Source organism: Nelumbo lutea, chromosome 5, assembly GCF_056320005.1.
Source record: "Nelumbo lutea isolate HS-2025 chromosome 5, American lotus-T2T, whole genome shotgun sequence".
Lineage (NCBI taxonomy): Eukaryota > Viridiplantae > Streptophyta > Magnoliopsida > Proteales > Nelumbonaceae > Nelumbo > Nelumbo lutea.
In genome coordinates, this window is record NC_142688.1 from 79,426,315 (window position 1) to 79,541,235 (window position 114,921).

The 114,921-nt window shown below is 39.9% G+C and overlaps 3 protein-coding genes across 7 annotated transcripts; 2 read left to right on the forward strand and 1 right to left on the reverse strand.

Moving 5' to 3' along the window:
* Window positions 1-13,196: 13,196 nt before the first annotated feature.
* On the reverse strand, window positions 13,197-82,622 carry LOC148853034 (yacP-like NYN domain protein). 5 transcript variants are annotated; one of them, XM_088945512.1, is made up of 11 exons: window positions 82,543-82,622; window positions 81,488-82,360; window positions 73,623-73,694; window positions 73,429-73,553; window positions 73,154-73,314; window positions 70,402-70,471; window positions 65,713-65,767; window positions 38,348-38,431; window positions 37,642-37,680; window positions 18,951-18,997; window positions 13,197-13,500 (listed from the first exon to the last, which is right to left on the reverse strand). In XM_088945512.1, the coding sequence occupies exons 2-11, from the start codon at window positions 81,593-81,595 to the stop codon at window positions 13,392-13,394; spliced, it is 870 nt and encodes a 289-aa protein (XP_088801638.1). In that variant the 5' UTR covers window positions 81,596-82,360; window positions 82,543-82,622; the 3' UTR covers window positions 13,197-13,391. The 5 variants fall into 5 exon arrangements, with proteins under 5 accessions (XP_088801638.1, XP_088801635.1, XP_088801637.1 ...); XM_088945509.1 differs by lacking the exon at window positions 82,543-82,622 and adding an exon at window positions 73,857-74,097 and having other exon boundaries at window positions 81,488-81,689; XM_088945511.1 differs by having other exon boundaries at window positions 81,488-82,611.
* A 14,294-nt stretch (window positions 82,623-96,916) lies between these two features.
* LOC148853035 (NAD(P)-binding Rossmann-fold superfamily protein) lies at window positions 96,917-106,024 on the forward strand. Its single transcript, XM_088945439.1, has 3 exons — window positions 96,917-97,734; window positions 99,819-100,168; window positions 105,654-106,024. Exons 1-3 carry the CDS (start codon window positions 97,246-97,248, stop codon window positions 105,796-105,798), a joined length of 984 nt encoding a protein of 327 aa, XP_088801565.1. The 5' UTR covers window positions 96,917-97,245; the 3' UTR covers window positions 105,799-106,024.
* A 756-nt stretch (window positions 106,025-106,780) lies between these two features.
* Window positions 106,781-109,062, forward strand: LOC148853036 (Polyketide cyclase/dehydrase and lipid transport superfamily protein). The gene is made up of 5 exons (XM_088945440.1): window positions 106,781-107,326; window positions 107,419-107,674; window positions 108,246-108,404; window positions 108,545-108,691; window positions 108,810-109,062. Exons 1-5 carry the CDS (start codon window positions 107,286-107,288, stop codon window positions 108,927-108,929), a joined length of 723 nt encoding a protein of 240 aa, XP_088801566.1. The 5' UTR covers window positions 106,781-107,285; the 3' UTR covers window positions 108,930-109,062.
* The last annotated feature ends 5,859 nt before the right edge of the window (window positions 109,063-114,921 follow it).

The window sequence follows — 114,921 nt, forward strand, 5'->3', positions numbered from 1 at the left end:
TTTATAGTTAATTCTCGAATATTTTGTAAATAATATTTTTATTTTTATAAATAAAAAATGCATTGTTATGTAATGAAAATTAAACATTAATAACTAATTTATGCAAACTTGAAGATGTATATCATATGCAAATTTATAAATTTTAAGTACTAAAATAATTATTCTTTTATTTATTCAAATTTTGTGAGATTAAAATTCATTTTTTGATATAAATGTGAATTTAATAAATTACTTATTCCATTAGTCAATAAAATACAAATTGTGAATATTGTTCTTTTTAATTTATAGTTGGAGTTCTTCGATATAGATATATGTTATTTGTTTAGATTATGTGTTTAAAATAAATATTTAAGTTAATAAAAGTTAACTTGAATTATTGGCAGAAGATAAATGGTGTCTTAGTGGCTAAAGGCGTGTTTAAGACCAAGTAAGGCAATGTTTGCCCAAATCACACCAACCACTTTTTTTTTTTTTTTTTAAATAGTGTCAAACTATTGTTGAATTCCAGTCAGATACACCTCCTTGGTGCGTATCAGACCATATTGATCATTATTGTGCGTGTATAAATCCTTTTTTCGATTTCTTTTCATACTATCAACCAGGCTATTTCGGATCTGTATCAGCCGATATGGGCCCGTATCGGGCTATTTCAGATCTATATCGACTGATACGGGCCCGAAACAATTCTATACATTTGATTTTAGTTCATCATTAATTTTGTTAATCAATATTTAATAATTAATATTGAATTTCTCATTAATGTCGTTAGTCTTGCATTTTAGTCTAATTTCCCTTTCCTTAATTAGTCAATTACTCCAAAGCAAATTTAAATTTAAATTTGAATTTTAGCACCTAATTCAAATTCCCTCATTAATTCTTTTAATTAATGATCCCTTCTCATTAATTTCATTTTGTTAGTATAAAAGCTTCAAATTTTAGCTATAACAAGATTTGATCCTTGGTCACTTGATTTTAACAACCACAAGTTCACTAATGAGCCACACATATTTGTTTGCTATGACCATATGTATTTTTAATTTTAAGTAAAATTTCACTTTTCTTAATGTGTGACAAGTGTTTATTAATAAATGTTAGAATTAATTATTAAAATTTATATACTAATAAATATTAAGATTAATTATAATGGTTTTTTTGAAAATTGACATTCACATTTTAGTTTTTTTTTGTTTTTTTTTTTTTTTACATTTTAGTTATTCCATCATTTTTCAACGGTTACTAGTTGTTTCCCAATATATCACACTTTATATGAACCATTAAATTATGATCTTTTTACATATAAATGACTTATTTACAATCATATAAAATTTGTAAATATTGTTAGTAATATATTTTTTAGGATTTATTTGAATTTTCTACTATAATTATGTGTATCTTGATTTTTTGTCCGTATCCATACGTATCCAAAACGTATCCCAATATGTCTCTTAAAATTGTCTTTCCGGTACACCTTGCGTTTCTGATACTTTGAACCTTGGTGAAGAATTGATTAAGCTCATTTAAGAAATCCTTAGAAAGGATGAATTCTCTGGTTGGGTTAATGATATGAATCTAGTGCTCATCCTGAAGAAGCATGTGAATCAGCAACAGATTTTAGGTCCATTGGATTGTGCAACGTGATTTATAAGATCATTGCAAAGATCACAGCTGCTTGAAACCAATGTTAAGCCAAAATAGTTCACCATTATAGAGTGTCTTTGTCCTATGTAGACAAATTATGGAGAAGAAAATTATTTTCCATGAGGTATTAAACACAATGAAAAGAAAGAAAAGTTTGGTGAGCCAATTTTTATTAAAAATGGACCTCTCCAGTGCCTAATAGGGTGGGGTGGCCATTTTTATTCAATATTTTGTGAAGACTTGGTTTCTCAACATTGTTTTGTAATATGGTTCAGATCGCATTACTACTTACATCATTTCAATTAGGCTCAAAGGGGATCTCATTTGAATCATTTAAACTTTCAGAGGGGGTTGTGACAAGGGGTGGCCATTTTTATTCAATATTTTGTGAAGACTTAGTTTCTCAACTTTGTTTTGTAATATGGTTCAGATCACATTACTACTTACATCATTTCAATTAGGCTCAAAGGGAATCTCATTTAAATCATTTAAACTTTCAGAGGAGGTTGTGACAAGGATGCCCACTTTCACCTTATTTGTTAGTCAGTTGAGGTTTTCACTCTTCTTTAAAAGCTTTACAAGAGAAAACAGAACTCAAACCATTCGATTAGGTTAATACATCATTCTCTCACTTTTTCGTTTGCTAATGACATGCTATTTGGCCAAGAAAATTGTAAGAAGCTTTCTTGTATAAAGCAGGTTATTTGATTGTATGATACATAGTTAAGTCAACTGATAACACTAGAAATGTTTTCCATCCATTTTAGTAATTGTTAGACAGTTTTGTATGCCCTTAACTTCAATCAAAATTGATGTACTTTATGAGTTTATTGTAAATGAATAAAAGTACATATTTGATTCATGTTCCCTTGGTATGTTTCTGTGTAATACCCTTAAACTGGACACTTAATGAGACTCGTGTTAGTTTAGAATGTTCACAGCCAGTGGGTCGGTCTGGGGAGACCTATCCTGACAAGGCTGATACTATGGTGCCACCAAATCGGTTGGGGTGGCTTGTCTCAACTACCGGGGTGAGACCCTAGGCACATACAGTGTGGGACTAATTGAATCTTTGAATTGGACCAGATTTCCAGTATTGCCCTGGACCTTGGAGATTGATGGGCAAAACTGAAAAGTTACACCCGACCCCTAGACTCGATTATGGTACTGCACTAGGTGTCGGATTGGACTATCTTTGATGTACCAATTAGTGAGATCCTTAGCAGGGGTCAAAACCTGGGTATGTTGGGACAATCCGAGAATTCATCTGAGTGGGTGATCATAGTGACAGGATCAGCCCCTTTGTCGGACAAAGGTAATGATCGGGGATGCATTCTCACTGTTGGAAACCAAGACTACCGGTAACCGATTTCAACCGTTGAGATTTGTTTTGCAAAGTATATTTTATATGAGATATAAAAGTATATATATTATGGTTTCTAAAATGTTTGCAAAAAGGTTTTAATTCCCAGGATCCATATAAGTAGAGAGTGCAACACTGTTCCTTGCAGCCGAGGGAGAGGTCATCTCTTGTCGGGCAGTGTATGATCATTAAGGGCTGAGATGTTAAGTGTAAGACCATTGATGATGATACCTGATGGGCTAATCTTGCATCTGCCCACAGTCCCTGGGTGTTACAAGGTGGCTTGGCCCAGGGACCACTTAGGGTAAGTGTTGGGCCCATAGAGCCCATTCGATGGGTTTCAGGGGGTGCACTGTCTTTAACACTGTATTCGACCAGGCCTTGTAACAAAGGCTGGGCCGAACCCATGTGGCTGATGTGTAAATCAATGCTTGGGTCCCACGCCATACAAGGAAGCCCAACTGGGCAGCGGTTAGGAAGGTTAAGTGAGTATATAAGCTTAATGGGCCTAAAGCCCATTTCGAACTGGGCTATTTATTTAGTTAATTAAAAGGGCGAATTCTGAGATGGATTAGCAGATAGGATAGGGTCTTAATCCTATCCACTCAGAGAGTCCAGATCTGAATGTGATTCAGATCTAGAAACCTCATAATGGGATTAGGATAAAGCTAATCTAATATGCAGATAAGATAAGGGTTTATCCTTATCACTAGAAGAGAAGGCTGATCCAAATATGATTTGGATAAGCACCTCCTAATGGGATTAGGAGTTGATCTTTTAAGTTAACAAAAGGAAGGAGGGGGCGACAGCCTTTAGGAGATATACATCGGATCCTCTTTAGTGCTGAAAATCAAGAAGAGAGAATTTTGCACCCTGCAAATACTCTCTTGTCGCCTCCCTGTTCTTGCCGCCCTGTTTTCCAATTCGATCTCCAGTTGTGGGAGAAGTCAAGATTGGATCTTGACATCAGTTCTTTGAGAAATGATTGAAAGGAAGCTGTGCTCACGTACCATTCTACTGATTCTTGCAAAGGACAGAGTTCTTGGGGAAGAACACTGCTGATTCTACTCCATCCTGCACTGCGCCATCTTCAGTGGGAGCAGTCTTTGGATCCTTCCTTAGGCGTGAACACCTTCGTTGAGAGATATTACTTCTCCGTATCAGATATAATTCTCTCATATTCCTTTTGTTTCAGATCTGGTTCAATTTAAGGTTCAAGAATGATCCTTAAAAATATGATTTTCTAAATAGGGAATGTGATTCCCAATTGAAGGGAGAGAAAAATTTTTGAAATTCGCCCTTTATTCCGCAATCTTTGGGCGTCTATGGGATGGATCTCTCATCCCTTCAGTAATAACACTCATCACCATCATCATAAGTTACTAGCAATGCATTTGAGGTTGCAACTAATGTTTATGAATGAATAATACCTAGGGGGCCCTTTTTTGTTGAATGCTCAAGAAGCAATAAGAGTTTGTATTAGAAAAGATAAAAGCAAGGTCAATTCATGGAAGCCAACATATTTATGTCATGCAGGTAAAACAAAATTTATCAAACCTACTCTTACAGCTCTATCAGTTTACCACAGGGCACAATAAGAATGCCTAAGTCCATCTGTGAAGCTATTAACAACCATACCCAGGACTTTTGGAGGGGTTTCACTCATGGTAGAAGGCATATTTAATTGAAGAAATTGTTGAATTTCTACAAGTCTAAGGATTAGTCATAGTGACCAGTAGAGTTCAATCCGTTCTATATTATTCCTAGTGTACCACTCCTTTATCAAGGTCCTGGACCATATGATACTTATGTGGTTTTACAAACATTGTGTGGTTTGAAACCCAATGATGATTCCATGTTGCCCATTATGCTCTAGCATAGGATTAGTAGTGAGAAACTAAGAAGGTAAATAAATAGATTTCAACAAATGATGGGTTTTATGAATTTATCTAAATATTCACCCCTAGAAGTTAAGGCCTTAGCTTTCAAAGAGGGTATTTAGCATTGCATTCAGAAATACTGAAGCTATTCTTAAGTATGCACAAATAATTACTTTTCTCTTGGTAGAGATAATGGTGAAACCCCTTGGAGAATTTCTTCCATCATCTTGGATTTCAAAAAAAATCTTCTTTAGAGTGCTTCTTACATTAGAAATTTAGAATATATCACAAAAATATTAATAAGACTATATGGAAAGAACGGAATGGGAGGATCTTCAATGAAAAGAGTAGGTCCAAGATGGAGATCATTGGCACTATACAAATAAAAGTTGCACATTGGGTGATTGGGAACCTTCCAAACATTTTCATTGAAGGATATATTGTGAACTTGGAAGGAAGTGGCACAATCAGTTCAAGAAAAGGAAAGAATAGCCATCAAGGAAAGAACTTTGATGGAAGCTTTTGGGAAATCAAGGACTGAATTGGGTGTTTTTCAAGATTGAGAAGGTAAGGTGCTAGCATTATACTTGGGCCCCTTAGAGCAAGGTGGCTCTCATTGACAGCAGAATTGTTGGCATTACTTAATGGATTAAAATTTGCAAAGCATTTTGGGTTCTAGCTGTTGGAAATGGAAGGGGACTCCCAGGTGGTTATCTCTTGGACAAAATGCAATAATCAAATCCCATGGATCTATAGACGCAATCTTAGGGAAATTGAAAGCTTAACAAGGGGGCTAATCATTATTTTTAAATGAGTGAGAAGAACATCAAATGGGATGGCAGATCCTTTAGCTAAACAAGGGGCTAATAGGCAACAGATGTTATGGGAAAAAATGTAACCTTTGGTATCTTGGGGATGTGTATTATTGTTACATTGATGTATTCTTGGGGGTGGGTAATAGCCCCACATTGAAGTAATCTTCAATCTGAACCTCAATGAAAACAACCTTTACTGATCCAAAAAAACAAATGATAATAATATTGCTGCCTATGATCTTGCTAAATAAGTGGTCAATAATAGTATTTGTCACACCTAAGATAACAAAATTCGTCCTTGTCTTGACCATATTATAAATACTGAAAGGTGTAATGTCAAGTTTTCCATGAGTTAGTGCTCATTTGTGATGAGAAAAGTTCTATTGTATAAAAATGTATTCTTTTTTTTTATATTGGTACCATGAAAGCATTATAGGGCTGTAAATATTCCTTACTTGGGCTTTAAATGTTGCACCTTGAGATTACTACATGCATAGGCCATAAATCTTGTAAATAGAGTACAAAGTTTATGGCCTACAGTAGTGCTTTCATGGTATTAGTACTACAAAAACATGTTTCTATATCATAGAATGTTCAGTATGTAAATACTTACGGTTTTCACACCTTTTGAGGTTTTCTTTTGCATTAAGAAATTTCTACTTGAAGGATCATTAGAAATACAATTATTTTTATTTGTCATAATTTATTTCTTAAAGAATTACAATTTACAGGCATTTTTATATGATGAATGATTCTTCAAATAAAAGCATAATCCTTTTAAAATTACGATTAGAGCACATAAATTTGAACAAACATGATAACAATACAAAGAAAGGTCTTATAGCATATGATTACCAATTCTTCTCATATTCTTATAAAGTTCTTTAAGCCCAATATATAACTTATTGTCTGTATTGAAAAAATAAGCTTGTCAATCATAGAGTGTGACTACATCTACATATGATTGTATTAACTTACCATACCATCAATTGAAAATGGCACCTAGTAGAATTTTTAAGATTCAATGCCTAATTCAAATTTCCGATACTTACCATGTTTTGCCATGGGACTGGAACAACTCATCTCTAAGGTTTCTATTTTATTCACATTAATTGAATTTAAATTGAAGTATGCTTACTCTTCATATTAAATTTCCAATACATTCACTTGTTTTTCTCAAAGGACTTGAGCATATAATCTTTGGAAACCATATCACATAGTCAAGGTAGAGGCATACTCTTCAAAAATAATGGTCACATGAAGATAAAAATCTACATAGATACTGATTGAGAGGAGTGTGTTGATGACAGGTCTACTTCTGGGTATTGTGCCTTTGCAGGAGGCAACCTTGTCTCTTAGAGGAGTAAGAAACAAAATGTTGTGGCACGTTCCAGTGCTGAAGCAGAATACAGATCTATGGCACATGGTGTGGCTGAAGTATTATGGTTGAGGTCCTTGTTTGAGAACTGAGAATTGCTTATGAGAAACCTTTGATGCTATATTATGATAATCAAGCTACTATTAGCATTGCCCACAACCCAGTACAAAATGATAGAACTAAACATATTGAGGTGGATAGACACTTTATCAGAGAGAGAGTTGCTTCTCAAGAAGTGTGTCTTCCATATATTGCCTCTGATATGCAGCTTGCTGATCTCTTCACCAAGGTAGTTACAAAGGCTAAGTTGGAAACAGATTTACACGAGTTAGGAATGAGAAATATCTATTCCCAACTTGAGGGGGGAGTGTAGAGATGTATAGCAATAATTAATGTTGTTTTATTGTTGTTATTTTATTTATTGTGCTCTCATTGTTAGACAATGTATGCCCTTAGCTCCAATCAGCATGATGTACATTATGACATTTATTGTAAATGAATAAAGTACATATTTGATTCATATTATTATGGTATGTTTCTATGTAATACCCTTAAACTGGACGCATATTAGAATCGTGTTAGTTTAGAATCTTCACAGCCGTTAGATAGATCTAGGGAGATTTATCCTACCAAGGCTAACATTGATGTACCACCAAGTTGGTTGGGGTGGCTTGTCTCAACTGCTAGGGTGGGACCTGAGGTACATGTAGTGTGGGTTTTCTTGAAACCCTGAACCATGCCAAAATTCCAGTATTGCCCTGTACCTTGGAGATAGATGGGCAAAACTAGAATGTTACACCTGACCCCTAGACTCGATTATGATATTGCACTAGGTGTCGGATTGGGCTATCTTTGACATGCCAATCAGTGAGATCCTTATAGGGGGTCAAAACCTGGGTATGTTGGGACAGTCCAAGAATTCATCTGAGTGGGTGATCATAGTTACATGATCAGTCCCTTTGTCGGACAAAGTGAATGATCGGGGATGCACCCAATTTGAGAATGAATAATTACATAAAAGATTGCCTTTATGTACCCAATTTGAGAAAAATTTTAATTTTTATTTCAAAACTGTGTGCGGATGGTTATTTTGTTCTCTTTAGTAATGTGATTACTATCAAAAGAAATAACAAATTCCTTGCATATGGGGAACTTGAGAATAGTCTCTATGTTCTCCATCCTTCTCTGAAAACAAATATAACCGAAACTACATCAGATAATAACCTCAAGAAAAGAACCCGTGATACAGTTAATTCCACGTGCTTGTGGCATTACCGACTTGGCCACATTAACATAGATCGTATCACAAGGTTGGTAAAGGATGATCCTTGAATTTTCTAATTGTAGAAGATCTTCCAACCTGTGAACCATGCCTTCAGGGTAACATGACAAAACGACCATTAAATGGTAAGCCTGAAAGATTAATAGGCACACTTGACCTTATACATACTGATGTATGTGGTCCCCTGAATGTTAGGACACGTAACCAACACGTTTATTTTATAACATTCATCGATAATCACTCTCGGTATGGTTACGTGTACCTAATGAGACACAAGTCTGAATCCTTTGAAAAGTTCAAAGAGTTCAAACAAGAGGTCGAGAAACAGTTGGGGAGACACATTAAGGCCCTTTGATCAGATCGATGAAGTGAATGTCTCTCTGACAAATTCAATGACTACTTAAAGGAAAATGGGATAGTATCACAACTAGCTCCTCCTACTACACCACAATTAAACGGTGTGTCAGAAAGGAGGAACCAGATTTTATTGGATGTGGTCCGATCACTTCTAGTACACTCGGAATTACCCACATCATTTTGGGGTTATGCATTAGAGACTGCGATATATGTGCTGAACCGGATTCTAACCAAATTCATTCCGAAGACTCCCTATGAGCTTTGGACCAATAAGAAACCAAGTATGAGACACTTGAAGGTTTGGGGTTGTTCGACACATGTTAAAAGAATAAGTGCTAACAAATTTGAATCTAAAACCAGTCGTTGTCTATTTGTAGGTTACCCAAAAGGCTCTGTAGGGTATTTACTCTATGACCCAAGAGAGCAGAAAGTGTTCTGTAGTCGAAATGCCCATTTCTTGGAGGAAGACTACATCCTGAACAATCACCGTTAGGAAGTTGTTCTTGATGAGGAGAGCTCAAGAATAGTGGGATATGTCCCACAAGCTCCAGTTAATAACCAACCTAGGAGATCTACCCGGGAATCTAGGCTTCCAGTTCGTTATGGCTATGACCAAGAAAGTTACTTGGTGGAAGCCACGACCAGTGAGGAGGATCCCGTGACTTATACGGAAACTATGTTGGACATAGATTCCTTGAAAAGGGTAGATGCCATGAGAGCGAGATGGACTCAATGGAGACCAATGGAGTATGGATTCTAATAGATCCGCCCCTTGGGGTAAAAGCAATTGGTTGCAAATGGATCTATAAGATGAAGGGCCCCGATGGTAAGGTTGAGACCTACAAGGCTCGTCTTGTGGCGAAATGGTACACTCAGAAAGAAGGAATCGATTATGAGGAAACCTTTTCGCCCGTGGCCATGCTTAAATCCACTAGGATCCTATTAGCTGTAGCAGCATACCATGATTACGAGATTTGGAAAATGGATGCCAAAACCGCGTTCCTGAATGGAGATCTTACTGAAGATATCTATATGCAGCAACCGCAAGGTTTTATAGTTGCAGGTCAGGAACACATGGTATGTAAACTTAATCGATCCATATATGGACTTAGTAAGATTCTAGAAGTTAGAACATCCGGTTTGACTCTACTGTCAAATTGTTTGACTTTAAGCAGAATCCAGATGAGCCCTATGTTTACAAGAAGACCAATGGGGATAAGGTTGCGTTTTTTGTTCTATATGTAGACGACATTCTACTCATTGGGAATGATGTAGGAATGTTGACTACGGTGAAAGTATGGCTTTCGCAGCAATTCTCCATGAAAAATCTTGGAGAAGCCTCTTATATCTTGGGACTTCGACTCTATAGAAATAGATCGAAGAGGATAATAGGATTATCCCAATCTACTTACATTGACAAGATAGTCAAAAGATACAGTATGGAGAACTCAAAGAAAGGAAAGGTTCCTTTCAGGCATGGAGTCACTCTCTCAAAGGGTATGTCTCCCAAGACAACTGAGGAGATTGAGGCATGAAGGAAGTTCCCTATGCCTTAGTCGTAGGGAGCATCATGTATGCCATGCTGTGCACTCGGCCAGACATTGCTTAAGCCGTGAGTGTGGTAAGTAGATACCAATCTAACCCAGGACAAGAGCATTGGACCACTATGAAAAACATACTGAAATACCTTCAAAGGAAAAAAGAGTTTTGTCCAGTATTCGATGGTAGCTCACTACAGATACTTGGGTATAATGATGCCAATTTCCAATCAGACCCAGATGATGGAAAGTCTACATTTGGATACATCTTTACGGTGGGGTCCTGTGCAGTTAGCTCGAAAAGTAGAAAACAATGGTCCACTACAAATTCCACAACCAACCGAGGCCGAGTACATTGCCGAAAGTGAAGCTGCCAAAGAAGTCATATGGATGAAGAAGTTCATTCAAGAGTTAAGAGTAGTTTCATCCAGCACATCACCCATTCCATTGTTGTGTGACAACACTGGAGCCATTGCTCAGGCTAAGGAGCCACGAGCCCACTCGAAGTCAAAGCACATCGAGAGGAAGTACTATGTACTATGGGAGATAGTTGGAAGAGGGGACGTCCTGATTCAAAAGGTAGCATCAGCGGAAAACATAGCAGACCCATTAACTAAGCCACTAACATAGAAAGTGCTTGAAAAACACGTGGAAAGTATAGGACTCCGGCTTATACCCGATTGGACCTAAGCGCAAGTGGTAGCTGTTAGACAGTGTATGCCCTTAGCTTCAATCAGCATGATATACATTATGACATATATGAGAATCGTGTTAGTTTAGAATGTTCGCAGCTGTTGTAGATTTATCCTACCAAGGCTGACACTGATGTACCACCAAGTTGGTTGGGGTGACTTGTCTCATCTGCCAAGGTAAGACCTAAGGTACATGCAGTGTGGATTTTCTTAAAACCCTGAACTGGACCAAAACTCCAGTATTGCCCTGGACCTTAGAGATAGATGGGCAAAACTTGAATGTTACACCTGATCCCTAAACTCGATTATGATACTGCATTAGGTGTTGAATTGGGTTGTCTTTGATATGCCAATTAGTGAGATCCTTAGAGGGGGTCAAAACCTATGTATGTTGGGACAGTCCAAGAATTCATCTGAGTGGGTGATCATAGTGATAGGATCAGCCCCTTTGTCGGACAAAGTGAATGATCGGGGATGCACTCTCTCTGATGGAAACCTAAACTACTGGCAGTTGATTTCAACTGTTGAAATTTGTTTTTGCAAAATATATATATTACTATGGTTTCAAAATGTTTGCAAAAAGTTTTAATTCCCGGGATCCATGTGAGTAGAGTGCAGCATTGCACCTTGCAGCCAAGGGAGAGGTCCTTTCTTGTCGGGCAGTGTTTGATCATTATGGGCTGAGAGGTTAAGTGTAAGACCATTGAGGGTTATACTTGATGGGTTAATCTTGCATCTGCCCACAGTCCTTGGACCTTCATAAGATGGCTAGACACAAGGACCATGTAGTGTAAATGTTGGGCCCATGGTGATGGACTCAGGGGTTCACTGCATTCAGTAGTGAATTCGGCCAAGCCTTGTAACAAAGGCTAGGTTGAACCCATGTGACCGATGTGTAGATCAATGATAGGATCCCACGCCATACAAAGAAAGCCAAGCTAGCCAGCATTAAAGAGGAAGTGAGACTAAAAGCTTAATGGGCCTAAAAGCCCATTTCGAACCAAGGTTAATTAGATTAATTAAATAGGGGCGGATCTGGGATTTGGATCAGTAGATAAGATAAGGGATTATCCTTATCCACTTAAAGAGTCCAGATCCAAATAAAGATTTGGATCAAAGGAACTCCTAATTTGATTAAGAAGATTGATCTTTATCTACATATAAGATATGGGATTATCCTTATTACTTAAAGAGTCCAGATCCAAATAAAAGATTTGGATCAAGAAACTCCTAATGAGATTAGGAAATTATCTCTTTAAGACTATAAATAAGAGAGTTGGGCGAACTTTCAAAAAGACTCACTGAATACAGAGAGAAGACAACATAGTTAGACTGATCTTGCCTTCTGCTCTTTTTCTTCTTGCTCTTGCCGCCCTACCCTATTCGATCTCTAGTTCTTGGATTGGATCAAGATTCGATCTTGATATTGTTTCTATCCTGAAGAAACAATTTAGAAGTTGTGCTCACTGTCCCATTCGATTCTTGCTGAAGAATCTCTAGTTTTTAGTGAAGAACTACCTACTAATCCTGCCTCATCCTAAGTTGTGTTATTTTTAGTGGAGGGAGGATTTGGTACTCTCTTTAAGTATGAAACCTACGTTGGGAGGAGCATTCTTGCATGAATTCCGTATCAGGTATATCCCTCCCTTAATTTGGTTTCAGATTTAGTCCGGTTTGGTTACAAGAACGAACCTTGAAAATGCAGTTTTCTAAATTGGGAACAGAATTCCTAGATGGGAGTAAATAAATTTTTTAAAATTTCGCTCAACCATCTTGCAGGGTTCGGTCATCCATATGATGGATCTCCCATCCCTTCATCCAGTACTGTTGTTAGTTAGTTCACTTTACATTTGTTGTTAGGCTGTTGTTAGCAATGTTAGTTTTTTAGTTATTTGCTTATGTAAGCAGTAGGGGCTTTAATGTAATTGCCATCTTATTTTTTGATGTTATTGTAAATAGATGAGTGGGGCGGCGGCTAAGGCCAATCACTCTTCTCTAATCTTTCTATTCTCTTTCCTTTCTTCCTTTTCTTCTTCTTCTCTTCTCTGTATTTTTTTCTTTTAATTTGCATCAAGAATTGGACTGATTACAGTCCAGAATTGCCTACTGTTTTCTGTAATTAGACATAATAAAGAATGTATAATGATTTAGATTTGCATCATTTTACTGATAGACGTTCATGCAAAAATATAAAAAAAAGGGGTAAAATATGTACACATGGATCACTTTAGTGGATCACTACATTCAGAGACGTGACTAAGCAAGCTTGTTGTTATCTTTATTCATCATACAAATACAGAAAACTCGTACACATTAAAAGAAACAGGGAAAAACTAATTGAAAAGATCAAATAAAAACATTTCTTTTATCGATTAACAAATTAATAGATAAAAAGAAAGAAATTTTCATTTATAGGGAGTTGAGTGAGACAGAGGCTATTACAATGACTTAAGGAGTTGATTCATTTTCTGAAAGCTTCCTTCTGAGATCCTTGAGAGCATCTACTACTTCAGGACAGAGATTGTGCTTTAGCAATTTGCCTTGTACAGAATATGACCTGCCAATTAACCACATTTGATATTTGAGGAGAAAATGTTTGATGCTGATGATATATTTAATGTTTTATGTTGCTCTTAGCTCGTGCTTGTGCTGTTACTGTCGACAGGGGTATTCCTGTCATTGTAGACTTTTTATTTGTATCTAATATAAATAGTACCTGGGGCGGCAGAACAGATTAGAAAGACTGCACCCCTTTTCCCTATTCTTTTCTCTTCTTCTCGGCTCTCTTCTTCTCTTCTCTTATTCCTCTTTTTTTTTCTTCTTTTCTGGTTTCTTTTTTTTCACAGAACAGGTCTGAACCTCTTCGGTTACAGACAACTTGGTATCAGAACAGGTCTAAAACAGACTAGGGTTTCTCATGTAGGGTAATCCAGCTGACTACATGAGACCTTTTTAGGGCTGGAAGCTTCAGCTTGAATCGCCTAGTTCTTGGAGGTCATTGGAGATTGTAGGAGGTGCCCAAGGTACTGAAATCTTGGAGAAGTTGCCCAGTGACCAGGAAAAATCAGAGGAAAACAGATCAGTTTCTGATTTAGGGCTTAAATCAGTGACTGAGTTTGGTGCCCACTGGGTACTTTTTTCATGATCCTTTTTGGATTGGCATATCTAAGAACTTGTTTGGAATCCTCTGGTAAGATCGGCTGTCAGTTCTCTGACTTCTCTAGGGCTGAGTTTAAGTTTTCTATTAAACTGTGCTTCTGGACTGAGCGGTAGGGAGTTCCCTCTTCAGTTTTCACTTCCTTGGGTTCGTGGAGAGGTCTATAAACCTTTTTTATTCTTCTGGGTTCTGCTGGACAGCACTTGAAGGGACAGCTTTTTTGTAAAAAGGAGGATTAATCAGAGCAGGTTCTCCCTTTTCCTGTGATTCTTCATTGATCTTCCAGCATGGAAATTAGTGGAAATGAGTCAAAATCATATGGGGAAGGGCTTGTGGCAGCTGGAAATGCTGCTGACAGCAATTCATTTCAGATTAATACAATAAAGTTGATGGAACAAATTATTTGCAATGGGCTCAATCAGCCATGATGACCATTGGAGAAAGGGAGCATATGGGGTATGTGATGGGAGACAAGAAGAAACCAACACAAGATGATCCTTCTCTTGCTAAATGGGTCCAGGAAAATTATCTTGTTATGACTTTGTTATGCAATTCTATGGGCTAAGATAGCAATGGAGATTTGGGATAATATGAAACACATTCTCAGCCCCTAAATGTTGTTAGAGCCTACGAACTGAAAAATGAGGTGAATAATCTTAAATAGGGGGAGAAACCTATGTCAGTTTATTTCTCCACCCCGAAATCATTATGGCATGAGATTGATCATCTTGAAACAATTGAGTGGGAGAGCCAGAAAGATGTTACCACATACAGAAAACTATTTGAAAAAAATAGTGTTTGAATTCCTAGATGATTTGAACTTTGACTATGACATTGTGAGAAAACAACTTCACTAGAGATTGTCTCTTTATCGTAGGCCTACTCTCTAGAACATAGTGTACGAGGAAGGTTATGTTACGAATTCCAACTATGGAATTACATTTAAAAGCCATAAAGCCGAAGTCTAGAGGTGATAAGGAGAAGGAATGAAGAAACTAGGAAGGTGAATGGAGTCTACTTGCTTGAACATCCACCTGGGAGGAGTAAAGAAACTAGGAAGGTGAATGGAGTCTACTTGCTTTAACATCTCTGGCATAATCAGTTGGGTCATCTTTCTTTTGGGTCTTTAAAGAGTTTATTTCCTACTTTGTATGAGTCGGTCCAAGTTTCCAATTTGAAGTGTAAGAGTTGTGAATTGGCAAAACATTGTAGATAAACTTATTCACAAAGTAATAAAAGAAGTTTTACTCCTTTTGAAACTGTGCACATCAATGTTTGGAGACCTTATCATATTGCTGCTAGGGGAGGGCACAAATACTTTCTGTTGTTTGTTGATGATTACTCTCAGTATTCATGAGTATACCTTATGAATTCTCGAGATGAAGTTCCCACTTTGACTTGTGTTTTTCATCAAATGGTCTTAACTCATTTTGGGATTAAAAGAATCTCAAATCTGATAATGCCAAGGAGTATTTTACAAAACCCTTAGCCTCTTATCTCCTTGAGCATAGAGTTATTCATTAGAGTACTTGTCCTCATACACCTCAGCAAAATGGAGTTGTTGAGAGGAAAAATAGACACATCCTGGAAGTTGCAAGAAGCATCATGTTGAACTCTAATGTTCCTATACATTTCTAGGGGAATGCGATTCTCACTACAATTTATCTAATTAACAGGATTCCTTCATGAGTCTTTGACATGAAAGCTCCTTTTAACTTGTATTCTGATTTCTGACAATGAGCAATTTTCTATTCTTCCCAAAATCTTTAAGTGCACCTATTTTGTCCAAATACTTGGACCTAATCGTTCTAAATTTGATCTTAAGGCTGCAAAGTGTATTTTCTTTGGGTATGCATAAAGTCAAAAGGGGTACTACTATTATGATCCTGTCTCAAGGACCCGGTTTGTATCCATTGATGTAACCTTCTTTGAGGATGCTCCATATTATCCTAGAGTTCCATCTCAGAGGGAGAGTGGCGAGCAGTGTATTTTTGCTCAAGAAGTTCCTTTGCTTATTCCTATAAATGAAGGGGAGTTGTCAAAAGTGTAAAGAATTGAGGGTGTTTCACAAACGATGGTGGAGGCAAGTTGGCTCTAGTAATGAACAGTCCAGTCCAGTTCCAATCTCTTCTGCGGCACCAAATTCAGGTATTACCTCTTCCTTACCTACTCCTACTACAGAGGACATACCCACTACCTCTACTGAACCTTAGCCTCCCTCAAATGATCTTGACCTCCCCATTGCATTACGCAAGGAAAAGCATCATTGTGCCTCATCTACTGCCCATTGCATCTCCCATTTCCTTTCTTATGACCACCTTTCATCATCATATACGTCTTTTTTTAGCCACCATTGCTGCCATTCCTATTCCTAAAACTGTGCTAGAATTCCTAGCAAGTGCTTGAATGGAAGGAAGCAATGAAGGTTGAGATGGATGCTCTTGTGAAAAATGATACTTGGGATCTTACGGATAAACCAAGGGGAAAGAAACTTATTGGGTGTAGATGGGTATTCATAGTAAAGTATAATGCCGATGGTACAATTGAAAGATATAAGGCTAGACCAATTGCTAAGGGATACATACAGACTAATGGTATTGATTATTTAGAAACCTTTGCACCAGTTGCCAAAATGAACACCATCAGAGTTTTGTTGTCCCTTGTTGCTAACTTTTCATTGTCATTATTTTAGATGGATGTTAAGAATGCATTTCTAAATGGTGACTTGAAGGAGGAGGTGTATATAGAGTTGCCTCCTAGCTTTTATGATGCAGAGGTAGGTAAGAAAGTCTGTAAGTTGAAGAAATCTTTGAAACAAACTCCAAGATAATGGTTTGATAGATTCAGACTTGCATTAGAAAAGTTTGGCTACGCTCAAGCCCAGTTTGATCACACTCTTTTCATTAAGAAGGAAGGCTCTGTTGTGACTCTTTTAACTGTGTATGCTGATGACATTGTTGTGACAGGGAGTGATATTGATGAATTCTCTTAAACAATTGCTTAATCAAGAGTTTGAAGAAAATGATCTAGGTGAGCTGAGGTATTTTTTAGGGATTGAAGTGGCAAGGTCCAAGCATGACATTTTTATTTCCAAAGAAAGTATGTTCTTGATTTCCTATAAGAAACAGGAAAATTGGGAGGTAAACCTGCAAATACTCCCATTGAGCCAAATCATAAGATAACCACAGAAGATGGTGAACCTCTTAAAGATAAGAGTATGTACCAACGGCTTGTGGGAAAGCTTCTTTATCTATGCCTGACTCACCCTAACATTTCTTATGATGTCAGAGTTGTCAGTCAGTAATATGCACTCTCCCAAGACAACTCATCTCTTTGTTGTCAGTTAGTATATGCTTTTCTTGTTCAAGCCCTCAACTTAACATGACGCATCTTATAGAAATCCCCAACTCTTTTAGTGAACTTGACATTCAAAACACGAGCCCCACTCGAGCCTCCAACACTCCTCCCAATCCAAACCACCTATTTGTCTTCTGATTTTTCAAATACCTCCCTTCCCTTATCAATCCCCACTAGCACCACTATCTTTTAATAAAAGAAAGCCCATCTTTATAACTTAAAGTGGGCCCCACCACTTTCAATGCTTTTTGGAACACTAAGGCCATGATATTCAATGTAGCCAAATGAACTATCCCCAAAAGAACCATTAATTTCTTCAATTCCAAAAACACCCTCATCTTCAACCTCAAACCCTTCCTCTTTGACCTGATTGTTTGCCTTCCCTCCATAATCACCAGATCATTGGTAGTTTGAAAACTATCAGATAATCTCCAAGAGTTTGTTCTAGGATCTACAAATCTGAATCTTCCGCAAGCATCCCCCACATCCTTAAAAGTTTGAAAACTCCACGCGTGCAAAGGAAGCTCGATTAGAGTATTCCGCCTTCTAATTATAAGATCTAGAGATCGAAACTTTTTTTGTTAATTTGTTCTCTCCTCAAGACATTATTAGCCTCCTCTTTGCTTTTTAGTGTGAATAAGAAAAAGCTAGAATTCAGCTTTCTGACCTGAAAGGGCTTCCATGGACACCATTCAATAGCATCCCACTCTCCGATCTTCTCAACATATGGATCAAAATTGGCAAAGTGACTAACCAGGCTTCTCTCCAAGAGCCTAAGTCGATCTCCAATCTCTCCATCCGGATTCACAATCACCTCCATCATTGTGACTTAGCTTTTCTAAAATGTTAACTTTCATTAAACAAAATTCATCTTGAGAATTCCTTGAGAATGATTGGTTCATCAATGCTATGAGAACAATAGTATATAAAAAATAAAATATTATTAGATGAAAAGAAAAGAGTACAAAGGGAGGGTTGATGAGAGATCACCCATAATAATCAAAGCAAAACTAAATGAATCTTTACAATGATCTGTAAATTTTAGGAGAATCAAAACCTGAGTATTGAGAAGTCAAAAAACGTGTCCCAAAAAGGGTTTGGCCAAAATTCATATCCGAGATGGACGAGTATAGTAGAAAGAATGAGGTTAGAAATGAAGACATCCATAGAAACCTATGAGTAGCTCCAATAGGTGATAAAATGAGAGAAAACACACTTATATGTTTCTGTCATGTGTATATAAGATCACCTAAAGCATCCATAAGAAAAAGTGTTTGGTAGCTAGTTGATGGAGATAGAAAGGTTACAGGCAGTCGAACTGGTAAGAAATGAATTAAGCACTCATAATTCAACAATGGATATGGCATCAATGGTGATGTCTCTATGTTCTCTCTTTTACCCCTTTCCAAATTCAGTTCATTGATTGGAATATAAAAAACCAATTTCCCAAATGGCGTCAACAAAGGAATCCACATATCAGAAATGAAACAGACCTCTGTTCTTGAAGCATCCTCTCAAACTCCTTTTTTGAAGCTTTAATCTACAATAGCATCAAAATGTCAAATTTTCCAAAGATATTTCTCATTGTGCAATAATTACATAATAATGATGAAGGAAAACTGAGATGGAAAACTATTAAAAAGTAAAAATTATAGCTAACAATTATGTAAAACATTTTTTATGTGTTTGACAAAAATAACTTTGAACAATTATCAAAAAAAAAAAAAGACAAAGAGTTTGAAAAATGGTAATATTGTTAAAATACAGTTGGTATGTCAAACAACCCATACAAATCCTATTTTTTTATTTACTGCTATGTAACAAATGAATGGACATTTTCTTACTTCGTTATTCACTTTAATTTAGAGATTGATTGGCCTTTCTCAATTATTACACCACTATTGATATGTACAGTCATTGTCATCCTTTGGTTAAATTTTCTAGACAAAACAGAATGGATTTTCTTACACATTTGACCAATTGTCATCCTTTGGTAAAACAATAAGCATTAAGTGGAGGATCTCATTCATTTACAGAATCCCTTCATCTTTTCAATATCCTTGTAATTATGCTCCTCCCAGATTATAATAAGAAAATCTTCATCACATTAAATTTGCATCTTGTAGAGACAGGTATAGTGAGGGCTAAAACTGTAACTTTACTTGTTGTACAATTCATTCTCTATTATTTTAGTCTGTACATTACTTGTTGTACTACAAGGATGGAAGTGTCCTTTTACCTTTAATTAAAATAAATATTACTTTCTTGGTGTTGTCGATTCATTAGACACACCCCAAATCTTCTGTTCTTCCCATGTTCGAACTGCACTGACAGGGTATTAGAGCAAGTTCGATTCTCTTCGTTTTGATTTCAGCTTTTATTCTCCTATATTCAGCATCAGTTTTGATCCTTCTTCTCCCTTTTTTCAGACTGGTAGATGTTCCTTTCTGGACTGTTCTGATTAAGACATGAAAATCTGTTTTTCCTGGGATGCTACTCAAGTTAGTATATTGGGGTTTTCTCTCAAGTGGCTGATCTGTTTTCTCTAAAATTCTAGATCTGGTGTCACCCTAGGCTGTTCCTTCAGCCCTAAAAACTTGGTAAAGATTGGATTTGTTTTGCTAGGGTTTTGATCCCTTCTCCTTTTTGGACTGTGAACAGAATTTCTGCTGTTTTCAGCCTGTTAGAGGTTGTTTCCTCCTTATTTCTTACAATGGCATCTGAAAGGGGTGATGTTCTTCCTATCAAGTTAGATGGAACCAACTATGCCTTATGGAAGTTCCATTTTCAGTTTTATGTTGAGGGAAAGGGGTTGTGGGTTGTAGAGAACACTGATGTGGACCCCACAGCTGTGGTCCCCACTGTGTTCGTATGGCAGCACAGCATGTATTCTTTGTTAGTTATGTCAGTGTTAGTTGGTAGTTATTTCAGTTTTGTTGTTACAGCTTGTTATTTTAGCTTTATTATTAGTTTATTTGCCATGTAAGCATTAAGGGCAATTCAGCCTTTTTTACAATTAGTAGACATATAAATATTAAGAGTGGGTCGGCAGATTGATTCTATTCGACCCTTTCTCTCCTTTTCTAAAACCCTTCGTGTGCTTCTGCTTTCTCCCTCTTTTCGTCTTCTTTTCTCCATCTGAAATCTTTCTTTTACTTTCGGATTCAAGACTGCTTGTAGTCTTGATCGACTACTTGGGTCTATTTCTACGGAACCACCACCATACCTAAAGCAACTGATGCAAAAGGGCTGCAGACCTGGAAGATTAATATTGCCCAGATTGCATCCTGGATCCTTAGCTCAGTCACCATAGATGTTGCTAACTTGCTATCCCTATGAGGGGTCTTTGGACAGACAAAGAGATGTACAAATATCTGGAAAAGGTTAATAAACAGTCTAACAACTCACGACAATATCAGATTGAAACTGAGATATTTTCCTACAGTCAGGGTGAAAGGAAAGATTAGGAGTATTATATGGGCTTTGTCAATCTTTGGACTGAGTATGAGCTTATTCACATTGGGGAGATGTCCTTTTCTTGCTATATCAAGACACTGAAGGAACATTTAGACAGAAAGAAGGTAGTGCATTTCTTTGGCCACCTCCATCCTGAATATGAGGTAATAAGAGCAGACATTCTATGTAGAGACACTGTACCATCTCTTGGTACGAGTGCAAAGAGTTTTATCACGTAGTATCCCATTATAAGAAGAAGACTACCTGTACTTACTGCAGGAAGTTTGGATATATCATCACTGAATGCCCCACAATACCACCTAAAGGAAATTAACCTGGTGAGAAAAGGAATCAACACAAGGCTTATCATATTTCAGTTGAATGATCAAATGATGTTTGTGTTTTGTGCATCTTCTCATGAATGTCCTAAATTGTTTCTCCATCTGCTATGTGTGCCTTTGTAAGGCACAATCCTGACCAAAAAGGCTTTCTATTTTATGATCCGTTTGTTCGTCATATTTGTATTTCATGGAATGTTGTGCTTTTTAGTAAATCTCTCTCTGTTGGAGTTGCTACATTGTTTAGGTCGCCGGAGGTAGGTCTCCAAGTCTCCAGTAGGTCTCTGGAGGTAGGTCGCCAGGTCGGCGGAGGTAGATCTCCAGGTCTCAGAGGTAGGTTGCCAGGCCTCCTTCATTTTGGCTAATGCAAGTCATCGCCTACGTGGTGCCAGGGTGTCATCCAGCTATTTTGAGATGCCATGTGTCATGATGTCAGTGGAGGGCCAAATCTATCCTCATTAGGCACCATTTTTCTTGGCCGCCTCATGAACTACAGAGGGAATGGTGGATGGAACCAGATAAGGAAGAAAAGGTGGACAAGGTGGCAACATTTCCGTTTCCATGGGTGTCTTTGGAGTGTCAGATGAGCTAGAAAAAGAATGAAGCCTGTCCAAAGCAATCGACACCAGCAGTTGTGCTGCAAGTGATGATGGCGTGGCATTAGAATTAATGTTGCTCTTTTCCAACGGGTGTGGGTTGGGGAAAGATTGTCATCAATCAAGAAATTGCTCTTTCTGTGGGGAAGGTGGTGGAAAATTGTTATTTTCGGACAGAGGGTTCGGCGTAGAGTTGCACCGGCGGAGAGTCCACAAGGAAGAGCCAAGAATAGTGCTTGTGGGGACAGGAGATGAGACCATCTGTAAGATTGAGCAAGGTTTTGGCAATGACGAGTATGGAAACAATGGAATAGTAGATGGCATCGTCCCGACTGCAGACTTGGTGTTCGCCGAAGAGTGTGTGTTCAAGGGAAAGAAAGAATTGGTGCGGCCCACACCGTCGGGGTTGAGGTAGTAGTTGAAGGAGGCCATTGGATCGACCATGATCTTCTTGTTTAATGGCTCTGGATCGGAATCAAAGGTGCAGAGTTCTTGTTGTAGATCCAAAGATGATCGTTTCTTCAAGGAGGAGCCACACAACTCATAGTGGCCAAAACCAGTGCTCTCGAGCTGGAGCATAGACATGGAATGTGATGATGCATGACCCGGCAGCTCCCTGCTAACTGATGACTCAGAAGCCGAGCTGGAGAATTCCTCGCTGGAAGGTGACTCGGATGCCGAGCTGAGTAAGGCCGAGCTAGAAGATAGCTCAAATGTCGAGCTATATAACGAAGAGTTGTGTAATTTTTTGGGAGACCTACGGGGAAACAATATTAGAGTGCCCGGGTTTCTTTACCTAGGGTGGGCACTCCGATGCTTAAGTCAAAGAATTGGAGATTTTTTAGAGAGCTAAAAGTAAGAGAGCTAAAGAGCTGCGAAAACTAAATTGCATACCTTCTCTCAGGAAAATGGTGCCTTTATATAGATGTGAGCAATTAGAGACCTCCTGTAACGGGACCTAGATTCCTGAAGAGCCGCTTCCACTAAGTTAGGAGAGAATATCTCCATTGGTTACGCAATTTGCGCAAAGAGCTGAGGTCCGTTGGATCAACTTTGATGCGGGTAGGGCAGCCTAACGGACGAGCGTTATTACTCTAGAGAACATGGTTCTGATAATAGATCTTTGTAATAGGTCAGCCATAGGCAAGGTGCTACTAGCCAACCTACTGGGGTGATCTACTTACTCAATGTCGAGGTGTGACTTGAATGCCACGTGTCATGTTGTTATTCAAAGGTTGGTCACCAGGTCTCTAGTAGGTCTCTGGAGGTAGGTCGCCAGGTCGGCAAAGGTAGTTCGCCAGTTGGCAAAGGTAGGTCACCAGGTTGGCAAAGTTATCTCACCAGGTTTCTAGTAGGTCTCCAAAGTTAGGTCACTAAGTCGGTAGAGCTAGGATGCCAAATCGACAAAGGTAGGTCGCCAGGTCTCTAGTAGGTCTTCAGAGGTAGGTCGCCGGGTCTCCAATAGGTCTCTGGAGGTAGGTCACCAGGTCTCCAGTAGGTCTCTAGAGGTAGGTCGGCAAGTCTCCAATAGGTCTCCCATGGTAGGTTGCCAGGTCAGCAGAGGTAGGTCTCCAGGTCTCCAATAGGTCTCTAGAGGTAGGTTGCCAAGTCGTCGGAGGTAGGTCTCCAAGTCTCCAGGTCTCCAGTAGGTCTTTGGAGGTAAGTTGCCAGGTCGACGGAGGTAGGTCGCCAAGTCTCCATCATTTTGGCTAAGGCAAGTCATCAACTACGTGGTTCTAGGATGTCACCCAGCTATTTTGAGATGCCATGTGTCATGATGTCAGTGGAGGGCCAAATTTGCCCTCATCATGTGCCATTTTTCTTGGTTACCTCATGAACTACAGAGGGAATGGTGGACGGAACCAGATGAGGAAGAAAAGGTGGACAAGGTGGCAACATCTCCGTTTCCCTGGGTGTCTTTGGTGTATTAGATGAGCACGAAAAAAATGAATCCTGTCCAAAGCAGTTGCCACCGGCAATTGTGCTGCAGGTGATAATGATGTGGCATTAGAATCAATGTTGCTCTTTCCCAATGGGTTTGAGTTGGGAAAAGATTGTGATCGATCAAGAAATTGCGATTTCTATGAGGAAGGTGGTGGAAAATTGTAATTTTTGGACAAAGGGTTCAGTGCAGAGTTGCACCGGTGGAGAGTCCACAAGAAAGAGCAAAGAACAATGCTTGTGAGGATAGGAGATGAGAGCATCTATAAGATTAAGCATGGTTTTGGCGGTGACGAGTATGGTAACAATGGAATGGTAGATGGCATCACCCCGACTGCAGACTTGGTGTCCGCTGAAGAGTGTGTGTTCAAGGGCAAGAAAGAATTGGTGCGGCCCGCACCGTCTGGGTTGAGGTAGCAATTGAAGGAGGCCATTGGATCGACCATGATCTTCCTGTTTAATGGCTCTAGATCGGAATCAGAGGTGCAAAGTTCTTGTTGCATTTCTGAAGATGATCATTTCTTTAGGGAGGAGCCACACAACTCACAGTGGCCAAAACCAGTGCTCCCAAGCTAGAGCATAGACATGGGATGTGATGATGCACGATCTGGCAGCTCCCTACTAGCTGATGACTCAGAAGCCAAGATAGAGAATTCCTTGCTAGAAGGTGACTCGGAGTAAGGCCGATCTAGAAGATAACTCATATGTCGGGCTATATAACGGAGAGCTATGTAATTTTTTGGGAGACCTATAGGGAAACAATTCTAGAGTGCCCGAGTTTCTTTACACGGGGTGGGAAACAATATTGGGGATTTTTGAGAGAGCTAGAGAGCTACGAGAACTAAATTGCGCATACCTTCTCTCAGGAAAATGGTGCCTTTATATAGGTGTGAGGGATTAGAGTCCTCCTATAATAGGACCTAGATTCCCAAAGAGCCATTTCTGCTAAGTTAGGAGAGAATATCTCCATCGGTTACGCAATCTGTGCAAAGAGCTGAGGTCCATCCGATCGACTTTGATGCGGGTAGGGCGGCCTAACGGTCAAGCATTATTACTCTAGAGAACTGAAGAAAATTGAAGAAAACAGACCTTGAGAGTTCGGCAACGAGGGTTTTGAGAGTGAGAGTTTCAAACATTACACCCTCTCAGCACCCTAACACTATTTTATTAAGATAAATTTGAATAATTACAAGGACGCCCTTAGTTGGGCAAGAAATTACAAAGAACATAACATAGAAAGGATGGGCCCAAAATAATAAGGCCCATCACAGAAAAGAACATAAACAGTAAGAAAGAATAAACAACCTATGGGCCATTCGGCCCATCTTCTCTACACTCCCCCTCAAGCTGAGCATAGATGTCAATCATGCCAAGCTTGCTAGTATCATGCTGAAGTTTTGGCTTGGGAATGCCTTTGGTGATAAAATTTGCCAACTGTCCTTCAGATGAGAAGAAAGGAAGACATGCTTCACCCGAAGAGACCCTTTCTCTAATGAAGTGTCGATCAACTTCAATATGCTTAGTTTTATCATGTTGCACTAGATTGTGAGCAATGTTGATGGCAGCCTGATTATCACAGTACAACATCATTGGCTTGTCATGTTCAACCCGAAGTTCCTTCAATGATTTTAGCCATAATAGTTCAGAAACTCCATGTGCCATGGCCATGTATTCTGCTTTAGTAGAAGACCAAGCAACAACCGATTGTTTCTTTCTTCTCCAAGAAACAACATTACCAGCCACCAAGCTGCAATACCCAGAAGTAGACCTTCTGTCAACAATGTTTTCGGCCCAGTCAGCATCGGTGTAGGCTTCAAGTTTCATATGACCATGCTTGGCAAACAGAATTCCCTTTCCTGGGAGCCCTTCAAATAACATAGGATTCGTTCTGCTACTGCCATATGAGTGTCTCAAGGAGCATGCATGAATTGGCTAATGCAATTGACTGCATATGCAATATCTGGCCGAGTCATGCATAGGTACAAAAGTTTCCCAAGAAGTCTCTGGAAGATTCCTTTGTCTTCTAACAATGTCCCATCTGAGGCAGAGAGTTTATGACTCATATCAATAGGAGTAGCAACTAGTCTAGCACCCATCTTTCCAGTTTCAGAGAGCAAGTCAAGAACATACTTCCTTTAGGAGATAAGAATCCCATCCTTGGATCGAGCAACTTCTATGCCGAGGAAGTATCTCAGTTCCCCCAAATCTTTAATCTCAAACTCTATATAGAGGAAAGATTTTAGATCATGAATTCCTGAAACATCATTACCAGTCACTACAATATCATCTACATATACAATGAGGTATACTACCAGAGGTCCACTCTTCTTCACAAAAAGAGTATGATCAGACTGTGTCTGCACATAACCAAAGTTAACAAGTGTTGTTCTAAGCCTCTCAAACCATGCTCTAGGGGACAATTTTAGTCCATAAAGGGATTTCTTCAGCCTGCATACCTTTCCTTTCATATCAGTTTCGTACATCCCTGGAAGAAGAGACATATAAACCTCCTCATGTAATTCAGCATTCAGAAATGCATTCTTCACATCCAATTGATAAAGGGGACAGTCAAAGTGAGCGGCTAAAGATAGAAGAACCCTCATAGATGTCATCTTGGCAACAGGTGCAAAGGTCTCCAAATAATCAATCCCATATGTCTGTGTATAGCCTTTTGCAACCAGCTTGGCCTTGTACCTTTCAATGCTACAATCAGCTCGGTATTTGATAGTATAGACCCACTTGCAACCGAGTTGATCCTTCCCTTCAGGCAAATCAACCACTTCCCATGTGTCATTCTTGTGTAGGGCATCAATTTCAGACCTCATAGCATCCCTCCATTCTGGAATATTAAGAGCTTCTGACACAGACTTGGGAATAGGGTTAGAAGCAACAAAAGTTAGATAGGCAAAGTATGAAGGAGAAAGCAACCTATAAGAAAGGTGCTTGGAAATGCAGTGAACAGTGCACTTCCGTTTTCCTTTCCTCAGCAATGGGAATATCAAAGTCAGGGAAGAATGACTCCAAGGGTGCTGAAACTGTACCTATTGTCTCATCTGTGACTGGAAGTGTATGAGGCTCATGTGTTGTAGGAGAAACAACCTGCTCATTTTTGGATCTTTGCCTTTGATACACCTTGGGATTGAGGATGGGACGAGGAGGTAAAGGTGGAAGAACACTGGGATAGGGAGAATGGAACGACTGATCCGCCCTTGATTCATTTGAAGGAGAAGCAGACTCATCAAAAGACTCAACTGGGACAAGAAGAGGAAGAGCAAACACCTATGACAAATCCTCCCCCTGTGGACAATGTCCATCCGGAGAGGAACCATAAAAGGGAGAAAACTCATCAAAGTTGACATCCATTGAGACATACCGAGAGCCAGTCTTTGGATCAAAACAACAGTAACCCTTCTGTGTGGGGGAATAACCAAGGAAGATACACTTGTGGGCTTTGGGTTCAAATTTATGCCTTTGGACACTTGTAACATGTACATAACAGGTGTTGCCAAAGGCACGAAGAGGAATAGGAAAAAGATCCTTGTCCGGATGAAGGAGATTGAAGGGAGACTTAAACCCTAAAACCCTGGATGGTATACGGTTTATAAGGTAAGTGGCTATGAGAATGGAATCACCCCAAAACCTTGTAGGCAGGCTGTTTATTCTTTCTTACTGTTTATGTTCTTTTCTGTAATGGGCCTTATTCCGGGCCCATCCTTTCTATGTTATGTTCTTTGTAATTTCTTGCATCCACTTCTCGTAGGATGGATCATCTTCTGGGGGAGCCTTCTTGCTCCTAGAAATAAACCCCGACTTTATCGATTGTGACCATGCAAGATAATTAGTTCCATCTAGTTTAATTGTGGTCACAGTCAATAAAGAATCACCTGGAGTCCCCTGAACCGGTCCATATTCAGTACCAATCTTGTTTTCAAATTCTGAGGAGTTCATCATGTAAACACTTCAAATATGATTTCAGATTACTTCTACAAGTGTACCGAATGAAGATGAGCAAGGACTGAGTTCAACCAACCTCAAGACAGCAATACACAAGGCCAAACTACACCCTGAAGTTGCAAGAACCAAGACTGAAGTAGAACCTTGGTTCGGCCTTCAAGAAGTAATCAGAAAACTTCTAAGCACTGTGCACTCAATCGAAGTTCCTTTTCTAATCAGGGACCTCAAGGTAATCACCAAAAAATAGCCAAGAAGAGTAAATATCAGTCCGTATTGATGAAGAGACCTTTTTACAAACACAGTGTGGGCAATAGAGAAGACCCCACTGTCAAAGGTGAAAAAAATCTCAAGAACAGTCCGTATAGGCCCCCAAAACACAGACAAAAAGAAGCAACAATTTGCAGCACTAAATCCAAGAATGTTTCAGCAGTTTTGACAGCCTAAAAAGGAGTGAAAACAACCCAGAAATCTCTAGGTTAAACCAGATTAAAAGACAGCCGAATAGCTGTACAGAAACAACCCAGAAATTTCGGACACTTCGACAATCCAAACACAAAAAAATAACCCAGAAATCTGAGCACAACTTACAATATTTAAGCTTCAAATCAGAAACCAAGCTGTTTCCCTTTTTTTCTCTGATTCTTCCTGGCCACCGAACCCCTTCTCCAAGAGATTTGAGTCTTGGGCACCTTCCAATGACCTCTAAGAATCAGGCAACATGAGCTGAAGTTTCCAGCCCTAGAATACTAAAGTTCAGGCCTGCTCTGATACCATGAAGAAAACTGAAGAAAACTGACCTTGAGAGTTCGGCAATGAGGGTTTTGAGAGTGAGAGTTTCGAACATTACACCCTCTCAGCACCCTAACACTATTTTATTAAGATAAATTTGAATAATTACAAGGAGGCCCTTAGTTGGGCAAGAAATTACAAAGAACATAACATAGAAAGGATGGGCCCGGAATAAGGCCCATTACAAAAAAGAACATAAACAATAAGAAAGAATAAACAGCCTATGGGCCATTCAGCCCATCTTCTCTACAAGAACATGGTCCAGATAATAGATCTATGTAATAGGTCGGTGAGCACGCCTTATAGGTCATCACTTATACCCTACTTAGCTCAGCCAATCTCCAAAGGAGGTCGCTCCTTAAGCGGAGGTCCTTTAGGTCGGCCAGGCCGAGGTACTTTATGTCAGCCATAGGCAAGGTGCTACTAGCCAACCTACTGGGGTGATATGCTTATTCAATGCCGAGGTGTCATTTGGATGCCACGTGTCATGTTGTTATTCAAAGGTTGGCCGCCAGGTCTCTAGTAGGTCTCTAGAGGTAGGTCGGCAGGTCGGCAGAGGTAGGTCGCCAAGTCGGCAAAGGTAGGTCGCCAGGTTTCTAGTAGGTCTCTAGAGGTAGGTCACCAGGTCAACAGAGGTAGGTCGCCAAGCTGGCAAAGGTAGGTCGCCAGGTCTCTAGTAGGTCTCCGGAGGTAGGTCGCCAGGTCTCCAATAGGTCTCCGGAGGTAGGTCGCCAGGTCTCCAATAGGTCTCCGGAGGTAGGTCGTCAGGTCTCCAAAGTTAGGTTGCTAGGTCAGTAGAGGTAGGTCTCCAGAGGCAGGTTGCCAGGTCGCCGGAGGTAGGTTGCAAGCCCCTTCCTCCCAGTCTAGAACATCACCTTTCTGCTCCACCTGAAAGTGATATCCCTTCCTTAGACACTTCTACTTCAGATGCTAGTTCTTCAAATCTTCTTCTTCCTTCTACACACATTTCCCGGCCTCCTAACTGAATGGTTTTCCTTCAAACCATAGCAATTCTCTAGTCTTATATTCAACATAATTCCTCATTCACATTAGTACACCATTAGCAATCCACACTGAAAAGAGGCCATGGATACAGAAATTCATGCTTTACATGAGAATGACACTTAAGAATCTTGTGCCTACTCCTCAAGATGCCTCCATCGTAGGGAGTTGTTGAGTTTATACTATTAAGCTGAAATTTGATGGATCTCTTTACTAGTATAAGGCTCAATTAGTTGGCCAGGGATATAATCAAGAGTACAATATTGATTATGAATATACATTTGCTCCAATTGCTAAGATCACCATAGTCCATGTTCTCTTAACTTTGTCTATTGTCTATTCTTGGTCCATTTGTCAGTTTAGTGTGAAGAATGCTTCCGTTATGGTCAGTTGAAGGAGACAATCTATATGAAGCCTCCTCCTAGATACTATAGTGATCCTTCTTTAGTTTGTGAACTAAAAATAAATCTTTATATGTGTTGAAACAGCCCCCCCCCCCGGCTTGGTTTGAACAATTTTGTGATGTTGTTGTTGTTGTTGTTGTTGTTGGGTATAATCAAAGCTCTTTGGATCACTCTCTCTTTGTCTATAAAAAGCCTCGGGGTATTATTATTCTCATGTTGTATGTTGATGATATCTTGTTGATTAGGTGGGAATGATGATGAAGGGATTCATGAATTGAAGTACTTGCTACATAATTCCTTTCACATAAAGGACTAGGGTTCTCTCACTTATTTCTTGGGCCTAGAAATATTCCTTCCACCTTGCTAAACTAGCCAACTAAATATTCCTTCCACCTTGCTAAACTAGCCAACATCACTAATGATAAACATATTGATACTCCTCTGGAGCTGAATGTCAAGTTGTCTAAGTATGATGCCACCTTGTATCACCAACTTGTGATGTCTCTCATATATCTCACTATGACTCAATTTAATATTTTTCGGGTTGTTAGTCAGTTTCTTTCTGCTCCTGGTCAACCTCATATGACTACTATTCATCACATTATTCTTTATGTTTGGGGCATAATTTCTTAGGGACTCTTCTTCACCTCTTCCCCACTACTAGGTGATGTGTCTTTATGGGTGACTCTCTCATCTCCTGGAAGTGCAAAAACCAATAAATGATTTCCAAGTCTTCCACTAAAGCAAAGTATAGGCAATGTCTTCTGTTTGCAGTGAGATTGGCTGGCTACAAATTCTCCTTACAGATCTTGGTGTTCAGCTTCCTATTTCTACTCCTCTATATGCTAATAATACTAGTGCTATCAAGAATGCATCTAATCCTGTCTTTCATGAGAGGACATAGCATATTGAGGTGGACTCTCACTATCCGAGACCTATTTGTTATTGGATCTATATCTCTTCCTCATGTGGCCTCAGAAATGTAGATTGCTAACATCTTCACAAAGGCTATGACATCAGTCTAAGGGGGAATGTGGAGATTATGTCACCTGATGTATTTTATTAGTATAATCCCTATTGTACTATGTACATTACTTGTTTCATTATTCTTTTTCCTTTTTCATCCCTATAAGGGCATTCTTGTAATTGTACATATCTTTTAATATAAAGGAGTATCTTTGGGGTGGGGGTTAATTTATTCTGGACACCCCCGAATTTGTTTTAATCTCTTTCTCCTTTTCAATCAAGAGGGTTAACATGTCCCAAAAATGAGTGGCAAACATGCAAATGCTTAGATGGATGAGTGGAAAAACTAGAAGGGAAAGGGTTAAAATTGAAGCCACACGAAGGAACCTAGGAATAGCTCCAATAGGAAATAAAATGAAAGAAAGTACACTGAGATGGTTTGCTCGTATGCATAGAAAACCATAAACAACACCTGTAGAAAAAATGACCTCTTACAAGTTGAAGGGGATAGAAGAGCTACAACAAAACCAAAAAGGACTTCGGTGTAAATAAAAAGAAATGATTTAAATACCCATAATTTAATGATGGATATGGCTCTGAATAGAATGGAATGGCAAAATAGGACTCATGTAGTTGACCTCATATAGTTGGGGCAAGGATTAGATGATGATGATGATGATGATGATGATGACCTTATCATCTCTTCCTCATCTACTTCTTTACGTCATTCCTCCATGTTTCTCATCCTCTTGACCACCATGGGTGTGCTAGTTCCATTAGTTTGTTCTTTGTTGTTTTAGATGCCATGGATACTATGATGTGTGCCTTACTTGATAATGACACTTGGGATTAGACTTGTTCATGGGCCAGGTCGGGTTGGGTTTGGGTCAGGCTTTGTATATGTATCAACAGAATATACTCAGGCCTGAACCCAAGCCCAGCCCAACCATCGGTCCTAACTCTTGAGCCCAAGCCTAGCCCTCATATAAAGCCCGAAGCCCGGGCACGAGCCTAAGCCCAGCCAGAAATTTGAAAACAGAATTTGTTCTTTTTTTATTCAATAAAAAAGTGTTTTATTTATATTAAAAACCTTCAAAACTCAAAAGTAATAAACATCTCACTATTACTTGGAAAAAAAAAAAGAGAAGAACAAAGAAAAAATATTGTATATATATTTTTTTATTTAATATATAGTATCATGTCAGGCTCGGGCTCGAGTTCAAGCCGGGCTTTTTTGAGAAAGCCCGAGCCCGGCTTGAAAAAAGTTGGGCCCAATGCTTTAGGCCTGAGACCACGGGCCTTAAATTATGACCAAGCTTGACTTAATAATGGGTCGGGTCAGGCCAGCCCGTCAGGCTACCCGGCCCATGAACAGGTCTACTTGGGATTTGGTTCCTAATCCTTGTGTTGTTTCTCAACTTCCTCTTTTTGGTAACAAATGGGTCTACTCTACCAAATTGAAGTTTGCTGGTAGCATTGAGTGATACAAGGCATATCTAGATATACATAAGAATATGATCTTGATTGTGAAGAGATATTTACCCTTATTGTTAAGATGACAACTATCCGACTCATAATTTCTCAATCAACTCTTCGCGAATGGCCAATCATTAGAATGAACGTCACAAATAATTACCTTAGTGGTTAGTCGAAAGAAACTGTCTATATGAAGTCTCCACCTGATTATCATTCTAAACAATCTCTAGTTCACCACCTCAAAATGTCCTTATATGCATTTAAGTAGGCGCCTCATGCTTGATTTGAGCATCTTCACACTGTTCTTGTCGATATTGACTAACAACAGTGCACATGGTTCATTTCTCCTTTCTTCATTATCATGCTCACCGCATCGCCTTCTTCTTGTCTATGTTGATGACATTCTCAGCATTGGTGATGATACCAAGGGCATTTAGCAGCTTATACAATTACTTCAACACTCCTCCCATATGAAGGATCCTTGTCTCATTACATATTTTTTTTTGGCTTGGAGATTTAATCCTCATCTAGGAGACACCTTGTAACCTAACATAAGTATATGCTAAATCTGATCAAATTGGCTCCTCTTACAAACAGCAAGTATGTCTTTACTCCTATGGAATTGAACGTTATATACTCTAAGGATGATGGAAAACTCTTAGCCTATCCTTCTTTGTATCGTCAACTTGTTAGAAGCCTTATCTATCTTACACTAACTTGTCTTGGCATTGCCCATGCTGTTAAAGTTGTCAGTCAGTTTGTATTTTCCCCATGTCATCCTCATCTTTCAGTTGTTAAACGCATTATCCATTACCTCAAAGGGAGTATGGATTTTTTTCCCTCCTCTTCATCCACTTCTCTACTTTATGCCTACTCTGATGCTGATTGGGCATGATTTCCTGATTCCCATCACTCCACCAGTGGGTGTTGGGTCTGATTGAAGGTTTCAAGGTGGGTAGAGATGGTCCTTGTATCTCTCATCTTCGGTATGCAAATGACAGTTTGATTTTTCTGGATGCTTCGGTTTAGTACGTTTTAAATTTGAGAGAAACTTTGACCAACTTTGAAGGTTTGAAAGTGAATCTCTCCAAGAGTGTGTTGATTGGAGTGGAGGAAGTTAAAATGGAGTGTGGAAGTATTATTTGAATGTGCTGAAGCTTTTGAATGTAGAATTGGAGTGCTTCCATTTATTCATATGGAATGCCGATTGTACGAAGCTTCAAATTCAGGTGTTTTGTGGAAACTGATTTTGGAGAGGGTTGAAAGAAGGCGGGATGGCTGGAAAGCAAAATATCTTCCCTTGGGAGGCTTACCCACTTATTATATGTTCTTATTGAATCACAGGTGACTGAAAGAGTCGAGAAGCTTCAGAGGGATTTTTATGGGAGGGTGTGGGTGATGTGGACGCCGGCAGCAGCAGCAGTAATTTAGTGTTCTCAGCAGCAGCAATTTAGTGTTCTCATCCTGTCTTATCTATTCAGTATTCTTGCCTTATCTGCTTTCAGTAGTAGGGATTAGTAGGATTCTTATCTATTCAGTGTTCTTATCTTATCAGTTCAGTAGTATGGATTAGTAGGGAGTCTTATCTTATCTTATCAGTTCAGTAGGATAGATTAAGGGAGTCTTATCTTATCTTATCTTATCAGTTCAGTAGGATAGATTAGTAGGGAGTCTTCCTAATTAGCAAGGAGTCTTCCTAAAAGTAGGACTCTTATCTCTTGTAATCTGTTTAAGGAGCTGAGAATATTGAATAAGATCATGGAAAATTTCAGTCAAGAATGAGAGCAGAGGAGAGTTTGGTGATCTCTTGAACAAATCACCATTAAGGCGCCAAGATAGGTCCCTCAAGAAAAAGGAGAAACAAGGGAAAACAGGAGGTTTTCCCCATGGACCGACCCGTGACGGGATCCTATTCCGTGGGCCCATAACAGTGGGAGGGGGAGGAGGGGGCAAGAAATTTCACTTGGTAAATTGGGAAAGAGTATGTAGACCAAAGGAGAGGGGAGGTTTGGGTCTGAGAAGGGTGAGGGTTTTCAATAAGGCTTTAGTTGGGAAGTGGTTATGGAGATTTGGTTTGGAGAGCGAGGAAAATTCACTATGGAGGAGAGTGGTGGGGAGGTTTGGGTGGGAGCCAAGGGAGAAATGGATCATGAAGTTCAATCAGGAATTCAGACTCTAACATGCTTTTCAATTGGGGATGGAGCAAGAATTAGGTTTTGGGAGGGTGATTGGTGTGGGGCAGGCAAGTTGAGTGAGTTGTATCCCAGGCTGTATAGGCTGGCTGAGTCTGAAGTAAATGTTAGTCACTGTTATGAAAGAAGGGGAGAACAACTGGTTTGGTGCCCAAAGTTCAAAGACCTTCATTGGATACAGAGGTTAATAAATGCATTACATTGCTGGAGAAATTGGAGGGGGTGAAAGTTTCAGCTCAGCCAAGGGATGAACTATGGTCGAAAGAATGCTCAAATGGGAAATTATCCGTGAAGTCTTGCTATCTTGCTCTCAGTAGGGACCATACAGATTCAAATCAAACTGTTGGTGTGTGGGGAAATCTGGGCCCTCCCAGGGTTGAAGCCTTTGCATGGCTTGTGGCTATGGATAGCATCTTGACTGTTGACCATTTGAAATCCAAGGGCTTAATATGGCTAATATGTGCTTCGTGTGCAAAGAGCATTGCTAGCCATTTATTCTTCTCTTGCAAGATCTCTGGTTTTTTTTTTTTTTTGTGTGTGTGGAGGTTGTTTACTGCATTGTTTGGAGTAAGAGACTTTAAACCAAGTTCAACTGCAGAGAATTTTTCTTCATCGCCAAAGATAAGAAGAAACAAAAAAAGCAAGGTGATTTGGAGCTGTGTGCCCAGGAATATGCCAAATGAAACAATCCCTGCCCCTTAGTTTTTGGACCAGAGGAATATGTAAGTATGTATTTATGTTAGTAAAACAACGAAGTAAGATATACCTAATGTTATTTACTTAGTTTTAAATGAACTAGATCCATAATTATCTAAAAGCACAAGTTGAATTTAATATCTTGCAATTGGTCTTTTAGAAAAAATTATGGTGATTACTGAAAAGAAAAGAGAGGGGGAAGAAAACTTAATGGCAACATTAGACACCAATTTAAGGTTAAGGCAAGATATTGACAACTAATATAACTAAAACTAAAGACTGATTAATGCTCAAAGATGAATGCAAAAATCATTCAATTGTAGACTTAAAATTCATAAACACGATATGGATTTTCCTTAAATAGAAAAGTAAAATGTGTGACTATGAGAAATATAGCCTAGATCTGCCACCAATAAGATGCTACCAATACAGCTTCCAACATGATCTACAGCCGCCCATTTCAAATGTGTTTTGTACTTGTATGTTGCCATTGATAGGGTTGTACCTTTGAGGTGGCAATCATGTTTGAGATGTGTGGCCATAGATCATGTTGGAAGCTGTGTTGGTTGCATACCATAGGTAGCAGATCTGATGCTTGAGAAAAGCTAGTGCTTTGAGAAAGTCTTTCTTATATCCACACATCCAGAAAACTCTGCTGGGCCCAAGGGAGAGGGGAGGTTTGGGTCTGAGAAGGGTGAGGGTTTTCAATAAGGCTTTAGTTGGGAAGTGGTTATGGAGATTTGGTTTGGAGAGCGAGGAAAATTCACTATGGAGGAGAGTGGTGGGGAGGTTTGGGTGGGAGCCAAGGGAGAAATGGATCATGAAGTTCAATCAGGAATTCAGACTCTAACATGCTTTTCAATTGGGGATGGAGCAAGAATTAGGTTTTGGGAGGGTGATTGGTGTGGGGCAGGCAAGTTGAGTGAGTTGTATCCCAGGCTGTATAGGCTGGCTGAGTCTGAAGTAAATGTTAGTCACTGTTATGAAAGAAGGGGAGAACAACTGGTTTGGTGCCCAAAGTTCAAAGACCTTCATTGGATACAGAGGTTAATAAATGCATTACATTGCTGGAGAAATTGGAGGGGGTGAAAGTTTCAGCTCAGCCAAGGGATGAACTATGGTCGAAAGAATGCTCAAATGGGAAATTATCCGTGAAGTCTTGCTATCTTGCTCTCAGTAGGGACCATACAGATTCAAATCAAACTGTTGGTGTGTGGGGAAATCTGGGCCCTCCCAGGGTTGAAGCCTTTGCATGGCTTGTGGCTATGGATAGCATCTTGACTGTTGACCATTTGAAATCCAAGGGCTTAATATGGCTAATATGTGCTTCGTGTGCAAAGAGCATTGCTAGCCATTTATTCTTCTCTTGCAAGATCTCTGGTTTTTTTTTTTTTTTGTGTGTGGAGGTTGTTTACTGCATTGTTTGGAGTAAGAGACTTTAAACCAAGTTCAACTGCAGAGAATTTTTCTTCATCGCCAAAGATAAGAAGAAACAAAAAAAGCAAGGTGATTTGGAGCTGTGTGCCCAGGAATATGCCAAATGAAACAATCCCTGCCCCTTAGTTTTTGGACCAGAGGAATATGTAAGTATGTATTTATGTTAGTAAAACAACGAAGTAAGATATACCTAATGTTATTTACTTAGTTTTAAATGAACTAGATCCATAATTATCTAAAAGCACAAGTTGAATTTAATATCTTGCAATTGGTCTTTTAGAAAAAATTATGGTGATTACTGAAAAGAAAAGAGAGGGGGAAGAAAACTTAATGGCAACATTAGACACCAATTTAAGGTTAAGGCAAGATATTGACAACTAATATAACTAAAACTAAAGACTGATTAATGCTCAAAGATGAATGCAAAAATCATTCAATTGTAGACTTAAAATTCATAAACACGATATGGATTTTCCTTAAATAGAAAAGTAAAATGTGTGACTATGAGAAATATAGCCTAGATCTGCCACCAATAAGATGCTACCAATACAGCTTCCAACATGATCTACAGCCGCCCATTTCAAATGTGTTTTGTACTTGTATGTTGCCATTGATAGGGTTGTACCTTTGAGGTGGCAATCATGTTTGAGATGTGTGGCCATAGATCATGTTGGAAGCTGTGTTGGTTGCATACCATAGGTAGCAGATCTGATGCTTGAGAAAAGCTAGTGCTTTGAGAAAGTCTTTCTTATATCCACACATCCAGAAAACTCTGCTGGGCCAGTGAGTTATTAATTTTGTTTTAATCTACTAGGTTCCATGTAAAAATTCTGGATGTGTGGTGGAAGGTGTATTTGTAGTAGCTGCAGGAGTAAAGAAGATCATATCCCTATCTTACTCATTAGTACTAGGAGAAAACTTGATAAATAAGTCTCACCTCTGAAACTAATGCCTTGCAGCTCCAAACAAAGGCCCCCTGGAAATTATCATTTAAGAGTTAGTAACCAAACCTAGAATAAAGCACATTCAACTAGTGTTAAGCCTTATGTGGGTAACTATTTTGATGAGAATCTTATGTAGGTTACTTGTTCAAAGGCTATGAATCCATTAGACCATTACTACTTTCTATTTTCCACTTCTTGGTATGCTTAATGAAGTTCAATCCCAAGGGTATGATTTTAATGAGTTACAGTATAAGTTTACTAGGGGCATCTGTACTGCAAAAGGAACATTTAACATTTGATTCCATGAATAACATTCTTTTCCTCTCTTATATAAGCATAGGTCTTAAGGGTATCGTAATTTCCTTTGGCAACCTGCACATGATCAATACCTATGCTCAGCTTTACTTGGGGAAGAGAAGGTTGAGTACTTTATCCATTTGCCTCCGAAATATTTTCATACGTTCATATTTAATCATATTAAGTAGTGACATGAGGGTAGACAGCAAAGCACAATTTTTTTCACTCCATACAATTTTCTCTTCTTCATCTCCCTAGTATGGTATTATCATTTATAACAATCCAAGTTCATTTATAGAAAGAAATGGATGGCAAGAATATAAAATATTTCTGAGGATACATTCCAGAGGAAAAAAAAAAGGAAAAAGGAAAAGCATCTAAAATAGAAAAGTAAATGCATACTGCTCCATGAGCTGCTTGCTGATGACAATGATCAGATGTCGCAACCCATACTTTTGGGCAACCATCCTCTTTCAAGGCTACAACCTGGACCAATGTAGAAGGCAGAGTAGGATCAATCAACAATCTTGAAAATTGGGAATGAAACCACATATGAAAAGATATAACAATAAAATCACTGCAGTTATTGACTATAAACAAGATCAAACTTAAGTTGTCAGTTACTACCTAATTAGTGATTTGAATCAAAAAAGGTAGATATTCAAGACTGCTATCAGCCTTGAACCCTAATAGATTTCAAGTTCGAAAAAGGAGAAAAAGGTATAGAGGAGAGAGGAGAAAGAGTAGAGAGAGTAGTAGAACACAAGAATTGAAAGGAAGGACAGAATCTGAATATTCTGCCGCCGCCACTTCCATTTAGTATTTATAGGTTATGCTAGTTACATGAAAGGACAAATCTGCCCTTGGTATTTACATAACACATAAAACAATATAAAACTGAAATATAAATAACTGGAATAACAGATTGACCATCAGCTAACCCTAGGATGACTAGGGCACATTCTACCCTACGGACAGAATGGGACCACAGCTGTGGGGCCCACATCAGTGTTCTCTACACTCCCCCTCAAGTTGGGAATAAATGTTATCATTCCCAACTTGGATAGATCCGCTCTAGCTTCTTTCTTGATACAGCTTTAGTGAGGATCCGCCTCTAGCTTCTCTCTCGCACAAAATGTCGGTCAACTTCAATGTGTTTGGTTCTGTCATGCTGCACTGGATTATGTGCTATATTAATAGCTGCTTGATTATCACAATACAGCATCAGGGGCTTCTCATACTCAATACCCAACTCCTCAAGTAGAGATCTCAGCCATAGGATTTCAGCCACTCCGTTAGCCATTGACCTGTATTCTGCTTCAACACTAGATCGGGAGATAACACTTTGTTTCTTACTTCTCCAAGAGACAAGATTACCTCCCACAAGAGCACAATATCCTGAGGTAGACCTTCTGTCATCAACATTCCCAGCCCAATCGGCATTAGTATAAACCTCCACCTTCATGTGGTTATTGTTCTTGAACAGTATGCCCCTACCCGGGCATCTCTTCAAGTATGCTAATAACCTTTCTACCGCAAGAAGATGTGTAGTTCTAGGAGAATGCATGTACTGGCTGACAACACTAACAGCATAAGTAATATCTGGCCGAGTGAGGCAGAGATATAGGAGCTTTCCTACCAATCGTTGGAACATAACCTTGTCTTCAAGAGGCTCCCCACTCTCTGCACTAATCCTGTGGTTCTGTTCAATGGGTGTATCCGCAGGCTTGACACCAAACTTTCCAGTTTCTGCCAGTAGATCTAGGACATATTTCCTCTGAGAGATAAAGATCCCTTGTTTGGATCTAGCAACCTCAATACCCAAAAAATACGGAAGTACACCAAGGTCTTTCACCTCAAATTCTTGATGAAGGAGTTGTTTAAGGGACTCAACCTCATGGCTATCCTTCCCTATCACCACAATATCATCAACATATACTGCAAGTAGTGTCAAGGAGGACTCTACCCTCTTAAAGAATAGAGTATGATCTGACTGGGCCTGTACGTAACCGAACTTCACAAGGGCTAGTCTGAACCTATCGAACCAAGCCCTAGGTGACTGCTTCAAACCATACAAAGCCTTGTTGAGCCGGCATACCTTCTTACCTGTTTCTACATCATAGAATCCAGGAGGCAAACATATGTAAACCTCTTCCTGTAGGTCTCCATTCAGAAAAGCATTTTTCATGTCCATTTGCTACCGGGGCAAAGGTCTCCAAGTAATCTATACCATAAGTCTGGGTGAACCCTTTTGCAACTAACCGAGCTTTATACCTCTCAATGGATCCATCTGCATTGTGCTTCACGATAAATACCCATCTACAGCCAACTGGTTTCTTTTCTTTGGGCAAATCAACCAGCTCCCATGTGTTATTTTTTAACAGGGCATCCATCTCAACCTGCATTGCATCTTTCCATTCCGGAATGGATAGGGCTTCTTGCACTGTTCTTGGAATAGGGACATTAGCAACGGAACTAAGGTAGGACCTGTAGGTAGGAGATAGGCGATCATAGGACAAAAACTGGGAAATACAGTGGGTTGTAGATGTTGTACAATGACGTTTCCCTTTATGGATGGCAATCAGAAGGTCAAGGTCATCTATAGGAGGTGAAATGGCAACAATAGAGGAAGTTTCTGTGGGCCCTGGGACTATAATAATTGGACTTGGAGCTACATAATGAGATTGGAGCTGGCCTGGACTACTAATGACCGGGATCAACCTGCCTGCATCACCTATGATAGACCCTCAACTCCTGACCCCTCTGACCACCCTCACCATTGCAGCTCTCATCTGGAATAGGTAAAGGAATTGCCCCACTCTCACTGCTCTCCCCCTGAGAAGAAACCCGAGGATAATAGGGTGTCTCCTCAAAGAAAGTGACATCCATGGAGACAAACTTCCTCCCTGAGACAGGATCATAGCAACAATAACCCTTTTGAGTTTGTGCATAACCAAGGAAAATGCATTCGGAGGCCTTGGGTTCGAACTTGGAGTTATGGGGTCCGAGAAGCTGAACAAAGCAGGTACAACCGAATGTTTTAAGGGGAGTAGAAAACAACTCCTCACTTGGGTATAGAAGGGAAAAAGGAGATCTCAAATCAAGGACCCGGGATGGAACCCGATTAATAAGGTATACCGCCATGAGGATAGCATCACCCCATAAGCGAATAGGGACATTGGAGGTAAACATAAGACTTCTAGCCACCTCCAAGATGTGCCTATTCTTCCTTTCTGCAACTCCATTCTACTGAGGTGTATGAGGGCAAGAGCTCTGGTGTATAACCCCATGATTAAGAAGATAAGATGCCAATGGTTTAGCAAAGTATTCATTTGCGTTATCGGATCTAAGAACTTTGATCTTGGCATATTGGGTTAGGATCATTTGGTGAAAGTTTTGGGTCAGGGCAGGAACCTCATCTCGTGAACGCATGAGATAAACCCAAGAAAAACGGCTATGGTCATCAACAAATAACAAGAAATATCTGTACCCACCCAATGGAAGGGATGTGATAGGGCCCCCAAACATCAGTATGCACAACATCAAAAGAATTATTACTCCTTTTATTACTCAATAAATAAGACTTTCTACAATGTTTAGCAAACTCACAACTTTCACACTGCAACTGAGACAACTCAATAGACTCAAATAAAGCAGGAAACGGACTCTTTAGAGACCGAAAGGACAAATGACCCAATCAGTTATGCTTGGCATAACCGAACTCACACTCTGAGAAACAAAAGACATCTTCTCTACTAACTCTTCCTGACGAGACCTCTCCCCGAGCAGATAGATCCCATTCGTCTCATGGCCAGTCCCAATCACCTTCTTCGTCTCCAAGTCCTGAAAAACACATCGGTCAGAGAAGAAGGTTATTGAGCAATTCATATCCTTGGTAATACTACTGATTGAAAGAAGATTAGTGTCATGCTTAGGAACGTGCAAAACAGATGACAGGGAGATAGTATCTAATAACTTGATGTCACCCTTCCCAGAAATAGGGACCAGGGAGCCACCAGCAATAGATACTTTATCCCTACCCTAAGACAAATGGTAAGTGGTAAACAGTGAAGGCAAGCTAGTCATGTAGTCGGATGCACCTGAATCTATTACCCAACAAGGTTCAGTAGTACCTGGAGCTAAGGCATGGTAGGTTGAAGCTCGAGTACCTGAATGTGCGAAGGCAAATGTGGCAGGAGCTGATGGTGTCTGCGGTGGTTGAGCTGAACTTCCAACTTCTTTTCTAACTGTATTAGGGCAGCCCGAACTGCAGCTAAGGTCTCTAAAGGTGTTCCTCTTGTGCCAGATGAGGATGCTGAATCAGTGTTCACGGCCACATGAGCATTGCCCTTCTTGCTTCTCAACTTTGCCGGAACCAAGTGAGGATACAGTTTCCAGCATGTTTCTTTTGTATGTTTGGGTTTCATACAATGTTCACATACCACATCCTTTTTGTCTTCCTTCCTCCTGTCCTTCTCTGAATCACCCCCTGATTTGGGTTTGACAGCTACAAAGGTTGGTGTGAGAGGCTGAGGTTGCATCATAACTTTCCTTTTGGTCTCTTCACTATGTACTAAGGAGTATGCCTGAGAGAGAGTCACATTGTCTCTAATCAAAATTTGTTGTCGCACAATATCATACTCTAAATTTAGGCCCGCCAGAAACTCAAACACTCGGTTTGTCTCGACCTGCCTTCTATATATCTGTGCATCTTTGGGACTCTCCCACTCAAGAGTCTCTAAATGAACAATCTCACGCCATAGAGACTGCAAGGTAGAGAAATATACTGAAATCGGTTTCTCTCCTTGTTTGAGGTTTTTCACTTCACATTTCAATTCATATGCTTTGGCAACATTAAGGGGTTGGGAATAAGTTTCTTTCATAACATCCCATATCTCCTTAGCTATCTTTGCCCACAAGTAATTTCGGCTAATATGAGGCTGCATAGAATTACACAGTCATGCCATAACCAAGTAGTTTTCTTGGATCCATTTGGTATACGTAGGGTCTCCTTTGAGGGGTACCCTAATTTACCTCTTCCCCCAATAGCCATCACAGCTGATTAGGCCCATTCCAAATAGTTTGATCCATCAAACCTTACGGTTGTAATATGACCACCTGTCTCAGAAACACTACCATAACTGCTGTTCCCAAAACTGCCTTCTGCCTGATTTTTAAACTCCATCTCGGTCAAGTCTCAAAAACAGCACTTGGACTACCAATCACAATCAAAACAATGTAGGACCAATCTGTATTCACAGTGTATGTGCACAAAACAGGTATAAATCTGATCTGAAACCGACTAGCAAACACAACGGCAGCAGTCCGTACAGTTCTCACCCCTTAAGAGAGTTCGAAAACCCCAAAAGGATCTGAAAAATCAGCTTAGAAGCAGGTCTGATAGTTTGGCAGAATTAGGGTTTTCAGTTCCTTAAAGAAAACATTTCAGTTGCACATTCCAATCAGTACCATACAGATAGACTTGCAGTAGGGTTAATATGAAACCCTAAAAGCTTATCAATGCTAACAAAACTTGAGGACTCCAGGTAAATCGCAAGGTTTAGTCTAACATTAGGGCTTGCTACAAGCTTATTAGGGTTTTCTGCAAGATCACTTTCAAACCCTAGAGTAGGAGAAAAGGTCCCTAAGGCAGTTCGGCCTAACAGTAGGGTTTGCTATAAAACCCTAGAGAATAGAAGGGAGAAAACCCTAGAATGGTTCGGCCGCCCTTTCCAGATAGGTCCAACCTATCCTCCCTGATAGTACTTCTCTTAGAAAATAGATAACTTACAAGAAAAAACTGTTCGCTGCCTTCCAAGGTTACCCAAACCCTAGTCTTCTCTGATTCTTCCTGATCACCAACACTCTGCAACCGTGACAAGTCTTCAACAGCTGCTAAACCCTCTGGCGATCTCCAAGAATCAGTCCACGAACCCCACTTTCTCAGCTTCCAGCCCTAGGGTATTCTCATCTGGTCGGCTGGACTAGACTCAGATGAGAAACCAGTTGAAAAACAGCCCACTTGATGTATGGAACTGTTTGAGATTAGATGCAAACCAGAAAATGAACAAACAAGAGAGGAAGAGAAGAGAGAGCAGGCGGCAATGAGTGTTAGAGAGTAAGAGGTTCTAACATAACCCCTCTCTAACACTCTAAACATCTTATTAATAAGTTAATCTTTGACAAATTACAGAGAGGCCCTTGAGTGAGCAGGAAAATACAAAAAACAGAATATTACAGAGTATGGGCCCAGAATAAGGCCCACAACAGAGAGAAACATAACATAACATGAAATGACAGTATATGGGCCATTCGGCCCATCTTCTCTACACTCCCCCTCAAGCTGAGCATAGATGTTAATCATGCCCAGCTTGCCAGTGTCATGTTGAAGCCTTGCCTTGGAAATGCCCTTGGTGAGAAAATCTGCCAGTTGTCCTTCAGAAGTAATGAATGGAAGACACACTTCACCGGAGGAGACTCTTTCACGAATAAAGTGTCTATCAACCTCAATATGTTTGGTTCTATCATGTTGTACCGGGTTGTGAGCAATGTTGATGGCAGCCTGATTATCACAGTACAACATCATGGGTTTGTCATGATCTACCCCAAGTTCTTCCATTAAGGACCTTAGCCACAATAATTCCGAGACTCCGTGTGCCATGGCTCTATATTCTGCTTCTGCGGAGGATCGAGCCACAACTGTTTGTTTCTTACTCCTCCAAGAGACAACATTACCAGCCACCAGACTGCAATACCCTGAAGTAGATCTTCTATCATCAATATTTCCAGCCCAATCAACATCAGTATAGGCTTCAAGTTTCAGATGACCATGTTTGGCAAATAGAATTCCTTTTCCTGGAGAGCCTTTCAGATAGCACAAAATCCGTTCTGCTGCTGCCATATGGGTATCTCTAGGAGCATGCATGAACTGGCTAATGCAACTGACAGCATACACGATATCTGGCCTAGTCATGCACAGGTACAAAAGCTTCCCAAGAAGTCTCTGAAAGACCCCTTTGTCTTCCAACAAAGTTCCATCCGAAGCTGAAAGTTTGTGACTCATATCAATAGGAGTTGCAGCTGGTCTTGCACCCAATTTTCCAGTTTCAGACAACAAATCAAGGACATATTTCCTCTGGGAAATAAGAATCCCATCCCTGGATCTGGCAACTTCTATGCCAAGAAAATATCTCAACTCCCCTAGATCCTTAATCTCAAATTCTGTACGGAGGAAAGACTTAAGGCCCAGAATGCCAGAGGCATCATCACCAGTCACTATAATGTCATCAACATACACAATGAGATACACTGCTAGAGACCCACTTTTCTTCACAAAAAGAGTATGATCTGACTATGTCTGAACATAGCCGAATTTAACAAGTGCAGCTCTAAATCTCTCAAACCAGGCTCTAGGAGATTATTTGAGGCCATAAGGAGATTTCTTCAGTTTACATACCTTTCCTTGCATATCTTTCCCATACATTCCTGGAGGAAGACACATGTAGACCTCCTCATGTAAGTCACCATTCAGAAATGCATTCTTTACATCTAACTGATAGAGAGGCCAATCAAAGTGAGCTGCCAGAGATAAAAGAACCCTCAAAGATGTCATCTTAGCAACAGGGGCAAAAGTCTCCAGATAGTCAATCCCATATGTCTGTGTGTAGCCCTTTGCAACAAGTCTGGCCTTGTACCTCTCAATAGTCCCATCTGCCCTGTATTTAATGGTAAAAACCCACTTGCATCCAACTGGATCCTTCCCTTCAGGCAAATCCACCACCTCCCAAGTACCATTTTCATGTAGAGCATCCATTTCAGCCTGCATGGCATCTCTCCATTCTGGAATCCCAAGAGCTTCTGATACAGACCTAGGAATGGGGTTAGAAGCAACTGAAGAGAGGTAGGCACAATATGAAGGGGAAAGTAGGTCATAAGAAAGGTGTTTGGAAATGCAGTGTGCAGTACACTTCCGCTTTCCTTTCCTAACAGCAATGGGGACATCAAAATCTGGGAAGGGGGATTCCAAGGGAGCTGAAGCAATACCTGTTATCTCATCTGTGATTGGGAGGGTATGAGCCTCATCTGTTGTAAGGGAAACCACTTGCTTATTCCTGGATCTCTGCCTTTGATACACTTTGGGATTATGGGTAGGACGAGGAGGTAAAGAAATAGGAGCACTAGGACAAGAGGAATGAAGTAGCTGATCCTCCTTTGATTCATTTTGTGAGGATACAGATTTGTCAAGAGACTGAACTGGGACAGGAAGGGGAAGAGCAAAAACTTGTGACAGACTCTCCCCCCGTTGACAATGTCCTTCCTGAGAGGAACCATAAAAAGGAGAAAGTTCATCAAAGGTAACATCCATAGAGACATGTCTGGTGCCAGTCTTTGGATCAAAACAACAATAACCCTTTTGTGTGGGGGAGTAACCGAGGAAGATGCATTTGTGGGCTTTTGGTTCAAACTTGTGTCTCTGCACACTTGGAATGTGAACATAACAGGTACAACCAAACACACGAAGAGGAATTGGGAAGAGATCCTTATCTGGATGAAGAAGACTGAAGGGGGATTTAAACCCAAAAACCTTGGATGGCATACGATTTATGAGATAGGTAGTAGTAAGTACAGCATCACCCCAAAATCTTGTGGGAACATGTGAGGCAAATAAAAGACTCCTTGCAACTTCAACAATATGTCTATTTTTTCTCTCAGCAACTCCATTTTGTTCAGGGGTTCTAACACAAGAGCTTTGGTGAATAACCCCCATGTCAGAGAGATACAAGGATAAGCTCTTCTCAAAATACTCTTTTGCATTGTCAGATCTGAAAACCTTAATTCTGGTACCAAATTGAGTCAAAACAAGCTCATGAAATTGCCTCACAAGTCTCGGGACTTCATCTCGGGATTTCATTAAGTATATCCAAGTGAATCTAGAAAAGTCATCAATGAACAGGATAAAGTATTTGTAGCCCCCCATAGAGGATAAGTGGTAAGGCCCCCACACATCAGAGTGTACAATATGAAAAAGAAAAGAGGATCTTTTATTGCTCATTTCTACAATGCTTTGACAACTGACATGACTCACAATTGAGACTGGACACACTGACTCCCTTAAACAGTTTGGGAAGCAAATGACTTAAAGCAGAAAAAGGTAAATGACCCAACCGACAATGACTCAACATAATTTGACTGACTAACTCTGAAGAAGTAGAACCAAAAGCAGCATTCTTGGGATGATCAGAGCATTGGCCAGGGGTGTCGAGCAAGTATATTCCATTCGCTTCATGGCCACTCCCAATCACCTTCCGAGACTTCAGGTCTTGAAACACACAGTGAGAAGGGAAAAATGTTACACAACAATTCAATGACTTGGTCAAGCTACTTACAGATAACAAGTTGGTATTTAACTTAGGTACATGAAGAGTGGAAAATAAAAGTAAAGAGTCTGTAGGCTTGACAGTTCCCTTGCCAGAAATGGGGGCAAGAGAACCATCAGCTAAGGTGATTTTGTCACGACCAGGAAGCAAATCATATGACACAAACAAAGTGGAAAGGTTGGTCATGTGATCAGAAGCACTTGAAGCACCTGAGTCAATGATCCAAGGGGTCTTGGGATTACCTGAGGTAGATGCATGGTTAGCAGAATCCCTTATACCTGAGTGAGCAAATGCAGAGGTGACTGGACTTCCAGAAGGGTTGGATGATGAAGTTACACCTTCAAGCTGGCTGATCATCCTTCCAAACTTCTCATAATCAGCTTTCATGGCTGCTAATTGTGCATTTGCAGACTCAAACTCTGTATCTGTACTTGTGGCTGTATGTGCACTTCCTGTCTTTCTACTGTCATTCTTCTTCTGGAATCGGATAGGGACAAGACCGGGATGCAATTTCCAGCACTTGTCCTTAGTGTGTTTCGGCTTCTTGCAATATTCACACACCACCTCCTTCTTTCCTGTGCCACTGGGGGCTTCTGTAACCCCTTTGGGTTTGATTCCCATATTTGCAAAATGATCATTGATACTGACCCCTTGAACCTGCACTTGCCTCCTGCTTTCTTCACTACTGACCAAAGCATATGCTTGAGACAATGAAACATCTTCCTTGGACAAGATGTTTTGCTTTGTAATGTCATATTCAGAATTCAGCCCTGTCAAGAACTCAAAGACCCTATTCCTTTCAACCAATTTCCTATATGTTTCAGCATCCTTAGGGGTATCCCATGTCACGGCCTCTATCAAATCAATCTCTTGCCATATAGATTTTAGGGCTGAGAAGTATGCTGCAAGTGACTTCTCCCCCTGTCTTAGATTCTTCACATCACTTCTCAGTTTGTAAGCTCTGGCAACATTCAACTTATGGGAGTAAGTTTCTGCAACACTATCCCAGATTTCTTTAGCCGAGTTCATCCACAGATAATGCTGACTAATCTGTGGCTGCATTGAGTTCACAAGCCACCCAATCACTGTGTAGTTTTCTTGTACCCATCTCTCATAAGATGGATCATCCTCTGGAGGAGCTTTCTTGCTCCCAGAAATAAAACCCCATTTTCCTTTGCTACAAATGTGGATTTTCACTGATTGTGACCAAGCTTAACTGTAGTTGGTCCCATCAAGCTTAACTGTAGTTACAGCCAGCATAGAATCAGTTGGGGTTCCCAAAATCTGTCCATATTCAGCAGCATTCTTGTTTTCAAGGCTTAAGAAATCCATCATGTAAAGGCTCCAATTAGGATTTTTAATAGGTTTCTCAAGGTACTGGGGTCTTGATGAGTTTAGTTTGAGCTGAATAGGCAACAACAACTAGCTCACAGAATCAGTTCAGACTTGATAACTGTGACAGTCCAGTTCGGTGGTAGTTTTTCTTTACTGTTTCACCCTTTAAAGGACACCCAACAAACTTCCAATCACAAGGTATTTCAGGTTCTCAACAGCCGTTGTCCCAAAGAGAAGAAAACAGGGCCACAGTCCTTAAGAGACCTTTCGTCGAACACTCAGTGTGCAGTAGTTAACAGCCTACTGTTAACTAGAAGAAACCACTTCAAGGTGTTCAGTATAGGTCCAAGAAGAGACTGGGATGAAGATGAGACTAGTGCCACTTAGTTTTAGATCAGTTTCAGCAGCTCGGCAGTCCAATAATCAGCCGAATAGCACTTCCAAAACAACCCAGAAAAACAGTCCAGCAATAGTGGGCCGAATGTATGTGGGCTTTGAATGCTTTAATAGTCCTCCCAAACAACAAAAAATAACTCAGCAAAGGACTGAGAAAAGACTTACAGCAAGAGAGTCTCTGGTTTGAACTATAAACCAGGCCGAACACTTGTTCTCTGAGATAACTTCAAAAGTCCTTTTCTCTGATTTCAAATCAGGCCAAACAACTTGCTCTCTGATTCTTCCTGGTCACCGAACCCTTCTCCAAGTGTATAGAAACTTGGGCACCCTCCAATGACCTCCAAGAATCAGGCGGATGACTGTAAACTTTCAACCCTAGAACCTCCTCATGTAGTTGGCTGAACTAGAACCACATGAGGGACACGCCAAGCAATGGCCTGCTCTGATACCAAGTTGAAAAACAGCCCACTTGATGTATGGAACTGTTTGAGATTAGATGCAAACCAGAAAATGAACAAACAAGAGAGGAAGAGAAGAGAGAGCTGGCGGCAATGAGTGTTAGAGAGTAAGAGGTTCGAACATAACCCCTCTCTAACACTCTAAACATCTTATTAATAAGTTAATCTTTGACAAATTACAGAGAGGCCCTTGAGTGAGCAGGAAAATACAAAAAACAGAATATTACAGAGTATGGGCCCAGAATAAGGCCCACAACAGAGAGAAACATAACATAACATGAAATGACAGTCTATGGGCCATTCGGCCCATCTTCTCTACAAAACCCTAACCTTGCTCTGATACCAAGTAGATGTTCAAGACTGCTATCAGCCTTGAACCCTAATAGATTTCAGGTTTGAAAAAGGAGAAAAAGGTATAGAGGAGAGAGGAGAAAGAGTAGAGAGAGAGCAGCAGAACACAAGAATTGAAAGGAATGACAGAATCTGAATATTCTGCCGCCGCCACTTCTATTTAGTATTTATAGGTTATGCTAATTACATGAAAGGACAAATCTGCCCTTGGTATTTACATAACACATAAAACAATATAAAACTGATATATAAATAACAACTGGAATAACAGATTGACCATCAGCTAACCCTAGGATGACTAGGGCACATTCTACCCTACGGACAGAGTGGGACCACAGCTGTGGGGCCCACATCAGTGTTCTCTACAGTATTAAATCATACAGAGGTGTTAATGCAAAGAGAACATATGCATTATGACTTGGTTCTGCCTTACGAGTCAGATAATTCTCTCACTGAAAGCAAATATAATCTTTAAAAAAGGGTGACAGATTACTACATCAAATTTGTAAGGCCTTGTTTGGCATCACTCCGGAGGATCGATTCTTTCTGATTCTATCGGTCTTCCAGATGAGAAATGCACTTGGCAACTTTCAATTCGTTTTTATTTCCAATCTGAAGTGAAAATATGGGCAGAGCAGGCGTTTCTCAACAGTGGAAAAATTTTGCTCCAAACAATTGAGATTCATTGGAGTGCTAATTCTCACTATGTCCTCCCTTTAAAAACCAAACACATATGCCATATTTACACGTGAGAGAAGGAGTGAAATAGTAAATTTACACAAAAATAAAACATATTTTGATCAAAACCCCAAAGACCCATCATTTTTTCCTCATTTCTTCCCCCCACCCTCTACTACGGCTAAGTCTACTCTTGAACCACACTTGGACGACAGTATAACTCTCAGGTATGCATTTTATTTTTCACTTTTTTCATTTTCATTATGAAAATGACTATTAATGACCCGTTAAACTGTTTAGGGTCTACTGATCAAAACCCTAGACTGATTGTTTGTTCATCTCCTTCTTTCCCCCACCATCTCTAACGGTTGACTCTACTCTCCAGTGGCACTTGGACAATGTCAATCTCCCAGGTAGGGATTTTTCATTTTTTTTTGGTAAAAGGTAAGGTAATTTATTCATCAAAGAAAACATTACAATAAAGCCCAGGCTATTAAAGGCTGCCTGGGACCACCTCAGACTACAATCTCATCCAAGACTGAGAACAAAACAAAAGATGCAAATTCTTATGTTTAAATTCCTCCGTCACCGACACCCAAGACAATAACTTGCCCACAGCTCTCTACACTATTTCACCTGGGCTTTTAGCTTAACGACAGAAAATTCTGTTATTTCTCTCAGTCCAAATAGACCAAAGCACAGCTGCCGGAGTGGTGTTCCAAACCAACTTTCCTTTCTTGCTGATGCCCTCAATACTCCAACAGTTCAGCAGCTCCTTCACTGAATTTGGCATTAACCAACTAATTTCCAAGGACTTAAGAAAGTGCCCCCAGACATAAGAAGAAATTGGGCAATGGATACACAAGTGCTCAGTAGTTTCTGCAAGAGTACCACACAAGCCACACGAAATATCCAGAATCTGAATTCCACGTCTCTCCAGATTAACTCTAGTTAGACATTTGTCTAGAACCATTGTCCAAACCAGAAAATTAACCTTTGAGGGGCTAGTTGAATTCCAAATCTGCCTGGCAGGAAAATTCTCCTGACCTGAACTAACCAACTTGAGAAGCATAGATTTAACAGAGAAATAACCATCTGCATTCCATTTCCAGCTCCATTCGTCCTCCAGACTTAAATCAATCATCTGATTTTGAAGCAAACCCAACAGAGCTGCATACTCTTTCACCTCCCAAATTGCCCAATTGTTTCCAACATAGCTTCAAAGCTTTTTAAGCGAATAGTATTTAAGGGAATACCCGCTTGATTGGGATGGGAAATAGAGAGAGGAAGTAAGTAGGAAGATTGGAAAGAGTACTCTTAATCAGTTATCAGTGTCACTCTGCCCCCAAAAGAGAGATATTTTGCCTTCCAAAAAGCCAATTTTCTCTCCATTCTCTCAATAATTGAAACCCAAGTCGCAGAAGAAGAATATTTAGCCCCAAGAGGTAGCCCCAAATAATTGACCAGGAGATAAGCAGTTTGGCAAGCCATCACTTCTGCACATTCTTCTAAGTTTGGAACAAGACCCACTAGGATGATCCAGTGTTTTGAAAGCGAAAGGCGCACAAAAAAGCGATAGGTTCCAAATGCGCCTGAGGCACAAGGCAGAAGGCGAGGCGCACGCCTTTTAAAAAAGGCGCACAAAATAAAAAAAAAACTAAAAAAATAGAAAAAAAAACATGTAGAAATTCTAAGAAATCAGGAAAATATCAAAAAACAAATTAATTACTTAATTATTAGCTCCTATTTTTCTGTGAACAAGAAGAAGAACTGAAGAAGGAGAAGGAGAAGAAGAAGAAAAGAAGAAGAAGAAGGGGGCGGGTGGAACCCCTGTTTTCTGTGTAAGAAGAAGAAGGGGGCGGAGCCCCTGTTTACTGTAAAAATATTTCAGAAGAGAAGGGGGCGGAGCCCCTGTTTTACTGTAAAAACATTTCAGAAGAAAGACAATGAAAAAAAAAAACAAGTAACAAGAGTGGGTGGAGCCCCTGTTTTTCTGTGAACAAGAAGAAGAACTGAAGAAGGAGGAGGAGAAGAAGAAGAAGGAGAAGGAGAAGAAAAGAAGAAGAAGAAGGGGGCGGGCGGAACCCCTGTTTTCAGTGTAAAAAGAGAAGAAGAAGAAGAGGAAGAAGAAGAAGAAGGGGCCGGAGCCCCTGTTTTACTGTAAAAATATTTCACAAGAAGAAGGGGGTGGAGCCCCTGTTTTACTGTAAAAATGATTTTAGAAAAAAGACAATGAAAAAACAAGAGTGGGCGGAGCCCCTGTTTTTCTGTGAACAAGAAGAACTGAAGGAGGAGAAGAAGAAGAAGAAGAAGGGGGCGGGCGGAACCCCTGTTTTCAGTGTAAAAAAAGAAGAAACAAATACTGAAATACCTGATGCTGATTGCTGAAAGCCTGTTGGTCGTCCGACTAAGAGATGACCTCTGAATAGAACGTCGAAGGTGGCTGATTGATTGAGAGATGGCCTGGACTTGTTGATCCAAGAAGAACGTGGGGGCTGAGGGCTTGAGACTACGACTGATACTGGGAGTCTGAGAAGCCTCGCATGGCAAGTTTTTTTCTCTTGAGAGGGTCATGACTTTCTTTTGAATTTGCTATACCATATCCAACCATTTTGGCACATAAAAGGAAATAATCTATACATAGATTAGGGGGAAAGTGGGTCTCCCTGCCTTAAACATCTAGAACTACCGAAAAATCCCGTCGATTGGCCATAAATTAGGATAGAAAATTTTGGGGTCTTAACGCATACTCTGATTCAGTTTCTCCATTTCTGCCCAAAATTCATTTTCTCCAATACCAGGTCCACGCAATGCCAGTTAACATGATCATATGCTTTCTCAATATCATGTTTACAAATTAAACCTGGGCTTCCCTCTCTTCTTCTAGAGTCTAGCAGTTCATTTGCAATGAGTATTGAATCAACCATCTGTCTTCCTGGAACAAATGCACTTTGGTTACTAGAAATAACACTGCCTAGCACACCTCTCATTCTTTCTGCCAAGACTTTAGCCAAGATTTTGTAGAAACTGTGCAGGAGACTGATAGGTCTAAAATTCTTAATATTTACAGCCCCCTCGATCTTTGGGACGAGAGTAATAAATGTAGCATTCAAACTTCTTTGCAGTGATGCATTTGTATGAAATGCCTGGAACACCTTCAACAGGTCTTTCTTCACAATATCCCAGCATTTTAAATGAAAAAGGTTTGTAAGCCCATCCGGCCCAGCCAATTTATCACATTCTAACTTCTTGACTATTGCCTTTATTTCCTCTTCTGTAAAGGGTTTCTCAAGCCAAAGTTTCTGATCTTCATTCAACTGCTTGAAAGGAAGATCAGAGGGAAATGGCCTATGGGTCCAGCTCTCTTTATAGAGTTTTGTATAGAAGAAGGCTGCTACTGACTTAATCTCTGAACATGATTCTCCACTCCTATCCTCCCACACCACCTTGTTGATTGAAGAAGCTCTTGCACGGGCATTTGCCATTTTGTGGAAAAACTTCGTATTTTTATCACTCTCCTTTAGCCAAGTGGTTTTGGCTCTTTGTCTCCACTTCATCTCTTCCTTTACAGCCAACTTTTCATAACTGATTTTTGCATTAGTTCTTTTTAATCTCAACTCTTCAGTTAAGGGACCCACCTCTTCAGCTCTGTCAATCTCATCAATGGTGCTCAATAAAGCTTTCTTTTCAGTACCCAATTTCATTTTATTCTCCAAATTCCAAATTTTTAACTTTCCCTTGATGGCACTTAATTTTTTTGCCAAAATAAAAGAGCTAGAACCCTCCACCTGAAACTCATTCCACACAGAATTGATCAATGGAATAAGCTTGTCCTCCTTAAACCAGGCATTTTTCAAGTTCAAAAGGCGCATTGATTTTCTCACAATGACCACAAACAAGCTGAATAGGACTGTGGTCAGAAACCGGTTTAGGGAGGGTGACCTGCCTAAAATCAAGAAAGAAATCATCCCAATTTGAGAAAACCAAAAATCTATCCAGACTCACCAGGGTGGGGTTTACTTGATTATTGGTCCAGGTGGATCTGTTACCCTGAATAGGGACATCCATTAGCTCCATATTGTTGATAAAGTCAGCAAACAAATTCATCAACCCTGTTCTTCTACCCCTTATATTTTTCTCTTCCACCGATACAGTCGCATTAAAATCACCGCCAATGACCCAAGGATGATTCAGTGAATCTCTCATATCTGATAACTCCTCCCAGAAAGCCGCCCTAAGATTTGAATCTGCTGGCCCATAAACATTTGTAACTTGGATAACTATGCCATCCTGTAACTTCATAATTAAAGAGATTGAGAAATTTCCAATTCTGCTGGAAACAAGGCTACAAAAACCACCGTCTTTGAGATCTCCAAACCCATCCTCTCTTTTTGAACATGTTTGTTCATTCGACTGTCAATCTTTCATCTTTGGACTGACGGCAAAGTTTCAGGCCAAATGCAAATTGAGAAGAGAGACTCCCCAGCCACAAGTAGCCAGCTCCTCTGGAGAATCATCTATTTCCAAAAAATCACCACATGCATTCCCCAATTGTTTTGATCACACTCAGACACCAAAGAATCAGAGGAAGACCAAACACCCTAACCCAGATAGATTCCGAGCAATCAATATCCTCACTTGATTCCGGATAGAAGCAACCTGCGCTGGCTCCCCACCAATTAAGAAGAAGGCGATTTCTCCCAATTTCCCATGGACCATTATCGAGGATCCATTCTGCATCAGATGATACTTCATCTTCTACATCTCAGATCAAGAATGACATTGCAAATGTTGACTGAAGAGAAAATTCAGCATCTGATGTCCTCAGCAATCACCTCTGCATTCTTTGCTTTCAGCTTGTCTGGTAAGTGTACCTATTATTGTGCCTCTCCTAGTCATCTCTGGATCATAGATTCTAGTTCTTCCAATCATATGATGGGAGCTACTTGTGGTCATTCAACATACCCTATCCTTATAATAAGCACATTGTTATAGCTAATGGTGAGAAACTTGATATTGTAGGTTGTAATGCTCTCACCTTATCTACCTCTTTCTCTTCCCATTCAAGTTACCACAAACCTTATTTGTTCCTAGACTTACCACTTACCACTAATTTAATATCTGTTGGTCAATTTGTTGAACATGGTCATACGATCAGCTTCTCACATGATGGTCATTTGGTACAGGGCCAATGCAATGGGGACGTGAAGGGGAAGGGGTGTAGACTGCGACAACTATTCGCTTTGGAATTTGAGAAGAACCCTACTTCTCCAATAACTAGTTCTTCTTGTTTTCTTTCTACTACTTTTTTTGTCTTGTAATAATGGTTAGAATATTTGGCATCATCATTTAGGCCATCCATTTGCAAAGAAATTTGATTTACTTATTTTTTTGATAAACAAGACTAGACTTTAAGATAAGACTTTACAAGCATCCCTTAGAGAGGCATGAGATGCTACCTCTCTATAAAAAGCAAAGAGCAAAGAAAATATAATGGAGACCAAAACAATACATCCCTATTCACCCCTTGCTTAGCCAAAGCATCAGCCGTCCCATTTGCAGATCTCCTCACCCACTGTCTCCTGAGATTCATATACCTAGTAAGCCACTTAAACTTCTTCGTTTCATTTCTGTAGCACCAGGTTATAGAGTCCGGGTCCTTTAGCCAGCCCACCACCACTTTTAATCCCCTTCTATCACCAAATTTGCTAACTGTAACTCATTGGCAATCTGCACCCCTTGTAATGCTGCCAGTAACTCTGCTTTGAGAGAGTCACCCAAGCCCATGGGGCTGAAAACAAGGCTATAAGTTTACCTTCTGATTCTCTCAACACCCCTCCTATACCCGAGGGGCCTGGATTTCCTTGGCTGCTCCCATCGAAATTCAGTTTAACGAAGCCTTCAATTGGAGGTGACCATTGCATCTCCACACGTTCCTTTCTTGAAGAGCTTTTCGAAATTACTTCCCAATTCCTCCAAATATCATCAACGGAGAATTGGGAGAACAACTCCAAAGTCCTCACCCAATGGACCACCCTGACCATTGCACAATCCCTAACAGCTTCTTTGCTTCTCTCTTTACTTGAGAAGATCCTAGCATTCCTTTCTTCCCATATAGTCCACACCATAGCTGCTCTAACACATCTCCACATTATTCTTCCCCTTTTTTGGGGCCACGAAAACAAAGAAGGGTTGAATAGCATATTGACCTCCAATGGTGAAGTCCACCTGCACCCAAACAAAGAGAAAAAACAAATCCAAATCTCTACAACAAGAGGACAAGAGATCAGTAGGTGATAGCAACTCGCATTATTAGGTTTACACAGTAAGCACCAATTAGGAGAGAGACAAGAATTAGGCCTTTTCTTTTGTAACATATCTAGAGTACTAATCTTCCCATGCACTACTTCCCAACAAAAAGCTCTTACTTTGTAAGGAATGGGTCTACACCAGAATTCTTTAAAGGGAAAGAACGGAGGGTCTGAAGAGATGCACAAAGTCTTAAACATAGAGGCACAAGAGAACAAACCCTTAGGATGGGGGCCCAAATACACTTATCAAGTTTATCAGGGTCTATATTGACATTTTCAAGTATTTGTAAAAGGTCCGAACAAGCTGAAACTTCACTGTCTCTTAGACCTCTACAAAAGCCAAAGTCCCAATTGGGGCCCACAGGGAGTAAGGGAGGAACAATAAATTTAGGCACACATTCATTTTTATACAGGGATACCAAATATAAGGTAGGAAAGAGATCCTTCAGCACACTAAAGCCAACCCAAGTATCCTCCCAAAATTTAACAGAAGCCCCAGAGCAAACATCATACCTGACAAACCAAAGTAGAAAAGGTAAAGTGCGATGAATGGCTTTCCACGGAGAGGCCAATGTGGCCCTGTTAGATACTCCTACATCCCAACCTCCCATGTATGCTTGCTATTATTTTATGGCACAAACTATCTCTTTTCTCCAACCATCTCCAAATCCATTTTCCAAATAGAGCCGAGTTTTTATTATATATATTTCCAATGCCTAAGCCACCCTCTTGTAGACTTCTACACACAACCTCCCATTTAGTCAAATGATCTTTCTTTCCATCACCTGGCTCCCATAGGAAATCTCTTATTACCTTCTCAATTTTTTTTAGCCTCCTTTTGGGGAATCCTAAATACTGACAGAAAATAAATTGGTAGATGGGCAAGAGTTGATTTATTCAAAGTAATTCTTCCTCCCAAAGACATATAACTTCTCTTCCAAGATGCCAACTTTTTTGCACACCTCTCAATAAATGGATTCCAAAACCTGCTTTCTCTAGGGTTTGCTCCTAAAGGGAGGCCAAGGTAGGTCAAGGACCATCTAACTATGGGACAATCTAAGGGGTAGGCAACAGAGTTTAGTTCCCCTTCCTCCAAGTTGATTCCCGCTAAACAACTCTTTTCAAGATTAATTTTCAAATTAGAAGGTAACTCAAATTTCCTCACCACTTCCTTCAAATTCCTCCCACACCTTGCTCACCCCCTTCACAGAAAATTATGATATCATCTACAAACTGCAAATGTGTCACTGAGACCAAATCCCTTCCAATCTTCCACCTTTCTATTACATTCTCCCTATCAGCCTTTGAGATCATTCTACTAAACACATCAGCTACTAGGGTGAACAAAAAAGGTGAAAGAGGATCACCTTGCCTTACACCTCGACAAGCTGGAAAGAAGCCTCTCATTGCCCCATTAATAGAAGAGTAGTGACATGAATTAATGCAACCAAAAATCCAATTGCACCATCTCTACCCAAACCCACAATTCTTCCTTATATCATCAAGGAAATTCCAGTCTACCAAATCATAGGCTTCCTCCATATCCAATTTGCATATGAAACCTTTCTTCCTCGATCTTTTTATATCCTCCACACATTCGTTAGCAAAAAGAATTTGATCAGTTATTTGTCTCCCTTGGATAAAGGCCCCCTAATTTTGACTGATTATGGCTAGAAGTACTACTTTAAATCTCAAAGATAGAACCTTAGCCAAAATCTTATAGATGCTTGTTACTAGGCTAATGGGTCTAAAGTCCTTTGGATGGCTAGCATCAGTCCTCTTTGGAATAAGGACAAGAAAGGTTGCATTCACCCCTCAACTCACAATAAACCTCTCCGCAAATTCACTGAAGACCTCGCAAATCCATCTGGCCCTGAGGCTTTTGATCTATTAATTGAGAAAACTGCCTTCCTTATTTCCTCTTCAACAAAGTCTTTAGTCTCCACTTGGGGCCATGTTACCTCTCCAACCATTTCTTATACAAGATTGGAGGAATTCTTAAGATAGAAAGTTACACACATGTTGATTGGGTTGGCCCCTTCTCTAACAAAAGATCCACTACAGAGTAGAACCATGGCATACACTACATGCTGATTGGTTGAAGACTCTTTTACAAGAGATGGGATACTCAATTGACAGCCTTATGAAGTTGTACTGTGGCAACCAAGCTACAGCCCACATTTCTTCTAATCCAATTTTCCATGAGAGAACAAAACACGTAGAAGTTGATTGCCACTCTGTAAGAGAAAAGGTGCTTAGTGGAGTGATAAACACAACACGTGTGAATTTAGGGAATCAGTGGGCAGATTTGTTTAAAAAAGGGTTGAGCCGGGGAAGAGTGGATTACATATGTAACAAGCTGGGATTATATGACACACTCACCATCTTGAGGGGAGTGTTAGCATTGACAGTCAAGAGGGTATTTTATCCGGTAATCATTCATGGAGAGTGGGAGACGAGAGAGAGAAAGGGAAGGAGAGGAAGATACGATTGAGAGAAAAAAGGAAAAAACCCTTTCTGGCTGCCGCCAGTTCATTATGTATCTTAACTTAATAAAAAGAATAGAAATTACAAGTATGCCCCTGGTGGCACACCCTAGAAACAAACTAATAAAAAAGAAGGAAAAATAACTAACTGACAGTATCTTAAGAGGACAACCTACTAACGACAACTATAAAGTAACAATTAAATAAGCTTTACAACATAGCCTTTATACTCTGTTATTAAAAGTTGCATTGTTTTTTTAATCTGAGTTTAAGTTATGTGTCCTATTATTTGTTGAAATAATTTAGTTGTTGGTGTAAGGGTTGGCTAGTTAAAACGTTTTTTATTTCTAATTTTTTACTTCTATTATGTCTATTATTGTACTCACTTATAGCAGGGGCACAAGGGTCTTTTCCCTTCTTATTTCTGCCGCCCTATATATATTATAATAAAAGCTGGCACCGCCAGCACTGTTACATTGCCAATCCCTTCTCTTCGCTTCTCCCTTCTCTCTTCTTCTTTTCTCTTCTCTTCCTCTTATTTCTGGCCGCCACACTGTCAAGATGGTATCAGAGCGGGAATACTGACTGAGAGAACAGATCAAACAAACTTCACTGAGAGAATAGATCGAACAGACTTCACTCTCCCAACTTGCTGAATCTGGGCGGAACAGAGATCTGAATCTGGACTGAGGAAAACTGATCTACAACTGGTACAGTCCTTCCTTTTTTCTCTTCCTTACCCTCCTTGGTCGTGTACCAAGTGAAAGAACCAAATGAATCTGGGCTGCTGAATGCTGTCAGATCTTTATACCTCTGTTTTTTGGGATCACGTGATCCTATTCCATGGTTAAGGCGACTGTAGGTCAAGGATGACCTGTTATCTCAATTATTTGGCTTGATTATAAGTGTTAAGGATCTCTCCTGCTGATTAATGTTCTTAGACATTCTGGAAGGCTGGGACTGTTAAACCGTACAGGTCTGAAATCTGCCAAAGATTGCCTTTTTTTTTGTCCTGAAATTGGTACTGTTTGTGCTCAGACTGTTTTCAAACCCAAGTGTGTGGGTGTGGACTGAGTCGAGCATTTTTTTGTGGAGTAAGGAGGGGTCCTAAGTCCGGTGTTTGGGACTGATTGTCTGTTTTGACCATGTCATCTGAGAATTCTGCTACTTCAGAGATTTCAGGGAGTCACAACGGAGTGAGTGGGGGAATGGATATGAGTTTCCCCATGGCTGTTATTCCCTTTGATGGTCTGAACTACCTTGAGTGGCCTAGGCGAATAAAACTCTACATCACTGCTAGGGGGAAAATAGGATACATCAATGGGAGAGTGAAGGAACCGAAGTACGGATGTGCTGAATATGATAGGTGGAACCAAGAGAATAGTATGGTGATGTCTTGGCTCTTGGTTTCAATGCTGCCACAGGTAAGGAAGACTTTTATGTGGGCTGAAACTGCTTGTGAGATATGGGAACAAGCGAAGTCCACCTATTCAGAGCAGAGACACTATGCCAAGATATATCAACTGCAAGCTGAATCCTCTACTTGCAGGTAGGGGGAGAGGAGTCTCTCGATGTACTATTCTGATTTAACATCGATATGGAAAGAACTTAATCACTATCAGAATGTGAATTGGAAGTGTGATGAAGATGCAAAGGCATATAAGTCACTTGTATCTCAGCAACGGGTATTTGCCTTTCTCCTAGGGATGAATCCTTCATACGAGTCCATCAGGGTGCAGATCTTGGGTAGTAAAGACTTGCCATCAGTATAGGAGGTGTATGCCTTAGTGCAGTCAGAAGAGAGTAGAAGAAGTGTGATGAATTGTGTAGAAGAGGAGTCAATTGCCCTAGCTGTCCGGGGAAAATCAGATACAAATGTCGGAGGTATTTTTAAAAGTGTGACTCTCAGAAAAAAACAGATGACAAGAGTAAACTTTGGTGCACTCACTGCCAGAAGACACAACACACGAGAGATACATCTAGGTTTACCCTATGCGATCTCGAGATGAAGTGCCAAAAATTGTGAATGACTAGCAACGCATGGTGTTCACTCAGTTCCAAACGGAAATCCATATCTTCCAGTCAGACAATGCAAAGGAATACTTGCATAGTTATCTCACGGAGTTTTTTGCTTCGAGTGGGTCACTCCAGCGAAGCTCTTGTGCCAGGACACCCCAACAAAATGGTGTTGCTGAACGAAAGAACCATCACCTTCTCGAAGTAGCTCGTGGCTTATTAGTTCATAGGAATGTGCCAAAACATTTTTGGATGGATGCAGTCTTGTGTGCTACATACATCATCAACCACATGCCCTCTCAGTTACTAGAGTATAAGGCCCCACATCAGCTTTGTTTCCTACAACACCGTTGTCCACCATTCCGATGCGTGTTTTTGGGTGACGTTGCTTTATCCATAACCTGTCCCCTACTCAAGGAAAGCTTGATCCTCGGGCTATTCCCTGTGTTTTTCTTGGTTACCCTTTATCTTAAAAGGGGTATCGCTACTATGATCCTACCTCTCGCAAGTACTATGTCTCCATTGATGTATCCTTCTTTGAGAATCAACCTTTTTTCTCGGTTTCTCCTCAGGGGGAAAGTAGGGTTGAGGAGAAACAGGCAACTCAAACTCAACTACCTCATTTACCCAATCCTCCTCCATTCCGGGTTTTTCATCGTCACCATAAAAGCCAGCAGATTTCAAGAGTCGTGGAACCTGACACTATGCAACCAACATCATCGGATTCACCCGAGGCAGATCCATCTCATCAGCCAGGTACACTTGCTCCCGTTGATATATCTGCTCCTTTAAATGTTGATTCACCCGTCATCAATGATCTTGATATTCCTATTGCTAAGAGAAAGGGTGTTAGGTCTTGTACCACTAATCATCCTATCTCTAATTTTGTGTCCTATGATCATGTTTCACCTTCATTCCGTGCATTCTTCTCTTCTGTGGACAGTGTCCCCGTTCCTATGAATGTGGCAAAAGCTTTGTCTAAACCTGAATGGACAGATGCAATGCAGGAAGAAATTGATGCTTTACACAAAAATGGCACTTGGGAGTTGGTGGTCCTGAAGGGAAGGAACCAGTGGATTGCAAGTGGGTGTTCACAGTGAAACACAAGGCTGATAGAATTGTTGAAAGGTACAAGGCTAGATTGGTAGCAAGAGGCTTTACACAAGTACATGGAGTGGACTATGCAGAGACTTTTGCTCCAGTAGCCAAGATGAACTCTATCAGGATCTTTCTTTCATTGGCAGCAAATCTTGACTGGGAACTTCACCAATTGGACATCAGAAATGCTTTCTTGAATGGTGACTTGGAAGAGGAAGTGTACATGACCCAACCTCCAGGATTTTGTACCAAAGGCAGTGAACAAAAGGTGTGCACGTTAAAAAAAATCTTTATATGGGTTGAAACAATCACACTCTATTTGTGAAAAGAGGTGAAGGGAAAATTGCAGCTCTTATTGTGTATGTGGATGACATAGTGATCACGGGAGATTGGGAGGCTGAAATACGGAGACTAAAAATATTCTTAGCCACTCAATTTGAGATGAAAGATCTAGGCCCCTTACGTTATTTCCTTGGAATTGAAGTTGCCCGCTCTCACAAGGGCATCTTTATTTCCCAACGGAAATATGTACTAGATCTACTAGAAGATACAGGCAAGTTGGGGGTAAAACCAATTGACTCACCAATAGAATCTAATCATCATCTAGGAGACAGTCAGGGAGAGTTTTTGAAAGATGTGAAGAAGTTCCAAGGATTCGTAGGGAGACTTTTGTATGTCTATGACCAGGCCTGATATTGCTTATGCAGTGGGTGTCCTTAGTCAGTTCAAGCACAATCCTAGGACAAATCACTTTGAAGCTGCAGAGAGGATCCTGAGATACCTCAAGAAGTTTCCCAAAACTGGTTTGTTGTTCCAGAAACATGGTCACTTAAAGGTGGAAGTATATACTGATGCAGATTGGGCAGGAGCAGTCAATGACCAAAAGTCTACCAGTGGGTATTGTGCCTTTGTAAGAGGAAACCTGCTCACATGGAGAAGTAAAAAACAAAGTGTGGTGGCTAGATCTAGTACTGAAGCAGAGTATAGAGCGATGTCTCATGGGGTTGCTTAAATCATGTGGATAAGAAATCTGTTAGGTGAACTGTGTTTTGCAGTGAGCAATCCTATGTCACTCTACTGTGACAATAAAGTTGCCATCAATATTGCTGCTAATCTAGTCCTACATGATAGGACGAAACACATTGAAGTGGACAAGCATTTTATTAGAGAGAAACTTGTAAATGGAGAAGTGTGTACTCCATATGTCAGCTCAGAAGAACAACTTGCAGATATCTTCACCAAAGGTCTTCATCATGTGCGGCACAAAGATTTGTGTGACAAGTTGGGCATGATTGACATCTATGCTCCAACTTGAGGGGGAGTGTTGAAATAATTTAGTTGTTGGTGTTAGGGTCTGTTTGGCTTGTTAAAGCGTTTTTTATTTCTATTTTTTTACTTCTGTTATGTCTGTTATTGTACTCACTTGTAGCATGGGCACAAGGGTCTCTTCCCTTTTTATTTCTGCTGCCCTATATATATTATAATAAAAGCTGGCACCGCCAGCACTGTTACATTGCCAATCCTTTCTTTTCTCTTCTCCCTTCCCTCTTCTTCTTCTCTTCTCTTCTCTTCCTCTTATTTCTGGCCAGCCACACTGTCAAGATAATTAATTAGGGACAAAGAGTCTTTGTACACAAAGTCCATAACATATAAATAAGAAGGTTGTCAACTCAGAGAGGGTGATTTTTCTCTCCAGTCGTTTCTCTCTATTCTCGTCCTCTTCTCTTTCTCTCCTTCTCTACTCTTTTCTCTTGTTTTTGACCTAGAACTGAACCAATGCTAACAGAACTATTAACACCTCTACCACAGTAACCACCCAAAACTTGCAGCTTCTAGTTTGACCCCCCATTAGCATCAATCTTGCATAACTGCTGAAGTGTTGCAATTTCATCTTTGATCTCTATTAAACCTCCATAGAGGCATCCAATTTTGAAAGACGTCTTCCATCAACAATGAAAGGGCGGGCCAAGAACTATGATATTGACACTCTACAAACCATATAGAGGGTTCAAGTTACATGTCAGACACAATCTAGAGATCAATACTGGACCCAATGCAGAGCTTACAACTTTTGCATTGAATACCCTGAGAGTTGTTATTTGTGTCCTACATTGTATTCATTTTATCAAAAGGATGTAGCAGTTTCTCTATTTTGATCTCCTATTTCTCCTTGACTATAGTTTCTACTGTCACCCAATCCTCAACCTCCATCTTTGTTGTTACCAGATACCTCTTTGCCTATCCACATTTGTTACCATCAGTACCATGCTCGCGTTGATATCTCTTCTCCCTGTTTCATCTCCTATGGCATTTTTCCATAACTTCCATCCTTTTAACTCCAAAGCTTTGGCATTATATTGTTCTTTCTTAACAATTATTGCCTGCAAAACATCTGCCATGTTTCTCCACCTAGGCTTTCCTCCCACAGGGTATGCATATATTATTTACCTTTTTTCCTTGCAAAAAAATTCTGTTAGGGAGAGGTAGCTCCTTCTGTTGTTCTACCTCCTTTCTTTCATATATTTTTTACCAGGGCCCTATTACTCATTTTGACACCCCACCTCTGAACTGCAAGCAATGCCCTATCAACTAAACCAATGAACTACACAACTATCTTCCCATCAAGTATTACAGATCCTTTCCCAACTTCACATTATCTTCATGCTTTCTTGAATCTGCTCACTACCTCCTCAAACACAAAGGTTTTTGCTTCAATCTCTTCAAACACCAAGAAATGCATACAAATTTTACTTTTTACAAGAATTTAATATTTCAGCCAATTCAAATACCCTGCCAATAAACCCAAATATCCATCAATAATTATTAACACTATAAATTTTTGGAATTTAAAATACATTCATCAAAATAGTAATTCAAAGATATATGAATATGGTGACTTTCTGCAAACAAGAACTGTACCTTAAACCCATGATGTGCTCAAGAAATGAAACCGAATTTATATTTAGATATTATACAAAACCAAAATAGATTATTAAATATTTTTCACAAAAGAATATCAACTATATTGTACAACATCAATGTGTTGTACTGAATTGATAAACACAGGATATGCAACAAAACCTCAGGATTTTTTGTGATTTCATTGTCCTATTAATAGCACCTGAAGTTGAGACTTATTAACAGATATGTCTGATCAACTAATAATGTTTTAGTCCTTGATCATATACAATAGTTCAAATAATGTGAAAGTGGAAGTATTCATCAAATACAGTATTGCTTGTGCTTTTATTCAAACCTTACCTCTTTCTCAATCCAAGAATCAGCACATGTCTCAGCTGAGAAGATGATATCAATCCTGTGACATTAAAAAATAGGAAGGAGATATCATTACTCATGGAAATATTAAATCTAATCCATTCCAAGTTTTCAATCTAAGCACACTTCAGTCTTGATTGTTTTATGTAATTAAATCAGAAAGAAATAGTTGCAGAACAAGTAGAGAAGTAGAGAGAAGAGAAGAGACACTAGGAAGAAGAGATTGTGGGGTTCTCCATAGGGTTACCATCTTTTATACTTTATGTAATGTGGTGTTTATGCTGTTTATATGCTTCTTTTATAATCAGGGGTAAATATGTCCTTTTACCCTCTTTTATGGTCGCCCTAATATAATAATGCATGGGGCTGCCTTCCACACCATCTTTTCTGGCTTTCAGTTCTCTGTTCTCTTCCTGTCTTCTCTTGGACTGCTTGATTCCCTTCATGATATCAGAGCAAGAGATCTGATCAGACCAGGTTTAAGCTTCTTTTTTTTTTATCTTTTCTCTCTTCTGTTTGTGGGACTGCAAAAGGATACTGTACTGATCTGATCGAGGGTTCCACTCTTCTCTTTTCTTTTCTCCTATGTTAGACAATGTATGCCCTCAGCTCCAACAGAAGTGATGTAAACTAATATTTGTTATTGAATAAATTCAGTTCATTATTATTTCATGTGTATATGTTATGTTTTAGTGTAATACCCCTTAAGGTGAACATTATGAGACTTATGTTAGCTTAAAATGTTCTCAACCGAATGACAAACATGGGGAGTTTATCATGCCAAGGCTGACACTCTTATGCTGCTGAAATGATGGAGTAGTTTGTCTCAACTACTCAACTTGGACCTAAGGTACGATGAAAGGGTGTTTGACAAACACTGAATGGGACCATTTCCAATTTAACCCTAGACCTTGGAGATAGATGGGTAAAACTGGAAAGTTGCATTTAATCACCTAACTTGATAATGATACGACACTAGGTGTTGGATTGATCTGCTTTTGATATGCCAAACATTGAGATCATTTGGGGTCAAATACATGGGTATGTTGGACGAGATTGGAAAGATACTTTAGTGAGCAATCATTGTGATAGGATCAAATACTTTGCCAGACAAAAAGAATATCCCAATAACACTTCTATATTAGAAACCTAAAACTACCATAGTGGATTTCAACATGTTCTGAAATCGTTTGCCAAAATGCATTTATACTTATAAATAGTTTTTTTTTTATAAAGAGTTTGCATATGGCTTTAATCCTGTGATCTATTGAAATGTTTGCAAATAGGGGCACTTTTGTAATTTTTGCATGTTTAATGAAAAGACCTACAGTGTAGGTTGAGAGCAAGGATATAATAGTTCGTATTCTTCCTCCTACTTTCTCCTTGCTTTCTACTATGTAAGAGAGGTTTCCTAACCTTTTCCCTCCTTTTACCTCTTCTTTTTCTACTTTATTCACGAACTTTAATATGATACCAGAGCTATGAGCACGTTGGTTACTGTTCACGCCTCTGTTTTGCACCCTAGGAGTTGAGAACTCCTTTTCGAGAAAAGCTGCTAAAAGGACTGAAAAGGATTAGTTGTTCCTTAGAAAAAGAGGCCTTAGTGCCTTGAGTATTAGGTTCTTTGCCGTAGTACTAGACATAGTACAGGTATGTGTATTGAGTTTGGCAGTTTTGTGACAGTGTATAGTGTTTGGTTTGGTGTGTGGTGGTGTGGGAACTCACTTCCTATGGTGTGTGGAGTTTCTTGATACTCTATAAGGTTTTGTAAGCCTTTGTTTGTTGGATTCTAGGGCTGCAAACAACTGTAGAAAGGTACTGTTGTACCCGTATTTGGGCTAAAAGTTGTTGTAGTGTGCTTTCCATTTTGTGGTTGGTGATTAATGTTCTTCTTTTTTGTTTGGTGTTTTACTCTTCCTAAGGCCGCCTCTAGTAATAGCTCCAAGCCCTCTGCAGTAGTGCAATCGAACTTTATGAATACCCAGCTAACCACCGTTAAACTCAACGGTACTAATTATGTACCATTGGTTAAATCCGTGGAAGTTTCTTTGACTGCTAGAGGGAAGTTGAAATATGTTAAGGAAGATCAACCCAAGAGTGGGTCTGAGGGGTACAGTGAATGGGTGCAAGAAAATGCTCAGATTTATGACTGCCTTATGGAATAGTATGGAAAACAACATTAGTATTAATCTCATGTTTCTGGACACTGCCAAGGAAATTTGGGAGCATGCCCAACAATTATACTTAGGATAGGATAATGTGACAAGGATCTATTAGCTATATCAGGATTATTTTTCTCTCCAACAGGGTGATAAGAGTGTAGAGGAGTATCATGCTACTCTGAAAAGTTTACAGAATGAGTTGAATGTTTACCAACCTCTCTCCCCTAATTTGAAGGTACAACAGGCTCAAAGGGAACATTTAGATGTTGCAAGGTTCCTGTCATGACTAAGATCGGAGTTTGAACCTATGAGAGATCAAATTTTAGGAAGTAGTGATCTTGCTTCCCTTTACGAGGTGTTTTCTCATATCTGTAGCACATGCCAACCGCACAATGATCATTCTACTACTTTAGAAAAGTCTACCTTAGTGTCAACCAGAGATGGTGGTGGAAGGGGTGTTAGGGGGGGAGGTACATTTAGAGCTGTCAGTCGTAGTTTTAGAGTTGGTCGTGATGAAGTGGCCGAAAAGATATATACGGCAAAAGAGAGGATTAGAGTGCCCAGGTGTCTTTTACCTAGGGAGGAGTTGTGCGTATCTTTTCAGGTAGAAATGAGTCCCTTTTATAGGTTCTAGTGGTCAGAGCCCTCTTGTAACGGGCTTGAGATTCCCACGGAACCATTTCTGCATTGTTGGGCACATTAATGTGTCGGTTACGAGATCTATGCGAAGGTTATGATCTACCCGAGTAACTCTGAGGCGTATGATGCGGTAGGCCAATCTAACAGTTGAGATATCAGCGCTGCGAGGATCTCAGCTTGGTAGCGCACTGCTGGAATGGGTTAGGGGGCTCTTCCTCGCAAGTTGCCTTGGATTCCTACAGCTCGGCCAGCTTCTAGGACAAGTCACCGTAATCTTATGGGATCTACTAGTTCGGCCTTGCTGAGATGGAAGTTGGCCTGGACGAGGTACTCCAAGCTAACTTGCCGAGCTAGTTTGCTTACTCAACGCCGAGATGTCACCCGAAGGCCACGTGTCGATATATGATTGGGAGGACCATATTACCCCTCATCAATTGCCCCCCACTCTCGAGCCAATGTTAGCTCGGCGAAGGGAGTAGTTCTCAGTAAAGATAATTGGTCCGATTGGTTTGCTCTTTCTTGACCCGGGCCATCTGCTATGACCCTAAATCCCATCAGACTAGAATCTCCCGAAATGTAATTTTTCTTGAAAATATCTCTTTCTTTCAGCATATTATCAAATCTCCTGCTCCTTCAATGTCCATTTTGCAATACTTTGAGCCTTCAGGTCCTCTAGAAGCACCATCTCTTCTTCAGTTGTTACACCAAACATACTTCCGAAAGTGGGTAGCTGCTCTAGTTCCTATGCTCCCAACCTCTGTCTCTTCCAAAGCATGGTTCTTCATCCACTCCAAGCCTTGTAAGTATTCCATCTCCTTCTATTACCAGACCTCCTGACCTTACATCATTCTACTAAAGTTTCCAGACCTCCTGATCACTATGGTTCTCCTTCAAACCATAGTTCTTTCTCTATTGTGTCATCTGTCATAGATATTCCCAAATCCTACCAGCAAGCCACTGCTCACACACACTAGAGAGATACCATGGACTCTAAGATTGATGCTCTCTTAGAAAATGATACTTGGGTGCTAGTCTCTTCTCCTAATTCTTCAGTCATTGGAAGTCGGTAGGCGTATTCAGTTAAATTGAAGTCTGATGGTAACCTGGACAGATATAAGGCTAGATTGGTTGCACAAGGGTACAAGCAAGAGTATGGAATTGACTATGAAGAGACATTTGCTCCAGTTATCAAGATGACCACAGTTCGTCTTCTCCGTGCTATTTCTGCTGTGAAAGGTTGGGTTATCCATCAGACGGGTTTCAAAAATACTTTCCTACATGGAGATTTAAAGGAGACAATTTATATGAAACCCTGATGATCCACATCTTGTTTGCTGACTCAAGAAGTCCCTTTATGGTCTCAAACAGGCTCCCCGTGCCTAGTTTGAGAGATTTAGATCTGTTATTACTGATGTTGGATTCACTCAAAGCCCCTTAGACTACTCTCTTTTCACTAGTTTTGTCCCCAAAATTCTTTTCAAGCAATACACCTTTGTGGAATGCTCTATGACCATACCTTAAGCTCGATTTTCTGTATGTGCACCACTGATTTTATGGTTTTTTTATCCTTTACAATTTTTTCTTTTTGCATATTAGAAGGATATTATTTCTCAATCCTATATGATGCAAGCTGTAGAATCCTTGCTAAAATATCCACTAGTAACTGCTCATTCTTTCCCAAATTCTTTTGATAATGTAAGAAATGCTAGTTTTTAGATACCAATGAAATAAAATGAGATTGAAAAGCCCCCATTAGAAAGGGAAAAAATGGACAACTTGACAAAATGAGTATAACTTCATGATATATTAATACAAGAAATAAAGATGGAGTTGTTCAACAGCTATCCAATTAATAATAGGATCAAGGCAGTACCCAGCAAAATTTTCCTTATGAGTAGGGAGTCCAGACATCATAGCATCAAAGACGACCACCACTTTTACCTCTGTAAATTTTTCAATGACAATATGAGGTGGCTATACTAACAAGTTGTTAATAAACTAAGTATTTAATAATAACCTTTTCAATTATGAAGTAATCATTCTAAATTATTAGGAAAAAAATGGAGAAAAGTTTATTGGGGACAACCCAAAAAAACTAAGTGGCATTGGAATTCACATAATCTATGAAATGTGATAAAAGATTTGGGATCTGTGCAGAAAAATTGTTTCCTATGGCTTAATGGCTTAAAAAATATAAAACACTTCAAGTGTACAGCTATAAGAACAAAAATACCAAGCTGAAACAACAACACAAGATTTTTAGGGATTTCAGACCTGAACCTAAAGTAGAACTCCCCTTGGAACAGTTCTGCTACAGTAACAATGGCATGAAGCTGGCCTATCGCGTGGACACACAGCAATAGAGGGATTGGAAGGTGCGAAAATGGGTTTGCTCCTCCAAACCCAAGCTCGCAATACTTGAAAACTCTAGTTGGGACTGACCTACAACTCAAACAAGAGAGAAGAACCAAAAAGACCCATATAAAAACAACCCTCTGCATTTTTATAAAACTCAATGGCTTGCTTGATAAGCCAATTAAAATATTTATACATAAGCCCAAAAAATATTTCCCTTTCATCAAGAACTCCTTCTTGACAGTATGGTCGGCTAGAAATAAGAGGAAGAGAAGAGAAGAGAAGAGAGGAGGGAAGAAAGAAGGGTTTTGCAATGTAACAGTGCTAGCGGCGCCATCCTTTATTTTAATATATATAGGGCGGCAGAAATAACAAAGGAAAAGACCCTTGTGCCCCTGAGTACAATAACAGACATAACAGAAAGAAAAAACGAAATAAAAAACACTTTAATTAGCCAAACAGGCCCTAACATCAGCAACTAAATTATTATAACATTACTTTAACACTCCCCCTCAAGTTGGAGCATAGATGTCAACCATGCCCAACTTGTCACACAAATCTTTGTGCTACACATGATGGAGACCTTTGGTGAAGATATCTGCAAGTTGTTCTTCTAAGCTGACATATGGTGTACACACTTCTCCACTTTTAAATTTCTCTCTAATAAAATGCTTGTCCACTTCAATGTGTTTCATCTTGTCATGCAGAACTGGATTAGCAGAAATATTGATGGCAGCTTTATTGTCATAGTAGAGTGACATAGGATTGCTTACTGCGAAACCCAGTTCACCTAACAGATTTCTTATCCACATGGTTTCCGCAACCCCATGATCCATCGCTCCATACTCTGCTTCAACACTGGATCTGGCGAAGAGTCCTACCATACAATTTCAAATGTTCACGGAAGGAGTTGATGATATATTCCTTAGGGTCAGAACTGGGATGTCTCTCCTGAGTTACCGAAGGACTGGTCTCTGTCAACGCCATATTATCTAAGTTATACCTTTTTTTATTCTGCTGACCTGGTTTCTTGCCCTAATCAAGTGCTAACTTCTTACCCAAATCCTGTGTCCATTTAGGTTTTCCATGGAGATCCCAACATATATCTTTTCGTGTGTCGTGTCTTCTGGCAGTGAGATTAGTAGGTGGTAATAACTCTCGCTGTTTTGCAGATTTGCATAGAATGCACCAATTAGGGGGTACACAATGAAAAGGCCTTCTATTTTGCAAATTACCCAAAACAAGCCTTTGAGATGTGGGACCCAAACGGGAAGAACTGAGGTTGCAACGACAAACAAAAAGAATTGAAAAAATAAGCAAAAGAGAAAAAAACCTTTGAGATGTGGGACCCAAATCCCTTATTTGGTTTAGAGGGGTCCAAACAAACTTTCTCAAGAGTAGACAACAGAGTTGCAACCTCTTCAAGCTCACCATCCATGAAACAACAATCCCCAAATCTCTTTCAGTTGCCTTCCTAGCTCCAAGATGGAAAACTGCATATCGCCCTCAAACCTGCCCACCAAGCAATGGTCAAGGTGGGATCTTTTCCCCTCATCCCCATTCCCATCCATCACAATATAAACCACCTCCCCCCCCCCTCCCCCAAAGGAAGCACTTTTCTAGGTTTCACCACCACTATAAGAGATTTTCTAGGTTTCACCAACCTAGAAAATTTTCTAAGAATAAAAACATACGAAGACATGACGAAACCCCATCACTACCAAGCAATGTTAGCCAGATATGGCTAGAGACAGTGTATGATATGGAATTCACTCTAGAAATTGAGGTATCCAACATGATACAGCACCCTTGTATAGGTATACAGGTTTCATAGCCTAGTAACACCACCATTCTCCTCTCTTAGACCACCATCAACCAATCTAATAGCCATGAGCCTATGGTCTTCAATCTGCCTTTCCAGCTCTAGTTAAAGTTATTTCTTTCAGATGGAACACAAAAAACGAAAACAACATGCATCATAACATGATAACTCTAAATGCAGAAAGAAGCACTTATAACCAACCAAAAAGAAATAAGAGAAATCAACATAATGCAAAAGCCAGTCCTGATAGGTTGTCTTTAATTATTAGGTGGGTGACTAGTTTTCCCTTGCATGTCATATTTTCCATACACCGAAATATACAATTGGTTTTCCATGAATCATGGAACAAGGCCCTTATCCAGTCAGGAACAAAGATGACATAACACCATATTGACACTTTACAAAGCTCTTTATCAAGTCAAAGTAAGCAACCATATGAAGTGCAAACCTCTCAGTTCACTGAATGTTATCAGTTCATCGATAAGCTTTTGCCGAGCAATATCAAGTCTGCCATTTATAAAATGCTTCTTCAGCTTTGCCCAATAGCCACAGACATTGTACCCATCAACAAGTAAGACAGGGACTGCAGTGTCCACACCCTGGTTTGTACTGAAAGTGAGCAAAAGTGAAGCTTTAATTGGCCAGAAAGAAATACAGAAAGTAATTGGACAAAATTAAAAGTATATCTACTTCATTAGAAATAGACAAAATTTGGATAGTTACTAGTAAAGGGTCATCGTAGGATCTCGATATAGATCTGTGTCTTCAGGAAGTTCTTCTTTCTGCACCTTCTTTCTGCGGTAACTAGTAGCAGGCTTAGGTGTACTGGATTTTCTTTTTTGGAATTCCTACAAGAATTATATCATATAAATGAAGATCCCAAATAAACTAAATTCAGTGTTTGGATACTAACCTACCTTCCATAACTTTAAGAACTGCAAATTCTGCTTGACATTTGACATAATCCTTGGTGGGTTTTTATCAGAACCCTAGCAGAACATAGCTTGTCAACACTCTGAATCCAACAAAAATTTCAAAGAATCCTTTTTTTTGATAAGTAAAAAAGAAAATTCATCACCTTCAAAGAATCCTTTGACAGATATAATAATTCTTATTTTGGAATAAAACAAAAACAGAGATCTTAACATTACCTTCTTCAAAGAGATAAAAACAAGATAACCAAGTGCATGACCTTTTAGTTGGTACCACAACGCCATACAACAATCTGGGGCCCCATGATTGCCCATAAATTGAGAGGTCAGGACCAAGCATTCAGTGGGTTCCATATCTTTGTTTGACTAGACCTAACATATCTTATGCAATAGGAGTGATGAGCCAATATATTCATGACCCCAGGACTTCTCACATTCAAGCTATTAACAGCATCCTTACCTATTTGAAAACATGCCTTGTTAGGGGGATGTTATACTCCAACCATGGACATTTAAATTTTGAGACTTACACAAATGCAGACTGGGTAGTGTCTATGGATGGTAGAAGATCTACATTTGGTTACTGTGCCTTAGTTGGAGGTAATGTGATTCTATGGAGAAGCAAGAAACAATCAATAGTTGTCTGTTCTAGTATCAAGGCAAAATACAAAGCAACGGCTCATGGAGTGTCTGAATTACTTTGGTCAAAGACCTTGTTCACTAAGATGGGCATCCAAGCAGATACTCCAATGAGACCCTATTTTGACAACCCAGCAGGTAGCAGCTATAAACATTGCCCATAACCCAGTTCAACATGACCGTACAAATATATTGAAGTGAACAAACATTTTATTAGAAAGAAGATAGCTAGTGGTGAGATATGCCTACCCTTTGTAAGGTTGGAAGACCAAGTAGTTGATTGTCTCACTAAATATGTTTACAATCCACAATTTCTTAAAAGCCTAGACAAGCTAGGCATGATTCACATATATACTTAGCTTGAGGGGGAGTTTTGAGAATATAAAGGACAAGGGGCTTTTGGTCTTTTTCTTATCTATTTGTATTTGAGCACTCAAGTGAGGGATTTCTTCTAATGTTTTCTCAAGATATAAATATCAAGGTTGAGGGTGTGAACAGTAACACACTCCTCTCATTCGTAACTGGCTCTTCCTCTTCTCTTCTCTTCTCTTCTCTTTTCTCTCTCAACCAAATTCTAAATCTTAAAACTTTCACCTGCTAATCTCCTATTGTTTTGCAGCAAGTATTTGGGACTCTTTTTCCTTATTTAGATGCAGATGGACTCCTCTAGATAATTTGCTCAATTGTTTAGCCCTGTATTCTTTTGTTGAGGCCTACACCATGGGTATACGAAATAAGAAACCTTGATGTAGATTGGGTTAAACTTAAATGATGATATACATTCTACAACATACACATTTGTTGGTGGTAATTTGGTTTCCTAGTAGAGAAAGAAGTAACTAGGTTTTTTTCTTTTTTCATTTTTCTTTTTTTTTTTTTTTTTTGAAAAAGTAAACCATGAGAAAGAAGTAACTAGTTGTGAGTACAACAAGTGCTGAATCTGAATATAGCCATTCCACATAGACTTTCTCAGCAACTTTTGTTATAAACTTCTCTAGGTGATCTGGGAATCATGTCTGAAGAACCTATGTAATTGCACTGTCAAAATTATAAGCAATATAGCATATAATCCAATTCAGCATGATTGGACAAAGTATATTCAAGTTGATCGACTGAATGCCAGCTTGTCTATGTGCTTAGAAAAGGCATTGTTAAACCTAAGTTTGATAGTCTTTTAGTCAAGGTAGCCAGGTATGTATCTATGCTCCTTTTGGGAGGAAATGTTGACTTATAGCTGGTTTACAAGGGAATTATTGTAAACCAGTTGTGCTCCCTAGATTATAGACTTCAGGTAAGGAGGGACCTCCCTAGATTATAGACTCGGGAGCATCTGAGCATATGACTAATGCCCCTACCATTTTCAGTTCCTATCAGTTGTGCTCTGATAGAGACAGAGACACTATAGCAGATGGTTCACATATGCCTATTGTTGGGAAGGGGACAATTAGAGTGACCAATGATATAACTCTATCCTTTGTTTTACATGTCCCTAAACTTCATACCAACCTACTCTTTGTTAGTTCTTTGACAAAAGATTTGAATTGTTCTGTGACCTTTCTTCCTGGTAATTGTGTTTTGCAGGATCTGGAGTCAAAGAAGATGATTGGGAGAGGTCGTGAAGTGAATGGAATCTACCTTCTGGATGAGATTCCGAGACATCAGGGCCACCATGTTAGCAGTAGCAGTAGTAGTTGGTCAGAGTCAATAAACCAGATTACGCTTTGGCACAATCACTTGGGACATCTTTCTTTTAATTCTTTGAAATGTCTTTTCCCAAAGTTGTTTGAATCTGTTCAATTGTCTACTTTGGAGTGTGAGAGTTGTCAATTAGGAAATCATTGTAGACAGTCTTTTAAACCAAGTAATAAAAGAAGTACCTTTGCTTTTAATATTGTTCACACTGATGTATGGGGGCCATATCAAATCCCTTCCATGGGAGGATTCTGTTACTTTCTCTTGTTTGTGGATGATTATACACGATATTCTTGGCTATATTTGATGAAATCATGTTATGAGGTTCCTAACTTAGTACGATAATTCCACTAGATGGTTCTCACACAATTTGGAGTGAGAACTAAGGTTTTTAGATCAGATAATGCCAGAGAGTACTTGGAGAAGAATCTAACCACATATCTCTTAGAACATGGTGTAGTTCATCAGAGCAGTTGTGCATATACACCGCAATAGAATGGAGTTGCTGAGAAGAAAAGCAGACACATTGTGGAGGTGGAAAGGAGTCTTATGGTGCGCGCTTCAGTCCCTGTGCAGTTCTGGGGAGATGCAGTTCTTACAGTCGTACATGTGATTAACTGTGTTCCTTCACGGACTTTGGGGTTTAAGGTGCCATTTTGCCTCCTTTTTTCCAGATGGAGAGATATTTCATATACCTTTGAGGGTTTTTGGCTGTGTTTCTTTTGTTCACATTCTTGGCCCTCATCCAAAGAAATTTGATCCCAAGGCCAAGAAATGTGTTTTTCTTGGGTATGCTCAGAACCAAAAGGGGTATTGCTGTAATGACCCAGTGTCGAGGAGTAGATTTGTCACTATGGATGTTACCTTTTTTGAATCCACATTCTTCTTGTCGAGTGGTTCTCCTCAGGGAGAGAGTTTTGGGGAGGAGAACTCACAATCTGTTCCTCTTCCTGTTTCTGTGGTGCCTCCATTGGTTCAGCCACCACCTGCACCATCAGTTCAGCCAGCATCTGCACCTCTAGTTTCATTACCTGAGCCACTACGGGCAGCCTCACAGCAATATCAGTGTCGGCAGATGATGGTTGACTCCACACATCTTCGACCCACACCACTCTCTGTCAATCATTTTGAAACTCCAGATTCGACAGATACAATTCCAGGTATTCCTCTTGAGCCTGTTATGTTTTATGATCATAATGTTTCTGTCCATAACACCATAGTTGCAGTTAATCCCACTGACCTTGATCTTCCCATTGCACTTCGTAAGGGGAAGATAAAGTGTACAGCCCACTGCATTTCACACCATCTTTCCTACAGTGCCTTATCACCCTCCTATCGTGCTTTTCTTTCTTCCTTGGATTTTGTGTCTATACCCAAGAATGTTACTGAGGCTCTCTCCAAACCTAAGTGGAAAACAGCCATGCAAGATGAGATGGATGCTTTGGTCAAAAACCAAACTTGGGAAATAATTGATCTTCCCCTAGACAAGAAGACAGTTTGATGTCGATGGGTATTCACAGTGAAGTATCAGGCCAATGGCAAGATAGAGAGGTACAAGGCAAGGTTGGTAGCAAAAGGGTATACTCAGACCTATGGTGTTGATTAACTGGAAACTTTGCACCAGTAACTAAGATGAGTTCAGTTTGTATTCTTTTATCTCTAGCAGCCACCTATTCATGGCCCTTGTTCCAGCTTGATGTCAAAAATGCTTTCCTCAATGGTGGCTTACAAGAGGAGGTATATATGGACATTCCAAAGGCTTTTATGAAAATGTTGGTAAAAGAAAGGTGTGCAAATTCAGAAAATCTCTGTATGGACTGAAACAGTCACCTAGGGCTTGGTTTGAAAGGTTCAAAGGGGCACTCATCCGTTTTGGATACACACAGACACAATCTGATCACACCCTCTTTGTGAAGAGGAAAGATGCTTAGGTGTCAATTCTGATTGTGTATGTGGATGATATAGTGGTGACAAGAAATGATCTAGAGGAGACTGATGATCTCAAAAAATCATTGTAGCAAGAATTTGAGATCAAAGATCTTGGTGAGCTCAAATACTTCTTAGGGATTGAAGTTGCAAGATCCAAGCATTGGATCTTCATTTCACAGAGAAAGTATGTACTTGACCTACTACGAGAGACTGGGAAGTTGGGGACCAAACCAACAGACACTCCTATTGATCCAAATCACAGAATTAATGGTGTGGATGGTGAATTGGTAAAGGATGTGGGGAGATATCAAAGAATGGTGGGCCGACTGTTGTATCTGTGTATGACACATCCAGATATTTCTTATGTTGTCAGTGTTGTGAGTCAGTACATGCATGCACCTCGGGTTCAGCACTGGGAAGCTATTGAGAGAATACTTGCATATCTGAAAAAACACCCTGGCAGAGGTATTATTTTCTCAAATCATGAGAATCTGAAGCTAGAATCCCATACAGATGCAAACTGGGCAAGATGCTTAGATGACAGGAGGTCTACATCAGGAGTGTGCACCTTTGTAGGTGGAAACTTAATCTCCTGGAAGAGTAAGAAGCAATCGGTTGTGGCAAGGTCAAGTGCAGAGGCTGAGTATAGATCCATGGCTCATGGTGTCTCAGAACCTCTTTGGGTTAGATCTCTTTTGAGTGAAATCGGGGTGAAAGCAGAGGAACCTATGATGTTATACTGTGACAATCAAGTTGCAATCAATATTGCCCACAATCCAATTCAGCATGATAGGACAAAACACATTGAAGTTGATAGAAACTTTTAAGAGAAAGGGTAACAACCGAAGAAGCTTGTTTGACTTGTGCCTCTTCAGAGTTGCAGCTGGCTGATATTCTCACTAAAGGGGTGGCAAGGAACAAGCTTGAACATGATCTACACAAGTTAGGAATGTGTGACATTTACTCCCAACTTGAGGGGGAGTGTTGAAGATTAATTAGTTTTATGATGTTTTTCTGAGTAGATGTTTATGTTAGTTGTTAGATAGGAGGTGGGGACCACAGTAGTTATGTGAGTCCAAATTTTATTATGTTTTTCTTAGTGTTATATATGTTGTTTTATGTTTTGCCGCCCTATAAGGGCATAGTTGTCTTTGTACTGTTCTATTATTTTAGTATAAATAATAAGTGAAGGGGGAGGCCAGAATTATTGCTCTCTTTTCTTTCAACTTCTCTTCTTCTCTTCTTCTCCTTCTCTCTTCCTTCTCTCTTCAAAAAATTATTTTCTTTCATATTTTTTTAATTCAGCAGATTTATACTCTTCGCATTAACATACAAGTGTCGATCAGTTTTTTGTGCTTTCGTGAACACCTCCGCTTTCTTCTTCTCCCTTCTTCTTCTGTCATTCAATTTTATACTTTGTTTTTTTTTTATCAATAACAATTCATTAATTATAACAATAAAATTACAAAGAGGAAGACAAACTCTCTTATCTTCCAAAAATAGCTTGAACCCCAAGAAAGGAAAAAAAGGAAAAGAGAAAAATTAAATTACATCTGTGCCCAGAACATTGAAACCCTGCCCACCCCTTGTTTAGCTAACCCATCAGCAAAAGAGTTAGCTGATCTTTTAACCCATCTGACTTTAACTTCCATTTCTCGAGTCAACCATCTGAATTTCCTCCTCACATTGCTATAACTCCATAAACCACTGTCATCTTTATTCAGCCAACCTACCACTATCTCCGAATCCCCTTCAATTATGAATTTCCTGATATCCATCTCCCTAGCTTTCTGAACTCCAACCATAACTGCTTGGATCTCAGCTCTGAGAGAGTCACCCACTCCAATTGGGCCGGAGAACATGGCAGAAACAACCCCATTCTCATCCCTGAATACACCTCCAATTCGATACTTCTCTCTATACCTTGCTAAAACCTATTCTGCCCACTTTCACTTGTGGGGTAAAATATCTTAGACATTCTCCCTTCTTCTTCTGTTATCCATTGTTTGATATATAAGTTCAGTCTGGTATGAGGATGTGATTCCCCAACTTTTTTATCACTCAGATGATTATTTTAAGAGCTCCACTTGCTCAATAAACTCTACGCAAGAGAATTTATCATGATGTCTTGTTATATTTTCTGCAAAAGGCATCTTGAAAGGTACAATTCTGTGCTCCACCTTTTCTTTCATTGTTCATAGACAGGCAGGGTTTGGTTTGGTTGCCTGGCAAACTAAACAAGGAGGTTTATTCAATCTTGGCAAGTTGGGATTGTACCTTCTGCAAAAAGTCAAGAAGACTCCCTTTGATCTACCATTTATAACCTTTGGCAGAAGAGAAACCAAGTGAATATTTACTAGTGCAGACATGGAGGACAATCTTATTATTGTCATGGTTGATAAAGAATACAATTCAGAGATACTAAGTGATCAATATGAGTAATTCTCTACATGGGTTCTTTAGTTTGGAGGAGTTTACCATGCACTTAAATTGGATACACTGATTGGGTTTCCTGGAGTGTGGAGTCTCACAAATAACGATGAGTACTTATGGGTCCTATTGAGATGTAAAGGCTGGTTTCCAGAGTATTGTAAATGGGTTTTCAATTGGATGTGAGACTATTTTGGTTTCATCCTCTGAAAATGTAATCTTGAGCAATTGAGATGCATGTTTAAGCTTAGGATTCAATTAAAAATCTCAGCCAGCAGTTAACCTCTTAAACCATAAGAATACTTGACCTTGGGATAATCTATTCACTTATTCAGGTTATCAAAACTGGTTAAATTTTCAATAAAAATTAAGTAGGTGACCTTTTAGTACAATTCGAGAGTAGCCAATCAGGTTTTCCTAGATTTTGCAATAAGATAGAGGAATTGATCTTGGCCAATCAAGTTTTCCTAGACATTGTAATAAGAAAGGGGAATCGGTCTTATTTCTATGTGATTTTTCTCCAAGGTGAACCACATTTCACCTGATAATATTGGAGCACATAAATACCCCAGTTCTTTTCTCTGTCCTCTGGAAAACATAGAAAACGAGCTCAAAAATAAACAGTTTTGGTTTATTGGGAATAAAGATCACCAAACGTCAGATGAACTCAGCCATATCTTAAAATTGGTTGAATTTACAGTCAAATAAATCGGAAACTCATTTCTTTTTGCTTTTTGGATATTTTTAGTTTGCTGGAATTTAGAGTCAAATAAATCGGAAACGCATTTCTTAGAACAAACGCATCTCTAATTGGAGGGGATGAGCATTGTTCTCCGTTAGAAAGGAAAACTCTCCCGCATATGAAAAAAAAAAAAGATGACAAGGGTTTCCAATTTCCTAATTTCCTTATTAATTGATGTTTTCCTCACAAAGTCATAAGCGAACATAGTTAAAGGAATTGACGACGAACCAGTGAGACTATTTCCTATTTTTGTTCATAATTATTATTATGGTACTTACAACACTATCCATTTTGTCCTTCTTCCATATCTAATCGTTTACAGGGGTGAAAAACACCTCAGTACTCTAACACTTTATTTCAGAGAAGATTGGGAAAAGAATAACAAGAAGAGGCAGCAGAAGCAGCACCATCAACTAACCTTATCAAAAGAAGAATCAGGCTTCTTACTTCTCACTATGACCCTGGAATGCGTATAAGCAGACGAACATGAACAACATGCAGACGAAAACACCAAGGCCGATTTCATAGTCTCTTCCTTTTCAACCCCATCAACCCCCTTAGCTTGTCTCTGCACTCCAAAACTGCGTGTTTATAACTCTAGTCTTCCATCATTAATCATTATGTGTGGAGTTCACTTTTGCTGCGACAGTAAATGTGTGCTTGTTTGGGCTTTGGAGTGCGTCCATCGTCACCGGAGATGGACGGATAACTGTTACTCGTCTCTCGACCGTTAGATTTTATTAACTCTTAGCGGAAGGGCGTGATTATTTTAAGGCAAAACATCATATTTCATTAAGTACCAAAAAAAAGAAAGTCAGTTTATAAAAGAATAAAATATTCACAGAGAATAAAGAATAAAATGAAAAACTAAATACAATTTTAATTAACTAGAATTTTAAAATTCTAGAATCATAATCGCTGAAATTGTTATTGCCAAAACTGAAACAAACTAAAAGTTTAAGCACCCGAAAAAAAGTAACCGGCAAAACTGTTATCATCAGAAGCAGAAATAACTGGAACTTTAATTATCCGGAACGGAGAGTACCAACAGTATCATCGCCAGAAGTGGAATCAATTGGAATTTTAAACACTTTAACTAAAACTGTTGGAACTGTTGTTGCCCAAATTAGAAACAATTGGAATGTTAACCAGCCGGATTTGTTATTATCGGAACTGGATCCACCCAGAATTTTAAGTGCCAGTGAAGGAAAATAAGGAAATAATCACCAATGGTGAATCAAAGTAGCGATTAATGCCACCACCAAATACTTTGTCTCTTGTACTAAAATCCCTACAAAAAATAACAAAAGAAAAAAAAAAAAAAAAAAAGAAATGAAATAGAGTGGAGGATTAGACTGAGTTAATAAAAAAGAAGAGAGATGAGTAAGGGAAAGAGATAAGGGAAGAAGAAAACTAAAAAGAAAGAGAGAGTGGGAAGAAAATGAACAACTGAAATGGAAAGAAGAGAATAACCCGAGGACAATTCCAAGATGGAGATTTTTTCAAAGAAAAATGAAGGGGAACCTTTGGAAACCCAAAGATGAAGAATGTCACGTGATTTTACACATTTATATATGGTGCTACTCAAATAAATAAGTAAATATTTATTTAAATTAATTATTTATACATCTATATATATACTAAAATAAGGAAGTTTAGGAATTTTCTCTTCTTTTGATTTTTTTTATTCCATTACATTTTAAAAAAATAATGAAATGCTCTCCTTTTCCATAAAGATTAGGGTAAAATACAAAAACCTCCCCTAAAATTTTTGATATTCATAAAAGTTTTCCCTATAATTTTATTTTAACAAAAACCTCCCTTGAACTTTTAAAAAAATTCAACAAAAACCTCCCTTTATCCAGGGAAAATGTTAAATTATTGCATCAATTTCTTTCAAATACCCATTTTACCTTTTTATAAATTAATTTACATATATTTTTATTGAAACACCCGTGTTTGAAACTCAACAAAAAAATCTCTTTACATTTGGCAGAGCAACAATCGCCCTAGGGATTTGGCATTAAGGATGTCCCCTTCGATCCACCCTCTCCTAAGTCTTCATCTAATCCTGATGGAAAGCCAATCTATCGTATGTCGTTTGGTTCCCTTCTGTAAGAGTAAACACAGAAGTGAAGCTTGGCTTTGGAATCGTAGACAAAGAAAGGAAAGAGATGTCTTGAAAACTGAAAGCTAGGTTTCCTCTTGATAGCAGAAACCTTCTCGAACTAGAATTCGTCCTTTCATGTTCATTAACAACTGATATCACTAAACCACTTGTTTTGTTCAAATCTCTTATACCCACGTATAATTGACTCAATCTCCTATAGTGGAAGAATAAGAAAAAGAAAAGATTGAAACCTGGGAACGGGAGTCGAGGGAGTGATTGACGATTGCAACTTACGTAGGAATCATCACTTGTGGCCTTATATTCATACTCGATGTCCATGCGACACTCCCAATGCTTTGACAAACCTCTCTATCTTCGTTTCTTTCCCCCTCCCTTCCACATTTCAGCTCAAAAATATCTAAGGCTACTTTACGCTTTGTCTGGAATAGATGGAATTGTCTATCAAATTGGGACCAACTCATTTCCATCAAAAATTCCTCCTTGCTGGAACTGATTCAACTGATTACTAGGTAGTAAAATTAGAATTCTAGAGAAAAACAAGTAAGGGAGCGAACTGATTTTCTCATGCAATTCGATTCATTACCTGCTTGCTGCTTCGTGTAAATCAAGCACCCACATTCGTTACCTAGACGAATAGAAAAAAAAAAAAAAAGATTGTGGTAAAGCTAGAGAAAAATCTCATCAAGTTGATAAACTTATCATCGCATCGCTTGGATTAATCAAATGTTTAGGATAAGCCAGGTGGAAAAGTGAGAATTTTTACTTAATAAAGAAGTTCAAATTCCTTATTTTCTATTTGCCACCATTAAAGACAAAAGTGGAATCCCAAATTTAATTTAATGGAAATTCAAAAGGGTGAAAACCAGGGGCTTCAATGGATTCGAAATACTTACTACGAATGAGAGGTGAAATCATATCAGAAATCCTCCTTTTTTGAGTTTTAAGTAGAATGTAGATATCCGTGGATGGGTTTCTTTTTTTCAACTTTTCACTTGGGCATCTGTTCCAAAATTATAGTTCATACTGTTTACTCTCTACATGGGAATCTAGTTGAAATTATAATTCATACTGTTTACCTTCATCTGAAAGTGAAAACCATTATAAAGCAACAATTACTGACCAACACTATGATAACAAATTGGAAGCGTCCATTTTGGTCACAAGTGGCGGGATTCAGGTGTTGACAAGGAGATTTTTTTTGTCAATTTTCATATAAGGGTTTTTCAATACAATTATATGCAATTTGCAAAAGGGTAAAATAGGTATTTGAAATAAATTGATGCATTGGTTTAACATTTTCCGTTTGGGCTAGTGATGAAGGGAGGTTTTTATCAAATTCTTTAAAAGTTTAAGGGAGTGTTTTGTTAAAGTAAACTATAACGAAAATTTTTATGATTGTCATAAACTCTAAGGGAGGTTTTTGTATTTTATCCTAAAAATTATCTAAAATCTCTCTCTCCCTCTCTCATCCACACATTCCCAACAATCTCATTTCCTAAAATTTCTCCTAAACTACTTCCCTCACTTTCTTCTAAATGATCTCCAATTCCTATTGTTCGGGTCATGACTGAGCTGGTCCTACAAGACACATAGCCGCCTAGTTATCGCCCTCTACATCACCCTAGCTCGGCTGAGCTATACTATTACTATGGCCCCCCGTCTTATCCTTCTAACCACGTCAACTACAGGTCATGCGAATGAGCACAACTACAAATAAGGAGTAAGGAAAGACAACTCCGCTAGGGAATGGAACTCTATCTCAAGTACCTCGGCAGCTAACCTCACCCCAACAACGCTAGAAGCCCAATCCTACCAGGACACGGATCTTCAGCTATAAAAATGCACTCCATGCTCGAGGTAAGGGATCCAACTTCTGAGACCAGTACTACTACTTAGCTCGGACCAACATCCTCACAGCTCGGCCCGACTACCGACCACCTCTTACTGACATGAGCGTCAGAGTACTTACCCGGGGATAACTCCTCGAGCCTCTGACTTCTTTCTTGATTATAGGTCTTGAAGTGTGGCCTCATCCTTGTAGCTCAGCCTTGCCTTGTCAGCAAGGACTATATAGTTGCTCTCCTCAGTTCATGCACCACCTCGGATTGAGCATCATCAGATTGGCGCCATCAGTGGGAACGCACAAAAAGCCACCCCAAAAATCTTTCTTTACCATGCATTCAAGAAAGCGATCAACATGCCCAAGAACCAGTCTGAGCGTTCAACAGGCCAATCCCCGTCTCAGGAGTCTTGTCATCACAGTTCTCCGCATCAAGAAATTCCGTAGCCCCCAGCCGCGGTCGATCCTGAGCAATTCTAAGCAATGCAAGAAAAAGTCGACAAAATCTTCGAAATGATGCAGAACCTAGGACCCGCAACACCACCTAGCAATCCTCATCCCGAGGGCCCCAAAGTGCACCAAGCAGACAAGGGCATAGCACGGTCCAACCAAGAAAATCTAGATACGACAAGAAGTTCAGCCCCCTCCGTCTGCTCTCGTAGCAAGACGCACCAAACCATGTGGATCCCAACCAAAGAGAGGCTCGGTAGACAGACGCCACCTCACGTGGTCTCCATCACCGAGTCCAGCTCCATGAAGGCCCGCGCAGCGTGCCCCAAGAAGGAAAGGGTGATGCACACTGCGGCTCTGAACCAAAGGGATGATGAGATTTGAGAACTCTGCTAGCGCTTAGAGGAGTTAGAGCATAGCGAGAGAAGCACGATGCCAGCTGAAGATTGGTTCGCGCCACCACTCATGCCCATGGCCAAGGAGCCACCCTTCACCTAGGAAATTGTGGATGAGGTACCTCCCACAGGATGGCGAGCACCCCAACTTGACAAGTACGATGGAAACAATGATCCCACCGACCATATCAAAGCATTAAAAGCTCAATTAATGTTGCACGGATCCTCCGAGGGCTTGATGTGCAAAACCTTAGTGGCCACTCTCGCAGGTCCAGCCATAATTTGGTATTTCTCCTTGCCCCCACGCTCAATAGCGTCGTGGGAGAAGCTGGAGACCCAGTTCCGCATTCAGTTCACAACGAGTCAAAATCATTGGAAGACCTCGGCCAACCTCATGTAGGTGCAGCAGAAGAAAAATGAGTCTATCAAGGACTACCTGGCCAGATTCAACAAGGAAGCACTACAAGTCAGGAATCTGAACTAGTATGTGTCTGTCACTACTATCCAACATGGCCTCCACCCATCCCCATTCAACTTTTCCATCTCCAAAAACCCTTCGCAAACCTTGGCTACGTTGATGAGCCATGCGTAGAAGTATATCATTGCAGAATAAGTGCAAACACAACTACGAGATGAGGAAGAGAGGCCCACAAGAGGAGGAGAGATACCGAGGAGCGAAAGTCAGAAAGATCAGATCGAGACCATAAGAGGCAAGACCACCGACCCGACCATAGACCATGGACACCCACGCCAACCTATTGGAACTTCATGTCGCTCAATATGCCGTGGTCTAAAGTCCCGATGCAAATCTACGACCATAACTACGTTCATTGGCCCGAGAAGATGAAAACGTAAAGCAACAAGAGGAATCACGACAAATATTGTGAGTACCATAGAGATCATGGCCACGACACAAGGAACTGCTTAGACCTGTGCAACCACATTGAAGACCTAATCAGCGCGAATACCACGGCGGATTCATCAAGAGTGAGAAGCCGACACAGGAAGAATAGTGCACGAAGGATGCTCGACCGTCGCCCTGAGCTCCCCCTATTGGTGTGATCCACATCATATCAGGTCGAATCACCGCAAGAGGGGAGAGTAGCTCGAGGCGCAAGAAGTATGCGCGACTATGCGAGATCGACAATCGGGGGCACAAGAAGAAGCGCGACCAGACCATCACGTTCATCGACGATGACCTCCAGGGGGTTCAGACCCCACATGATGACGCCTTGGTCATCACGGCCGAGGTGGCCAACCTTGAGATAAGACGGATCCTTATTGACATGGGTAGCTCCACCAATGTACTCTTCAAGGATGCGTTTGAAAAGCTCGACATCAACAAAGAGTGCCTCACCCCTGTCAACACTCCCCTAATGGGCTTCTCTGGGGAGTCCCTCCTACCCACTGGGAGAATAACTCTTCCCCTACTGATTGGAGACGATGACGTTACTACGACGACCATGGTGGACTTCACTATGGTTCGTTGCCCCTCTTCATACAATGCCATCCTTGGTAGGCCGACCCTTAATGCTCTGCAAACTGCAGTCTCCACATTCCATCTTGCTATGAAGTTCCCCACCAAATATGGTATAGGAGTAGCACGTGGAGATCAAAGAACTACACGACAGTGCTACTTGCTCTCCTGCCAAGGACCATGGTCGACCGCAAAAACACTAACGACAGAAGCTTATGACTTCCGAGATGAGGTGAGGACAAAATGCGGCCAACCTGTTGAAGACCTCATCCAGGCATCGCTTAACGAAGGAGACCCCGAGAGGACAGTCTAGGTCGGCTCTCTCTTAAATGACCACCTCCAGGAAGAGCTTGTACAGTTACTGAGAGACCACGCCGATGTATTTGCCTAGTTGACAGCAGATATGTCGGGGATCGACCCCGAAGTCATCACACACCATTTGAACGCCAACCCTCGCTATCGACCTGTTGAGCAGAGGAAGAGGAGTTTCGCAATGGAATGATAGCTGGTGATTGCAGACAAAGTATAAAAGCTACTCGACATTGGCTTCATTCGGGAGGTCAAGTATCCTGATTGGCTGGCCAATGTAGTAATGGTGAAAAAAGCTAATAAGAAGTGAAGAATATGCATCAACTTCACCGACCTAAACAAGGCCTACCACAAAGACAGCTTTCCTCTACCAAGGATCGACCAACTTATCGATGCAAAGGCGGGCCATGAACTCCTGAGCTTTATGGATGCCTTTTCAGGGTACAATTAGATCTAAATGCATCTCGATGATCAGGAGAAAATAGCATTTATCACTGATCGCGACTTGTATTGCTACAAGGTCATGCCCTTTCGCCTCAAGAACACCGGCACCACTTACCAACGACTGGTGAATGAGGTGTTCAAATATTAGCTCGACTGAAACGTAGAGGCATACATTGACGACATGCTAGTGAAGAGCAAGAAGGCCGAGCAACACCTTGCCAACCTAAAGGAAGTCTTCAATACCCTCAGGAAGTATAAGATGAAGCTGAACTCGACCAAATGTGCTTTTGGGGTCGGCTTGGGTAAATTCCTGGGGTTCATGGTGAAGCAAAGGGGGATTGAACCCCAGGAATTTACCCCTTTGCGTCATGGCCAGATGCAATCCTTAGGGTATTGAAGACTTGGGTAAATTCCAGGACTTGGGTCACCATGAACATCTGGCCGGAAGCATCTGGCCACTTGATCAAATGGAGAATGGAGTTAAGTGAGTTCTACATCGAGTATGCACCCCGACCTGCGATCAAAGCTCTGTCCCTAGCTGACTTCATTGCCGAATGCACGTTCACCACCGAAGGTCCTGCCCTGCTGTTGCAAATATGGACCCTACATGTGGACGGCTCATCCAATCAGCAAGGCAACAGAGCTAGTCATATTCTCCTTGGCCAGGATGACACGGTGTTAGAGCATGTCCTCAGGTTCAAGTTTAAAACATCCAACAATGAGGCTGAGTATGAGGCTTTGATCGCCGGGCTACGCCTCGCCCTAGACCTGGGAGCTCAGAGAATAGAATCCTTCAGTGACTCTTAGTTGCTAGTCAACCAGATCCATAGACAATTTGAGATGAGAACGCCCATGATGGCAAGTAACCTACAGAAGGTGTAGGAGCTTATCCACCGACTTGAGCATTTCAACATCTAGCAAATTCCTCGAGTCGAGAACATAAGAGCCGACGCACTATCCAAGTTGGCTACCTCCCCAAGAACTGACCTTGGCAAAACAGCACGGTTGGACACCTTGCCCCAACCAAGCATCAGCAGACAGCTCTCCTCGTCCTCCCGGTATAGCATGACCCATTCTGGATGGACCCTAAAACATAATACCTCTGTGAAGGTACACTTCTAGAAGATCAGAAAGAAGCAAAGAAACTACAACACAGATAAGTCTGGTACTGTCTTATCCAGGGTCAACTCTATCACCGCTCACATACTCTCCCCTACTTGAAATGTCTCTCCCCATCTAAGGCAGACTATGTCCTCAGAGAGATCCACAAAGTCCTCTGCTCCGACTTGAAGATCGACCATCGAACCACAGTTATACACCAACCCCAGAGAAATGGTTAGACCGAGGTGACCAACTGAGCCTTGTTGCATGGCATGAAGACTCGACTGGACCAGGCCAAGGGGAGGTGGGCCGAGGAATTGGTGAGCATACTTTGGGCATACAAGACTACTCTGTGGGTAGCAACTGGTGAGGCCCCCTTTAGCCTGGCCTATGGAGTCGAGGCCATGGTTCCTATAGAGATTGGCTCCCCAGCCCTCTGGACTGAGCTCTTCGATGAGGATTTCCGCGCAGAGTTAGACTTGATCGAGGAAGCCCAGAACCGAGCATATGCTAGGGTGGTAGCACAACAACAAAGGATGGCGAAGTACTATGACACTAAAGTCAGAAGACGTGAAATCAAGACTGGCGACCTCTTCCTCTACAAAGTCATAGTACCCATGCTCGAAGAAGGAGAGCTCAGAACAAACTGGGAAGGGTTGTATAAAGCCACTAAGGTCCTTGGCCCAGGCACCTATAGGCTTGAAGACCTAGATGGCTAACCAATATTGAGGAGTTGGAACTCAGGAAATCTCAGGATGTACTATCGGTAGACTTGTAAGCAAAAAAAGTTTCATTTCTTTCAAGCTAAAACTCTGACCCCAAGACGCGCACATGCCCACTGCACACACATGTTGAGCCGCACTGCCAACTGAGTTGTCTCCGCTGATCCCTGAACGACTGAGCCCATTACGCCCAGCTCGGCAGTGTATCATCGACTAAGCTACTTGACTTAGCTGACAATGGCTGAGCCTAAATGTGGAGGAAGAACGCCCCTGCCCACCAAGGCCTGAGGGCGGTCGAGGAACTCCACACAATCGCGGACTTAACAGTTGAGCTAGCTAGGAAATGGCTATCCCTAGAAGGACCCCAAAGGCTCCCGAGATCGAAAATTGAGGGTCCCATGACTGAGAATTCGTGAATCGAAAAATCTCGGGCAACTACACCTCGGTCGATACAAGACCGGCCAGCTATGCCTCGGCTCACTACACCTTATTTGGGACAAGATCGGGGATGTCGAGGCATAACCCGATCGGGACAAAACCAGGGATGCCGAGGCATAACCCGATTGGGTATGCTTCAACCAATTACACCTCAGTCGGCACAAGACTGGGGACACTGAATTGTAGCCTAGCCGGCTATGCCTCGGCCATTGAACTAACATCGCAGAAGTATAAAGAAGTCACCCAAGGCACAACCTACCTCGGCCCATGCAGTAGCCCAACCGGCCACACCCCCACCAATAGAAAATGGTACAATAAGGCCAACAGAAAACTATACAGTAAGATGCCAAGGCATAGCTTAGCCCGACACACACAATAGCCTTCTAGACATGCCTCGATTGAGAAAAGAAAAAGGCACTAGGATAGCAACATATGGGTAGACATAAGAAACACTAAATATTCAACTCAAAATCGTTCATTACATTGCTTAAGGCTCGGCATACCGAGCCCAAGAGAAAAAAAATAGAAAAAAAGAGAGAGAAGGTAGTCGCTCAATCCTTGACAGCAAAGTCAGTAGCACCATCAACGGCTTCGGCGTCAACATCAGCTCCCTCGACGAATCCTTGTGGAGAATCCGGATCAAAAGCACCCCAGCCCTACGACTCATCGGCCAACTCCGGATGGCGACGAAGGATCCTTCGATGGAAGAGGTTGAACCTAGCCGCAAAGGAAGCTTTGGCGTATTCGTCCATTTGCAGCTGCATCTCCTCCGGTGCCTTGTATTGGTTGACTGCCTCATCGATAGCCTCTTGCCTCAACCTATCTCGCTCTGCCTTAAGCTTGGAAATCTCTCACTTCAGCTCCCGGACAAGGCTGGCCTACTCGGCCAGCTGTACCTTTAACTCGGCCACCTCCCTCTCAAGAGCGATAAATCTCTCCCCACCAGCTTGTAGCTCGGCCAACTAGATCTTCTACCGCAGATACTCAGAGTGTTCCCGTTCGTACAATGATCGGAGGTCTCGAAGATGATTAACTAGTGCAACCACCGCACAAGCATTCTACTGACAAACACGGTAAGTATACCAAGAAAGAGAACAAAACACAAGGAATAAGGAGAGGGGACTTACTTGGGCTGCAGACTGTAGCAGCGCACACTCTAGGGCTCCGCTGCCGACCCTGATTGATTACTGAGCTATTGACACTGTCATGATTCCCTGCAGTAACTGCTTGGGAACCCCAGGCGTCTCCAGATTGTCGTCCACACGAACCGACCACCTTGGCACGTGCAGGCCCAAGCTACTGCCTGCCTCAATTACCGACACGCCTATGGGACGACGAACCCCTTTGGGGTCAACCACAACAACGTCGTCCTCCTTAGCCTCCCACTACTAGACTCTCCTTTGCCAATGAGCTACCTTGTCCCCGGAATGTGGCCTCTCTCCTGTCTTGGGACGAGCTTCTGGTTGTACACTGGCTTGCTCTTGCCTTTGCCGAGTGCCTTCATTCGGCGAACAATCTCTTCCTCGCTGGCCATACTTATACTTGTAACATAGGATACCCAAGGTAAGTAAAAGGCAGGCAAGATAAATTTAACTCGACGAACGAAAAAGTAAAGGAAACAAACCAGCCACCCTCTCCATTGGCCCGACGAGCATTAGCATCTCCGAGCATGTGTACGCGATAACGTCGATTTCATTGATCATGCTCAGGGCCGACCTCTCCTCCCAAGTGAGTGCCGACCATTGAGGTTGCGGAAGAGTCATCCTCGACTCCTGCAGCTCGGCAAGAAAAGGGGAACCCCTGGGAATGCGCACAAAGAAGAATGACTCCTTCCAATGCTTCACGGAGGAAGGGGCCCCGACCAACGACCGAATATTCCGTCGAGTGGAGAAGTAATAGTACCTCTGCTGGTGATGTTTCAACTGGAGCATAAAGTTCACAATCCCCAAGGTCAGCTCGATATCGCAAATGACACAATAGGACATAAGGTCGAGCAAGAACCTAAAGGAGTTCGACATCAGCTGTACTAGCAACATCCTATACTAGTTTAGCACCTTGGCGATCCCCTCGCTCAACAGGAACCTCAGCCCAGCCTCCAAGCGGTGCTCATAAGCGCATAGTTCACTGGGCTGAGTATCAGTTGCCATATGCCCGAGAAGCGGACACCTCATTTGGTATTCTGCGGGAATTGCATATGTAGCTTGGATCCGAGCCATATCCCCGGGCACCAAGACGCAGGGCGTGGTGCCAAACCGGTGACCTTCCCGTAGAGAAAGCTCCGCCTCTATCCCGGAGGGACCAGCCTAAGCCCCCTCAAATTCGATAGCCACAAAATCTCTCAGCTCGGGCTCATAGTTTGAGCCGTGAGAAGAGTTGGAATCGAAACTACTGGAGGACCCGAAAGAGGAAGAGGACCAATGAGATGAAAAGGACATACTAAGCAATTTACAAGAACTGAGGAGCGAAGGCCACTGAGCTATCTTTCGTGCTAGTTGCTGAGCTATATGCCGAACAACCTCCCGAGCAATGAGTGCCAAACACCTTCTTGCAAGCAATACTAAGGATAGGGGGTTCCCCACGTCTTCCCTTTTATAATCTTTAGGGGCACAGACTGAGGAGACATCAACGATGCAGATGAAGCACCTCTAAAAAATGCCTCAGAAGACCAATCGACGCGACTAATAGCGTACGACGGGAAGCCTTGGAAACCAAAATGACATCCTCTACAGGTAGCGGTTATGCCTATTAATTGTGTTGGTTCGACTACAGTATCGGTCCAAACATCGACGCAAAGACCCACAGTACCGGTCCAACCTTCGCCTCGGCTAGGCCACTCAAGTCCTAGGCAAGGTCGCTTAAGGCTACAAGGCTGTACAGTAGTTTGGTCGAGCACCCCCCTCCTCGACAACAGAATTGGGGGAGTGGTTTGGGAACCGAAAATTCAGTTCTCATTTAAGTTCTGCAGCCGACGAGCGGAAGACTCCTCAGCAATGACTGACATGGCGTAGACGAATCGCAATGACCTCAGTTTCACAGCTCGACAACCCCAAAGTAACCCATCTCCGTAGCTCTGCGCCCAATGGCCGAACATCACAACCTCAATTTCGGAGCTCGATGCACTATGGCCGAGAATCACCACGGCACCAATGCTCGACTTCCACTTGGAATCACAACCCTTCCTTGGCCCTACCAAGACGGACTCAGAAGCTCAGTTCGACACCTTGGCTCTCTGCCAAGCTATGCCACTGCGCAACACTTGGGGCTAGGCACTCCCCATCCTTAGTTGCAGGACTGGGGGAGTGGTTCAGATTCCGGAGTCAGAGCTTTTAGAGTTTTGCAATCGACAATGGGAAGATTCCTTGGCCATTCCCCATATTGCCCGGTTCTCAAGATTGTGACAGTCACCGAGAAACACCAAGAGGGCCAGACGCCTATCTAGACATCAACTTGAAGTTCTTCAGTCAAAGAACAAATTGGACTACTTCATCCCTCGACTTCAGAACTGGGGGAGTGGTGTTTGGGTTATGGCTGAACTGGTCCTATGAGACACGTGGCCGCCCAGCTATCGCCCTGCCACGTCACCCTAGCTCGACCATGTCGACCTAGCTCGATTGAGCTATACTATTACTGTGGCCCCTTGTCTTATCCTTCCAACCACATCAACTAAATGTCATGCGGATGAGCACAACTACAGATAAGGGGGAGTAAGGAAAGCTGACTCCGCTGGGGAATGGGACTCTATGCTGAGTACCTCGATGGCTAACCTCACCTCAACAACCTCGAAGCCCAATCCGACCAGGACACGGATCTTTGGCTATAAAAATGCACTCCATGTTCGAGGTAAGGGATCCAACTTCTGAGACCAGTACTGCTACTTAGCTTGGACTAGCATCCTCATAGCTCGGCCCAACCAACCACCACCTCTTACTAACTTGAGCGTCGGAGTACTTATCTGGGGATAACTCCTTGGGCCTCTAACTTCTTTCTTGATCACATGCCTTGAAGCGCGGCTTCGTCCTTGTAGCTCGGCCTCGCCCTGTCTTATTTGAATTAATAAGTTTTAATAAGTTTCAACCTTTCTTCCTGCCATTTTCCTTTTTTTTCTATTCATTTTTACCCTCTTTGTCCCGCACCTATACATACTAGAGAAGAAAGAGGGGGGAGGTGGATTGAAGGAAAAAAGAACAATAGTCAAATAAATAAAATACATGTTCTGAAACTATGGATCTACAACTATAAAAACGTATTAATGAATGAAGAAAAATGGCAAGGATGAAGTTTGTAGATACTGAGAATTATAGAAAACAAAAATAGAGAAAAAGAGAAAGATAGAAGAAAGAGAAGACACCAAAGAAAACTCTTGTTCATGAGTACTTCCTCCATGAGACCGTCTGAAGGGATCCATGACATATAGATAACCATCGGAATGCAATGGCATAATAGGTAAGTGAGAGGAGACCCCTTCGTCTCCTCCAAACCCTTCATTGATGCTTAGGTGTGGCGTCAGAGAAAAACCCAACCACTTACTCAGGTTTTGGTAAAAAAAGAAGTCACGTAAGCCCAAATATCTATCCTTCAGTGGTTTGTTTTTTGAGTTCAAAATTGATGAATTCAAGTAATAAGTTAACAATAGAAACTGAAAAACAAAGGAAAGCCTAGATAACCCATCATCTTCCACCAATACATAAATTTGGCCCATTAATACTCATCTTTGATGCATTCATTTTTTATTACAATTAAAATGAGCTCATGCATCCTATTTAATTCATCCTTCTCAATTTTCACTACTTTCTCAATATGTTCTAAAGTTTCTTCGAGGGTTCATTGCTTCCTACTTGACTTCCTCTTGAAATCACCCACCTTTTTTCTAGAGTAAAAGTACATGACAAATTAGTAATTAGGTAACAAGTTGATATAATGCACAACTATTTTCTTTTTACGCAAAATTATCTTATAAGTTCTTTAGACCCAAAAGCATTTCCCATATTTGACAAAAATACTCTACAAACACCAACTTTGCAAAGGAAAAACTTAAACTGATCTTTCCACAAGAAATGATTACACCATCTTGACTTTTCATACGACAATAAAAAAATAGGAAATTTTCCAATTAGTACCATGTATTTTGGGCGTGACAGTCCAGTACCTGCTGTTAACTTACTGTTAACCAGCCGTTAAGTAGCATTTGAAAAAGGCACAAATGCCCTTCGAGTGTCATCTAATTTTCTTTATCAACCATTCAAATGTTGACAAAAAGTTAACAGTTTCAAATCCTTGTCTCTTCCATTCAAGAAAATTGGGGTGTTAATTTTTTGTCATCTAATTTTCTTGAATGGAAGATGAAAGGATTTAGGACTGTTAATTTTTTGTTTACATTTGGATGGTTGGTAAAGAAAATTAGATGACACTTGAAGGGCATTTGTGTCTTTTTTAAATATTACTTAACGGTTGGTTAACAATAAGTTACCGGTGAATACTGGACTATCACAATTTAAAAGTTCGGGTACTGAATTATCGCATTTTAAAGTTTGGATACTAAAGTGGCACTAGGGCCAAAGTACAGAATACTAACGGGGAATAAGAGAAAATGTTATCTATATGTAAACACAACTTGATTAAATAATTAAAACAGTGACGAACATATTTCTCTATACCTTGTATGATCATGCAAAAAAATTTCATCCATTGTTCTTAGTCTTGTCATGTCGAGATTTAAGAAGAATGCATTCATCTAACTCATACGGACATAAAACTCTCATACCATGCTTGCAGTTTTAAATGGTACAACAATTCTACAGTAATTTACTTAAAAAATCATTATACTTTTTTCTATAAAATTCCGAAATGTTCTCAATCATATATCTTATCAATAATTTTTTTGCAATGTTTTTTTAATTTTAAACCAAATAATTCTCTAAAAGCCAAAGCTCAATCTAGAAATATTTTCCATAATGATAAGATAATATCCAAAAACACAACATATAGGATCTCTATCTTTTTTCCAATCCAAATCGGTTTGTAGACATGTTGGTTATTAATAGGACATAAAAGGATAAAATGGGGTTTTCCAAAAAATTGAATAGGTAACATAAACTCGTATTTATGATTTTTGACGTTTTCTGATAGAATGGGTTCAAATGGTCAATCACAACGTATATTTAATCCCTTTCACAAAACTCAGGTATGTTCAAGTCAATTAACGAGAAATAAGGGAGAACAAAACAAGATCACATTAGCGCTCCATGCGGCCATGTAGATGGAATATCTCCGTATTTATTATTTATTGAAAGATGTTCTCAATACACGGTTGGGATATATAGCATTGAATGTAAATTCGAATAAAAATAATGTTTGAATTGAACTGTACCTGTAATTCACGCAGTCTGAATGATAAAGTATCATACGCCAAACAGTCAAAGTTCTCTGTGTTTTATGTCCAGTTGAAAATCTAGACTGTCTACACAAATTCTGCTCACATAATATTGCACTCACAAAACATTTCATCCTCGTTTATAATATTATGCCGGGAGAGATGTTCGTAGATAGTATATTGTCAGTAGACGTGGGCAGGAGATCCAGAATCTCCATTTGGATCCTATCCGTTTGTTTCCCCACCGTTTGGCACCACTTCATGATACCAGCCATACTTGGCTCCCATACAAAGATTAATTAATTTGGACGTACAGTTTACTTTTGAAGAGTCCCGATCCGATTACGATAGATTTCGTCCGATATATAATTTCGATTAATCACAATTTAGAATCAAAATCCCTTGCATTAATCTTATCTCAATTTCTTGAAATATTGTTACAGAGGATATTGACTTGACATCTCTCCCCAGTTTCTAATCCTAGATTGAATAAGCAACAATGGCTGCATCAGTAGCAGCGGCAAAGGAGGTGGTGTGCGTCACAGGAGCCAATGGGTTCATCGGTTCCTGGTTGGTCCGGACCCTACTCGACAAAGGCTATGCCATCCACGCCTCAATTTTCCCGGGCTCTGATGACTCCCACCTCCGTTCCTTCCCAGGCGGCGCCACCACCGACGGCCGCCTTTCTATCTACGAGGCCGACATCCTCGACGCTGACGCTGTTTCCAGGGCCGTCGATGGTTGCTCTGGTGTTTTCCATGTGGCTTCACCATGCACCCTAGAGGACCCCAAGAACCCTGAGCTGGAGCTGCTGCGCCCGGCCGTACAGGGAACCCTCAACGTTCTGGAGGCGTCTAGGAAGTTCAAGGTGAGGCGAGTGGTCATCACGTCGTCCATCTCCGCCATCGTCCCTAATCCCTCCTGGCCCAGCACCAAGCCCTTCGACGAGTCCTCCTGGACCGACCTCGATTACTGCAAGTCTCGCCAGGTCTCTCTCTCTCTCTCGCTCTCTCTCTCAATTCTTTTTAGTGGAATATAATGGAAGTGATGAATGCACTGGATTGAAATCTAAAGCCAGAGGGCTATCTACATCCATAATTGCAGCCATATGCGCATTTTAGAAGAACCCAAATCCAATGCCTTGATTGCTTTCTTGTTTTTACAGAATCCTGGCTGTAATGTGGCAGAATAATTCGATCCAGTTGGCTATAAAACGATGATCTATACTAACACTGTCTGTTATGATTTTGAATAACGCGGGATCATTCACGTTGCTGATGCTTCTCTGTTGATTTAATTTCATAAGTCACATCTGAAACGAGTCTAGTTATTAGAGGCACAAGCACCTCCTCATGTGAAGGATTTTCAACTTACAGCTTCTAATTTCCAATATTGAACTTGAACAGTAAGCCGAATCTCCTTCTATACTTATCATGTTCATTTTGACTAATTACAATTAGATAAAATATATTAGCTCACCCATAACTTTTGCTTTAATTTGTTTGGGAAAGGTATGCATGATTGCTATCAAATGCAAACTACCAAGCAGGTTAGGAAAAATAGTCCTCAAGAAAGCAGGACACTACTAATTGTCTTAAGCCACTCTTTGATTAATCATTATTTACTTTTCTTTGTTCTTTTTTTGGGTGGGATGGGGGTTGGAGAGTTTTATTCTATTGAGAAGATTAAGGAGGCAATCAAATTAAGAAAATAGTTGTGCAGAAAAGAAAAACAAAACAAAAATTAAAAGAACTGGCGGTGTGATCAGAGACTCCTAAAGCAAAGTATTAGCTATGTATTCAGGACCTTTAGGGGAAGGTGATTCTTTAAAGGCTGAACTTTTGGCTCTGCTACAGGGGTTAAAACTTGCCAAGCAAACAGATCTTAAGAACTTGGAGGTGGAAGGGGACTCAAAAATGGTGATATCATGGACCAATTCAAGGGGTAATGCGCCTTGGATTTATAGACATCCTTTTAGGGAGATTGAAAGCCTAGCAAGGGAACTCAATGCCTCGTTCACATGGATCAGGAGAACTGCAAATGGGATGGATGATTCATTAGCCAAACAGGAGTTCATAAGCAGCAGCTGTTTCGGGCTTTATTGTAACCCTCTGTGGTACAATGTCTGCTTTGTATTTGCTCAAATCATGTAACTGTTTATCTTAATTAAATAAAATTCTCCTTTTTCTGATAAAAAAATTTAAAGAAAAAGGTGCATGGTAGCTTTCTATGATGCCGAGATACGGATATGGACACAGACAGATACAGGGAATGGAGATATGACTCTCCATTTCCTAGCATCCTGGACACAATATGGGTATCCCATTTAATATGTTTTGTGTCATGTGTTTCTATCTAGTTTGTGAAGCTAAATGCCATTTTCAAGACTTGTATCTTGCCAAATATAATTAAGTTTCTTACATGTGCAAATCTTTTTATGGTATTATTTTTTAAAACATACCATTTTACATATTTTTGAAGTGTAATGATATAAATTGTATCTAAAAGTATCCATGCAATATCTAGTATGATATCTGACACTGGTATGCTATGCATGTACATGACTACAAGTATCTTGGTATCATAAGAAGTTATAGCTAGAAGAAGTCTACCACTTTCTCTCTCTCAAAAAAAAAATAAAGGAAAAAAAAAAGACAAGTCATTGCCAAGAAGTATGATATCTTTACTAAATGAAAAAGCCAATGGACTTATATCCTTCTAATTACTTGAAAGTTGAAGCATAATTGAATAAAAAACATATGGCATGCCTTTCGTTTCCTAGAAAAACATGGTTGCCCCTATATTCTCTCTAATATATTCCAACATATCATGACAGGGATTATTCCCCAAGCAAGCTTTTCCTCTTTTTGAAAGTGGAAATATTGTAACTGCAAAGATGTATGATCTTTAACCATCTAATCATTGTATTGTTTTGTGAAAAGGACATAAACCTAGAACAAAGTGATATATTTACTTGATATGTTAAGACCCCAAATATGATTTTTTATTGCGATTGTATAGTACCTAGCAATGAACTGAATTCAAAATGTAGGGATCCGTTTTGAATTACAGAAATGGTATCCGGTGTCAAAGACATTGGCGGAGAAAGAAGCCTGGGACTATGCAAAGAGGCATGGGATGGACGTGGTGGCAATCCATCCAGCCACATGTTTGGGACCACTTCTACAATCTAGTTTGAATGCAAGTTGTGCTGTATTGCAACAGCTTTTGCAAGGATCAAAAGAAACACAGGAGTACCACTGGTTGGGTGCAGTACATGTGAAGGACGTGGCCAATGCACAGGTTCTACTCTTTGAGAACCCATCTTCTTCAGGAAGGTACCTGTGCACCAATGGAATCTATCAGTTTCGTGATTTTGCTGAAACCATCTCCAAAATCTATCCTGACTTTCCCATTCACAGGTACATGGCATGTGCTCCTTAAAAAGTAAAAACTATCTTTAGTGGCTCTTTTAATTTATTGTATGGATGATGGATCTTATATAGTATTAACATGATAGACTCTCACCAATATGCTGTTGCAAATTGTTAATTAATGATTGATACATGAAAATTGCTTATGTTTATGTATCAAACTTGTTGTCAAATAATGAAGGGCATTAGAGACCGTGACAAGATTGCTTGGGACTTTGGAGCAGTCTAATATAGGTCTCTTACAAGGCCATCACCCGATGTTCGTCCCAGCTGGGTTCACCAAGTGCTTAGGAGCAGTTTTAGTGGGGCGAATATGGTTGGTAAAATTTTTTGGAGCTGGGTTCACCAAGTGAAATATGGAAAGAGAGGAATAAAAGGATTTTTGAAGGAAAAGCATGTAATAGGATGAAGACTTGTGCGTGGATTGGTTCAAGACTAATGGATTGGGTTCTAATTTAACCAGAATTCAGAGAAGATTCAAGAAGCTCCTTCGAGACAAACTTTTGGGAAACAGTTGGATGGGGCAGGGTCTAGGGGTAGCTTGTTCTGTTTTGATGTAAAAATGAAGTAATCTGTCTTTACTATGTTGGTGATTTGTCATCACCTTTTATTTTTTTCTTTTTCTTATATTGTAATCTGTTGTACTCTCTTGCTTTCCTCTCTCTTCAACAAAATTTTATTTTTATCTACTACCAAAAAAACATGGTTAGTAAAGAAAGTACTGATCAAAACACAGATACACACACATGGTTACTAAAGAAAGAGAAATGATGAAATATGTAGATTATAAATGAAAATAGGCTACTCTAGTTAATGCTTGAGAGTTAGCTTAGAATGGTTATAATATGTCTAGGGAAGAGATTGGTGGATGTAGTTTAGAATGAGAAAGCTGAAGTTTTAAAGGTGTTTAGGTAGAACTGGAAACTAGTTATAAGTGCAACCTTTAGCAGCAGAAGGTGCAACTTGGAATAGCCATATAAGCCATTAGGTACAGCAGAGAGAAGCACATGGTGTTCATTGTCACAGAACAAAAAATGAGAGGGAAATAGAGACAGAGATTGAGGATAGTGCACCTTGAAAGATACAAGAATACAGAACTTCAAATCAAATTCATATTCATTCCATCTCTTAAGTAAACTCTTAAGATATGTCTATAGAGCTCCATGAGGGCTAGACCTAATTTTTCCTAAATAAACTCAAATAAATGATCAAGGAAAGGATTACTTGACAGCCCAGAAATTTTCATCTCACAGAAACTCTTTAAAGCAAGTAAGAACCATTAACTTAATCTAAATCAAACCAATATTACTGAAAATAATTGTAATTTTACTATAAATAAAAAAACAAAAACTTATTTATAGTAATTTTCACATTTTACTAAGAATAGCAAATTTCTGGAAGATTGAAACTTAACTGTACAATCACTTCCATGACTTTTTTAATCAATTTTAGCTCCCACATCACTTGAACTTGTACTTTTTTTTTGTTAGAAACACTATTTGAACCTATTTACTAATAATTACATGTTTGTTATGTGTGCACATCTTAGTGTACATAGTAGCACCATCAAATCTGATCTTAATCAGATTTCTAGATCTGTAATCCAATTTATTTATTTATTGATAAGTAACAGCATGCAATTGTTCATCTGAAAAACTCCCAAGAGCTGGGTAGCATGGATAAGTACAGGATATACAATGTGTTGGTACAAAATATCAAATAGTCTCACAAAGGAGTTTACAACAAGATCCACCGCATAGGTTTTCTCCATACAAAATGTTCTCTTTTTACTCCCTACTTGGCAAGAGAACCAGAGAAAGCATTTTCAGACTTATGGACCCATCTGAATGCGCTCTTTATTTTGTGAATTAGTTTCTGCACTTGTCTAGTTAAGGGTCTGTATCTCTAGTAATGTCTTCTTGCTACATCCAACTTAGAAGAACTTTGCAATCCTCTTCAATGATAACTTGTCTACCCTTGAGAGACATTAGCTTTAATCCTTCTCTTACTGCCAGAATCTCAGCCTTCAAAGAATTTTCGTGCCCTATTGGTCCTGAATAGCTGAGAAAAGTGTTACCTCCATGATCTCTTATAAAGCCTCAAATGCCAGATGCCCCTGGATTACCAAGACTGCAGCCGTCAAAATTTAATATTATCTTCCCCTCGTTAGGTGTTTTCCATTCCTCTAGTCTGTCATGGATTCTAGGCTGGTGAGCTGCCACTATCTGCCAACTTCTCAAAAGCTCATCGGTGGAAACACCTTTAAATTCCTCAAATGCTAATGCCCAATGGGCTATTCTCACTTTTGAAAGGTCAATGAACTAGTTGGCGTCCAATTCTTTGTCTTCACTAATCCTAGCATTCCTTTCTTCCTATATTTCCCATAAAATTGCAGCCCTTTTACAATGACATAAGATTTTTTTTTGTCCTTTTGTGTGGTGTAGCAGCATGTTGGTGAAACATAGGTCTAAGGCATTCAATGGTGTTTTCCATTCTCCACCAAAGATGGAAAGGAAATGGATTCAAAGTGGCATGAACATGATGGAAGGAGATGGTTAATGCTCTCTCCACGAATCCTGGCATTCTTTTCTCCCCACATTCCCCATAAAATTGCATCCCTTGTACAATGCCATAAGATTTTTTTTTGTCTTTTTGTGTGGTGTAGCAGCATGTTGGTGGAGAATAGGTCTAAGGCATTCAATGGTGCTTTCCATTCTCCACCAAAGATGGAAAGGAAATGGCTTCAAAGTGGCATGATGGAAGGAGATGGTTAGTGTTCTCTCCACTCTAAAGACAAAGAGGGCACACATGAGGTGAGAGTGTTCTCTCAACTCTTACAAAGAGACATGTTATTGAAGTTCATATCTGGCTGGTGTTGAAAAGGATTTCAACAACACAAATAAAAAAAATAAAATCAACCACATCTGGATCATTATCTGATCCATCAAGAGTCTAGTCTAGTGTCCCCATGGCTTGTTACAATCTAGTATAGTGTTCCTGGAGGCTGCAGAAAATAGATCTTGACTTCCATTTTATGAGATCAAGTGTCAGTGTCAAGAGTCCATGCCTAATATACACAATAGAATACAACTAGGTTCTCCCATAGTTTATCTGCCTGGTTAACTGGTCCAATTGTTCAAAATAGTCTATTCTCTTGGTTGGACTTCTAAAGCTCGTTATATGTTTAATTAACTTGTTTGAACATTTAACAGATCCCATGAAGCTTTCAGTGTTAGTAAATTCTAAAATTACTCAGCATAATATTTAACTGGCATAGTAAAGAAGATAGATTTGCCTTTTCATTCTGACTCTACATGAACAATGATAGAAAGGGGGCAGAGACTAGTGATGATCAAATCCAACCTGGCCTGCTTTTTCTGGTCTTCCAGACTGGAAACTTCTGGGCCCATAGATAAGTTTTACATCCAGGTCCTGCTTGGCTTTGACTTGCATCAAGCCCACATATAATGTTGCCTGGTGCTTACAAGTTTAGGCCTCAAAAACCTTGCCCTGCATGTATATTACAATGTACATATTAAATGATTGACCCACTGTTTCTCTTTCTTATCTTTTCCCAAAGCAACCCCACTCCACCCTATTGCATCTCCACATCATCCCCATCACCCCCTTGCACCCCCCACCTAGCACCCTGGGGCACCCAAACCCTCATCAACACTCTCATTGTATCTCCCCACATCAATATCCACCCCATTCCCACAGCACCTGTAGTGCTCCCCCTACACTCCACCTAGCACCCCAACGTACTGAAACCCTCACTGCACCACTTGAGCACCATACTGTGTGCCTTATTGCACTCCCGCCACACCCCACTGCACCCCCATAATACCCCACTCTAGCGGCTCTACCACTTCACCATTTTGGCTTGATACTTGAGCATCAGGCCTCCTTACCTGTTACATGACAAAGAAATAGCATCTTGAACTTGAATAACACCTTTCCTTCTTTGGCTGCACCTAATGAGTATAATGTAACTTTAACTAATAGGCTTTCAGATGGACTTCATTCCTAAGGAGTGAAGAGGAAATAATGGCTTTGTTGTCTCTTCCTCAGACAATTTATTTTTTAATGATCTGACCACTGACTGGCCTTGTCATCGCTTACTGTACTAGAAAATCAAAGATATGATCAAATTGATGCATCCCTTGAATGACATTTATGCATCATGCCTCAATGTTTTTGTCTTTTCCTTATTCCATGTATTGTGTTTTGGGGGTGGGGTGGTTAAGACATGATAATGGGAGCAATAGGATAGTGGCAGAATAATCAATAATTGAGAACTGTTGTACAGGTGCACATGCAATTAATTCTTCTCTTCAGCTTTTGAAGATTCATATTGCCTAGCTATGGTCTTATCTTCTTTGTGGATGTTAATGTGGTGGATTGCCCCACAAAGGTGGCTGCTCTGCAGCTTCACTTATTGGAGTTTTATCTATCTTCTTATTGTCCTAGTTCTAGGAAAACTGTCAGATGCAAGTATTCTTGCTTTTTTGTAGGCCCATTGTCTATTTGGTTCAGTAAATTGAGCCATTTTGCTATTATTAGATTGTGTCCACATTTGTTGAGAGCTAAACATTATCATTGTGGTCCATCAACTGTCCTCAAGCTCGTCTTCAGTTTGGTCCCACTGATTTCTGTATGCCAGTTAATATGGTTACTGGAGAAAGAGATTCCTTTAAGCCTTAGTGGTCAATTTCTGGTGTCCCATGGTTATGTCTTTTGATTTGGACACTCTTGGAGTCTTATTGGTCATACATTCAGTTCAAATGTTATCTATATGTCCTGGGCTTGGTGATCTTTCCGTCTTTGTCAGATACACATATGGGAAAGGGATTAAACATATAACCGATTTTTGAATCACATGAATTGTTTCTTAGATTTATTGGCAGGATTAAATTTGTAAGGCCGATATGCCTCAAACCTACTTTTCTTTCTCGGTTGTAACTCAAATTCTGATAAGAAAGGTCTCAGAATTTGACAAAGTTAGTTGAAATTGATAAGATTGGGTACTTGCTCTGGCTTTGGCATTTTGTGGTTCCTAGAACCTTGATTCCTAACTTTAGCTATTCTGTGCTATTCCCATAACGTTATTACTCTTGGTTCCACTTATGGAAACTGAAGGTCCCAAGCATGAATATAAAGTTGATGGTCCATTTTGGTAGGTCTGATGTCACTTGGTACTGAAGATATCATTAATTCCGTTTCTTTTGCTTTCTTTATGCTTTCTGAAAGGTACAACCAACAACTAGGATACTTTATTGTTTTTATTATTCTTTCTCAGGAAACATTATGGTTTATATTGCTTTTAGGCTTTCTTTTCCATTGAAGGCATTGATTGATGCTAATTGCCCTAAACAATTTTTAACCTTGCGTCTATTATCCTGTTTTTCCTTTTCGATTAAATCCTTTATCTGGTTTCAAATGAATGAGAGGTCCTAATGCATGAAATAAACAGGTTTACCGAGGAAACCCAACCTGGTATGACGGGATGCAAAGATGCAGCAAAGAGATTGATCGAGTTAGGTCTGGTCTTTACACCTATTGAAGATGCTATTCGAGATACGGTTGAAAGCCTCAAAGCAAAAGGCTTCCTGAGATAGGAAAATCTATTATCGTAGACCTTTTACTGCAATACTTTCAATTAAATATTTCCTTTAGCTAATGATGACTTAAAAAATTATCCTCAATGGAAAGTATTCTTATGTCGTTGTTAATCATTTGTTTTGGTTCTCTTTTAATAGCTTTTGAGGAAGTGTGGTCCTTGACTCGTTATAAACGTTTGATTACACATCTTTAACCAATGGATTTTGGGTTACTGTTTCACCACACCTTTGAGGAATTAACCTATTACCTTCATGTGCCTCTGTGTCTTGATGAATTTTAATAAGGGCAAACTGCTACTGATATCTCCCTTATACATCAAGCAATCTTGACGGTGTTGCATTCAGCTTTCTGAACAAGTTCAAGTTTACCCCTTCCATTTTCAATTTAATAAAGGAGAAGTGCTACTGGAATCACCCTTATCCATCAAGCATACATACATTGACCGTCTGTATTCAGATTCCTGAACAGGCGACTCACATCTTCTCTTATATTTTATTGTTACTTTCCAACTTTTAGCAAGGAGTTGCCTTGATCTTGGATGCGGCACGGTCATGGTGTGGTAGATGGATGATGTTGGTTTCTGCAAGAAATTAGAAACCTGGTTGAGTGGTTGTCCTTCAATACGCTACATCCAACAACCAAGAAACAGGACAGGTTCCAGGCAGGACTGCAGATATCACTATGGTCTCAAGTATATGCCCATATTTTTCTTTTCATCATTATCAAGATGGAAATGTACTTTTCCCTCATTAAGAGAATCATAAACCATACACATACACATTTTTTTAATCAAGTGGAGATGGGGATTGATGATGAATAAAAGGCTTGAGGACCATGATATTTTCATTCTTGGTGGGACCCATCTTGGCTGGCTTTGCGTGTGCTGTGATTAGGCCTCAGGGGGTTCTCCTCCTCACTCCACCACACTCAGTACTAGGAGAAGGGTCTTCTCACATTCTTGCCACCCACAATCCCATCAGGCAATGGAGAAGGTAATAATACATAGAAATAGAAATCATTTAAAAATATGTTGGGAATTGGAATCCCCCTTTTGGTTAAATTTCAGCTTTCCTTCCTCTTTAGCCTTTCGCTCTCTTGCAATGCCAACAAACACTCCATGTGCTTGAGCTTCCCCATCCTTTAACCCTTTTGCTCCTTTACCAGGAAAGAATCTTTCTTTAATATGAATGCGCGAATGTGTGTGTATGTGGGTAGAGAGAGAGAGAGAGAAAGGCACGTGCAGTTCCAAATCATACAACTTCTTCTGCCACTTCATGTGCGTCAATCACCACAACCACAACCACCTCATAATATTATTCTTCCTTTCCTTCTCTTTCTAACCCACATATCAAACTAATCTTAAAGTTGTATTGCATTCCGTCCCTCCTCCTTTCTCTCTTCTCTATATCTTTCTCCATTCATCCATACCCAGAGAGAAGACAGAAGAGACTACCCAACAGCATTAATCCATGTGCTGAGAGAGATGAGTACTGGTTCAGCAGCAGCAGCTTGCACTAGATCCTGGTAAGTATAATTTCATTTGACAACCCAAAGAACTCTTTTCCTTTTAATTTTAAGTGGGTTGTTTGGTTGATTGTGTTTTTGAGTCTGTGAAGGTCCATTAGTGAAGATTCACTGAGGAGATACGTCTATTTCGCGAGTGAGAGCTGCATTCAGGAGCTGCTATCAGCGTCAGTCTCAAACAGGGTGGGAAACGGCAATGATGGCTGGAAGGTTCTAGCACTTGACAACGGTGTGGAGATATCAAAGCGGCGCTCTGGTTCTCTTCACATCTTTCGTAGCCGTTGGCTTCTCAGATCAGTCTCTCCACAACAATTTATCACTGTAGCCAATGCCATCGATGCAGCAAAGGTGAGATTCATCAGTCTCCCCTTGCCTTGCAGCTGGTTAGCTGGATATATCTTTATATTTTCTAGCTTCAGCCCTGAGAAGACCCAATGATAAAGTTGTGAATGAATTGTTTCTACTTTTCATTGCATGCAAAACTTTTATCTAAAGTTTTGATTTATCATTTCACAAGATCTCCACAACACACCGATTCATTGAGTTCATAAAAGGTTTGGCCGGCCAGTTTTTCATTGCTTAATAAAAAGGCAACTTTCTTTTTTAATACTTAATTGTTTCAGTTATTTGTTTTATATAAAAATGGAAATTAAAAAAACCATTGCTTTCTGGTATCTGTTAGAAAGACTCAACTTCTGGAAAACCATAACTTTTCTTCTTCTTCTTCTCTCTCTCTCTCTCTCTCTCCTGCAAGAACTGGCTCTTCATCATGTACAGCTTCACATATTTCTTTTTTTTTTATGTTTTTTTTTTTTTCCTGCAACTAATGGCTCATCAATCTTCATGTATTATAGATCACACTATATTAATACCAATTCCTTTTTGTTCTTTTTTTTCATTATTTTTTTTGAGGCTGCAGCAATGGGACCCTGATCTGGTGGAGGCCAAATACATAAAAGATCTTGATGAAAACCTGAGCATCATCCGTCTAAGGTTTGGAGACTGCTCAAAACCCCTATTTAAGAACAGAGAATTCATCGTCTATGAGCGACGAGAGACCATGGATGATGGAACCCTGGTATGTAAAACTAGAATTTACACGAACCCTTTTAGTCTTAAATTCCAGTCAATTAATTTCTTCAACTCCTTAGGCTGCAGTGTAAGTTGAGAGTTCAGACTACGACAGCAGCTTTAATGGGGTTCATATAATATGTATAGGTGGTTGCTGTTGCGTCTCTGCCAAAAGAGATAGCTGCTGGGTTGCAGCCAAAACAAAATAATTCCATCCGAGGACTGCTGCTTCAGTCAGGATGGGTTGTAGAGAAGCTTGAAAACGATTCTTGTGTGGTAACTTACGTGGTTCAGGTATTTTTTTTTTGTTCGTTTATTTGTAAATTGAACAACTGTGAATTGTTTGTGTTGGCTCTTACTCTCCATATGGTCCATACATTTAATTATTTTCTGGGTTCTTTCTTGCTTCCAGTTGGATCCAGCAGGTTGGCTTCCCAAGTGCTTTGTGAATCGACTTAACACCAAGTTGGTCATGATCATCGACAACCTTAAGAAACTAGCGCAAGCTTGTCCCACTAATGGTGGCATCTGATGGGTTGTTAAAAAGTTTCTAAAGAAATAGCAGTAATTAAAACATACAATATATATAGTAATAAGTTACATTTTTCTCTCTCTCCCTCCTAAATGGTTTTAATTAGTATCTCATAGTTGGTCCCTTGAATAAATCTGTTCACAAGGTTCAAAATATTGCAACTGATATATTGATAGATATACATACGCTACACAATCATGGGCCTATAACCATATCCCAAAGTATTGGTGCATATTGATGGGATTAACTGAATCAATAGGCTGTGAAATCAATAATAAGGCTCCACACCAGTTATAAAATAGAGTCCAGATCTTTTGTCCACACAAACTCTATCCCGTTTATCTACATAACATTGCAGTCGCGCATGGAGAACATTTCATCCTCCTACATAGTATTATATAGGGGGAGATTTTCCAATTTATGGGAATAGTGTGTTGTGGGTAGAGTTCTCGTGGACAAGAAATTCAGAATGATTTCTTATAAATGGTCCGATTCAAAGCTTGAAACCTAAAACAATTTCTATCTATGTATATTGCCCCTTTGAATTACATTGCAACTGGTTGTTAATTTCTAGTTCATTAATATGGCCTCTTAATATATTTTTAAGCTCGTCGTGTCCGAATCTATTAAAACTTTTTGTGAATTCAAAAAAGGTTGGGATAGGGCCATCATCCATTTGAGTTTGAGATGACCCTAAACCGCTTCACGTTTCCATGAGCCTTCATAAATGACCCCTCGGGGCAAGCGCGGATGCAACGACCACTAGTCAAGTCTTAAGAGGCCATTATTATAACCGAATTGATTTCGACCTTGGGAGTCAAATTGTCTTGACCAACCAGCCTTTTGGCGTATAGAAAACGCCCAAACCAGCTCAAACCGGCTAAGAGCTATCTCTCTCGGATTCTCATTATTTGTCACATTTTGTCATCATCATCCTCATACAAGCCTTATCCCAGTTACATGAGGTCCCCATTATAAATCATAAATCATGTTTCGCCATTCCACTCTTTTTAATGTCATGAAAAGACAAATCAAGATTTATCAAGAAAATTTTGACAAAAGTTTTGGTGTTGACTACCGATCTGATACAACCCTATTCCTTTTATCTTGGCTTGTAAAAGACGGAGTTATAACTTGTCACTTTTTGTTTTTGCTGTAAAAGGGTAGAAATAGTAATTAAAATATTCTATTCAAAATTTTCATAGGGTTTCGTTTGTTTGTGATACAAGCGCTGAACCTAGATATTTATGTACCTGATTCATGTTTGCGAGCATTTGTTTGATATGTGAAAAAGTAATGAGTGGTCGATCAAAAATGTATTTTCTGACACTTTGTGTTGTTTTAATAATTAACTTTTTGACCAAAGGCATTGGAGCATAAGATGATTGGAGCATTTAATGATGGGCCCACATTTTGCACCAATTTCAAACAAACAAGATGAGTGCAAAAATGGTTTAAAATGTGAACTGTATTAACATTCATGAACTGAAAAAAAAGGGTAAATATGCAGTTTACATATTTGCGTTTGCATTGCAACCAAATGCAGTCTAGAGAACAAAGAAAACCTAAAAAAATACTTTTCCTTGCCATTGCATTACAATCAGATGGCTAAGATCTTTTTCGATTCAAATCCAAATCCAAACCAGTCGGTGATTTATATTCTATCTCTTTATAATTGGATTAAATATGGATCCACTCCAATAATGTTTAAAAATATGCTTATATCTATATAAAATTTATCTTTTATCTATTATTAAAATTCCTTTAAATTTTGTATATTTTATATTAAGTTAAAGTTTCATGGAGGATATTAATGCAATTTATTCATGACATGCAACATCAAAGTCATTTTAGTTGATTTTGATTTTGTAAATTTTTACTTCAACTTTAAATGATATTCAATCTGAATATTAACTGGGGCAGTGAACAGGTCGAATTAAATAGGATATAGGTAGATCCAAAATTGATTCATTTGTATTCAAATCCGTATTGGATCTTACCATGGATTTATATTGGATTCAAATCAAATTTGGATTGTAATAGGATATTAAATATATAAACAAATCAAACTGAAAATGATAAAATATTATATATTATTAATATATTGAGCTAAATGACTTTGATATTGTAATTCCGAAACAAAATGAATTGAAAATTAATTGTATGAAATCTGAACCTATGACAATTTGGTAAAATACAAAATTTAGAATCCGTTTGGTTTATACTCAGATTTGGAATTGGAATTTAAATACTCAAAATTGGAATCGAAATGGCTTATTTCTATAGTCTGTTTGGTTCAGACAAAAATTGAAAAGAAGATTGGAATCAATTGAAATGAGATTTCATTCCCAAGGGAGAGAGGGAACGACCATTCCCTCAAATAGGAGAATGTCAATCCACCGAGAAGGGGAATGAGATTCCAATTCCACCCTACTAAACAGTTGGAATCGAATTCAGTTGGATTATATCAAATCGGATGGGGTGAATCCGTACTGATTCAAATATAAACAAATCGAATTTGGATTACCTTTAATTGGAACGAATTCAAATTCAAATTTGAACAATCAATTTGGCATCAAGATCATCTGATTTGATTCAATAGGTTTGCAGTCCTTGGTAGGTCATTATGTCCAAAACATGGGATACGACAAGGTTTTGGGGTTAGACTCACTTATGGGTCTTGTGTATTCGAAGCCTAGAATTAAACCAAAGGTTAAGGTATCACTGTAAAATATAGTCTTAATGGGCCTCATTCCCAATCAATACCCTATATTATGGCTCGAGTGAAAATTTGGTCCTCGAACTTTAAAATGCGACAATTCAATACCAAAACTTTCAAAATGTGACAATTCAGTCAGTACCTGAACTTTCAAAATGTGACAATCCAGTACCTATTGTTAATCGGTCTGTTAATCAGCTGTTAAGTGACATTTGAAAAGTCCCAAATGCCCTAAGAATGGCATCTAATACTCTTTATCAACCACCCAAACATTGACAATAAAATGAACAGTCCCAAATTCTAGATTCTTCTAAATAGTCACTAATTTTTTTGAATAGAAGAGGCTAGGATTTGGGACTATTCAGTTTTTTGTCAATGTTTGGATGGTTGATAAAGAGAATTTGATGGCACTCGAAGGGTATTTTTGACTTTTCAAATGTCACTTAACGGCTGATTAATGAACTGGTTAATGGCAGGTACTGGATTGTCAATTTTGAAACTTCGGATATTGAATTGTCACATTTTGAAAGCTCAGGTATTGGATTGTCGCATTTTAAAGTTCAGGGACCAAATTGTCACTCGAGCCAAAATATAGGGTACTGATAAGGAATTTTCCCTTTTACAAAGGAAGAATTTAATGCAAAGCATTTGAAAACAGGATTGGATGGAATGGATGGATGATTGGATCGATTGACTTGAGAATCGGTCATGAACTTGGGTTCGGTTTTAGGTCCCAAAACTATCTGATCCAACATTGAACCGGATGGTTGGACTGTTTGATCTGAGCACCAATGACCAAAACATTGGGGTGTAATGGAGAGATAATCTTGGGAAAGAACCATTGTTTTTTGTTCTAACCCTAGTAAGTAATAACTCCACATGCACCTCGGTACAGCCAGTTGGGCCCACATCTACATAACATCAAACCCTAAAAGAATTCACATTTACGCCCAGGGCGCCCCACAGCATAACCCTACCGTGTATTGAGAATATCTTTCATTGACAATTTCATGAGATGTTCCCAATGCACACTGAAATGAAATGTACATCTGGGGTTCTTGTGAGGCGCAGATGTGATCTCACCCTAAATGCAAAAAGTGGATCAGTCATCAGACGGTTAAGATCCCACTGTCGTATATTACGATAGGTAGGTTGCATTTGAAGGGACTGTAGGTCCCCTAGGTCTGAACTTCTGCCATTGCCAAACAGCTTTATGGACAGGAGAGAAAACCCTAAATTTTTATAATTCTAATTTTTTAAGTATCTAAATATTTTTATCTTGCCTGTTGTGGACATGGACAATTTGTCCAATCATGACCATGCCTTGTTGCCTCTTTGTTTTTTACCGCATTGTGGTTTAGTCCTTTTCGCAGGAATTGAAAATTTCATACACAAATGCAAATTAATAGAAATTAAAGAGTGCGTTTGGTTTGTGGTCGAATCAGATTCGAAATCCTTTAAAATCAGAATTAGAATTGCCTATTCCTCTGTGGCATAGTATGGAAATGAAATATGTTGAGAAATGATTCAAAGAAAAAATAATTAGTCCAACTATCAATAAGAATTGTTTATTGAATAATTAAGAGAAAAATCAATATCAAAAACTGTTTTATCCTTCCTCTGGCTACTCTTTATATAAGTTTATACTTTTATGTCTCTTACAAGAAAGTTTCATAATCTAAGAAAATACTCCATAATAGAATCCTATTAAAACTCTTCAAAAAGAAAGTCATAATTGAATATAAATTCGAAATCTTGCTATAACGCTAACTTGGTGATTATGAATTAAGATAAACTCTGTGATGGCGTCAACTTGGTAAAAACGAACTAAAATAGAAATTTTTTGGTGATGTTATATCGGTAAATATTATTAAGTTGGGTTGGTGGCGTCATCTTTGCTTCTTATGTGTCTTGGAATGGTTCCAATTTTCATAAAACTTATTAGCTTCTTTCTGTGTTGTATCATCCTCTCCCAATATATACTAAGATGGGTCTTCGGAAATAATTTATATAAATGTTTACTTAGTTGGTCCGAATCCCATACTACATCACTCCGCTGGTTTTGTTTAAATGAAAATTAGAATTGGATTCCATTAGATATGTATGACTCCCATGGAGGGTTGGCATCGGATTTAGAGAAATAGGATTTAGGAGATTTTTAAGTCATTTGTCTTTTTTCTTTTTTATTGGAAAGCTGAAAATGGAATTCTCCTTCTCAAGGGAGAGGCCAAAATGGTCATTCCTCAAATAGGGGAATGCCATTCTACCAAGAATGGGAATTGGAATCCCATTTTGTTCAATTAAATAGTTGGAATCAGAAGGGGCAATTCTGATTTCAATTCCAGATCCTTATTCCTACAAACTAGGGGTGCAACTTGGGCAGGTTTGTATTGGACTTCTATCAAATTTTCAATGGACCCGGCCTGAAAGCCCGAACCCAAAGCAATGTAAAATGCTATCTCAGGCCAACTCAGCCAGTTGCACCCCTATTATGAGCCAAATGGACCCTAAAATTTCGTTTTTGCATTAGCAACGTAGTTTAACAAACATTGATTAATTAAAATCTACAATGGTAAAACAATGTACATATTAGGAGGCTCGACTAGGGTAATTGGTGCTAAAGACTCAAAATCAAACCGCATGGTCAAAATCCATCCATGCCCAAGAACCCAAACCAAGGTTTAGGCAAATTAATGTATATGCCAATGTGGGCAATTGCCTCTATTGAAATTTGAAAAAAATTTATATAATAATGAAAAAATTTTAAATGAGTAAAGGGTCAGTTTAAGACACCCATGGCCTAGGACCTACTAAATTCTAAAACTAAAATAATGAGAAGTGAAGTGAGTCTTATACCCTCATGTTTTTTTTTTTTTTCTTTTTTTTTTTTCAATATGATAACTAGCTAACATTACCCCTGAAAACTAAAGGGATCATTCAAACCGTCTATTCTCTTTTCAAGATTAGGGTTTGAGGCTTGGACTCTTTGAACATGTCGTTAGATTTCAGAGGAAATATTCGGGGAATCGAGCTAGGTAGAGTCCTTCCCTTTTATCTCCATTCACTCTAACATTCTTGAAGGACTAAACACACTTGAAGAGATTTCTCTATTTTGGTGTTTTGCAAATTACAGTCCCTAGTTTTTTATGCAAAATTGTTCCCATTTTTATGTTAAGAACTATGTTTTATTTCCTTTCTTTTTAGTTTTTAGAACCCTATATGCTTGAATGTATCAGAAAATTTTAGGAGAAAAGGCGCGACCCATTTGTGAGA

Excerpts from the sequence above, each read along its gene's own strand:
- LOC148853035 (XM_088945439.1), top strand. The coding sequence starts at position 97,246 with ATGGCTGCATCAGTAGCAGCGGCAAAGGAGGTGGTGTGCGTCACAGGA. Across the intron at positions 97,735-99,818 it reads ATTACTGCAAGTCTCGCCAG|AAATGGTATCCGGTGTCAAA; the intron begins GTCTCTCTCTCT and ends TTTGAATTACAG. Across the intron at positions 100,169-105,653 it reads CCTGACTTTCCCATTCACAG|GTTTACCGAGGAAACCCAAC; the intron begins GTACATGGCATG and ends TGAAATAAACAG.
- LOC148853036 (XM_088945440.1), top strand. The coding sequence starts at position 107,286 with ATGAGTACTGGTTCAGCAGCAGCAGCTTGCACTAGATCCTG. Across the intron at positions 107,675-108,245 it reads ATGCCATCGATGCAGCAAAG|CAATGGGACCCTGATCTGGT; the intron begins GTGAGATTCATC and ends TTGAGGCTGCAG. Across the intron at positions 108,405-108,544 it reads CCATGGATGATGGAACCCTG|GTGGTTGCTGTTGCGTCTCT; the intron begins GTATGTAAAACT and ends TAATATGTATAG.
- LOC148853034 (XM_088945509.1), bottom strand. The coding sequence starts at position 73,991 with ATGGAACCCACTGAATGCTTGGTCCTGACCTCTCAATTTATGGGCAAT. Across the intron at positions 73,695-73,856 it reads TTTTTATCTCTTTGAAGAAG|GGTTCTGATAAAAACCCACC; the intron begins GTAATGTTAAGA and ends ATGTTCTGCTAG. Across the intron at positions 70,472-73,153 it reads AACATTCAGTGAACTGAGAG|AGGTAAAAGTGGTGGTCGTC; the intron begins GTTTGCACTTCA and ends AAAAATTTACAG.